The sequence below is a fragment of the Sinohyriopsis cumingii genome, chromosome 1, assembly GCF_028554795.1.
Source record: "Sinohyriopsis cumingii isolate HCF-2022 chromosome 1, ASM2855479v2, whole genome shotgun sequence".
NCBI classification, from domain to species: domain Eukaryota; kingdom Metazoa; phylum Mollusca; class Bivalvia; order Unionida; family Unionidae; genus Sinohyriopsis; species Sinohyriopsis cumingii.
Window position 1 is genome coordinate 107,535,675 of NC_142961.1, and position 144,179 is coordinate 107,679,853.

At 35.9% G+C, this 144,179-nt stretch overlaps 7 protein-coding genes across 8 annotated transcripts; 4 read left to right on the forward strand and 3 right to left on the reverse strand.

Annotated features, from left to right (window-relative positions):
• Nucleotides 1–7,086: 7,086 nt before the first annotated feature.
• Nucleotides 7,087–11,252, reverse strand: LOC149807535 (uncharacterized). The gene has a single exon (XM_089967537.1). It carries the CDS (start codon nucleotides 8,639–8,641, stop codon nucleotides 7,682–7,684), a length of 960 nt encoding a protein of 319 aa, XP_089823663.1. The 5' UTR covers nucleotides 8,642–11,252; the 3' UTR covers nucleotides 7,087–7,681.
• A 148-nt stretch (nucleotides 11,253–11,400) lies between these two features.
• On the reverse strand, nucleotides 11,401–30,382 carry LOC149807536 (uncharacterized). 2 transcript variants are annotated; one of them, XM_089967523.1, is made up of 9 exons: nucleotides 30,279–30,382; nucleotides 27,106–27,350; nucleotides 26,382–26,522; nucleotides 24,633–24,776; nucleotides 23,954–24,108; nucleotides 19,605–19,758; nucleotides 18,954–19,112; nucleotides 15,454–15,584; nucleotides 11,401–14,999 (listed from the first exon to the last, which is right to left on the reverse strand). In XM_089967523.1, exons 2-9 carry the CDS (start codon nucleotides 27,337–27,339, stop codon nucleotides 14,897–14,899), a joined length of 1,221 nt encoding a protein of 406 aa, XP_089823649.1. In that variant the 5' UTR covers nucleotides 27,340–27,350; nucleotides 30,279–30,382; the 3' UTR covers nucleotides 11,401–14,896. The 2 variants fall into 2 exon arrangements, with proteins under 2 accessions (XP_089823649.1, XP_089823655.1); XM_089967529.1 differs by having other exon boundaries at nucleotides 27,106–27,344; nucleotides 30,279–30,337.
• Nucleotides 30,383–36,802: 6,420 nt separating this feature from the next.
• Nucleotides 36,803–62,172, forward strand: LOC149807537 (uncharacterized). The gene is made up of 9 exons (XM_089967550.1): nucleotides 36,803–36,918; nucleotides 38,629–39,187; nucleotides 47,818–47,958; nucleotides 48,933–49,076; nucleotides 50,175–50,329; nucleotides 52,885–53,041; nucleotides 53,697–53,855; nucleotides 55,429–55,562; nucleotides 59,474–62,172. The coding sequence occupies exons 2-9, from the start codon at nucleotides 38,648–38,650 to the stop codon at nucleotides 59,553–59,555; spliced, it is 1,512 nt and encodes a 503-aa protein (XP_089823676.1). The 5' UTR covers nucleotides 36,803–36,918; nucleotides 38,629–38,647; the 3' UTR covers nucleotides 59,556–62,172.
• Nucleotides 62,173–81,472: 19,300 nt separating this feature from the next.
• LOC149807538 (uncharacterized) lies at nucleotides 81,473–86,798 on the forward strand. Its single transcript, XM_089941659.1, has 4 exons — nucleotides 81,473–82,016; nucleotides 84,827–84,945; nucleotides 85,983–86,126; nucleotides 86,665–86,798. The coding sequence occupies exons 1-3, from the start codon at nucleotides 81,705–81,707 to the stop codon at nucleotides 86,092–86,094; spliced, it is 543 nt and encodes a 180-aa protein (XP_089797785.1). The 5' UTR covers nucleotides 81,473–81,704; the 3' UTR covers nucleotides 86,095–86,126; nucleotides 86,665–86,798.
• Nucleotides 86,722–91,159, forward strand: LOC149807539 (uncharacterized). Its single transcript, XM_089957638.1, has 4 exons — nucleotides 86,722–86,819; nucleotides 88,210–88,366; nucleotides 88,721–88,879; nucleotides 91,139–91,159. The coding sequence occupies exons 1-4, from the start codon at nucleotides 86,722–86,724 to the stop codon at nucleotides 91,157–91,159; spliced, it is 435 nt and encodes a 144-aa protein (XP_089813764.1).
• A 657-nt stretch (nucleotides 91,160–91,816) lies between these two features.
• On the forward strand, nucleotides 91,817–97,380 carry LOC149807540 (uncharacterized). Its single transcript, XM_089967562.1, has one exon. It carries the CDS (start codon nucleotides 92,562–92,564, stop codon nucleotides 93,648–93,650), a length of 1,089 nt encoding a protein of 362 aa, XP_089823688.1. The 5' UTR covers nucleotides 91,817–92,561; the 3' UTR covers nucleotides 93,651–97,380.
• Nucleotides 97,381–133,829: 36,449 nt separating this feature from the next.
• On the reverse strand, nucleotides 133,830–136,381 carry LOC149807541 (complement C1q-like protein 2). Its single transcript, XM_089941783.1, has 2 exons — nucleotides 136,109–136,381; nucleotides 133,830–134,481 (listed from the first exon to the last, which is right to left on the reverse strand). The coding sequence occupies exons 1-2, from the start codon at nucleotides 136,320–136,322 to the stop codon at nucleotides 134,078–134,080; spliced, it is 618 nt and encodes a 205-aa protein (XP_089797909.1). The 5' UTR covers nucleotides 136,323–136,381; the 3' UTR covers nucleotides 133,830–134,077.
• Nucleotides 136,382–144,179: the final 7,798 nt, after the last annotated feature.

The window sequence follows — 144,179 nt, forward strand, 5'->3', positions numbered from 1 at the left end:
AACAAATATAGCATTTTGGTTAAAAGCCTCAGCCCACTTAAATTCCAGACTGAATTTTTTTTTATATACAGATCTTTCTCGAAATATGTTTTTATCTTGTATAAATGTTGTGCTTTTGTCCACTAATCCACATTTGAAATAAAAACCCTAGTCATTCCGTGTCATTAACATTTTATCATTTTGTTCCATTTGTTATGGAAACGATTGATCTTAGAAGACTAATATTGAAAATAAGCCACATCTTCAAAAGTAAAGCTACCACAATATTTAAGGCTTCTACCAGTATGTATTTGTTTTCACCACAACCGCTGCTACATTTTACTACTGAAAACCTAACTAACCCAAGTATGCACCACACGAGTATCACAAATGTGGTGTTTAATATGATCAGATCTATAGAAAAATGGTATAAATAATTGAAAGTATGGACTCTTAAACATTGGATAATGCTGCAAAATGCACTGATATCATCATTGCTCTCTCATATATACATATTTTAATATAAACACTTTGTGGCCAGTACTCACCGAATACAATTTATGCTTACAATATTTATATTTTCAAAATATTTTACACTTCTCTGTCCTTCAAGGGCAACTCTAATTTTGTAATTGGATGTCATAATCATATCAGAAAGAAAACTGTATAATTGTCCATCAACACTTTATACAAATACCCACACAACTATGAATAAAGTTTTTTTTTCTTCTCACATATAAGTCATGCAACTAAATGTAAGATTGTTAACGCTGAGATGGCCTTGTACCCAGAACTGAATATAATAATGCTCATTTTTACTGTGTTGGAGATCATGATATTTTCATTATTTACATTTATTGTAAATATCTGTTATTATTCATTTATCGCGTATACACAACTATTCAATTACTTCAAAACGTTCCATTTAATCACATTTAAATCAAGTGATTTAGGGGTTGAAAGTTCATGAACACTTCTTCATTGCAGTTCAAGCGAAACGACTGAAAATGTACTTTCCATTTAGGAGTAGGCATTTAATCACTGGATTAGCGATCGTATGAATTACTTTACCAGAGGACGCTTGTTCAGTTTAAAACACTCGTGAATATTGAAGTTGAAGAAAGGTTTATTTCAACCTTCTTGACTTGTTTGCATTAACTAAAAACAGTATCACATAATCGGACTTGATTCAGATCATCCACACTTAAATGATGAGTGTTTGTCCTCTTTATCAAAACAGATAATCACCTGACATTGCAATAGGATGTCAAAGAAATGTTAACAAACAGATAAAGCTCTCAGTAACAGAAAAGGGATTTTTATTGTTTCATCGTCGCCTCGGGCGCCATCTAACCGTAGTACGCCACTGCTGTGAGCATTTGTAATTTGTACATATTGAAAAAAACATTTCAAGTAAAATTTATAAAAAGAGCGTCGGCAAGCAGGCTACTGAAATTTGCAGCGAGTTTAATAACTTTCAATTAAAATAAAAGCGATGATTTAATTTTTATCACAACAACAAAATACAGAGTTACTTGTAATAAAAATGCAAAATAGTGTGTCAACATACCTTTGAAGTTGATTCAGATGTCTCATACATTATGTCTCTGCCGTGTACGCTGTTTCTGTGATTTATTTTATGTCTTATGAGTACGGTGGAAAATATGACATACGTGTATTGAATTTAGATGTGATGCAGCGGGATATTAAGCCTAACATTATCTTGTGTCATGCTGCATAGTCTGATGGCAAGGGAACACATTTCTGAACAAAGTGCATTTATCAGGAATACTCTCTCTCTCTCTCTCTCTCTCTCTCTCTCTCTCTCTCTCTCTCTCTCTCAGTTCATACGAGAAATCATTGAAAACGTTTTGTCGCATTGTATCACACATTTAAAAACAATTACTGTTCTTTGATGAATTAATCATAAATACTTTGCCGAACAACATTTCATAATCAGGCTAAAGTTAGACTAGCGTGAGCCATCTACGGGTTACGTGTGATGGTTTTTGATATAGACCACCTTTATTTCGTCATAATGGAAAATGTGCGTACTAGCTGGCCACCTGACATAATTTATGTAATAAACTACATACCTCATATGACAAATATGGTTCTATATATGGTCAGATCTATAGAATTGTAGCAGAAATGAAAGGGAAAAAAACAGTATTTAAACACTGCATAATTTTACACAGTAACTCTGATAAAAATAATTTCTCTCTCATACTGATAAAATAAGGTCTCTCTCATACTGATAAAATAAGGTCTCTCTCATACTAATAAAATAAGGTCTCTCTCATACTGATAAAATAATGTCTCTATCATACTAATAAAATAAGATCTCTTTCATACTGATAAAATAAGGTCTCTCTCATACTAATACAATAAGGTCTCTCTTATACTGATAAAATAATGTCTCTCTCATACTGATAAAATAATTTCTCTCTCATACTAATAATTCTTCCCTAATACCCAGCCAATGAATTTACTGCTATGAATGTTAACATTTTAAAATATATGAAGTCTTCTGTACCGGTAAAGCACAGTTTTAAGTTGTTTTTGAAGACTAGCATAATCATATCAGAGATAATATGTATGCGGGAGGTTCCGAGTTCGAACCCCGGCCGAGTCATAGCAAATATTTACAAAAATGGTACTAACAGCTGCCTCGATAGGCGCTCAGCATCAGGATGGTAGTGTTATGATTGGTCGGCCTGGTGTCAAAATAATGTGACTGGGTGTGGCATCATGCTACATGTCTGCGGCATGGTGCCCCAGTGCTAGGCATCACTATAAACTGAAACATTGTTAAAGCTACGTTAAAAATCCAAATCACACACACACACACACACACACACACACACACACACACACACACACTATATCTTAAATGGCTAATATTGAAATGGCGTTGTGTACACCAATGAATGCCCATTTTTCACAGTGAGCGAGATCGTGATCCTTTCCTCATTTACAGTGGTAGCAAATATCTCGTATTATTAACTTATTATGTTTGCAAATATATTCAATCTCTTCACAAATAGCCCCATCTAAGAGCATTGAAAACAAGTACTTGCCGGGGTTGGAAGTTCAAGAACACTCCTTTCATTGCAAAGCAACTGAAAATCTACTTTCCGCTTTTGAGTAGACGTCAAATCACTGGCATTACGTTCGAATAAATTACTTTGTGTGAGGGGCTTATTGACTCGAAAACATTAGTGAATACCAAAAGTTTTATTTCACCTTTTTTGGCTCTTTTTACATTAAACAGAAAAAAAGTATTAACGAATGCTGACACTTAACTGTGTTCTTTTTACCTTTATCAAAATATTCTTCGCATGACATTGCAATAGGAAACTAAATCAATGTAAATAAAGCTGTCAGTATTAGAAAAGAGCTTCCCATATTTACACAGCCGCGTTTATGGGTTTAAAAATTAAACCAGATATTGTTAGCAGCTGGAAAAAGATACATTAAAAATGCTCTGTAAGCTTAAACTCGTTGACACACATACAGAGAATATTTAAATAAAATTTTTGGAATCGAGCATGGGGAAGAAAAAACACTAATATTTAAACAATATCTACGTTTTCTCAGTAGGTATAAGGACGCATTTCACATGTGAAGTGGAAACATTGTATTATCACGAGCAGCGAAGCCACAAGTGACATACAAAATGTTTCCACTTTATGAGTGAAATGCTTCTCTTTATTGTAAACATAAGTGTGAAAAACAGCTAACTGTATGAGAAATACTTTTCATATTTTTGTCATCGTTATAATTCACATGTGAAAAATATTTCTTTTATTTTAACGTGTGATAAAATAATATTTCTCTTCATGCGACGCTTGATTTTGTGCACATACAGAAGTTTTATCTGCAGCAAGTAAAACGAGAACTTTGTGAATCATAAGAAATGATTGGAAACTGGATTACAATTCAGACATAGAACTTATTTTCTACTGAAGAAATCTGACTCCCACGCCGTTCGTGTCCCTCTGAAATTATTTCCACTTACTGGCTTGACAATAATGATAAACCCGATGTGAAGAGTTGCTGAATCGGGCATACTATGTGTGTGGATAGGATCAAAAGGTCTTCAAAAATGTTAAAAATGTTATTTACTACAGCAGATTAGGTCATTACAATCCTACTGCCTCAGTTGATATTTATACGATCATCCCTTGAAAAAAGTTGAAAGTGAAGTCAATTTACAACAACAAAATAAAGGAACAATAATGTGTGTGTCAGTGTGGCCATGTAGGCAGTTTATCGTCTTAAATTAATATTACTTGTTGTTCTAAAACTTACTACTAATATTGTTTAACCCAAGTATTTTAAATCTTAATTGTTAAGCACCTTGAATGTTATCAACAACGTCCAGATGAAAACATATTAATTGCTATGGACTTCTGACAAAGCAGCCATTGGCCAGGTACTTGGTGGAAAAAAAGAGAGCGTCAGGTCTCATCATAACAAACAAGGCGGTAGCACGACTTTTTACAACACGCTCGACATTTAATCTGGCTTGTACTAGATCACACATTTAGATTGTCTTTGTCAAAAAAATGTTCAAGTACTTTAACATTTATTTTGCCATCTGTATTTCTCAGGGGTGTATCTAATGACCATCAGAGAAGTGCGATGTACAGGGATGGAAATAAAGTGAATAATCTCCCTTTAAAGGAGGTCTGTGTATGTTCCACATATATTTCGTCTTTTGGCACAAAAAGAATGTTTTATTTCGTAGCTTCGCTACTCATTACAGTGTCACATTTGTTTCTACCTCACGATGAAATATATCCGGTGTAACAAGTACACCGGTATTAACGTAGGAAAATAAAATATCCTCTTTATATCTACTGAAACGTTTATTTGTGTTATTTCTCGACAGGATTTTCAGGATTATATTGTTAAGCAAATCAGTTTTCAATGTTATCTATTATTTTAATGTATATAAATTTACACCGTTATATATGTTTTCGATTTGATATAATATTACATTATCGTGTCCTAACAATGTGTTATGTATAGGGAAATCCACTTTTCAGGTGACACTCAAATACCAATCAGGCCTTCGCAGTTATTGCAACACCAAAATACATAGCAACTCATCAGGAAGAAAACATGCATTTGAAACACTGTGAAATTTGGCAGATATTAAAATTATATTTTTCCAACTACCTTTTCTTTCTCTTTATCTTTCTATCTTTATTCTATGTGCTCAGAAATTGTCAGAGAATAAATAAATGTCTCCTACATTAGCAGTCAACGATACTCCACAGGGATCTCATTTATTGAGACGCAAATATTGATAAAGAGTCTCAGGCATTATAAAAATGGACGTGTAGATTCTTAACGATCTTTTTTTCTGCCATTGATTGGTAATTAATTGTCACAAAAACAGATAATTAATAACCCTGCGATTGCGTGTCGACAATTGTTTAATCATTTCGCCAACAGTCAGGTATTGTTCAAAATCATCAAAGCATTTGTCATGCTTGTAATATTGTAACTCGCATTTCCAGTGACATATGCTTCCGTCTGAATTCGTTCACAGGGAGTGGTAAATATGAATGTAAATCTCTTGTGATTATCAACACAAGGAGATTATTAAAGAAAAAGACTTGTTCGACATATCCTGTCGATAATGTATTGATGCATACGTGAATAAGCCCAAAGACTAACGTTAATGTGCTTTATAGCAACATTTACTAGAATACCTGTCAACTGAGTATGCATGTGTTCACAAATGTATCTTAAAAATGCATGTATGTCGCGTATTTACTTAATCAAGAATAAATTTAAAGATTGATGAAAGAGTGTTTCTAAAAGAACGTGTACTACAGTGCTTGTTTTTATTACGTATTAATGTATTCCTAATAATTCCAAGTATTGACGGAGGGAGATTTTTTTAAAGATAACATCTACTAAAATATCTATAGATCGAGTCTCCATGTATTTGTTAATATATACAGCAAAACTACGTTAACACGAACAGCGGAGTTTTAAATTATAAGTACTAAGTACATTTGAAAATGATATGAGTATAACGAAATAAACATATAACACAGTTTTAGGCCCCCTTCCTCTTTTATATACGTGTTTCACTATAAAAAGATAAATACATGGGTATTTTGTACAATAACACTTTGCTACGACGCGAGTCTATCGTTTATTCATGTTTCGCAAATAAGTGCAAGGACACTTTCGAAAAACGAATCAAGTGTAATTGATCTTGATTGTGTATTACTATTCGAGAAAAAATTCCTAAATTAATGAAAGGAGAGTTTTGTAAACAAATGTATTCTACAGTGCCTTCTGGTGGCATATGCATATGACCGCCAATAAGTACAAAACCTAATGCATGGAGATTTTTAAAACAACGTGTACTGTAGTGATTGTCAATTGTAGACGCATGTACTTTCGAATTAGTTTCAAGATTAGTGCAAACAAACCTCCTGAAAATCCCATGATTAGAATGACTTTCGATCAGGTGTCCGTGTGTTATCGAAAAAGTCTTAAAACATAATGTGAGGACAGTTTTTGAAAACAACATGTGATACAATGTCTCATGACACTTTATTCTTCAGCTCGCGAATAAGTTAATGATTAATGCAACCAGAGTCAAGTTAAACATTTTGTTTCATAAAATTGTACTTGTAGATAGCACGATGTATAATATAGAAGTTAAAGGATTAGAAGGAAAGCGAACAGCTTCTAACTAACTTCTTCCTTTACATTGCAAAAATTGGAAATATTTGTTAATATGTGATCTTATGTGAAATGAAATGTTTTCAAATGTAAATACGTTGCATCTCTAAATATTAAGCTATTCCATTCCTTCTTATCTATGGTGAATACGAACATGTGCGTTATATTTAGAACGACCTGGCTTTTTCATTCCATACTTCCGGCACCACGGTATACTAAACTTAATTTTCACAATTGTAGAGTAGCTTTCTTCAAAGAACCCTATTTTTGCTTGGGCGGTATGATCTTGGTTTCTTTCACATCCTTAGTCAATGAAACAGTAAAAAGCATATTTTTAAATTGTAACTCCCATATAGGTACTAAAAGAAAAAAGCACCAGATGACACTATGATCGCTTAGTTCGTTTTATATGTTTTTCAGAATAGAAGTTTACATATTGTATTATACAGTTTGTATTTGCAACAGAAAAATAACAACGAGTTTATTATAGACCGCGTCATTGGATTAAAGGAAGAATTGTTTATAATGGAGATCATGACTGGCAAGCAATATCCAGTAGTACTTAAAACAGTATTTGGCTCTTATGATGAATACAAACAACACTGCAGAAAGGTAAATAACCTACAGCAATGACATTGTAAACAAAAACTCTTGCTATTCACTGTATACTGATAATTAATGATTAAATATAATAATCTGATTAGATTTCATTAAAGAAAACGAGAAAAACATATTTTCGAGAAGAATATTTAAAAATGAATAACATATCAATTAGCATGCTTCGAAACTGTGCACTGTTCAACTTATCATTTCGTACTGTCCTGTTTATGAACTCTTTTTGATGCTAATATTTAGGCAATACACATGTATCGACACAAATTTCAGTCGTCACATTCATTGCTAAGAATTCTGGAGAAGACACCTAAATGTTTGTGTCTTATTTCATGCCTGAAAACTAATTTATGGAAGCAGACATTTTGTATTCTTACTTCACTGAGTGAGGCATCGTTGATTCTGTTCCAAATCTGTTTTCTGGAACATCTTCCGCTAAGTGAAATCTTGCGACAAGTTGCTCCAGTGTCTGACTTTTTCTCCGTACTCTATCAAGACGTGCATCACGTGCAAGACGAAATCGACATAGATATTCGTCATAGTCCTCCTTGGTAAGAATCAGTCTCCCATCAGGAGTAACTCCCCCTATCTCCATGTTCACCATTGGCTTTGTCAAGATGCTCAGATCCGGTAAGGAGATAGATGTTTTCTTGGAATTGAATCTTTTCAAAAATTTTGTTTTCCCGTTTAAACTTTTCATTTCTTTCTTTTGCACGTGTTTAGAAAGCTGTGTTTCAAACTTGTAATCACTCATTTCCTTTTCATCGCCATATCTCTCCTTCATTTTATCTTCCATATTTGTCTTAACATCTCCATGCTTTTTCATAGGTTTTGCAGCTTTATAATATTCAATACTTCGCAAAGCAGAATCAGACTCCTCTGAATTGGGATTAAGTTTCATTTTCATGTTTTTGTTGTTGGAAATTCTTGCACCTTTTGTGTCAGTAAAATGCTCAAGACCAGCGATGTCCGCCTTCCGACTGCAATTACCATTTTCTGCAAGAGTTTCAGTGTTCCTCCCGTCGTAAAATGTCGACGACAATTTTTGATGCATTTCTCGTGTGTCTTTTCCCTCCGTACCAGAATGAATATTGATCTTGTTTCTTTGTTTGACCTGTTCTGCCATTCTTTGCAAGAAAAGAACCCTCCTATTTTCATATCCAGAATAATAAGACTTTTCCTCAATCTCGATGGCTCTTATTTGCTTTCTATGGTTTCTCATCAGCTCGATTTGAACTTGATACACTTTTCTTGAACGCATTACTTCGAATAGCTCTCGCTCTTTCAAGAAATTGTCTTCAAATTTAGCCGGACTAAATCTAGGCATCGTCATTTATTTTCATATATGCCAGTCAAATGACATGTGTTTTTGACAAACAGAATTTAATATCACCTACAGTATTATTTCTGATCCTTTACTAAGTCTGTGATTCCATTCTTACACAAGTCACAAATTACAGCGTGTTTGGTTCAACTTTAACTTTGTGGCACTTGTACTCGCCTGACAGACTTTACAGTCATATTCATCCCATTTCCCCGTGATCATGTGACCCGACTGGAGAATTTACATATTAAATCCATGAACACATAAAGCACTTGAAATGTCTATTGACAATAAAACAACTGTAGTCCAGACCACTTTCAATACTTCAAGTTATTGATTTCCTCACTTGACACTACTGATCTCTTCTATTTGCCAAACAAATACTCTCCACTATTATTGTCTCATTTATTGAAGAGGCATTTTTATAGTTCAGGCTAACAAATACTTATGGAAGGCTGATGTGTCCCTGGATATATGATAGCATGATGCTTGTGATCACTCAGTGTAAAATGTTCTGATGCTTATCTTTAATGAATCGGACAGTTTATGCACACGCTACACCCGAGTTTAGCATTAGCTTTTATTGTTAGAAATTTTGATGACTCAGGTAAATCAATAGTTGCTTTAACAAATCAGCAGATTTTAATAATCTTTCAAAAACAATTGCCAAGGTTCGATATGATAGAACCTAAATACCGTCCTCAGGACCAATTAAACATAGTCGCGTCTGTTGTTTTAGTATCACTCCAGATCGAGACAGTGAACAAACAAAGATAAACTTGTGTTGCTATGGATACAAACGTCGTTTTCAAAGTCTGCCATTAATTTTTCATGATAAAACACAACAAGGATACGGTATAATTGAAAGATCAATATGATGTAAACAAATGAGTAGAAAATCACAAAGGTATCCTTGTAAAATATTAAATATATGTGAAAAGTCGCTTAGTGGGCTTTTATAATGTTTGACATCCTCTACTAACTGATAAGTCAATACCTGTTTCCATGATCTGGTATTGGTGGCTGAAACTATTGTCTCAACATTCGTAGAAATCACTGGGGCGATACTAACAACTCATTAAATTGGGTTTAAAAACAAATAATTCCTACTAAGAATAAAGAATAAAGTTGGTGGATACGCTGAAATGTTCATTTTTTTATAGGCATAAATATAATTCGTCAAACAATTTCACAATCATTTACTGAATTGTATGTGCGTACGTACTTGTTTTTCGTTTGTTTAAGACCCCGGTAAGTTCTGTTCTAACGTAACTGTAAATCAACAGTTACATATGATGGGATATTAAAAAACTTCCACAGAATGATTTATTAGATATTTTGAAAGTAGAGCTGTCACCATTTTGTGGTGCTTCAATAAATTAGACACTCTAGATTTATAGATTTATATAACTAAAATGTCAGTATTATGATAATAAATTTGGTCAGTAGATATATAGGAAAGCCTTATATTCACTGCCTAATAAATATATTACCATAATCGAAAGTGACGAAATAACATAGCTTTCGGCGTAAACCATACATAATTATTTTTTCAATTTTTTTTTGGGACTTAAGTCACACTCACTCGGCAATATAAAAATACCATTTTAAATAATTTAAGATATTACTTTTCTTTATAAGACTAAAAGAGTAAAGTACATTTTTGAAGGCACGTTTCTAGGAAGAAAATAGCAGTCAGTCATTTAAATTTACTCTCTAAATAAATTATCTATAATCTTTATAATCTATAATCTTTATTTACTGAAATTTCATTTTAAAGGCAATATTGCATATTTTATAAAAATAAAGTTGCATCCCGTAAAATTCACCCTGGACAGAAAATGTATCTAGTCATATGCGATTCTTGATATACTTTTAACCTTGGCAAATGTTAAAGGTAAATTTGTACTTCAAATAGCAAGACCTACAATCACGACCAAGGGAATAAACCACATGAAATTCTGTGGTGGGAAACGTGAAAATGTATACGTTAAAATTCGTAGCATCTGAAAAATTACAACTTATATTGTAGTTATTTGAATACTTTACGAATTAAAAGCACAAAACACGTGTAAAAGGTAGAAACCAGAACGATAAAATACTATATCCATCAAACAAGGACAAATTAGCAGTTTGTTCATTGAGCACTCAAGATCCGCCACAACGCCGGAAACTGACAACAATATTATTTGCTCCACCACTGTCGAGAGAAATTATGCATACTGTGTGGCATTCAGGGAACAGCGATCAACTAGTTTATGAAACTTACTCCCTGACGTCTCCTCAGACTGCATCGCTTGCCACATCGATACCAGTGTCATAGTAACGGAAGACATTCAGTAAGCATGACAAAAAACATCATACTGACTCACTGTTGACTGAAAATGGTTTAGATGAATAACTGAATAATATAATAATAATAATAATAATAATAATCTTTATTTCGAGACCAGTGCCGACATAAACCAACTTTCGTTTGCATCTACTGCGTGTTCTTTACATCTACGACAGAACTGGTTGGATGTATCAAAATAAGTTGTTCATTTCTAATAAGACATCTCATGCATACACAGAACATAAGTAGTCTAGATGTTGGGAAAAGTTGATGAAATAAAGGTGTACAAGTGACTTAAAACATTAACCAGAACCTTGATTATAATATTAACTGTCTGAGACTTGGACTCCGTAGTCACAAGAAAAAGCAATGAGTCACTATAAATTTTAATAAATACATGACGAAGAAGAACAAACAAAGCAAACTAAACACAGACACGAGAAACACTTTAATCTATACATCTAATAAATATATATTTCTGTGACTGTTACCTGAACATATAATTATTTTTTCTCTTCAATGCGACATTCCAAGTATGACCATACTGATGAAACAAAAGGCATTAAAACAACTGAAATAAATCTCCTAAAACAAAGTCGTTTTTTTGTCAGTGACCTTGGCCTCGAGGCGAAGAGGGTGAGTGCCATGCTAAGAGTCATCAAGGGGTTAGGGAAATAAAATGATAGGGAAAGCCTTTTGTCATACCTTAATAAAAGCTAAATGTGACGGCTATGATTGGCTTCTCTACTATCGTAGGCATGGGAAGAAGAAGATGAACGAAGATAATGATAAAAATACACAATTCGGACATGAACGTTATGTGAAACAAAATCAGGTGACGAATTAACCTATTTAAATGTTTGTACAGGTAAAAAGTTCAAGAAATCAGATGAAAATCAATGCCAGTGTCTTCGGGCGATTAATATGACACTGAATAACCAGTGAAGACAAGTAGAACGTGAGCCTCACCACGAAACATAATCTTTATAAGTGTAAAGGGTCCTTTTCAAGGGACGTAACCTTTATAAGTAATATGTTGATTGAATTCCGTTGAAAATAATTTGTATTTGTTTGTTCTGCTATTTAATTCTCTCAATTTAGGACTTGTTTCAAACTGGAGCCGCAACTCACACACACACACACACACACACACACACACACACACACACTCATACACAGATGCATGTTATAGTTAAGTACCAACGGATTTGGTGATATCATCCTTCTGTACAAATGACAAATGACTTCATCAATTATTGAATGATAAAAGCATTCAATAAATTAACAACTTTTTGCAAACTGTTACCAATAAACTAATATACCTAGATTTATATAGAGATGTATATACCCTAGATGTTTATTTACACACAAAAAAAAATTGGTCTAAAGAAAGAGTGAAACCAAAATTAATTATTTGCATTTGACAACGCAAGCAGCCGTTTTACAGTCATGGAAAATTCATCTGATTATGAAAATACGTTTCAACGATATAATGTTCATATGCATGGAGCAAGAAAGTTTTCAGCTGTCTGTAGTGTCTAAAATAAGTATTAAATATCGTTTATGTGAATATTGTTTGTACACTTTTTCCAGACACTTTGTATTATTTCATCAACCTCAGTAATCTCACCAACCCTTTTTGAAAATTAATCCTCAGTTTAATTCTATTCTATAAATACACAGTCACGCAGACACCCGTGTGCACACACATGTGCACACACAAGCACATTTATAGAAGCAAATTATTTCATTTTTGTATCAATCTCATTAATCTAACCAACCTTCTTTGAACTCCATCAAACAACCTTCAATCCGAATGTATTATTTACACACACACACGCGCGCGCGCTCGCGCGCGCACGCACGCACGTGTGCGGGCAGGCATGCACCCACATATATAAACGATTACATTATTATGCATCTGCGAGCACAATGGAGGTAAGATTGATATGCAAAGCCAAGACTGAGGAAAGCTGAATATTTAGGATGAACATAGCTATCTCTAGATAACCCTTTACACACTAACAGGGATTATTCGGAGCAATTCGTAATGGTTAGTTTCTTTTCTATTTGGATTCATATGGATACAATAGCCGTGTGCAAAGCGCCACGTCATGGGTTAAAAAATACACTAATATATATTAAAAACAAAATGCAATAAGACAAAAGTTGATAATACATCATCAACACATTCTTGCTTATATAGCTGCCTCATATTCGCTAGCCACGGGCAATAATCCGCTTCACTACTTTATCACCCATGTCCGCCTGTGCCGAGACTTTCTCGCTTCTTATGAATATGCATAAACCTGCTTAGCCAATCACTGCGAGCGCGGGTACATTTTTCTTGCCATTATGTCCCAACATCACCTTTCGAACAGTTTAAATGAGCCAGTCAAATTTTCTCTTCCACCCCCAATAAATTATTGATCGATATAACAAAGTTAATTTTCGTTGTTGTATACGCGATTATTAACTTGTGTTTTGATGACGTATTTTAGTTTATGCAGATATTGAAAAACGAGGAAATCTTGGCACAGGAAACCACGGGTAATAAAGGAGTGTAGCCTGTGGTTTGAGACGATGAAGCTGGCTAAGAGTGAAGAAAATATGATAAGATATTCTGACAGTAAAATGTTGTATCATTATGTACAATTTCTTTTCATTTGGAGGTATATCGTATCGAAGTTCACCGTATAAACTATACGATATCCGCGTGAACATGGCTGGGGAAGATCCTATGGTAAATTTCAATTTTATACCCGCTATTCATCCTAATCTTTATTCACGTTTGTTACCTTGCCATTCCATCTATCAATGAAAGGATTTAAAACGAAGTCTTGCTACAGCGTTATCAAAGACATTCCATACGACACACACGCAGACATTTATATTATTTGTAAATTTGTCTCCCTGCTCAGAGTTCTCTGTTGCCACAAGGAAGAACGTGTTAATGGGGGTTGAAGGAGGGGGACTTGGGATTTTATTTCAGTCTTGGATATATTTTTCAAATTTATCTAAAGATACATTTTTTTTTTAAACTAAAAGGATGGATGGAATAAAGTCTTTAACTCGACAAATCAGAGCAAGGGAATTTTTTCAAACAATTAGCGACCGGAAATTATTTCAGAAACATTCAAGCCCTACACGAAAATCAAGTCCAAAAAATGTAAATTAAACGGTCAGTTCCTTTAGTCTTAGTCCAATCAAGGGAAAAACAATGTGGCATATCTTGACATAATATTATGTCGTGGGGTGTATGCGTTAATATTCGTAGTCCTTGGTTCCAATATCTCTCTTAGAGGTAAAAGATGTTGGAAAACTGTGCAATCTAGATATTTTTGTATGTTGTATAATCAGTACATGCTGAATCTTGGGCTATCCCAACAATGATTTCCAAACTTGTACGTTTCAAGTATGGATGATTCATGTTTATTAGAAACAAAACGTAATGAAGCTTGGTTTTATAATAACTCATTTAACCTTACGTGTGATGCTAAAACCAAATGATATTAATAAAATGACACCCACTCAGCGCTATTTTGTTTCTCTAGCTACTGCATAGCATGCACTTTAGTTTGTTGGTGAAAATTTACGTTTCTGTTTGTGAGTTTGTGTGCATCTCAGTAATCAGCAAGCGTTATGCCTTCAAAGGTTTTGATCAGATGAGCAAGACAGTTTTCTCTTCAGTCCTTCTAATCCTAAAAGAGATATAACTGAAGCAACCTCTACAAACGTTGACGCAAAACAAACACACCCACCCACCATTCAACGTTCTTGTTGAGCTGCATATATATATAATTAATGTTGACATAAATCACCTTCGAAAAACATGGAATGCATCCATCCATATATATATATATATATATATATATATATATATATATATATATATATATATATATATATATAATAAGAAATGATATTGTCTACATGGCCGCTTTCCTCGGATTGTGAATTTTAACTGGCGTCCGTTCTTCTTTTTCCATAAGATTCCAGTCTTCTTGCCGTTTCTTCAAAACCATCAAGTATCTATAAGAAATATATAGTGTCATACAATTTGCTAAGTGAATTAATTTCATTTGATTTTCCAAAATAAATATTTTTGAAGATTAAAACTTGTTGCACTTTTCTTGAAAGTTAAATTGATGAAATGAAAATGTTCGTACCGCCCATAAGATAGGTATTTATCACGATGCACACTTGTTGCTCAGAACACAAAAGGCATTCATTATGACTAGTATTTACTAGCATTAAAAACTATAGGTAATACAGCATGGAATTCAATAAAAGTCTTTAATAATTTGTTTCTTGCCTCTGAATTATTACGTTTACAAAACACAGTTTATACTGCAAGACATGACTTGATTCTGGCATCATGAAATCTTGGAGAAGATAATGAGTTTGGTGCACTTAAAACACATGTTAGTAGTAACGGTGCCACTTCTTCTCTCTCTCTCTCTCTCTCGTCAATAAAAGGCAATACTTTTGTATTTGCTCATCAAGCCACTTTCTGTGTTTCAATTCTAGCCAGGTCTTTGGAAAGTGCTTCCTGCTTCCTAGCTTACATCCGAGTAGAGCTCCTGCCACCGCAGCGTTAGTGTCGGCGTCACCACCCTATACGGTAAAGTATATAGGCATACTGGGTTTAAACCATACAGAATGGAAACACTCAGTACGATTTTCTTTTTTGAAATCAGATGTGTACTGAATTTTGCCTCGTAAATTTGACAACCTACAATGTGTGACTGTTGTAGATGTTTTCTTAAATAGTAGAGCAGACCGTTTAAAGTTAAGTTTACTCTAACCATAGTTTCATACAAATACAGTGTTATGGCCGTTCTCCCACACCATACATACACAGCTGAAATGCCATTCCGGTATCCTGATAATGATAAATTTAATTTATAACTTATTTACTAACTATCTAATTAACTAATCACCAAACCAATCAAATTACTAATGAAAATAGACAGCTTTAGACCGGGGATAAACTCTGACACATTTCATTAAGTTATTGCAGTAAATGTTTGTCAGGTAAATGAAGTTTAAGAGTAACAATGATCAAAATGTTTAACGTGTGAACGACACCCTTTATGCAATCATATTACTCACCTAATAAATTCATACCCTATGCATATTTAATCCTACAAATTAGGAATTATACATTTTATCTGAAACATATATTCTCCATTGTCAACGGAAAAGACATGCGCGCTTCCGAGTAGTTTTAACTATCACAGTATTTCGGTACAAAATGTTTGCCAAATAGAAGAGTTTGCCTTGCCTGCATACTATACATGCAAAATTGTTTTGAGTGTTCCGGAGCTTTGCATAACACCAATCATTCACAGTTCTCTACGCATTACCTCCCTTGCGCGTTGTTATAAATCCTACCGTTTGTTGAAATTTTGAAGGGACATACATAAAAACGGTTTGTTGTATATCATCGACGTCGGATACACTCTTGTTTCCCATTTTATATCCCAAACCGTACAGTGAAAATAGCATTGTATATTCATTTATTTAACTCCGACGTTCGAACATTTCACACGAAATACAAAACAGCGTAAATATTTCTCGAGAATTTGACAAATAGTTTCTATTCTATAAAGAATAACAAAATATACTATTTTTTATTAATTTAAAAAATATGGACAGCTTCATAAGCAAGAGGAATATGGTGCAATTATCAACCTTTGTTCAGGTGAATAGTAAGTTTTATGAACCTGTTAACCTCATACTGATCGACGCGAGGTAATGTTTTGTTGGGTCTTTTATGCTTCGAAAAAGAGTTCTATAATTGCTTTAGCCACATGCCTTTGAAACTATCACTGAAGTAAATGAAATTACATTATAATTAAGGAATAATAATAAAGTATTATAAAGAGATAGATGATAAAGAAAAGGTTGGACACCAATTTTCTAGGCAAATGGGGGTGTAGAATGCACATTCGTCATTTTGTCGATGCGATTCAAAATATTTTTCAAAATCCTACCTAATGATCCGTCTACATGTTAGCATGACTGCAAAGAGAGTAGTTTGAAAGTAATCTACACAACTCAATGCGAATACAACATATAGAATTGGGGGGGGGGGACTGTGTGTGGCGCTGCAGAATAGTTGCCTAACACCAGTCGAAATTATTTGGCTTTTTCTGTTCATTAAGAACAGTTCACACGGTGATTTTTTTGTTGTTGTAAATACAAGGTAGGAAACTCCGAAACCAGAATGATATCCGCCCCCCCCCCAAAAAAAAAAAAAACCAGTTTGAATTTTAATTCGAGTAAAGAACATATATACAATTAAATTTTTAAAAATTCCATTGCTTTTTTCATGAAACATTTCAGACTTAATTACTGAGTGCCAATCAAGCAGATTACACGCGCGAACTTTATCTTGGTAACGGAGTTGCACTATAAATGTCTCATGTTGAATTCACGGTTGTGTCTTCTGGATTACTTTGCAACTAGTATCCTTAATGACATGCTACCAAGGCGAAAGCATGATTATCATTCATTGAACTTTCAGTACCAGGGAAGAAAATGACAAATTTTGATTCCGGATCCCCATCCACCTAGAAAATCAGTTTTAAGAAACAACTTGGAATTTATTTTGCTTTAGAATTGTACAGATGTTATTTCATTTCAATGACACTACTAATGTATCAAAATTAAGTAAACACATGAGTAAGCGACATGAAGAACGACCATGCGATATGAGGAAATACTGCATATCATGTGACATTCAATTAAAACTATATCCCACAAAAATCGCGTAACAGATGCATTGGGTACGCTCGACAGATATTATGAACTTCTGAGATAGTAACAGGCGTAAGGTGAAGTTGTTTGCATTTGCAAAATGCACAATGGAGATAATTTTGGCATACCTCTATACTTTTTTTCATCTACTGTGGTTGAAATATTTTTTGATATTGTACTTGTGAAAATTGTTCATGATCTAAGCACACACATAACCAAAATGGCCGCACCATGCGCTCCACATATCAGCCTGGATTCGTCTTAAAAAAATTATCTTTACCAGTTATTCAAATAGGGAAAACTAATTTTGCCAAACAAGACAATACCAGATTCTTAAAGAACAATGAATGAATTACCAAATATGTAACATCTGAGCCATTTCTTTTATAATTTACACGTGAAGTCCGAGAAGTGAAAATGACCAGGCGGACCTAACAGTTTTTTGATCTGTGCACATCTGAAGTAATGCCAAGGTGTGTACTCTATAACCCAAGTTACACCCATCAATCATACACCAATATAAAGAAAATAAAAGGTTCTTTTAACAATACCTAATATATACAAAGTAATTCGTAAATGATTAACATCACCAGTGGAGAAAACCGGAGAGATTATTTTGCTTAAAAAATCTAACCTATGCAAAATACGAAACCTTAGAACGCCACCGTTATCGTAAATATCACCACGTTCTGTCACCTAACGGAAAGCCCTTTCTCACAAAAGTTATGATAAAGGTACTATTCCGTAAACCTCGACGCCTGTCCTAAAAACGAATATGTCATCTTCTCCTCGCCACTCATAGGTTTTAGCAATGCATTATGATCATCGCTAAGGCTTGATTCGATGGAACACATATGATACGAAAATAGTCGAATTTGTTAAAGTAAAAGCGAGCAAGAAAAAAGTGGGACAGCATTCTACACTGCATGTATTTCATGACTACGTTTTCATCAGATTCAGACGATCATTAAATTCAGGATCAAAGTTATGATAACGACTGAAAAATAAAATGAAAACACAAAGAGCTCTGAAAGACAACGTTTCTTTCCCGTGCAAGTTCTGGCAGGTTATACGAATCAAGAAAGACTTTCTCATCATATATATATATATATATATATATATATATATATATATATATATATATATATATATATATATATATATATAAGATTATGTGTATTAAATGCATATCAACTGCTGTACGTTCTTATAAGTACTTACACTCATAACAACCTCCTGCAAAGCTTGTCGGAAATCATTTTGTTTTAAAGCCCAGAAACCCGCTCCCAGGCATTTGTAAGTGTATCCAATTGTATTCTCTTCATCTAATTTAAGTTCTGACAGCTTCACACACAGAAGGTATTTCCGCAGGACTTTTTTCTTGAATAATAATAATAACAATAATAATAATAATCACAATCATCATCATTGTAGCAACAGCAGCAACAATTTAATATACATAGTAGGCAAGGTGGAACATTTTTATGTCTGAACTTTTCTGCTGTGAGTGTCCTTATGTATATTGGATTTACCTTCAAAATAACGAAACCAAAGAAACCCCGTTTTACTGGAAAATCTTACCAATCCCTTTGTGTATGTAGAAGAGCCATTTATTATGACATCTTGAAATTAAAAAATATCTAAATATGTCAACCGCATGACATACATACATACATACATACATATACACACACATACATACATACATACATACATACATACATACATACATACATACATTCATACATACATACATACATGCATACAGACAGACATACATGCGTACACGCATGCGTACATATATACATATCCAGTCCATCGTCGATTCTAATGTACACATATATTGGTCTTTATCTTGGACAATAACCACACCTCAGGTTTTGACTGGAGGCAGTTCGAAGCTTCAACAAACGCATCTTCAATTATCGTATCAACAACGTATTCCCCATTTGGTTTTAAATGTCGACTTCCCCGCTGTAACATCAGGCTGATTGCAGTACATACAGCAACAGCAGATGCTTGACACCTATAACGACAAGTATATGTACGTTATAAATTATACCGTATACTGGCCGCCATTTATAACCTATCTTAGTCTGCAAAAAGGCCTTCCACCCAAAACAAAAATAACAGTAAATATTAAAGCAAATACTCTTTCCACATGCAAGGGTTCTTTGAGAGATCATGGTTGTCACGGAATAATTATACAAGAAACAAACAAGACAGAGCACACTACAGCAAGTCTGATAAATGTCAAGGCGGACCACACAAACAGGTAACAATTATATCAATTACAAGCACATAAACGTAAATAATAATAATAATAATAATAATAATAATAGTAGTAGTAGTAGTAGTAATAATAATAATAATAATAATAAGAAGAAGAAGAAGAAGAAGAAGAATACTCTCTACAGTAATTGAGGTCACCGTCAAATATTACAAAATACAAAACAGGTAAACATAATGAGTGCCATGTTGTAAAGAAGTTAAATATGGTGTTCATGATGATTATACATAAACAATTTCCTATAATCGGTGCATAATAGTATACAGATGTAATACCTCTAAGTATATATGATTTGGAATTTTAACGTAGCTTTAACAATTTTTCAGTCATATCGCTACGATGTCTGCAGTGTGACAGTTTATAGTGATATCTAGCACTGGGGCATCATGCCACAGACATGTAGCATGATGTCCGACCCAGTCACACTATCCTGACGTCAGGCCGACCAGTTCTAAGACTAACCTCTTAATGCTGAGCGCCAAGCGAGGCAGCTGTTAGTACCATTTCTGCAAGTCTTTGGTATGACTCGGTTAGGGATCGAACCCACGACCGAGAAGGACTCTCTAACCACTAGGCCACCAGAGAGGTTCTAAGTATGTATGTATGTATGTATGTATGTATGTATATATATATATATATATATATATATATATATATGCACATACATGTCATTGTTCATATATAGAAACATTGCTTATGTCAACATGAAGTCGGTAATGTATTGATAATTTTATTCCGTCAAGCGGTTTTGCATTATCTTCATGGATGCTATTAAGAAACGTCATATGTTCTTTCAAAGCATTTCTATAAATAAATAATGTGACAGCATTATTATGTCAGTTACTTCCTTTTTCAGAAGGCGAGATAAAATAAATTCTTTACATCGATTCACAACACTTGTGTACAAGAACACATCTTCACGAATGACGAAACTGTTAAAACACTCTACTCTCTGAGCTTAAACAAAGCAAAGTAAAATAAGCTGAATAGAAATGCATTCAATTTATGAAACGAGTTGAATAATTTCCAGGTTGGGCGAACCTTGGCGAACAAAAACTTGAAATTATTCAACGAGTTTCATAAATTGAATATTAACTCATTACCCATTTGATATTTTGACTATCATATATGTTTTATTTTAGTTGAAAGAGTCTAGATAGGAAGAAGAACACAATGAGTTTTGATATTTTATTTTAATTCCAACTCAGTGTCTGCAACTTTCTATTATTGCGCTTGAAAAAAAATAGTTCCAGACGCACAATTCAATAACCATTAATATCGAAAATTAGATTTGTGTACACATTATGATTTAAAGAGCTACTGTACTTAAAAGTCAGTGGAACATTTGACTCGGGCAACATCATTTTTCAAAAGCGAATCTCCCAAGGAAATTCCTGCTTAATGTGAGAGTTCACTCGGGTAAGAAGTAGCTGTGGTATTATTTACTTTCAAAATAGTACCATCAATAAATATGTTGACGTCACCGACATACATGGGTTTCGATCGGACTGTTGACGACGTTCCTTGAAAAAGTGTGTCGTTTTCACCATGGACGTTCACCACATATGCAGTGTTGGATAAGGACGAAGAAATAGAACTTCAATTTTTTGGGATATTAGTGTGAGGGTTAAGTACTTGTTGCAGACATTGTACTAAAACTACTACAGAGTGATACCTAGTATGGAGTTATTTTTATTTGATTGGGAAGAATGCTGCGTTGTACTTTATGTAAGCTGGCCGACCAACATTTGTCGACATTCTGATCATAGGAAAAGTGAGTTTTTAATGCTGTGAGTTGCCATTGAAACTAAATTTGTCATAGGTGGGTCGCAAGATCCATACTGCTTGGTAATAGCAATATAAATGATTATGCCTGTTTACACCAGACTACCAAGCGTTTGTCTGCATAAGCTGTTTGTGTTAGTGTCAGACAATGTGATGGATTTTTACGGTGTTACTACATTTTCGATTTAACTATGAAACGCTAGTTTACTTGGGTTGCTATTTTAGTTTGATATTGGAGTAACCGCTACTGTGCGTTTTTGTGATAGTTGCTCTATTTTTCCTAATGTCCAAAGATTAACTAGGAAAGAGGAAGGCAATATATAGACAGCGATCAAGAACAGACGATCAAGATTATTACATACTAATTTATATTGCTATTACCAAGCAGTATGGATCTTGCGACCCACCTATGACAAATTTAGTTTCAATGGCAACTCACAGCATTAAAAACTCACTTTTCCTATGATCAGAATGTCGACTATCAAGTTGGTGACAGATATAGTAAAATCATGTGCTTCCATAAGGAGGAACCAGACCAAATCCCACTTTTGCAGCCAATCAGTTATGATAAAACGGAGATATTATTTCAATAGCCTATTTTGGACCAATCATATTCACAGAAAACGATACGTTGATTTGTTAAAACACCAAAAATAATAAACCGCAAACACTGTGAGTAAAGCGTACAAACTGTGTGATAAAAGCACCGTGCTGTCTATTATGAGCGTGCATTAGTGCATTGATACAATGTATAATGTAGTCCATGCAAATAAATAAAAGCATTTTTTTTTTACTTTTTAAAAATCACCTAATATTGATTTGCAAAGGGTCATATGAAAACGTATGAGTGTAACTGGTACAATGTGTAAAATATCCTGTTTTAACTTTTCACAGATTTCGAAATATTAGAACTATTAAGGGCAGGTTGTAATTAGTATGTAATAATCTTGATCGTCTGTTCTTGATCGCTGTCTATATATTGCCTTCTTCTTTCCTAGTTAATCTTTTGTGGTTTGTGGGCTTAACGCACACGAGGGACTATGCATGACGGCCACTATCATGGATGAAAGAAGAACCCCGGCAAACACCGAAAAAACCCAACTACCCACTGGAAGCTACTGACAAGCTTTCTCACATATCCACGTTTTCATCTGACATCAAGAGCGAAAACAATTTTAAGGAGAAGGAAAACAAAACTGAAGACATGCAGAATTCTATCAATATCTTCGTATGCAAAGCTACCCAGAGGAAATTACCAAGAAATGAACATCTTAAGGGAGATAGCCGTGAAAACATTGACCCATCACCATATGGAATTACATTAATTACAACTTACCACCCACTGAACACTAATATCTTCCCGAATGTACAAACATGTTAACATTTGCTTCAATGTTGTGATAAAATAAGAGTGTTTGGAATAAATTAAAATTATTAATAGTAAGAGACTATCCATTCGTACAATGTCTAAATTTAACTTCATTACACGAGAGGTCCGAGTAACCAAACATGGTATAAGAAAACGTAAAACATGTTCAAATAAAATAGACACAAAAAACTCATTTAAATGTTTAATATAAAACAAGACAAGGATTGTAATTCCAAAATTGTAATTAAAGTATTGACATCTGTGTAATGTGACGGCTTTTACAAGGTTTGACAAAAAATTAACTGTAAGGTGTATGAGCCACGTCACACTTTGTATCGTTTCATTAATGGACTTTACTTTCATAACATACAGTGCAGGGCCTGTAATAAGCTCATTTCTTTCCATTTTTTTTTCTATGGTGTTTCTTTAGTCTCCCGTTGTCCAGTGTTTTTAGAAGTCTCGTCAATTTTGTAACTGACTTTTTTATTTAGTTATTTTTTGTGCATTCAAGTGTGTGTGAAAAAATTGTCTATATCTCGCCTTACAAACAAATATGTATTTGACGTAACATTAACGTCAATTTTTTTATTTACAAATTCACTTTGAAAGGATAATGTATTTACCTGAAAAGCAGCGACGCCGATGATGCAAATTAAAAAAACTGTTGAACAGACTGAATGTGTTCTTTTACATTCGGAAATGATACGGCATATATTTTTACCCCTGTTATATTTACCATAATTTTTATTTTTTGCAAATTGAAAAATGAGAATGTACCTTGAATCAAAGTGTGTTGTTTGGCAAATATCTATAGCATTTGCATACACCTTGTTTCGATCCCACCAGTCATGGATTCCAAGGATGCTGGTCCTCATAACTCCTCCATTTGGGGCTAAATATCCCCCACTCTCTTCCCAGATTTCCTTAGATGCCTAAAATATTTTAAACAAGTTGTCCATAGAAGAAGGGTCTCATTTAATTATTAGGCTAGTTACAGCTACTGAGAGGAACGTAATATTAAACATTTGGACGCATTAAATATTTAAAATACACCCACGCATACATCAACATCAAATTTTCATATTTACCACAAAACAATTTCGAACACTACAAAAGGAAAGTGAGTGAACTGGTCGAATGGGATTCTTAGATTCACCTTTAAAGAGAAATGTCCGTTGTTTCTGAACAAACTAAATGTTTGGTCTACATTCTAGATCTCGCTGATGTAACGGCCCAACTCAGTTTTCTTAACGTTTAATATCGCAATATCCTTGACCGATTTCTACACAGGAACAATGTTACTTTCCACGAATATATGTAAGATATTATTTCGAAATGTATGTCTGCTCCATAAAACAAAAAAGCGGGATCAATATAAATACGGACGAAGATGTCAAAATTTATTTGTAAAACAGAAAGAATACACAACATTAACATTTAGAAAAGCTAGTCTTACTTTATGTGGATATTGTTCGAAATCACCCCTAGAAACGATGGCATACGTTGTGTGACCCATATCCAGACCACACGTATCACCAAGATCTGTGAAACCGTTGTCCTTCCAGTGGACCAGCCTTCTCGCAAAATCTCTTGGATCTACCTTTATATAATACATTATTAAAAGGTAATCAAAGAGTATTCAAACTCAAAAATATGAATAATAGATGAACGACACTGTTTAGCCATGCACTAAATATATTGTGTCTCACGATTTAAGGATATAGGTATTTTGTTTGTTTTTTTGGGGGGTCACCATTTTTAATGCTGATGACCCCTCATGATTTTTTGTCCTACCAGCTTCAGTCAGTGAATATTATGGAAATTTCTTTGTGTATATTTACATTAGATTGCTTCTATTTTATTTCAGTTTTCATTTATTTGTGTCCTATAGGAACTTAACGTAATTACTGACTTTAAAATATCATTTTACTGAAGTAATGCATGCACATATACAGGTTCACAATGGCATTGTATTCATTTATTGCACAATATGACAAGGCTGTTAATATATTCCAATTTTAAATTGAAGAAAGCTAAATGGCGATAGCTAACAATGTAACTCTTGATTCGACTGATTTATTATAATATTTTTTAAAATTATTTTCTGAAATGAAGCATGTATACTTTGATGTTGGATGAAACGCACAATTACTGATTCTGGTACACAAGGACTTGGATTATGTTTTAATAATCACCAGTACAATCTATGACAAGCAGAACTATGCACAGTGTTTACTTTTACACTTTTCAACAATGCGAAGGTATGTCATCTAAATCCGTGGTGAAATAAGGATTCACAGGAAAACTTTCATGGAATAATTGGAACAGTCTAAACATGGTTGAATATAAAATAGACAGCCATGGTTGGTAGATAACGAAAAACACAATTCTGTAAAAAGAATCTATAGAGACCTTATCATGACTGTAACTGAAAAATAAAATAAAACAAAACTATAGACAATGTTGTATTAACGCAATGACTCTTTTTTTTTTTACAGATTTGACTTAGAATGACTCAGGACTGAAAGTAGCACTTGATCCTTAAGGTTCAGGCTTGGAAATACAAGATGCATGCACGCACGCACGCACGCACACACACACACACACACACACACACACACACACTGGTTTAATCCACACATAAGCTTGGACCAATGATGGGTCTATAATAAGGGTTACAGCTGTCATCACGAGTATTTTCAAATTCAATTAATGAATGTTGAATAGCAATTAGTACCATGAAACATTAAGGCAAACCACATTTGAGTAGGCCCAGATTATCTCCCTTTAGTCTTGCTTGGTAATAGAATATTTTTGTTCATAATAAATTGATTCTGTATTGCATTTTTGAAATATGCTTTTATAAATATATATGTACGTGTGACTTCTTACTACCTGGTCAAGGATAGTGTAAATGGTTTATCTGTACCTGAATGGGAAATCTATAAACCTGCATAGCTGAATACTTTAACACTCAACACATATACATTATATTAATTGTGTTTCCATGTTTGATAAAATTTTATCTTGATTATTTGTTCTTTCATCTATTGATCGATAAATGAAACGGACACAGCAGAGAAATAAATAAACACATGTGCATAAGTACTTTAAAACAGTTCTATAAATAATGCCATAATAACTTCCTATTTTAATGATCTTTACAAAATAAAATAAAATAATTATGACTCTCATATTTAATTACGACTCCGTCCTTGTCGGTAAGAGACTGCATTATTAAAATCATTTGGTCCGAGTCATCCGTCCAATCACCAATCTCCCAACGTTTTCTATGCTGGTCCTTTATTTTGTCTCCGTATTCCAACTCCGCTTTGTGACTATAATACTGTAATTAAAACGTGAAAATGTTGACCTGTTAAAACAGCATAAAGTGTATTCTGACAATAATAAATCATGGTAGGTAAGCGCAGTTTGTACACAAAAAGAAGCTATCAATTACATATTTTTTCCCACTGGCAATCGACTTTGTCTGATTTTAAGAAGAACACTCAGTTTGCTAGGTTTTATCCTATCCAGTAATGTCCAACAATAAATTTGAAACAATGTGAATAGAGCATCGTGTGACAGTATTCAATGTCTTCCCAACTGACATGCACTTCTAAACAGTCATCAAATTCCTGGAGATGGATTATCGATAATATCATACTACTGCGAACATAAACATATACTGGCCATATCTCTTGAGTAACAAGGCCGAAGTTGTGTGTGCATGTATATATACGAATGGATCAATATATATATATATATATATATATATATATATATATATATATATATATATATATATATATATATACACACACACATAGATACTGCATGCGTGCATATGTGTTATGAGTGTATGTATTGTATGCATTAATGGATGTCCTAGTGTCAGCATACAGTGTGCGTTATTGATTTCAACTCACATAATATGCCTCTTTCTTTGACATGAACTCCGTCAGCAGACCAATGGCATCACCAATACATTGTCCATACAGTGTAGCGAATATCTGTTCATCTAATTCAGTGTCCTTATGTTGAGATGTTCTAGAACAGGACTGTTCGCTATATTGCTTTACGTTGGCGTCTGTCTCTGATTTGTAATCAGTTTTGGTTAATAGAGTACCCATGTCTACTTCCTGTCTTTCATCAGTTTCCATCCCAACTGTAACTGACCCAAAAGTGAAGTATAACTATTTACAGGGCCAACAATCTACGTCACGGGAAGTGATGCATGGCGGGTAATTTGATCCGCCATTTTCGACTGAACTGTCGATTCGATGCAGTTTATTTAATGTATGCGTATTTTGAACTATCCAGCGCACCAAAGTCAGCAGGTTTTCAGAGTATTATCGCTGTTAAAAAGTCTCCCATGCGCTGATGATAATTTCAAATACCTCATCGAAGATCGGTTGTGGTGTTTGAAGAAAGTACACGTCATACAATACCCAAACAAAGATAAACGGATCAGCCGATAATATGCTGTCTCTGGTACACACCATTATTTACCTGAGAGGTTTGATTTATACTAAATTCATAGCAAAGTGTACCTTCAATCAAAGCGAAAATCCAGCATTGTTTCTTAAAATTCCTGGAATGCATCACTTCCGATGACTTAGTTTGTAGGAAGTGATTTAAAAAGATGAAACGGAATGCAGATTCTATCTAGCTGGTAAAAATAAAAAGTGTTCCATTCACAGGCATACATTTCTTAGTATTACTAGCATGATGTTTAAAACATGTAATACAATTGCTTTGAAATTCATAACCATAAAGGTCCCAGATTATGATTATAGTATAATGGATGCTACTCCTCATTCCTGTGTTTAATTCTAACTCTTTAGAGAAAAGAGTCGTTTAATTTGATGAAAGTGCCCTTGCATTTGTTAATAATCTTGTAGTTTTAATTCCCACTAGATATGTGACAAAACGTTTGCAAACTTTTTTTAATGATCGAGTCTCTCTTTCTCTCAAGGAGCCTCGATACTTCAGTTGGAAGAGCGCCGGACTCGTAATCCCAGGGTCGCGGGTTGGACACCTGTTCATGCCAGCCCAGATCTGCCGCTTCGGTATTCTTAGGAAAGGAACATAACTCCCATTTTCCCATTTTCTGGGCATGATATAGCCGATGATGTTTTATGTCAGAAGTATGTTTAAACCAACAAAAACAGGAACAAAATGTTCCCTACTATATATGTACCTGTACGTCTTCGTTTTATCTATCTGTGAATATATATATATATATATATATATATATATATATATATATATATATATATATATATATACAAATCTAGCTAACCAGGTGAAGTTGATGCTACCATCCAAGGTGTAGAAAGGTGCATTTCTGACGTGAAATCATGGATGGCATGTAACAAGCTGCAGATGACTGATGATAAAACTGAGGCCATTCTGATCACAACACAAAGACTTTCTCGTTCACATCCTTTACCTCAAACAATGAATATCAGCAACACCAACATTAAATTCACACAATTAGTACGAAACCTAGGTGTTATTCTGGACAGTACTCTCACATTGCACCAACATGTCATGAACATATGCAAGGCTGCATATCTTGAGCTGAGACGCATCAGTTATTCGCAAATATCTTTCAGCTGATGCCACTAAAACACTTGTGTGTTCATTAGTACTTTCAAGACTGGACTATTGTAACTCAGTTATGTCTGGTTCATCTCAATATCTTCTCCAGAAACTTCAACAAGTTCAAAACACAGCTGCCCGGATCATACTTAGAGTACCACGATCAGAGCACAACTACCCACTACTCTGTACCCTGCACTGGCTATCCATTCGATCAGAATCAAACACAAAATTTGTTCTCTTCGCTACATTTCACTGTCGGACTCTAGTCCAACATACCTATCCGACCTCACCCATGTGTACACACCAGCAAGATACTTACGTTCCTCTTCTGACAATCGTATACTCATTATTCCCACAAAGAAAACAAAGTCATATGGACAGTGTTCTTTTGCATACCAGGGCCCAGCAACATCGAATAAAATTGCCCACTGAACTTAGACACAAAGACACAGTGATCCCATTCTCAAAACTCACTTATTTCGACTGCAAGACCACACTTAAAGACCTAATAATGTTTCCTACCTTAAATATTCTCAGCATGTTTTTTTATGCTTTCTAATTTCATGTTGTTTGTTTTTGCAATAATATCATTATATGTTTTTTTTCTCCATATCTTATATGTGTTGTCTAATGTTGTAAAGCGCTTAGAACTTCTAAAGATTAGGCGCTATACAAAGTCCTCATTATTATTATTATTATTATTATTATTATTATTATTATATCTACATCACCTTGACATGATATGGTAGTATATCAATCACCATTACATGATTTAATGTTATGTCCATATCATAATCGCTCGTACTTGTGCTGTTATGACAATAACATGCGAAGTTGTGATTTTATTGCAGAAAGGACTTTCAGCGGTGCTGGAGGAGTTCGAGTTACAGTCATATGGACGAACAGTCTCGCGAACAGCATAACAGCACCATAATTATTCAGACGCTTAAAAAAAACAGCATTAGGAGGCTAAGCCTAAACACGGAGTAAGACTTTGTCAAGCAGTCTATGTAACAAAAACTGCTGCTAATTTAATTCAAAACGTAATGCAGTTTGATAAGGTTTTCTCATATTTATCTACTCTGTCGTTCGTTTTATATTTTTAGTGGATGTTGGACACGGCTGATTAACAAAATAATTGTTGAAAGAATACACTGTTTTTGTATTAATTATATTCCTGAAGGTCATCGTTCTATATTTAGTTAAAACACCATCATATATGCAACGAAACATTATCAAAGTTTCGCATTATTTTCGTTGAAATGGTAGAAGGCCAAACGGCTTCCTTTGCTTTCGTTTTACCAGTGCTTGCATATGCACCTTAGATTGAAAATACAATGCATCGGTTTGACAGACTTTAATCAATGACGTTATATGTACTTTAATTCATTCAAACACAAAACTAAACTAAGCTTTCAAGTGTATACCACTAACATATTCTCTTACATGCATTTTAATACAAAACGTATAAAGATGAGGACAAATTACCTACCTTTATTCTTCCTCTAAGTGAAAACGACAGCCATCACTGACCTAATTGTCACTAAACCCGGTTTTCAGAAAAAGCACATGTACGGAAGATGTACATCGAAAAAGATTCGTATCGAGGGCAGTACACAGCTGCATGCAAATAGTTCTACGGTAGATAGACTACATCGCTAGGTATCGGCCACATTCGCCAGTCGCTTTCCTTAGTCGCTATGAAGTAGCCATACATCCCATCAGTATACACAAATTATAGTGTTTTGTATACAATGGAAAGGAACAATTATATGGTAAAATGATAAACTGTTATGATGAAAACAAGCCGGTCCAGCAAATACCTTGCTAATCTTCCCAAAACCTATTGACACATATGTTACACACAACATTTTCGCTTTCAAAAAGTATCAAAAAACAAAACACAATGGTGGTTTGGGAGAGAAAGGAAGATTTCGTAGATAGAAAAATTCGCAGGGTAACACTGTTATCCGTAAGACTCAGTCTCAACAAACACTTGCCGAAGTAAATTTAATTTTGTAGATATGGCTTAACTTAGGAAAAAGCAAAAAAATATTCATCTAAGAATATCCCCATTTTTGTATAAAATGTTTGCTTCCCGAAGTATACCATGCAAACACTTTACTTTATAAGTTAGCTACACTATTCTTGTAAAAGAAATCTTAAACAGTTTTGGTGGTTGCAGGAGCAAGATATTTTCATTATATTTATTACCCCTAATACTCTCTCTCTCTGTTAGAGCTACATTAAAAATCTAAATCACACACACACACATACACACGCACACTTTCTCTCCGTTAAATCTCTCTCTCTCTCTCTCTCTCTCTCTTAAAGCTACATTAAAAATCTAAATCACACACACACACACACACACACACACTTTCTCTCCGTTAAATCTCTCTCGCTGTCTTTCTTTCTCTCTCTCTCTCTCTCTCTCCTGAGACGGATAGACCAAAATATATTACTTATTTGAAAGTGAAATATACTTAATTTTGCGTGCGTAGATGCACATGTACACAAAGGAATGCTGTCAAGATATAATATAACCATGTATATCTCGTCTAATACGCTGTTGTATAACTATTCCTTCTTATCTAAAGCGCATGCATTTGTGTTCCAAAATAAAAAGCCTTGCCATTTGTTTCAGTTCTGTTGCACCTTTTCCAGGAATCATTCATGATATTTTTTGTTCACAACCAGTACAGCAATTTTAACATAATTACATCGGTAACTATTATTATTCAACTCTCTCCCAATGTAACACTATTTTAAAGCCTTTTTTAAATTTTGACACTTTTCTTAACAAATTATTATTTTCTTCTTCTTCTTCTTCTTCTTATTATTATTATTATTATAATTATTATTATTATTTTAATAAATTTATTATTATTATTATTATCATTATTATTATTATTATTTTAATAAATATATTATTATTATTATTATTATTATTATCTAAGCGGGTCGTATGTGAGGGCCGATCTTATACAATATGTTGTACCGTCCGCTGTGTATATTCTACAACGCGAGACATACAGCTAAATGCTGAATTCGAATTTATTATTCTGTGTATAGTAGAGAAATTGATGTTTAATTCAGGGCATTATTATACTCTTTACATTATATTCAATTTCATTTCCCCTGTAACCTTGCTGGTCGTAATGGTCGCCACTGATGACTTTGCGACAATCTCTCTCTATTTTATCCTGTTCTCCGCTATTTGGGACTTTGCAAAGTCCATGCCGGTCCATATTTTGATATTATCTTCCCATCTCTTCTTCTGTCTGCATATTTTTCTCTTTCCTCTCACTAAGCCTTGTAGGATTGTCTTGGACAGGCCAGTTCAGTCTGCGACACGACCATACCATCTTAGTTTGTGTTTCCTTATAGTGGTGAAAAGTTATTCATAAGGTCAAATTGCACCTTGGATTCTAATGTGAACATAGTCTCTAAGGCATTGATTCTTCTCTCAAGTTCTGCTGTAAGGGTCTCTGTCTTACATGCATGCAGTAATATGAAAATGTCGAGGGAGTGCATCAGGTTTTGGACCCAATCAGTGAAGACATGATAGAGCTGCTGATGATGTTGCAGATATTTTCAGCAGACAATTCTAAGATTAAAGATCTGTTTTATTGTGCTACGTCCTCCTCTGAAACCTACCTGTTCTTCAACAATGATGTGCTCTTCATGTGATTTCATTCTGTTGAGGATGATCTAAGGCATAACGTTGCTAAGGTGACTGATGAGGCTAATTGTTCGGTAGTTCCGGCACAGCTGTAGATTCCCTTTTTTAAGGAAGAGTGATGATCAGAGACTGAGTCCATGGGGTGGGTCATTCTCCTGTTACTAGATTTTGTTGCAGATTGATGTGAGATCATCTAAAATGGAAGTTCATCCAACTTAAACAAGCTCGGTATGTATATTTTCTACCCCAGCTGACTGATGGGAGTGTTCTAGTGGATGGGATATAAAATAAAGGACTGGCAACGATGTCCTTACTACAGATTTTGTATTTCACTTTGTTTTACTTTGGTTTGCCATGTCAAGGAAATATAATCGATATAGAAATAGATACTAAAACATATGCCAATAGGTGTTGTACTATATATATATATATATATATATATATATATATATATATATATATATATATATATATATATATATATATATATTGTGATGTGACGAAGAAAATGAAAGTACAAATTATATATCATATACGAGAAAGCAAATATAGATGAATATGTGGATATATATCAGTAACTAGATTTGAAAACAGAAATATCTTTTCATGTTATGTGGAGATGAACCGCCGATCTGTGTAAAGGTCTCGTAGACTACCTTAGATTGGGGTGGGATGCTCCCAGTATTATCTTTAATTATTACAGAAGACCCACCATGGCTCGTTTTTGTTAGAAATTGAAGTAGTGATAGAGATGTGAAGCTCCGAGCCCCCAGTCAGCGATGCTGACAGTTACTTACTGAATACACAAAAGGTGCAATTCAAATAAACAAGAAATGTAATGCCATTCAATAACAGATAGTCCTTCCTCAAATGAAATTCAATATTGAAAACCCTATCACTCATCTTTCACTCGACCAAGTGACAGCATATTTCATCATCTGACTAGTGTGATAGATTTTCCTCCTGTCCTGTGTTTCTACTCATCTGTAATATTTCTTGACTCGTACCCAGTACCCCTTCAGTCCAACAACCACGTCCTTCACCCTTCCACTTCCTCCAATTCCGTTCTCACCTTTTCTTTTCTCCCAGAGACCCGGGACCAACTGTACCAGGGTATTTCCCCTCTCTGTCTCCTACAGCTCCTCCGGTCCCTAAAAGCTTCCTTGCCGTAATATATTGCGACAATCGAGCAAATGAGTCACTGACCTGTCCGAAGCTCATTTGTAATTCACAGAATAACAACGTTTCCCGCCAATTCCGAATGACGTCGGAGTAGCTTATAACTTCGTTATGCAATTCCCGCAAGATGGTTCAGCGACTACTGACGTTTAGTTTCAAGACACTAGATTTAAACTTGCGATTCCAATGGTGGCCTGGCCTTGCTTAATCCCGAGTGTATGTCGATTCACCAATGGTCTACATAATTAACAGACATTGCCCCCTCCCCGGCAGTTTGTCAAGGGTGGATTTACGACCCCCACTTGATATTGCTTTGAGCAATTCATGCCACTAACCTGTGAATCGCACGCAGCCAAATAAGGCGCCAGTAACAAGTTCATATGGCCATGTTATATACATTTGGCTTCCCACCCGTCCTTTTGATGTCGGTTTACACTATCGTAACATTAGCCGGCCGGCCAGCTGGGAACACTTCGCTTTGACACTCATTGTTCGCAAGGCTGACACTCGAACATTTATGAAGCTAATAATTAGCCTCAGGGTCTAGCATACATTTGTTGCAATCTGGCTATTGTTCCTTACTTATATAACGTGACAACCTGCTTATCTAGAAGTTACTTGAACTCAATGACCGATTTAAATTACAAAAATCAGAATTTTGTCCAATCAGTTTGTCACTATATTTTGCAAATGTTTAAAAAATATAAACTAGCTGAATAAAATGATCTATCCGGTTTTTCTGAGAATTTTTGTTTCATATACATGCCTTGTCGAACTCATACCTGAGATGAAGATACGTAGTATAGTAATCTTTCCCACAAATACACGCTACCATGATATGCAGTGGTCCTTCCAACACATACACACGACCATGGTAAACACGCCCAGTCGTAAATGTCCGCGTTGCGGTGTCGGTGAGGGTTAGAAATCTCATAATAAACAGTTGGTTCTGGTCTATAGTAAGCGGGTTATTAGTCACAATGACGGTGCACCAGACACCCTTTAAGCCAATATCGAGGCGGGTGGGAGAGTTGTGTGAATGGATCAAATGTTTGTGACATGTTTAAAATTAGTACTATTGGATATATGTGTCGCCCCTTTAATATGTTAACGCTTGTCCTTGCGTCGCATGAGCGCTTGTGAATGATTTTAAATGACCGAGTTTAGCGTTTGTGGAACTGTTGTACCATAAGAAGAAGATGAAACCACACTTATTGTAATAGCTAATGATATAGCAAAGCTACAGACAGAAACCCTTTTATGTGTCGGTGGTGATAATGTGCCAGTTGGGTGGATGCAAGATGTGTCAAAAGTAAGAGAACGAGACCAACGCGTAGTCAAATCCAAGCAGCTTTATTAAAGAATATTATTAAAGGCTAAATTTCAGCGACAGTAAGTATGGCTCCCTCACTGAAACGTGGTGGTGGTAGTGGTGGTGGTGGGGGCAGGCTAAATTGAATCTTGCTAACGCAAAAACGTTCCAAAAAATACAGAGTAAATTCTTGGCCCATCCACACAAGTACCTATCTGAGCACAATTAAGTTCTCATATCGTGCTGCTTGTAGAGGAATAATATTGGTAATATAACGAAAACTCCAAAATCCACAAAATCTTTGTATGAAAAAGATCAGCGAGATTGAAACCACCATACTGGCAAAGACTAAAGACCGGCTCGCTCTGTACAACTTGTATAAGCGCCCAATATACGCCGTTAATGGTGTTAACACCACAGAAACAGCAGTGTCTCATGATACAGGCGTGGATAGGATTGGATAATTATTAATACTATTGAGAGCAAATCCTTAACCTGCGGTCTGAATTCTGTACCTGGAAATGTTATCTGCCGGCGATTATTCATACAAGTTAAAACTACTATGTAATCAGGTTATGGCCTAATCAAAGCTCTACAAAATCTTAGACTATAATCTAAGGCCCCTTCCGACAACGCTATCCCCGAAGAACAGTTCAAGTTTATCCTCTGAAGCTTATCCTACGTGATGATTGTTTGATTGCTTTCTGGGTTTAATACCATTTTCAGTACAACATAGGCTATACATGGCGGCTGGTATATTTGGTGGAAGAAGAACCCGGCAAAAATCCCAGAGGAACCACCGACCCACGGGAAGATACTTGCGATCTTTCTTACAAGTCGGCCGAACTGAGACTCGTACCCAGGCGGTCAAAGGTGATTTGTCAGTGATCAGTAAAGTAGAGCGCCGTAGACAACTAGACATGTCGCCCCTTTTCCACTCTGGGCAAATACACGTCGCTTTCAATCAACGAAGTGCAAAACACGAGCTAAACGCCGAGCCGAACCACACTATGGACTAGTGCGAAACCTCGATCGGAATTTGTTGTAAGCTGTGTGTTGTCGTCTCAACATGTTGAGCTTTGTGAGTTAAAGTTATTACCAGTTCACCTCCAGCATACGACGCAGCCTGATTAAACCGTTCGAACTTTCTGTTAATTACGTATTACTTTTAAATTAAATGTTATCAAAAAAAAAAAAGTAAAGACTTTGATTGCAAAGATGATATTTCCCACATATTAATAAACAACTATTATTGTTCACCCAACATTGCTGTGCTCACGTCTTTCTGGAGTTGTAAGCAAATCGGTATATATATTTCAATTGCCCAAGCCTTGCAGTAGGTTCAGTACTTTGAATGTATACAGGGTAAGCACGAATACAAGGTATCCATTCCTCATTCTCTTTTCCCCCGCCCCTTTTATTCAGGAAAGTGCATGATGAATATTATTATCAGTTCAGATTATTCACAATTCCCCAACTCTCCGAAGATCTCTAAAAATTAGCTGCTATGAAAACTTGTTTGGTCATTTAAATGTGTTCAGTGACCTAGATCGACTGCAAACAAGTATATTTTTGTAGATTTAATTCTAACGTGGTGTATATAATAATAATAATAATAATACATTATTTTTGTGGCACAGTTTGTTTCTTTATTGTAGCTGTTATACAGGAAATGCCTATAAAAATAAGTGCACTGATTCACTTGGTATTCACTAGTTAATATATTAGACAGCATGTATAAAATGCTTAATTGACTTGAATATATTTCCAGATATAAAACTTCCAGTGCGATTCCAGAAAATGGTATGGCTGCGTTAGTCTAAATTGAACTGCGATACTTTTTCGTTTGCTTTTTCCTCCGGTAAGGTCCGTTAGTTATGTACTACCTGGTGTCTCAAACGAGTGCAGCCTGTGAGGAAGTGTATTGCAGTCAGTAAATATCGAAACTAGGAATTGGTACGTATGAAATATATTTTATTTGGATTAGATTTTCGTAAACTTGTGTGGTATTTGTATTACGGTTTGGTCCTGTATACGTCCAGGTACTTTTTGTATGAATGAGCTTTGATTATATATGAAACGTCGTTCTCTGGTGTCGCCTGTTCAGATTTCTGTTTAAAGAATGTATGACCTTGGTATCCATGAAAATATTTGGAACATAACTCTGATATTGACTTTAAAAACGTACTTTAAAATATTTCGGAGTTATTTCCCTTAATGATGACTACTGTGTGGTTTTTGTACCGCTTTCTTGGTAGAAAGAAACTCTCCTATCTGCACATACATATTAAAATAGAATCGTGCGTACGCATCGATGTAGGACAATAAATGTTGGCCAAAACTTCGTGTTTAGCTTGAAATGTTCATCTCGAGGGTGGAATCTTCCTATTCAACGCCATTGCATACTGGAGGAATATTTTCTCATAATAATTTCGAAATGTAAAATAAGGGTCGAACTCAAAATGGCGTCATGTGAATGTTAATAAAACAGCGAAAAGCCCAGTAAAACTTTTCTTACATTTAAACAGAACTGAGTTTCCTTTGATAGATAATAATAATAAAAAAAGAAGAATTGGAAACATAGCAATTACTAAAACAAAATTTTCAACTTAAAACCATACTAAATCTGTAAATGTAGCTAGGTAAATGTAGGATGGAAATTGCCGAGGTTTTGCTAGATTTTGTGTAACGTGATAGCAGTAGAAGGTCTTGTTATGAAAGACAGCAATCACGTGATGAAATATATATATATATATATATATATATATATATATATATATATATATATATATATATATATATATATGCATGTATAATTTTTTCCTTGCCGCTCTACGCTGGAAAACACTCACCTACTCACCATCTAGTCACGTTTTCATTATTACTCTAGACTTTATCAAATGTAATACAAAGTCCACCGCATTTGATTTATTTTGTAAATGAATTTTGGCAATCTATCCATTAATTAATGATCAGCCTTTACAGTTAAATCCAGAATGAAAATAACTAATATGGTACGACTGAATAATTGAAGATATCAAGTAGATTTTCAAGTGAATAATATGAATAATTAAGAACAGAACGGTATTTATTAACTAGGTTCTTTTTCGCTGAAGTAAGTCTATATATCCTTTTCACTCATAGTTTAATCCTAAAGTAGGTTTACCATCCTCACGTAACTGAAGAAGATAGAAGGAGATAGAAGGACCAAGAAAAAGATATTAGATGAGTTGAATTATATTAGAGAATTTGGGAATTTATCCCTGTTGAGTTGCTCAAGTTTTTAGATAATAATGGTGCAATTCAATTTAAACCTTTTGTTGATTTCTTTATTTTCATATTTCTTCTTCTTCTTCTTCTTCTTCTTCTTCTTCTTCTTATTGTTATTATTATTATTATTATTAGTAGTAGTAGTAGTAGTAGTAGTAGTAGTCGTAGTAGTAGTAGCAGCAGTAGTAGTAAAAAGGTGATTTGACCTCCGAAAATTGAAGAGTGGAAAAATTAATAAAGTTTTACTGTAAGCTTTTGTGAAAATGTGAGCTATGGGTGAATTTAAAATTTTTCATTTAGATAGCAAGCCAAGAATGCCTGAAATATTTAATATTTGCTTAATTTCCTCTACATGACAAGTCTAAAAGTGTACACAAAGATAAAATTATGTTATAGTTTCAGACTTTTCTTTACCATGGCTGAGTATGATCATTTCATGACCACACAAAGAGAAGATTATAAAGATCCTAGATATTACACTTCTACTAGAAGGCAACGCCGGGTTGGATCCCGAGATGCACAAGAATCGGAAAATAAGATGTATCATCGTTCGTCACTCAAAGAGGAACCGAGATCAGTCCAGAAAAAAGATCTTCCATCTGGCAGAAACATTGAAAATGCCTCTTCTGAGAATAGTCGCGTTATGAAACATGGCGGAACAAAGGATTCTGCATCTTTCACGACCGTGAAGAGAGATGTAAATATTAGCGAGAACGATGATGAGAAGGATCGCAGCTGGTGGAGCAGGAATCCGCCAGGACGTCAAAGAACCAAAGAGAATGACCATGACGCCAGGACAAATACAACACAGCCATCTGGTGCTCATGAAACTGAGGAACCGCTACGTGATTTAAGCCGGTTAGAAGAACAAATAAGAGCTACGATTTATGGCCAGTGTATGGGTGATGCAATCGGACTTCTTACAGAATTTATGTCAAAAGAAGAAGCGCTGAAGGTGAGTTATTAATTAAATTCAAATCACGTTTGCAATCTCTCCGTGAAAAAATGCATTCAAGGCGGGTCTGTATGAAACGAAAGGTGCAACATTCCCCTGCAAGACATGTGCCTTGAGAAGTCATGTCTTAACAGTATTAGTATAAAGTTACAACCTTGAAAAGTGGCTACTATCAGCCACACAGTGATGATTTTGCGTCCTTTGCTCTCTTATTTGAAAATTTTGAAAAATATTTGCTTAAGTTTGTTATCGAGTTCTCTATCCAGTGTGTGTGTGTGTGTGTGTGTGTGTGTATGTTTGGTAAAGATATGAAACTTAATATATTGCTTAGGCGAATTTAGTTCGGCCGCACAATTCACCCCAAAGTAGCCTAAACCTGCTCAAAGCCACATAAAACCAACAAAACTGCAGCAGCGGGGAATGGGGGTAAACTGACGTTTTCTGGACTATTTAAAGGCACGTTTTAAAACCAATCATCCTACTAAAACCAGCGCAATGGTCCCGTTACATGAGTTAAAGAAAGGACTTTCTAAGTCTATTTTAAAAACCGAACCTTCTACCCTGGGTCCGCCACGGGATCACGACGACGTCCCCACTTGTAAGGGGTATCCACGGGGGTATCATTGTGTGCTATAAAATAACTGACTTCTCGTTGATGTGCTGACAGGTGATGTGTAATTAAATCGTTATTTAAATAATAATTATGAGTGATTCTGCGCTAACTATGGAATCTTGTACAGATAAACCAGCTCGACAACAGCTAGAATCAATTAAAAAATATCCCCCGTTCGTGATTCGGTCAAACAGCAGCTACACCAGCGTCAGGAAGCTCAAGTGGAATTTACCGAAGGTACAGAGCAGTTTTGTAAACCAACTGTCGAACCAATACAAAAATTTGTTAAAGCAACTGAAGCAACACAAAAACTATTGTGACCTTTCCTGCTGATATTGATGATAGTCTTCAACCCGCTCGACCAGCAGTCCGAAGTTCAACCACTACCGGCGGGTTAACTCCGCGCGTTAGAACTAACATGATATATAAATTTACTGAGGAAGGTATTGGCGCTATTAGGGATAAAGACCAGATACTTCATATTGCTGCATTTGGATGGGGTCGTAGAGGTCAATATGTAAAACCCCAATATGTTCACACTCTATTTACATCGAATATAATTGAAAAAGGGAGACAAATGGATTCTTCGGCAATAATGGTTATCAAGTCCAAACGGACCCAGTCAATACGTTCAGGGTGAAAACGGCCTCATTGGGAAGTAAGTAACGGACCATCAGTGCCATACATATCAGTGGAGATGAAAATGATAACATATAGACGACATTATAAATATTTTTACTTGTATTTGTTCTTGTCTTTATTAGCAATTGGTTGTTGGTACTTGCTATAGCGGACCACTCCGGTGGCCTAGTGGATAGAACGTTCGCCTCGGATGCGGGAGGTCGCAGGTTCGAACCCCTACTGAATCATACCAAATACTTATAATAAATGGTACTAACAGCTGACTCGCTAGGCGCTCAGCATTAAGAGGTTAGTGTTAGGACTCGTCGGCCTGGTGCCAGGATAATGTGACTGGGAGGGACATCATAATACATGTCTGCGGTGTGATGCCCCAGTACAAGACATCACTGCAGACATCGTAGCGATATGACTGAAAAATTGTTAAAGCTACGATACAAATCCATATCACACACACACACACACACACACACACACACACACACACACACACTCACACACACACATGCCATAGCGATATATTGTATTTCTTCTTGAGTTTTATATACATTCTTGTTTTTAGAAATCAGGTAAAGGCATTGATTCTTTTTTTTTTTCTGAATTGAAGTGCAAAGAACTGCTAATCCATTTTTTACGTGTTTAGGCTCGAATAAACAGTAGCAAAAGAAAGAGTGAAAACAACAAGCTTTGAAAAATATAATTATTTATTTCCCTGGAAAATTACTGTAATAATGGAAAAATATAACAATTTACTGTTTTAAGAATCAAATATAAAAATAATCCAAAAATAATCCACAAATACAATTTTAGAAGTCCTGATAATAAAATGTCATAATGGATTCAAGTTCGAATCCCGACGAATAATCCAAGATGGAAGGCGATGACATATGCTGTAACCTGTGCTGTGTTGAAGTCTATAGTTCCTTGTGGAAACACAATAATTAATCCTCAGATTTCGGAAATCCAAATAAAAATTTTAAGAAATGTCTTTGTTCAAAAATTCTGTATGAGCACAAAATATTTGCAGAAAAACGAATCAATCTTTTAGAATCCGAAAAATTAAAATAAAACTAAAAGACTCAAAAATTCAATACTAGTCACAACAGAAGAAAACAACTTGACATGAAGTGTTGTAAGAGCCCCAAAACTCTGAGAGATCTCTCTCTTTCTAAACATCACTATTCATACTAAGTATTGCGCAATTTCGGAAATGCCTATTTGCGAAATAGAGGATCACGTGATCATGTTTACATATAAAAATTACGTAGCCAATGTATGTCCTTGAAAAGAACCAATCATTTTACTCCAAGAATAAAAGTTGTTTAATTGACCCTAAATTAAGGGCAGGAACTAAGTCAAAAATAGAAACAGTGTTTCTATTATTAGGTATTTATGGAAAGATTCGGGTCAAACTGAATATTCTGGAAAATATCAAATTCCAAGTAAACAAAATTATAATACATTGACATGTAAAGAAAATAAAAAGTTTCCAAAACCCACAAACAATCAAATCAAATCAAACACAGATTAAATAAAATATAAATTTAATAAAATATACTTAACACATTATTTACTTTATACTTCGTCTCATTACATTTTATAATGTTATAGTTGTTACTTGAAATTTTATGATAATTATAAAACAATCTTCTGCGCATAGGATTTATTTATGCGAGGCAGATAGGAAGATCTTTGAACACATACATAACAATGTCAGGCAAAATAATGTCACCAAGTACGAAGCATACTATTATTTGAGTACATACTGTGACAAAGCAGTGGTCCACGGAAGTTACAGAACGCGGTAAAAGTCAAAGAAGTGAGTAAATAAAAGTAGGATGTTTTAACATTAATGAGAATGGTGAATTGTTTTGTGTAATTGATTATATATATATATATATATATATATATATAGAGAGAGAGAGAGAGAGAGAGAGAGAGAGAGAGAGAGAGCAGTTCGAGTAATTTCTGAATTAGACGAGTAGAATTACTACATCAAGTATATTTGTTTATTTTAATTCAATGTTGCAAAATGGGTCCAAAGCGCGCCAAGAAATATCCTTATGAAAGTTGTAGTGCAAGTTGTGTGTGTGAAGATCTTGTCACAATATTAATACTTCGTATGCTCTTCAATGAAGACAGTTGCCTGATATTCAGTCAAGATAACGTTAAGTTTGCGAAACAAGAAGACAATCTGGCAATTTATTTTAAACAGTATCCCAATTTCGAACAGTAATTAAAAAATTTATATGACAAAAAATTAAAATGTTTGTGTACACATTATTAAAAAGCAAAATCACCGCGAGCCTTTGGACCAACAACAACTCGGAATCCATAAATAATAAATGTACGCAGGTTGTTGATTGGAAACAACACAAAATAACTAAATTAATCAACCGGTTATATAGTGTAACTCAAGCTCATTTCGTAGATTTTCGTCGCGCACTATATGGATCTGGCAATTATAAATTACTTGGCCCTTTCTCTTTTTATGCAATTGAAACCATTTGGCGTACAAAACCATCAGCTGAAAAGACAGGAATATTTACAAACTTTTTACAAAAGCAATAAACTCCAATACTTCGCAGCTTATACATTGCTCCGACGGAACATTCCAATGCATCCGGCCAAAAATAGATGCGGGACGCAAACTTTGGCAAAGCAAGCGTACAAAGGCGGAACGAACATCGCAAAAGAAATGGCGATAATGGCGACAATTGACCTAGGCTGCACATATTGAACAAGAAATATACTTGTCTATTGTAGGGAAATAGCTACACATTTACACTGTTTCAATTTTTGATCTGCCTTTATGTAAATATCTTAGCAATGTTTATGTGTAATAATCTTTGTGTAACTGTAGGAACTTTTAGTTACATACGACACCGGTTGCAAGCATTACTTGCATTATGTTGATTGTATTAATACTTTGTTTGAAAATATGCAAAACGTTTCAGTCGAAATTCGTTAGTTTAATGTTGATGCGCTTTATTTTATGTTTTAAAGACATTGAATAATAATCTTTGTAGATATTTATGAATTTTTAGTTTGCGGCGAGAGATGCCATATTTGATAGATCTCTGAAATCGGTTATAAAGATTTATGTGTTACCTTCGGTTGTTCTTTGTTTGTAACTTTTTGTAAATGTTAAACTTCTTTCTTTTTTAATCTCAGTTTATAGGTACGATAGTCCATTATTTCCTTTACTTGATTTCTAAAAAGTAGAATTTAAAAATATGCAATGAAGAAATACAAAATGTCGCAATAGCTCGTAGCGACAACCAGTTGCTAATAAAGGCAAGAACAAACACGTGTAAAAATATATATAATGTTGTGTGTATGTGATTGTTTTCATCTCCACTGATATATATGGCACTGTTGGTTCATTATTTACTTCACAATGAGACCATTTTCACTTGGAACATATTGACTGGGTCCATTTTTACTTGAAAACCAGCACTGGAAATGAATCCAGTAACATTTATCTGGTTTCATTTCCATCCAAAGTAAATATTAAATGAGGCTTAATTTGTTTTCTATTTCCACAAAATAGTACTCTTTCTAATGTTTTTCTTTGGTTATTTGGTATGTTTTGTTTAACTTTCATCACGTTTGTGGTGGATTTGGGCAGGTTTTGGGTAGTTTTTGGCCAATTGTGTGGCCTAATGTAGTTTAATATATATATATATATATATATATATATATATATATATATATATATATATATATATATATATATATATATTCACAAGCCTTGGTCAAAATCGGATCACAAATATGGACTCAATAGTGGTAACAAGGAACAAGTCTTGCCAGTCAGCTGCAAGATTACCTCATTAATATGCACGAATATTGTTTATCAGCACATTCGTCCAAGATGTTGATGGTATAAACCCATGTCCCTAGTTTGAATGAAATCGGTCCAGAAGTGGAAGCAAGCAATTGTTGAAGGACGGACGCACATCAGATGGACGACGGACACAGGCAATAATGACCCGGCTGCATTATTATGAAGGATACGTCAGATAGGTGTGTTAAGATATTCGAGCCCCCGGTCAACTTAAAGCGACACTCCAAACACATATAAAACTCAAGACTCAATATATATTAAATCATATGAACAAATAAACTTCAGAGCCTATTATGTAACTATTTCAAAAAACAAGTTCTCAATATGTACTCAGTAATATTCTCATAGCACTTGACCTAGTTGGTCGAGCTCCATTTAACATTTAGCTCATGATTCGAAACTCTATGATTTATGTGTGAGAGTATCGATCATTCTTGGATCGTTCTTGTACTATTCGGGTTTCTACATCCTTTCCGATTCAGTCCTTCTTCTCCCTTCTGTCTTTCTTTTCAACGTCTATCGTTCCTTTCCGCTTCTTCTTTCTTTCCATTTTTATCCTTCCTTTCCACTCCTATCATTCTCCAATCTATATATGGGGCGCTCCTATGCTGGTACCCTAAAAGTTTCATCTCGAAGTTCTCGATTCCAAATTCTAAGTTATTTAATGAGTCAATCCGATCCCAAACCCAAATAGAACTACAGTAGAGTAGTTGTGTTGTGAGAGTGCGTGTTCTGCAGGTATGTTTTGACGCCTAGTAGTTTTTAGTATAGTGTTTTTGTATCACCGTATTTGTGTTCTCGTTCTGTTCTTGTATCTGGATCGTTCGTTTGGGGAGATAGGTGTGATTTTACTACCTCACATGAGCCGCGTAACACTGCCATTACACCAGCATTTGCTCTTTACTCATTTGGGTCAACTCTCTGTCACACGCGTGGTTACTCTTTTGTACATATAGTGTTAGACTTCTGATAGCAGCTACGAGGCTGCGTGTTAGTGTTATATTTGTTACTTAAAATTTGGAGGGTCTCCGTATCCTGTGTAAATAAAGGAAAGAAGGGCGGGGGAGTGGGATGGCGGTCCCGATGGCCCCCTTTTGGGTATCCCTCCCTCACGGAGAGTCATTCCGTGTGGCCTCCTCCCCTTCTCCCCACGCTAGCACATCGCCTCTTTCATTTATTGCTGTGGACCCCTCGCAGCCTTCCACCCATATATCTCTTTCCTTATTGTTTAGTGCACTGGTGAGGTTGAATGCAATCTTCCTAAGGATGCTTAGCTTTGGCTCTAACATTTTTGAACTCCACCATTTATTGCTAGCTCTCTATTCTACGTTGCATAATTGTTTTGCTCGCATGCTTTGAATTTACTGCCGGCGTGTCAAAGTTCACAGCAGCGGATATATAAGAACCCCTACCATGCCTCGGGCATTAACTGTGCTAAGAATAAAGCATTCCTTCTCTTTAGTACTCTTAGCGGTCCAAGATTACATAACTTATATAGGGACTCCTAATCTAATAGACAAATAATCTGATACAGGACTACCACTACACGTTAGGTAACTTTGTGCATATTTGCATAACTATTGGAAGAATAAATAAAAAATACTACAAAGAATACATATACAAATTAACCAAATGAAGACGAGTGAACTGTGCTCACGTGCTGCACGAGAAAATATTTTTTGGAAAAATACCTTAAGACTGAAAGAATAAAGACGGAGGAAGGATCCTTTCTTGCACGTGCTTACAAGGACTGCACATAAAAAATTGACATGACAGGAAAACCTTTAAAACTAAGACCAAGAATGGCTACAGTGATGACAGAGTTACAAATAATAAATAAAGGTTTTGTTAGTTTTAATAATTCACTCAACAAGAAGGGCTTCAAAGAATACATATTAAGACCCAAAAGGAATCAGCCAATTTTGCCATCAGGAGAAATGGTCATTGGAAAAGAAAAAGTAACCATCACCAATATTAAGGAAAGTAAAGAAGATAACCGCAGAACTGCACCTATAGGATATACCGCTAGAAATATCTCTGCAGGCAACAGTGGATATATTTGAGATATATTTGAGTGAAAATGATGTATCAAAGTGACCAAAGCAAGATGGGCACACACCTACTAAGCCCACATCTAACTGTGATAAGAAAACTAGAAACTGAGAAAAAAGAATTACGGAAAATGAAGTCAGCTTTCTTTATAACAAAGTCCTAGTACAAAGGATGTATCCATCACAGAAAATGTAGCAAATGTGGAAATACTAACCATGCCCCAGAGAAATGCCCAAAGTCCCAAGAAGAGAATAAGCAGCAAGTATATTTCTCAGAAATGACAGTCTTTCAAAATACAAAGCAGCGAGAACAGCAGGAAAAACGGGGGAAAAAACAACAAATAGTGCAGAACACCCAACAAGGAAAAAAGCAGCAAGAACAACAAAAACAACAAAGAACAGCAGCATACCCAACAGGGACAAAAGCAGCAAGAACAAGAACAGCAGAAACAACAAGACAAACAGAAACAACAGACAGTGCAAAATACCCAACAAAAAAGCAAAATACCAAACAAATAGAGCAACAACATCAGCAAGATCAACAAAATATCAAACAGGAAAAGCAGATACAAAAACATCATCAACAACAAGAAGAGCAACAATGTAAAGACCATATTCAGCAACAAGGCGCAGATAAAATTACACCACTGGAGGAAGAAAATAAAACGCAAAGACCAAAAATGAAAGCTAAAGGGGAAGGGAAGTGAGCGAAAAGTACTGCCAACTGAACTTTGATGAAGAACCAAATATTTCAAAACAATTTACAAATTGATTATATTAATACTAGTAACACAATATATAAAAAACAATATAGCACTAACACATAACGTAAAGCCATTCGGCAAGTATATCAGTAGGGAGCGGCGGAAGGGGCCTAGCTTAACTGGTATGAAGACATCAAAGAAGAGAGAGTACCCCCAATAATAATAATAATAATAATAACCATAATAATGATAATTATCATCGTGATGATCGTTATTACCATCTTCATCAATAAACGTTTCATTAAATAAGTTCAAGCGCTTAAATATTAAAACATGCAAATTTTAATTTTCTGAATTTACATGTTACTTGGTCTTTGTATATATATATATATATATATATATATATATCCTGTTTGATATTCTGTTGATCTTGCTGCTGTTGTTGCTCCGTTCGTTTGGTATTTAGCTTTGATTTTTGTTGGGTATTATATATATATATATATATATATATATATATATATATATATATATATATATATATATATATATATATATATATATATATATATATATATATATTCATTCAGAACGTAAAAGGTTTATTCCTTGTAATTAAAATGCTAAATTGGCATAGCTTCTTGAAAGCTTTCCTGTAATGAGTAAATGTTTTTGTCTCTTACTATAACAAAAGTGTAATTGAAATTTCCTAGTAGACATTCATGTATTCCTACTGAGAAGTAAAACTAGCTTTTATGATATTAAATATATTCCAGCATTACAGAAAGTATGCGGATTTAGAGTTTGCCTACAAGGTCCGCGATAGACACCGTGATGCATGGGAAATTGGGGACTGGACAGATGACTCAGATCACATGCTCCTCATCATGCGTTCTCTCACGGCTATGCACGGAAAGGTAACACATTATTGACTGGTAATACTAATATGGACATATGGCTTAATTTTGATTGATACCGAATGGTATTCAACTACCTTTGCAAATCACAGGCGAAAATCATCTGAGATCCTTTTTCACCTGTGGTTTTTTGCGGGAAGATTTCCTCGTTTCTCATAAACATGCATAACATAAATACGTTAACAATAATAAAATGCAACAATCTCTTGTGTATCACCTGGTGAAAAAGAAGCATAACCGATTTTTACCCCGTGTATTGCGATCTCAGCATTCAAACAACCTGAATATTTTGCATCCCATTTTTTTATTTACATCTTCTGAACTTCATGAGCCGCTCCTCCATCGTGCAAATGTCTGGATCAATTAGACGGTTTTGTTTTGGTTTATCGTCGTCCATACCAGACTCCACTCCACCCCATTCCCTTGAAAATTAATAATATAACATAATACTAACAAACAACTACAATATAGTGCCTCTTATAAAATATGGCCACTAATCAGCACTTATATTGCACTTTCTTGTCTTAATTTTTGTCGTTACATTATGTTCTTATTTTTTTTATTTTATTGTATATGACAAAAACGATTAGCCTTTCCTGTAACAAAAACAAATCACACAGTATTTAATGCATAAGGTGATACTTATGAAAAACATAGATTTTTGTGTGGAATGAATCACTTAAACCTGTTGACATGTCTTTCTGATGAACGCTAGGCCAATGCTCTTAAATAGAATGGTATTATAGTGTCATGTCTCTGGATTTACTGAAAGAATGCAATCCCTGTCTATCTCTCTCTCTCTCTCTCTCTCTCTCTCTGGCATGGATTTGTCACGGCAAATTGATCTTAGTATTCAATGTATGTCAAGGGAAATTGAAATACCAGTATTACATCTATTTGTAAGACATTTCATTTTGTCTTTGTCTCCGAAATGATCTGTAATTTATCTCCGAATTCGTCTTTCTATGCCGAAGGTTGATGCCAACGACTTCGCCAGAAAGCTTTATGAATGGTCGAATAAAGGGTTCCCAGAGCTTGACGATAGAATAGGAATGGGACTTGGTAGAACCACACGTACAATTCTGAGTCAGTATGGCTTTGTTTCAAATCCAGAAAGGGTATGAAGTTCAAGAAACAAGACAAACAAATATTTGCACTACTAGTCCATTTTGCATTGATTTGAACTGAAAAGGGCATGTAAGGAATTGTATTATGTTGTTTTAAATCATACTGCTATGATAGAATACCATATCTTGAATATCACTATAGGTAAATAGAATTTTCAGTCCACTACTTTCTTTGACAATGCAAGTCACGTATACATACTTTGACATCGTCATAAAGTAATTTTGGTAGAAACTTCCGTTCTCTTTCATACAGAATCGTAATGTTACACCCACTAGTATTCTGATAAACTGAGAATGTCCTCATTCTTCTTTCCACCCTTCATATTATGTTATAAACATCTCTTCAAAGTAATATAGAGATACGTTAGAAAGACACTAGTGTAACTTCAGCAGCAAATATTACTGCTTAATTGATGTTGTCCTAATTCGTATTTATTTTAGCCAGATTTTGTTCGCTCTAGGATGAAACTGCAAAGGATCACTTTCTTAGCTTTTCGACATTCGCGTGTTTGATGATGAGACATAGAATGTAGTTTTGTAGTTTTTGTCTTCATAATAATCATGGACGCTTCCATGCGAAGAAAACTCCTTCCATAGCGTGAATCTGTGAACTTAGATCCATGTGGGGTATCCGACCTATCGATAACTGCCAATAAACAACTACGAATCAGTGATACCGGTACTGCGAATCATTTATAATATTAGTTTTATATAATGTGGGATACTGCGCAGTTGCATATGTTGCTGTTAATTTTTATGTTACTGTTGTTTTCACTTTTGTAACTGTTCGACGTGAGACTTGAACACCAGGGCAATTTTTACTTTCTATTGCCTAATGGTGGGGGTGGAGCACAACATTTATTTCTGAGTGGGGAGCGCCGTTTCATCCAGAGAGAACATGTGACAGCCCTGCTTGGAACACTATATCTGCTTTAGCAGTCCTTTGAGAAAATGTCCAGATTTTAGTGTCATATGTTTTAAATGTATCATTTCTGAAGAAAAAATGAAAGAAAAAAATCTCAATCATACCTGTTTTGTCTATACAAGAACCGTGTTTGTAAGTAAAGGTTGACTCATTTTCGGATCCAGGTCTCTGAAGATGTTTGGATCAAGAGAGGATGTGTTGACGCCCCGAATGGCGGAGTCATGAGGACATCTATTCTTGGTATCCATGAATGGTGGGATGTAGAGAGAGTCGAAAAGAATGCAGTTCTCATTTGCCGTACAACCCATTTTGATCCACGGTAAGACTAGAAAACGTTTCTGAGAAAAAGAATTCCGAATTGGATCTAGTAATATAGATTTCGATTTACTGGAGACCAAATCTTGAAGAGAAATATAAGATATATAAAAAATAGAATGTGCAAAAGTCATGGTCAAAGTTATTATCTGCGTTGAGATGATATATTAATTAGAACATATATGATATCATTGTTTTTATTTTGTTTTGTTCTAGTTTGTTTTGTCTTTCTTGAGCATGATGAGACACTCTTTAATAAAAAAAGAAAGAAACTGCGCAAGTGATAATTAGCAGGTCAAGCAGTTGTGTAGCCAATCATACATCAGGAGTCAGTCGCCATGTGTTTTTGCAAACAACGGCATATTGCTTATAATATTAAAATTTAAAATGAAAACAAAATAATCTGCAATTGGTACATTTCAACGGATGTATGTTGTCAAATTCATTTTATCTCTGGAGTAAGATGAGATCTTTTCTTGACAATTTCACTGCAATAATAATCTGTATTTAGGATCTTTGCAATTGTTATTTTCAGACGATCATAAAAACTGTTTCGATTTAATAATGCTCTAACGTGAATTAAATTTATGCAATCCATATATATATATATATATATATATATATATATATATATATATATATATATATATATATATATATATAGCACGACCGCACCTTTTTCACAGCTTAATATGCACTAAATATGACATCAACTTTTCATAAATGACTATAATTTACGGTTTTGATCAGTATGATTGAATTAATCCAGTTACCAATTATACATTCACATCCAATTATACAGTCACAACCATCTTGTCTTCGACAATTATTTTGTCTTTTGCTATGTTAACGAACATCTATTAACTACTCGAGGTCCCTAATACGCACACCATATGCTCGTCCCAGTGGCCCAGGAGAAGGTGTTAGCAATCCACATATTCATTATAAATAGCCATGACTTGAGCTCGCCATGTCTATTGCATCATACCTTCCTAGCTGGAGTAGCCAAACTGCAGTTGCTGAAATCAGAATTAATTTTTCCTGAAACGAAAATAGATCAGAAACTGTTGTCCTTTTTAGCATTTCAGAAGTATTGAAATGAAGTCTTCGTCGTAGTTTATAGCAGATAGTCTTTATCATAATCATCAATTTTCAGAAGGATTAGATTATACATTTTTTATACAGAAAACGAGAGTCAATATTCTAAAACATTCTTTGGTATTTTAGTTCTAATTCATGGATATTTACAGCTTTTGTGGGGAACCTTTCCCTTTACTGTTCGTAACTAGGGTTTTCAGAGACAAGATTCGGCGCCCGATATACCTTCTCAAACCATAGCGCTTTCCGATGCGTACCACTTCAAATAATTAATAAATCGTGGAGAGCCTTGTCAAGCACCTCATCGCTAGTGTACTTGTATAGAAGAAAAATTACCTCATCATTTTTAGACTTTCTCACTTTTTTCTAAGCCTCTTGAACTGAGGACGATATGCATCAAAATCATGAATCCGCTCACCTTCGGGCTTTTATATACACCAGGTACCACGACCCTTATCATGTTATTTGACGAGTCTTGGGATACTTAGTTAAAACGGCCGAATTAAGAGGGAAAAAGTTTTGTAACCTTCAACCAATAGGTTATTCATAGAACACAAAGTAAATTTATAAAAGAACTTACAGCATTGTAAATCCCTAATCGTCCTAAAAGTTATGTCACACGTCCGAAATTATGGAGGTCTGAATGAATTCCAATAATTTGGAATGTGGCTATGTGCCAACAGTCTTGATGTATCATAATGTTATAATTCAAAATGTCCATGAATGAATTCACATTGGTTCCAAACTACTGATATTGTCAGAAATATTTAATAAGCGCTTTGTAATTCCAAAGAATAATTTTACTAAATAAACCCTCTCAAACATTAACTGTACCATAACTCGTGTTAACATATGGAATGAGAAATTCGGAAGTAAACAACATTTATATAAAAACCTAAGACACTTTAGCAGAAACAGGATGTGAGTAATTTTTCCCATCAAATTCGTAAACAACCTGCTTCTAGAACGTTCTTAATTTATATTAAAACATCCCATATACATTGAAATGAACAACTGCAAATACGTTTACCTCCAATAAATAATGATCTTAAATATAATCTAAAATAGTAGATAGTAATTAGCTATGAAAATGTTGTTTATAAAAAAAGATAACTCAGGTTGGTCCACTTCCTACCCTCAATCATGGACAAAGGTCAATTACAAAAAATAAATTAAATATACTTAGCATACAATCATGGCCAAAAGCCTACAGACGTTACAAATTGAATATACTACACACGTTCCAAATTTAATGTACATAACAATATATATATATATATATATATATATATATATATATATATATATATATATATATATGTATGTATATATATTTCTGCTTAACATCGAGTGGCACTTGCGAGTTGTCTCATCATATTCTTTAATTTACTTCATCTCATAGCTTTAGATAAGGAAAATTATCTGATCGTGGGTTTGTTATTTTTATTTAACCTGTCGAAGGTGTGTTGCATCAGCTGTTGCCGTTTCTGTAGCTATTAGTATGATGCTTAAGAGACAAGCCCCATACTATGATGCTAGAGCAAAGGAATATCACGTGCCTGTCATCATTGAAGACTCATATCAACGTGCGTCAAAGTATCTAGACAAGGAAGACGAAGTAAGTAGACATATCTGGACTTAAATTATTTTATTGTAATGTCTTCAACCATATATATATATATGTGTGTGTGTGTGTGTGTGTGTGTGTGTCGAAATACGTTGAATTATGTTTATGTCTGCATTTGGATTGCACGATGAAAGAGAGGATGCAATATTGATGGGAATAATAACAAAGACGAGTCGACGTAAACAAATAGATGCACCAATATTAGCCCTATCTCAATGTGCATAATAGGAAATAATTGTATCACAGCGAAAAGCCAGAATACATTACTTATGAATGATGCAGAAAATTTAATTTAAGGGGTAGATAGATAAATAGATAGATAGATAGACAGGTAGGTAGATATATAGATATATATGTTTTCTAAAAGATGACAGGATACAATACTTTATATTAATGAAATTGACTATATACCATGCTCTCATGAAATTATATGGATGCTAGCAGACAAAAGTTCATCACTGATTTTAAAAATCCAAAATTGAAAAATACGGAATTATATAAGAATTCCTTGGGAATAGAATAAAATAAATCGTCAACTTAATTTTTATTTCCAGTTGCTGACCAAATCCATAAATAGTTTAGACTTGTTCATTAATAATTTGCAAAGATTTATACGATATGATTTTTAAAGAATGTACTCCTTTAGAAAGTGGAACTACACAGGTACATGACTTGTGAAGTTCTGGCAGAACTGGAACTGGATGATGAATATGGAATGGGATATACATTCAAATGCTTGGGTGCTGGATTCTGGGCCCTTAAGCAGAAAAATTTCCGGTCGGCCATCCAAAAACTTACAATGCAGGTAAACTAAAATCTAAGTCATAAATGTTCGTTTCAAAAGCTGATGTTACTACTAAAGTTTCTGTGCATACTGTTACAATTCCAAAATCCGTACAAGTAATGTCCATTCACTCATATTCTGACATTTTTTGCATTATTGAAATTTTACTAATTCTCTCTCTGTTTTAAGGGTGCAGGTTAATTGAAAACGCGAAATTATGTACACAGATACTGCTGTTCAAGATGAAAAACAAGTTAATAAACACATTTAGTCAATTTGACTCATTTAACAAACAAGCAGTAAATTAACTCTGAAAGGAAAGCATATCTCCCTTTCAAGAATGATAAGCAGTCAACTTATTTCGTTCGATTCCTAGGACATTTCGTATGCTGTATTTCTTTTAGAACGAGTGTCGCACAGCACAATGTATTCAGTATATATTGTGTTAAAAGTACAGGAATTGCTGTAATGATTGTGAACCTTTCAGTTCGTTGTGTTGTATCACATGAATTACTGCATTGATTGTGAACCTTTCAAGTTGGAGCGTTATTATCACATAAATTGTTATATTGATTGTGAGCATTTCAAGTTGAAGTGTTTTGTGTCACATAAATTGCCGTACTGACTGTGAGCCTTACACGCTTTAGTGCTTTTCCCACGTGAATTGCTGTTCTGATTGTGAACCTTTCAGCTTGGAGTGTTTGTATCATATGAATTGCTGTACTGATTGCCTTTCAAATTGGAGTGTTTTTATGACATGAATTGCTGTATTGACTGCCTTTCAAGTTTGAATATTTTGATCACATGCATTGCTCTATTTATTGTCGTTAAAATTGGAGAGTTTTTGTCACACAAATTGCTGTATTGATTGTCTTTCAATTTTTGAGTGTTTTTATCACATGAATTTGTTTCATTGATTGGAAGCCTTTTAAGTTGGTTAAATATAGCCAATCGGAACTTTACTGACCATAAAATTAAGAAGCTGGAAATCAAATGTATACAACATAGTTGAAATTCGTAAGGTTCCAGGTCTCTAACAGAGACATTGGTACATGAACACTGTAATTCCACGTATATCATGACATGATGGCCTTAGGAAACAACCGATACGCTTATAACAGTGATTCTGATTCTTATTCAGTGGGAATATTTTCAACTTACTCTTTTAAAATTCTGTAAAAGTTATATGCGAGTTCATACAAGAATAAATCATAATTTTGTATCACTAAATGTTCGCTCTTACTATTCAAAGTTGAAAAAATAACGTATTTTACAGTTTGGTAGGTAAAGTGTATAGTTTTCTTTATTGAGTGCTTTGTACCATAATATATCATTCAGGCAGGGTCGTATGAACGTCAGAGAAAACATATATAGAAAAAATAAGTTTGCTGATCGGACACCTGCTTCCAAAAGGTAGTGATATAAAGAAATACAGATGGCGTGATTGACAGTGCGTGTTCGTTGCATAATTCTGGGTTGTGGGTCTCTAGTATTGAATAAACGCTTTAGTATCGTTATCCAGTACTTCGAAAAAGCCAACGGACGACTGGATTTTAGAATGAATTCATTGAGACTAAAACCGGAAATATTTCAGGGCGGTGATGCCGATACAAACTGTGCCGTCGCCGGTGCACTATTAGGTTGCAAACTTGGTGTTTGCGAGTTACTTCCAGGCACATGGATGTCTACCTTGGCGAATAAGTCATGGCTTCGAGGAGAGATCGCAAGGTAAATTTCCCTTTTAGTGAAATGCGTGTGACTTGGCTTTATTATGTATCTATTATATTTGGTATGTTTTTACCAAATGACCTCTCTTTTTAATCTTTTATCAAAAGTTCTTGTCATAAAATAAATTCATCTCCTACATGCACATGACAATACAATGTCTAATTAGTTTTAACAATCCTTCTTTTGCTGTGAAGAAATTGTTCGGATATCTCCGTTGTATATCATCTTAAACAATTAGAGTCTCTGAACAAAGAAAGCGGATATGACATAGAATTATCCCTTACTATTCATCCTAGCTACCGATTTTCCCCTCGGAAATGTCAATGTAATATTACGAACATTATTTAGTGGAGTACATTTGGTGCACTGCGTTGCAAATTTGAGTCAAAGAGATTAATTGATTCAGCTCAAAATATGTTGACTAGTGGATGACTAAAAAAATAATCCGTTTTATTTGAGGGACCGGTGGGAGCTTAAACAAGCCGGCACGATAAATCCGCCCCAGTGAAGAATGAAAATATTTCACAGGAACTAACAAGGAGACATCGTGCATAGTTACCACATATCAGCTTTAAGTCATACTATTTTATGTCGTAGGTGAAGAGAGAGAGAGAGAGAGAGAGAGACAGACAGACAGACAGACATAGAGAGTGAGAGAGAGGGAGGGAGTTAGTTACAGTTTTTTACATGAACTGGACCTGTTTGGATTGGATCAAAAAATAGCAATGCAGTACAGATTTAAACTTTGTCACCAGACATTCTTAGACAAGAACGGGCAACGTGTATACTATATGCCCGTTTCATAGCAGTATATCCTTATGTAAAAATCGCGATTATTATTCCCATTTAAGCATTTTATATATATGCCCAAGTTTTTCTCCGTTAAGTTTACGTTGTCAGTATTATGCAGATTATTTCCATGTTAAACACTTCATACTGCATGCTACTTGTGTCTAACACTATTATCGTGTACTAGGAATTACTTTGTAAACAAACTATATACACTCTTGTAGTAGACGATTTAGGTTTTGGTTGATTAAATTTGTTTGTGAATGAACTAAACAAGCTGTTTCGTCCATTTTAAAGTAGAGATGATAAAGTTAACGATGTGGATGAGTTCACTGAGCCACAGCCGAAACTTTCAAACAAGTAAACGAATGAACGTGATACTCACAATGTCTCCAACAAACGTAAGAGACGTAATAATTGAAAATACAATTCTGATGTATTAAACATTTTTTTATGGAGAACTATTGGTAACTTTTCGCATAATATGGTCCTGAGTATGACCAGTGATCTCTGGGGTCTATTAAAATAGCATAGAAAAGCATAATGAGGCCAAGGGCTATGCGATATCTATCTGATACGTAGCATTGTTCCCTGTTAAACTATTTTGATACACTGTTAGGCTAGCGATAGAAACCATACAAGTCGTATCTGGGGTCACTTAAACAGCGATCATGCAAGTGACAGGGCATAAACATGTGTCTTCTTTTGCTGGTAATAAGAATGACAAAAAAATATGCTTAAATTTATGCATCTTGAATTTCTTCAAAATGTACGTTTTAATTTTGCCAATCCAAATGAAATGACACATGTCATAGGCTCCAAAACTTGATACACACCGCGAAATTGCTCTGTAATTTAGACTACATTTCCAAAACAAATCACAGTCTCCTTACGGCGCTCAAAACAAAATGTATTTTGATATTCCTTAGCGTCTTTTTGATAATTGCAATCAAAATAATTATTATGTTTCGCACATTATGATTCCAAACAATCAATGACAGAACAGAAACAGAGGCACAGTTGATTCAATGCCAGTCCACTCCTCAGATCACAAGTACATGATAGGAAATTGACCCAGCTATAACAATGTCGTCCATCACATCTAGAAAAATGCTCTGGGTGAACAGAAAACACAATCGATACATTCCAGACCAAATGGAAAAGTAGTTTCAACATGCATTCATTCACAATATGAATCTAAGTTTCAATTTTAATTAGATCAAAACAAGAATTTTTAAACTAATGTTCAGCTCGTGATGCAATGTGTTACGCGCGCAATAATATTGTTACAATGTATTGATCAATCTACCGTTGTCTATTTATTTTGGAATGCAGCATAAATTCTACTGCTTTGTTTCCTACAGTGTATTCTTTTTATTAGTAAGCCTTATGTGGAAAACATAATTAGTATATAATACAAAGGTTATATAAACTCGTTTTCTCGGACTAATGCTGCACTCCCAAGCTGGTGCAGTATTACTAAAAAAAACACGCGTTCTTATTTTCCCATACAAATGGAGTAATATATTTTCACCTAAAACAAGATCTTTTTCAGATGAGAATAAAGAACACACACACACGCACACGTTCACAGTAGCATGCGTATAAAACTATATATTGATATTCCGGCAAAAGAGAAGCAAACCTATTGAGAATAATGGAATGTTGAAAATGTAAGGAGGCTTAGAAAATAACAGAAGAATTAAGAGCATGGTTAGAAAGGAACGGGTAGATTCTGTAAGCACGATAATGCTGTACTGCCTAATGGGACCTAATAGTGTACATCTTTACGATGAGTTCGGATTACATATCAGTCATGGTGCATTAGTTTTCGCTTCGAGCATTTCGTGCGGGCTATAACTTCCAATATGAGAAATAAAGATATTAGCGTAATTTCAGTAAATAGAAACGTGACAGAAATACGTAATTTACAGGGTCGGATTCAATGAACGTGAATCAACAAGAACGTTTCCATAGGTAAATTTATTGTTACGGCTAGATGGTTTAAAATAGACCTCATAAACGCTTACAATGCAAGAGCTCATGGAAGCAAACTTTATAAGTTTCGATGTTTTTCAAAATCGATTACTTCTATTTAGGCATTATGGGATTGCGAGCTACAGACACGCTTCACTGACCTCGAAAATTGAAGAATACGGAAACGTGCAAATACTACACACCTGTGAAGGTGAATATTTGACAACGGATCTGCTCCAGTTAGAATGGGCATTTCAGATTTTGCAAAAGCAAATGGAAACACATATTTAGGAAGCAATTTAATTAGTTCAATCAACCGAGGCATATATTAGATAGACTTTAACAAGTTATCACAACAAAATATCTCATGCAGCCAATTATTTGAACTATTTTGTTAGACTCTTAACATACATTCGTGTCTGCCAAAGTTGGTCTGCATAGGAATAATAACCAAAAATGGACAGTACATCGCCAGACAGTAAAGGCGCTTACTTACATGCGATACTGCAGAGTGCTTCTGAGGGTTTCGTCCTTATCCTGCAGATTCTCCACCTACTTGCATGTTTACGTGCCTCAACTCCAAAAAGTGTTTCGTGATCCGTCTGATAATACTACTATTACCACCACCAACAAAATTAATAATAATAATAATAATAATAATAATAATAATAATAATAATAAGATGATGATGATGATGATGATGATGATGATGATGACGATTAAAAGCAGTTCGATCAGAATCGTAGATTTCTGACTCCAAAAAATTACATCTGTCGTAAAATTGTTGGGTAACATTTGATAAAAATATAAGTATCCAATATGTGATGATTGCTGTTGGAAATTCTAAAATTTTACTGCACCAGCCGGAATTGAGCAATTAAAGAGGCGTGTGAGAATTTTAACGATAATAATAATATTAGTATTAGTTAATAGTAATGCCATGGTAGTAGTTAATAAAGTAATTTGATACCAAAATAATAGCATGGTCGAATAAAGTCACGCACTATTTTAATGAAGGAACAAAGATTTGCAAGGCAGTTAGCAAAATACATTTTGAGAGAAAGAGAGAAGAAGTTTCATTCGATTGAATATGTTTGTGCCGATTGCATTTATCTTTCAGATAATGATGAAATTTGTATATCTAGGTACCTTGATCTTCATCGTGTGATGTACTGCTCTTATCTTCGAGATGGAGGAGGAAAGCCGTATCATCATTCTCGATATTAAATGAAACGTCATTTATATCATACCATTCTTATCTACCCGTCAGATGGATATTTATCCCGAGGGTGATCCATGTTTTTTTTCTCGCTTTTATAAGAATTTTGAGCTTTTGTATTCCAAGGATCAGTAGGAAGATGACTGTTGTAACGTTATTTGCATTTTCAAGGTATCATATTTGAAATCATTACTATATATATATATATATATATATATATATATATATATATATATATATATATATATATCTTTAACTGAGAGATACTCTGATTTCGTTATATGTTTTTAAATGTATTCATATGATGCAATCGTCATCAAGCTATCGTTCAAATGGTACGACACGGCAATCACCACGTTGCCGTTCAAATCATACAACACAGTGATCACTAAGTATTTCAATAGAAAGCTAAAACTAAATTTATATAGAGACTTCTTGGTTTAAAGATACTATTATTTCCATGTTAACTTACATTTTTTAGTGTTTTCAGAAATATGGTATATACATGTCTTTTCTTTCCAATCTATTTATATTTTCTCATGAAAAGACTGTCGACAGATGTTTTAAATAATTGATTCATGCAATCCCACATTGCCGTTTTTTCAAAACATCTCGCTTTCCTTGAAAAGTTATTCTCAACCCTTTCGCCAAGTTACAGGTACTGCTTGCATTTTTTTCTTTCTTCTTCTTCAAAGTGAGATCATAATTTATTGTATGTTGGTCACACCAGGTTTTCACTGGCCATTTTCACATGCCAGAAATAGTAGTTAAACTTATATAAATGGTTTGTAAGATTTATTGAACATTAGTTCCAAAGAAGGTACAATGACAGGTTATAGTTAATTATTGCCAATGTAACAAAACACAGAGCATTGAAGATGATAGTTGAAGGATATAAGAGATAATAAGAGCTCAAAAGTGATCATGCTTAAAGAGAGTGGTTCTTGTGCAGAAACAACATGGAAATGGGAAATATTTTGTAAACTGGCAATTTCATCTGGAGCATAAAACTTTATATTGTATTAATATTTATCAATGTATATTTGTATATTCCTATAACCTTTAGATATTTTGTACATAATACAACCGGATAATATGTATTTGAAGTGCATCTAGTGGTTGATAAAATGTATATCAGTTTACTTTTCACAAACTAGAGGCTCTGTTGTGAGTCCTCATATCTCGTGTGTATTCTAGCTATTTCTCGTCTAGTGTGTATTCAAGCCATTTATGTTGATGTATTTTAGTTTTCAATTTATCAGCCTGAACAGTACGAACTGCTTAACTCTTTTTCTTGCCAAAGCGTACATTATGACATCTAAAATAACAAATAAATTGCTATCGCACATCATTGCTAGAGAAACTTTCTCTAACTACAATGGACAATGGATGATCAGATGCCATGACCTAAATTATCGAATGGAATCGAAGTATGAAAGAAATTCACTGCGGCATATTTTAACATAACTTTCTTTTATGTATGTATGTATATGATTGGACTAATGATTGGAATACTGAACAATGACCAATAATCATCGTGAATCATATATATTTTCATTCAAAACCATGCTTGTAAACAACAATTGTTACGACTAAAACGGTTGTGCTTTTATGTTTCCAGATGTTGCAATGAAAGATTAGAATTGTGGGGGTTTTTTTTGTATCATACTATTAAACCAAACAAAACAACCTGTAACAATATATATTTAATATTAGGCTTGTACAGGTATTGGGACATGTATTAGGAACAAGACATAATACAATATTTTAGAACTGTTTCACAAAACAAAGAATTCAAGAGTACACTTCATTTACCCGGGCAAATAAAACAAGATCTTGTTTAATGCAAAAGTAATTAGCAATGTTAGTATCATCAAACTGAAACACAAGATTGGAATCATCAACTAAATCGGTGATGGAAAGATTCGGTTTAAATCAAATAATGTATATACTGAACAATGATCAATAAACGGTGATGAATCCTTATCAATTATCCCTGTCTCAAAACTTACCTGAAGGTCAATCTTTGCTTTCAAGAAAGTTGAAAGAAATTTCTCCACTCGCATACATGGGAAAAGTTATCTTAGTGACCAACCTAATTTTGTAAAGTTTTGAAATGAATGATACATTATTAAATATTTAATTTCAGTCAATATCTTCCAAATTGTCCTGACATTAACATAATGTTGTTTAGTTTCGATTCAAAACTAATATAACCTAGAAAAAGAGCGAACTGGTCTTAAGATTGAATTAAATATGACAAGCGGAACTTTGAATGCATGTATAAAACTAGTATGCTATACTAGTAAATCATATGTTTGGTCTAAGCATGTAAACATACTCAGCTCACGTACGATATAAAGCAATGTTGACATGAAAATGGAAATGCTTTCCTATTTGACACATAATGTGGCTGTTATTAGCACGCTAATTATCGATATTTTAGAGCTGAGTACTGAAAGCGTACAATATCTTCAATCAAGCTATTATACAGGATTAAATATTGGTCAATATTTTAGCTCTTATGATCCGAACGATTTAAACCCACGTACATTGACTTTAGACAAAATAAATTGGTTTATGAACTTTCATCTATGATTTCAATTTAATAAAATATGAAAACAATGTATTTTTTCGATGTGATTTTTTGCGGAATGTGAAATAAAGACGTTTGTGTCTTGCTTTTGTGAATATGAAATGTATTTTTCATACATACAAGAGTGAGTTTTGGTAAGTACATAGTCAGAGTCATTTTCGTTACAAAATTTATAATATGCAGAATGCCATAATGTTGTACCCTGTGTTCCGTAAATGAAGGATGTCAAACTGATATTTCCCTTTTGAGGTTTCTTAAATATCTGCATTCTGATCACATCAAATGGTCATGGTAGTAGAAAACTGAATTGTTCTTCATCATTATCTTGAAAATAGTTTATACAATATATTATACAACTAGGCTTATAAATGTTTGCTTTAAAATGTTCTTTAGTGACAGGAGAGTAATGCACAATTCAGTACGGGTGGGTGGATAATGTTACTCTGAGTGTGACGAAATGATAAACATTATGTTAATAGTTATGCCCCATTTTTATTCGATTCAGTATCCTGCAAAATTCAGCAGTTACTATGTGAACGAATGTCACTTATAATAAAAAAAATCCATACAGTTTTATCCAAGATTATCATTGACTGATAGGCCTTACAAATCATTGTTAAAGAGGATAGACCAACAAACACTCATGTAAGACCTACGAATTATTGTGTGTTAATGTTCTCATGTCAGACATACGAATGTTATCAACTGAGACTGAATGGACCAGCACTCAGTGGATGTATATTTAAATGCATTACACACTATTAGACCACTCTGACTGATGCAAATTCGTAAATAATACAGCGATGAAGCACGAGCGCAAAACACAATACCAATCTGATACAGTTTATATATCATGAAAAATGACAGAATACGTTACCCAATCATAATACCTTAGAACTTACATTGCCTCGGACATCCAGCCCTCTCAGATACTACTGTTAGTTAAAGGAAGCAACAGGACACACGGTACTAATTATATGGGGAAAAAATGGGAAAAATCTTGGAAATGGGTGAACATAAAGTATATATGGGTTGGTCTGACCAGGGTTGGTTAATAATGTAAGTCATGTTTTAGGAAAAAGAATCTTTCGAGCTCTTATCCTAGTTGTGAGTGAAAAAGATAGACATTGTTTTATTGATGGAATTTCAGTCCTTTAACAGTCTTGAGTTTGGGACACTCATTACTGTAATAAGTACCTGACTCTTTTGTGCGGAATTGAAAAGCACATGTTTCAAACACATGCAGGTCTAGAAAACACCGAGGCTCATATCCTTTCCTCTACACAGAAGCCGACACCCATGTTTCATCTATACTGATAAATATAGGCATGATCATGAGCACTTAGACATTTAAGTTGTTGAATTTTTAATATCATGGTGTTTGCATAGGTTTACTATGGAAACTGAATTAGTACTATGAGTCCTACAAGTTGTCTGCGTGGCCCCGAGTGGAAGAATGGCTTAAAGAGCTCACCGTTACGGATCACTGCCATCTCACCTCTGTCTGCATGGGTTCGTGTCTCGGATTCGGACAATGTGGTTATGTGAGAAAGCTTGCCAGTAGCGTCCCGTTGGTAGGTGGTTCATTCCGGGGTTTTCCCGGGTTCTTCCTCCACCATTTATACTCGCTGCCATGTATTGCCTACATTGTGCTGAAAATGGCGTAAACCCTACAACAACAACAACAAAAACAGCAACATCAACAACAACAAGTTGTCTGCCGACTTCTTTGGCGGTCGGGCAGAGTGGTCTCTCCTTACATATAAGATTCGACGGCACAGTGTATCCCAATTTTTATTTCCGCTCGTGCTAAGGAGCACGCTCTTGCAAATAGCCAGAAGCTACGTGGAAGTTATACCACTACAGGTTGGATGAATTTTTCACTTCTAAGGAATGTGTACTCTATGTATATTTCCAACTTTATCTCTCTTTCTATCACGACAAAGTTCTGCCTTAACAAGTTGCCACACTTCGTCGTCGTCACACATTTAGGTACTTGCACGTGGAGCCTAAGCGACTGCACAGTCAGTTCGTGCTACTTATTTATGTGTTCAAGTCTCTAGTACTTGTATAACTCCTATATATGTGTAATTCCCGTACAAACTGGTATATATTGGGGACCTCCTGTCTAAGGCTTTCATACCGTCCGGGCGCCAACTTTAATATATTTACTTGTACTGGCTGTCTCTATAATGGTACCTTAGTTCCTTTCTACGCAAAGGTTTTTTGTGTCATGTAGACACTCTAGTACATCTAAGTATTTCTTCCGTTCTGGTCAGACAAGTACAGGTCAGAGCTCCATACATGGTTTATCAGTCACCTCCTGCGCATGCATGTTTTTATAGGCAACACTTGAGTCATGTTTATATGCATAATCTTTAAGTCATATCTCTCGATAATTTAGTCGTTCGCACGTGTAGCCTATGCGACTTCATAAGTTAGGTTCGGGCTACAATTATTTACATGTGTGCATGTCTTTATGCTTAGAAGAACTACTTATATATGTACAATTCCGTCTCTTCTTGTATATAAGTTGAGTTCGTTTACCACGGTATAGTCATCCTTGGAACAACATGTTTCAATGATTTTACCTGTACAGGCCGTCCTTGACATTACCTACAGGTAAGCAATGTAATTGAACTTGTCTGCTATCACTTTTTCCTAGTAACCATCATTTGGTATAGGTATGTGCCCACACGGTATCCAAAACATCACGTGCAGGCACACAGGCTTTTAAGCAGGTGGTATTTGTCATTAGATTTTACCTGTATGCTTCCTTACTTTATTAGAATTATACATTTCTGGGTCACCCTTTTAATGATTTAGCTCTGCAAGGACGTTGCGTTCTAAGACAGGTGCAGTGCTACAACTTTATCCATTTGCTCGGTTTTGTCGTACAGATCAGAACTATGGACGAACCGCAAAAACATTCCCTTAGATCGAAAACGCTACCAGTCTGCATGCTGATTTTTTTCCTCTGTGTCATTATTTAAGGTAACAATGGAGATAATTCAACTTGCACTTTAGCTACGAAGCACCGGACACTGACACACTTGGAAACAGCTCTAGCACACAAGTCACCACCACATAACTCGTCATTTTTGGAACTCCCCTTACCTTGACTCTTCGAGGTCCGACTTGATTCCTCCTACAGAATGGGAAAGAGTTAACAAACAGCAAAGTACCTTCGCATTCGGCAGATAGATGGTCAAGTTACACGGATCAAATATATCATAACCCGTCTCAACTGATGATCCTAACGATATCCTCCTCATACTGATGGCCTATTTCCTTCGCGACCGGCCTATGCCATATATTAGGGATTACGAACGGCCAAATATCAATATTATGGACTCAATCATCAACAGCCCCGGCTTCCAGGACGTCGAACCCGACATTTGCAGACATGTGCAGGGACCAGTTTAACTCATACCACCTAGTGTAACTCATTCGGCATGATACCACGAGTAGATCCTCACGCTTCAAAAGATGTCGCTTCGCAATTTCTCAACACTATACCACGAGAAGAGTCTCTGTGCTCAGCGACTGTTATAGTGACGGTGTCTAATTCAGGGTATTCCGCGAGTTTAGTGAGGGACCGACCTCGTCCCTCTTCGTCAGGTGAGTTTCTTGCGTTACAGTGGAAAGCAGCCTCACTCACACAACCAAGATGGCGTTGCTTGTTCTACCAGGATCGTAATCTATTCTACCCTACACGAGATCACGGGAAGATTCTGCCTTCCGAACCTCCACTGAGGACGTTTTAACATCTCCGGAGCGTTGTCCTGCGATGCTGACTCCATCAACAGCATATACCAGTGCTTCAGCATATGTTGTTCTTACGACGAACGGAAGGTTCTGACTTTAGTTAGGTTGGCAGTCTGGGAGAGTTAAATACTTTCTGGCCGGCCTTCACAAGCGGTTCTAAAATTTGAGCTCGTAACAGCTTTTCCTTTTGAATCTCAGCATCAACATTGACCTCGCCTCATTGGGGATGACATAGACACACTCCATACGTATGGATAGGATGGCCTTTGTTGAAACTACGCAGTGTGTTAGCAATATCATTACCGCGATTTCATTGTTGGACTTTGTACTCTCGGCTATCTCCCAACCGACGCAACATAGCTTATCATTCCCACTGAGAATACTTCAGGGCATGCATGAGATTCAGTCTCAAGATAAGAGCACGGCCTTTATCCTCTGCCTTCTGTTTAACTTTCCGATGGATGAAGCACGCTACCAAGCCGTCAAGGAGACACATTTCCCTCCCTTCCGCAACCATATCGTTGATACAGGGATAGTACGGGGAATCAAAGAAAAGACCCAAGGGCCACTCATAAGAGACGAACCTCTGAAAGCCGTCCTATCGAAGCTCCAACAATTTAACGCCATGCGGATATAACACCGAATTGGTTATATTGTTCTTTCCGCACCTTTTTCTTGGTCCCAAAGGCAAACGACTTTCCATATCTGATCATATGCCTAAGCACCCTCAGTATATTTCTCCACACCCATTGGTTCCCATAGAAAGTATTAAAACGCAGTTTGAACGATATCCATGAGAGAGACTTTGCCATTACTATGGGTTTAGACGGTGCACACCTTCGTGTCTCTTTTCATAAGGCTCCCATGACTTTCCTGCGATCAGCCTACAACATCGTCTAACAATTCATGGCACCCTAATTGAGGCTCAATGTCGGCCCAGGAACGACATCTCATATTATTAAGCCTTGAGAGGACAGCCATTGTGAAAGCCTTTCATTGGTGACAAGACTATTTAGATGGCAACGGAGTTCTCATTCTGTCTGACAACTCTACATTGTTGACTTATCCCAACAACAAGGATTATTTCAATCCTACAATGATAATTTATATCCATCAAAAAGGAGGAACACAATCCCCAAACCTTTGCTCATGGTGCGTAGGTTCGAGTCTCGGATTCGGCCAATATGGGTATGTGAGAAAGCTTGCCAGTAGCTTCTCGAGGGCTGGTGGTTCTTTCCGGGGATTTCCCGGGTTCTTCCTCCATCATTAATACTGGCCGCAATGTATAACCTATCGTGTGCTGATAAATGGCGTTAAAACCTACAACAACAACAAAAACAGAAGGAATGGTCTCTCCATCCCTCGGTTCTCAATCAGATATGTACCAGATGGCACCGACCGTTATTGGCGACAATTGTGAATGATAAAACCCCTTCGTTTGTCTCGCCCGTCCCGGACCGAACACCTTGTTCAGTGGACGCTCTATCATTGGATTGGACCAACGTGAACTCATACACCAACCCCCAAGACCTCTGATTCCAAAGTGATACAGACAGCAAGGGAATCCGCCTGTAGCCTTACCATCATCGTACCACTTTGTCTGTAGAAGTTGTTGATTAACTACCTCATCAATCTTGGATCTGGAACACCGCAGAATTTAGGATTCCCTTTAGCTTCTCATATAACCACGACGACAGTTGTTTCATCTTTGTCCATAGCCCCGAACCGGCATGTCTGGATTATATTAAACAGGCCCACATAACATTTTTGCAACCAGTGGTCGAGAGAATTGCTCAGGAACGACTGTTCCCCACTGGGAAAGCAAATTGAGTCAATGGCACAGTTTCACCAATTGGTGCGCAAACGAACATATCTTACCTCTCCAGGAATCGATTCCACAGATCTGGTTAGAGCAAGTTAACATCGAGTGCGGTCCGAGGTTAACGCTCCACGATCGCCGATACCTTTCGTTATCATAGGAGAAATTATATCTGACAAATCCAGGACTTATCCGACCTTCTCACCAACTTTATGTATGCACGACCAGAAATGTTAACCCTAGGCCCAAAGCAGAACCAATCTTGGGTATTAACCTGCCTGGATAAGACACCTTCTGAACCATTTTTCAATCTGATCATTATACAAGACCTGCTGCCTGATTACATAAGCAACTGCAGGCGGAATTCTAGACAAAACGGGTCAGTTGTATATATGACCGCATCCTCTTTCATCGCCGAGAACCGTCTGTACGGGTAGCTAAACTTTTGTCACGAGCCCTGTTTCATCTGGACACATCAACTAAAATCCACCTACAAGACCCGTCCGGGCTTTCAGGTGATTCGTTAATACGAACATAGCCGGTGCGTCGAGGGAGATGACGCCTCTTTCCGCTTCTCATAAAAGGACAGAAGTATCGATCTGAACAGAATATCACGTCCCGGAGTAAGGGGGTTATTATCTCAGCATATTGGGAAATAACTCCAGCTCAATGAACTTTCACGCACTTCAGCTCAAGAGGTTCGAGCAGTTGCCACCAAACTAGCATCAGACCGGAACTGTTCACTAACCGACATCAGTCAAGCTGTGGGATGGAGCTTGGAGTCCACATTATCTAGTTTTTATCTCTGAGATATGTCATGCAAGAGATGCCAATTCGATCTGTCAGGATCTATATCCGCAGCTCAACAGTTCTCCCTTCCAGATAAATCGACAACTTCCTAGGACTCTGCTTCACGACTTCCGCTGATTTGCGGGTGGATGGGGTTGTTGGGTTGGTTGGATATTTCCATTTTGATGCTGTGCCCGACAGATGGAGTGTCCTATAGTCGGATTACACAGAAGCTGTCTCAATACCTTAGGGGACCAAATATGGTATCTCTGGGCCTAGAGGATGTACCTTCCTCCAACTCTTACATATTCTCCTAATGTATGATAACTTGGTAACATTTTCGAAGAAACCAAGTTTTCCTAGCAAAATATATTTCTTCAAAAATACCCAATCATAATACAGATATTTCCTTACTAGCCTTCTCGCAATTACATCGTAGGGAGCATGGTCTCCACTCCAGTAATAACTGGGATATTCTTACACTGTTCTGCCAAGTTTGATATGTAATGGGAGATCTCTCTGCCCGACAGTCAAATGGGTAGGCAGACAACATTTAGCTCCCTTTAGCGAAATGTATTATCTGGGAGGCTTGGATTTGCGACGTAGTGATTAGGTGATAAGGACATTTCATTAGTTTAACATGAAGTCAGCAATGTCTGTATATAGAGGTAAGTTTTAAGTCTGAATGGGATCAAAGTGAAATCAAAGCAAGCTGTGCTACATAATAACAACGACTAGCATACCAATAGTTATACTTTCATGACTTCAACCACGAAATAATAAAATATATTAATTTAAAAATTACATTCATTGATGGAAATAACAATGAGATAAGCATCATTAACCCTGGTAGCAGGCTAATCAAATAACAGTACGGTATGAAGACAGAATCAATTGAATTTGTGTTTCGTTAATCTGAATGACCTTGCCCTTTAGAACGTTTCTGTTCATACCTTTATGAACCCATTTTTTAAGCCACACTCACCTGCACTTCTTTTTTGTACATAATTCTCAATCAATGAGGACTATATTTAGAATATAGGATCACTCAAGCTCATGCGTATTATGTAACATTTTAATTATGAACCAAAGACTGGACCTTTTTCGCAAATAAATGAGATATCTTTGCTAAAGCTACAAGTAAAAGACACCTTCAATGAATAAATAAACAGCGTGTGCTTGAATATCTTGATGTAAAGATAGGACGGTACCGTGCGAAATTCATCAGTGTGGGCATGTATTAATCTATGACATGAAATCTGTATACCGTTGCAATACTGAAATTTGAAATTTGATCTGTAGAATAAATTAAAATAAAGGGAGAATGAAAGAGAAGACCAAAAAATGTGGCAACAAGGGAATCGAAAGCGCAACCTTCGCATTATTAGCTCTAACCAGCTGAGCTAGGCGGTCACTTGACAGATGTAGTATTAGATAATAGTATAATAACTTTTACATTCTCGTATTTAATGTTCTGTTAAACCTTTTGCAGTACATATGCTTTTTAGGTCAGGGTAAATTTAAAAGAACTCATTGTTTTCTTATCTAGTAAATCCTAAACTTTTCTTTTATAAGACTCATTTCGTACATTAAACTGTATCTTCCAGCACTCTCTCTCTCTCTCTCTCTCTCTCTCTCTCTCTCAGATTTCGTCAAAAGCATCGCTTATATCTTTCCTTGTTTTTGTTCGTTTTGCTTTCTCACTTCTCAGTCCGAAAGTCATACATATCACTATAACAATCTACTTGTATCTATTTTTGTTTTACAAATATTTGCATGTCAAAAATATCCACCTGCAATGAACATATGCACTAATTACCTAAATTATTTTGCTGGCAATTTTGGGGACTCGGTAGCTTGTGCATTGTGCAAGTGATTGTTCAGTTAAACATTCATTCAATTCAGGAAGCTTTATTGATATTTGCGTAAGAAAGTATTAATATGTGTTTTATACTGTGTTTCATTTAAAACTGTATAAAATATCTTCCAGAGGCTACTTTTTATTAAAAGAATATTTGAGTGTTATCTGCAAACGAAGAGATCAATCTTGCGACTGTGATTTGTTATCCCTCGTTCAGTGTAAACGAAAGTTGTTCAGAATATAGTTTTCAATGGAAATGAATTATACCCGAGGTTTCTTTCTCGACTTGACGTTAAAATATCTAGAATGTTCCGATTGTCTACCCAAGGTGTATATAAACGTTTGTAACGTTTAAAACGAGGCTTACAAAAAAAGTCGGGTAAAGTCACGGATTTGCTGTCGTGTTATCTAGCCTTGTTTCCAATATCACTGAGACGACATAAATGCATCACTTTGATGTTTTTTTTTTATGTTTTGGATCCACCATATAACATATGATAGATAATACAGGCTTACTCCTCTGCACGAAACTATTGCACCGATACATTTAACCATCTCTAATGGACATTACAAATATCTCTACAATTATGATTGACGCGCTAATATTAGTTTAAACATTTTTCGTAAATGTGTAGTTAAAAGTAACAATATGTACAATATAAGAAGATAAAGGATCAGAACGAAAACCAATGGCTTATAATCTTCTTCTACTTTGCTGACACGAAAATTGAAAATATAAGATGACTGATGAACCTATTTTAAGTTGTTGAACAGTCAAAGAGAGTTGCCTCCTAATTAAACACTACCATCTAACCAAATGTATCAAAAATGAGAAAGAAAGAAAGAAGTTGATAAAAAATAACGAAAATAAAATGAGAAATCTTAAATAATATTTACCAATAATTGTTTCACAAGTCGAGAATGTTAGTAAGAAAGAAAAAGATTTTGAAAGGTGAATTGTGCAAAAGAAGCAATGGCCAGTCATTTTAAAGAAAATAAAAATGCGGTTTACGGCTGATCTTGACCCTTAGAGGCGCACAGATATCAATTAAAAGGGCGATTAAGTAAATCCGTTTGTGAATTTTCAATATATTTATGAACGGAATAAAATATGCGAGTGTTTTCTTCAAATGAGATATTTACATAACCATGTCAAAAAGTATTACATCTTAAATTACTACATGGCGTAAATAATTCGAGCAGTTCTATGCAGTGTGCATGGCAATACTCACAAGAGCGCGCATTGCTGTGAGATTTAAGTCAGTTAAATATGTCTTGTAAATTTATATTCGAAGTACTTATATGTGTCTTTCTATGGTTTTCCGTGATGTAGATCAGAGAGAGAGAGAGAGAGAGAGAGAGAGAGAGAGAGAGAGAAACAGAAACAGAGACCGAGAGAGCGGGCTGGGGAGGGAGAGAGAGGGAGAGGGAGATTTTGGGAAGTCTTCCCGGTCGGGAAATATGTTAAAAGAATCCACTGCAATGAACTCAAGAATCGTATGCTAGTTTTCTTATCATCACTGGTGCATTTCTTCCCAGATGTTATTTAATAACCTTTTTTATTGTGTGATTTAGTAAGATTACAGTGGCTGCATTTTTAACATACCTCCTTTCACGTCTTTTAGTTACCTCTCAAAGTTCAACCTAAACCATTTATTTATTGCAAGTGCATATACCGTGCATGCTGAATGTTTTTTCTTGTCTATCAAGTTAGAATATTTTCTTCTTCCTGGCTGCATATTCCATACATGCATTGAGTCGTAAAAAGATAATTAGGTATACCTGCAGCGATTGAGCCTACATATTAATAATGTCAGAGCAGTAATCGTAAAATCAAAGTATTCGAGGTACTGCGAGACTAAAGATATTTCACAATGGCTGACTGTGATTTAAAAAAAAAAATTATATATAAAACTCTAGTGTATGTATCGGTATTATTTTTCATACTAACGCAGTTCTCTCTGTTGAATCCTGGAATAGATATTTCACCATGAGTTTGGCGTATGCATTTTAACTTTCAAGAAATATTGATGTGTAACTTATTCTTTGCAAAATGCAATCTTGAAAAACAGTGCATCGAGATTCACCTACCAGTGCTCTTGGGTAACTTTGCTGTCAATATTAAACGATTGATCGATGGAAATAATGAGTGATTGAATGAGATGGTAGGATGTGCGTACTTTTGGCCATTTTGTGATCTCAGTACAATATGACAACATCGAGGAATATATTAAAAATTTTTCATGGACTCCACATGATGGCGTAGAAATCGATATAATGAATGCACGCAAAGGCAGCACACATGTACAGAGAGGTGAATAGATGTTTCGATGGATGGTGGTTTTCAATATATCCGCGAAGCCTACTCAGGTAATAATCATGATAAACACCATAGCAAGTATTCCTTACTTTCTGACAATATTCTAAGATAAAATGTTTTATTTTCCTAAAATTGCCATGGATTGTTTTACAAATGAGTAGCATTCTTTTTCTTTCTTGACCTTCTTTCTTCTCCCCTCCCAATCCCCCGATAAAACTGCTATACCCCTGGTGATAAACATTGTCGACATTCTATCAGTTTGCTTCATGTATTATGTTTTGCTATTTATTCCAAATCGTGTTGGTCTTAAATTGTATTGGAATAGAGTGCAAATGAATCGAAAATTTTATATTTTGGATTGAACATGGTGATCGGCTACTAGTAATCGCCCAACTTGATTTAAAACGAGGGGTGCAATTGTTAACTTTTACTTCGAAGCGCTTCAGTATAAACTCTTAAAAGAGCACACATCATTGTGACCACATACGAAACAGCGCTCTACGTAACTAATTGGAACATCCGGTCCATCTGGACAAACGTGTCTTCGCATAGCGGCCCTTTCTCTCTCTCTCTCTTTCTCTCTCTCTCTCTCTCTCTCTCTCTCTCTCTCTCTCTCTCTCTCTCTCTCTCTATATATATATATATATATATATATATATATATATATATATATATATATATGTGTGTGATTGTGTCCTGGTATTCAAATTAATTTCGTAACGTTTTATCGCTAAACAATGGAGAGAAGTGTAGATAGCACCGATTGAGACTGACCATAACATTTTGTTTCTGCCGTGCCCTGGCAAAAGAGTACATTCATATCTCATCGACAGTGTGCGCTTACAAATATAGTATATTTCTAAACCTTGTTAAAGTGAAGATCTGCATTGAACCGCTTACTAATACGAAAAAGTCACGTGTGTTCTTTTTTTCTTTCTTCCTACTAATGCCAGTCATTGCCGCGGTAAATGTAGATAATTATTTCACTTGTATTGGTCGCGAAGTAGTAACATCTCATCATCAGACATGTGAATTCTTCATTCGCTTTAAACATAGGTTTATATCACCTTTTTGGTTAGAGCGTCCGCCTCGGATGCGGGAGGTCGCGGGTTCGAACCCCAGCCGAGACATACCAAAGACTTCTAAAATGGTACTAACAGCTGCCTCGCTAGGTGCTCAGCATTAAGAGGATAGTGTTAGGACTGGTCGGCCTGGTGTCAGGATAATGCGACTGGGTGGGACATCATGCTACATGTCTGTGTCATGATGCTCCAGTGCTAGACATCAGTATACACTGCCACATTACAGACATCATAGCGATATGTCTGAAAAATTGTTACACCTACGTCAAAAATCCAAATCACATACACAAAACTTGTTGTGATCTTTTTATAGGTATGTTTTGAAAGTCCTCCTCTTGAAACATGATATACTTAATATCGGAGTCGACGTTTTCATAGATTTATCTATTTAACCGTTGACAGTAATATAGGCTGCTAAGAACTTTCCGAAACGATAGTGCTGCATCTAATGTTTGGATAGTAACATATCGTTCATATATAATACGTTTCGATCAAATTAATACTACAGAAAATGATCATGAAAGACGGGTAATTTACATTACCCAGTAATAATTACTCGCCTCCGATGACATACGAACGGAAGAAAACCGAGGCTTTGGTGCGTGGTGTCTGAAACAATCAAAGGGAGTCAAAATCTTGACGATATTGTTTTCTTTTTATCTTGTATAGTTTTTTAAAAATGTTTTGTGCAACAAGGGAGATCATTTATAATTGATACTTCATCGTTATTCTTCTTTAATGGCGTCTATTTATTGAATCGTTAATGGATGTTCTACATAGCATTACAAGTAATTCACTCCTTTGCTACAATAGGGTGAAGTTCGCAACATAAAACCTAATTAAACTATTAGGAAGGTTCTGCTGGGGTTTTTCTTCATTAAATAACTTTTCTGTAATGATTGTGAAGCATTTCTTTTCCTAATATTTTGTGTTGTTTATGCGTCTGAATTGTTTTCTTAAAATCTTTGATCTGGCATAGCTGTAGATTCCCTTTTTTAGGAAGAGTGATGATCCGAGACTGAGTCCTTGGGGTGGGCCATTCTCCTGTTACTTGATTTTGTTGCAGATTATTGTGAGATCATCTAAAATGGAAGTTCCTCCAACTTGAACAAGCTCGGTATGTATATTTTCTACCCCAGCTGACTGATGGGAGTGTTCTGGTGGATGGGATATAACATATAGGACTAGAAATGCTGGTAACGATATCCTTACTACATATGTATTTCATTTAATTTACTTTGGTTTTCCATGTCAAGGAAAGATAATCAATATAGAAATAGATACTAAAACATATGCCCATAGGGGTTGTACTATATATATATATATATATATATATATATATATATATATATATATATATATATATATATATATATATATATATATATAGTGATGTGACGAAGAAAATGAAAGTACGAGTTATATATCATATACGAGAAAGCAAATATAGATGAATATGTGGATAGATATCAGAAACTAGATTTGAAAATAGAAATATATTTTTATGTTATGTGGAGATGAACCGCCGATCTGTGTAAAGGTCTCGTAGACTACCTTAGATTGGGGTGGGGTGCTCCTAGTATTATCTTTAATTGTTACAGAAGACCCACCCTGGCTCGTTTTTGTTAGAAATTGAAGTAATGATAGAGATGCAAAGCTCCGAGACCCCAGTCAGCGATGCCGACAGTTACTTACTGAATACACAAAAGGTGCAATTCAAATAAACAGCAAATGTAATGCCATTCAATATCAGATAGTCCTTCCTCAAATAAAATTCAATGTTCAAAACCCTATCACTCGTCTTTCACTGGACCATGTGACGGCCGATTTCATCGTCTGACTAGTGTGATAGATTTTCCTCCTGTCCTGTGTTTCTATTCATCTGTAGTATTTTTTGACTGGTTCCCAGCACCCCTTCAGTCCAACAGCCACTTCCTCCAATTCCGTTCTCACCTTTTCTTTTCTCCCAGAGACCCGGGACCAACTGTACCAGGGTATTTCCCCTCTCTGTCTCCTACAGCTCCTCCGGTCCCTAAAAGCTTCCTTGCCGTAATATATTGCAACAATCGAGCAAATGAGTCACTGACCTGTCCGAAGCTCATTTGTAATTCACAGAATAACAATGTTTCCCTCCAATTTCGAATGACGTCGGAGTAGCTTATAACTTCCTTATGCAATTCCCGCAAGATGGTTCAGCGACTACTGAAGTTTAGTTTCAAGACACTAGATTTAAACGTGCGATTCCAGTGGTGGCCTGGCCTTGCTTAATCCCGAGTGGATGTCGATTCACCTATGGTCTACATAATTAACAGACATTGCCCCCTCCCCGGCAGTTTGTCAAGGGTGGATTTACGACCCCCACTTGATGTTGCTTTGAGCAATTCATGCCACTTACCTGTGAATCGCACGCAACCAAATAAGGCGCCAGTAACAAGTTCATATGGCCATGTTATAAACAACTGGCTTCCCACCCGTCCTTTTGATGTCGGCTTACACTATTGTAACATAAGCCGGCCGGCCAGCTGGAAACACTTCGCTTTGACACTCATTGTTCGCAAGACTGACAGTCGAACATTTATGAAACGAATAATTAGCCTCAGGGTGTAGCATATACATGTTGCAATCTGGCTATTGTTCCTGACTTATAACGTGACAACCTGCTTATCTAGAAGTTACTTGAACTCAATGACCGATTTAAACGATAAAAATCAGAATTTTGTCCAATCAGTTTGTCACTATATTTTGCATATGTTAAACAATATGAACTAGCTGAATGAAATGATCTATCCGGTTTTTCTGAGAATTTTTGTTTCATATACATGCCTTGTCGAACTCATAGCTGAGATGAAGATACGTAGTATAGTAATCATTCCAAGAAATACACACTACCATGATATGCAGTGGTCCTTCCAACACATACACACGACCATGGTAAACACGCGTTACGGTGTCGGTGAGGGTTAGAAATCTCATAATAAACAGTTGGTTCTGGTCTATAGTAAGCGAGTTATTAGTCACAATGACGGTACACCAGACACCCTTTAAGCCAATATCAAGGCGGGTGGGAACGTTGTGTAAATGGATCAAATGTTTGTGACATGTTTAAGATTAGTACTATTGGATATATGTGTCGTCCCTTTAATATGTTAAAGCTTGTTCTTGTGTCGCATGAGCGCTTGTGAATGATTTTAAATGACCGACTATAGCGTTTGTGGAACTGTTGTACCATAAGAAGAAGATGAAACCATACTTATTGTAATAGCTAATGATATAGCAAAGCTACAGACAGAAACCCTTTTATGTGTCGGTGGCGATAATGTGCCAGTTGGGTGGATGCAAGATGTGTCAAAAGTAAGAGAACGATACCAACGCGTAGTCAAATTCAAGAGGCTTTATTAAAGAACATTTATTAAAGGCTAAATTTCAGCGACAGTAAGTATGGCTCCCTCACTGAAAAGTGTGTGTGTGTGTTTGGGGGGGGGGGGAGGCTAAATTCAATCTTGCTAACGCAAAAACGTCCAATAAAATACAGACCAAATTCTTGGCCCATCCACACAAGTACCTATCTGAGCACAATTAAGTTCTCATATCGCGTTGTTTGTAGAGGAATAATATTAGCAATATAACGAACTCCAAAATCCACAAAATCTTTGTATGAAAAAGATCAGCGAGATTGAAACCACCATACTGCCACGATTAAAGAGCGGCTCGCTCATTACAACTTGTATAAGTGCCCAATATATGCGGTTAATGGTATTAACACCACAGAAACAGCAGTGTCTCATGATACAGGTGTGGATGGGTTTGGAATATTATAAAAACTATTGAGATCTAATCCTTAACCTGCGGTCTGAACTCTGTACCTGGAAATGTTATCTGCCGGCGATTATTCATACAAGCTAAAAATACTATGTAATCACGTCATTGCCATCAAAGCTCTACAAAATCTTAAGATTATAATATAAGGCTCCTTGTGACAACGCTATCCCTGAAGAACAGTTCAAGTTTATCCTCTGAAGCTTATCCTACGTGATGATTGTTTGATTGCTTTCTGGGTTTAATACCATTTTCAGTACAACATAGGCTATACATGCCGGCTGGTATATTTGGTGGAAGAAAAACCCGGGAAAAATCCCGGAGGACCCACCGACCCACGGGAAGATACTTGCGATCTTTCTTACAAGTCGGCCGAACCGAGACTTGTATTCACGCGGTCAGAGGTGAGATGTCAGTGATCAGTAAAGTAGAGCGTCTTAGACAACTAAACAACACGTAGCCCCTTTTCCACTTTGGGCACATACACGTCGCTTTCAATCAACGAAGTGCAAAACACAAGCTAAACGCCGAGCCGAACCACACTATGAGCTCGTGCGAAACCTCGATTGGAATTTTGTTGTAAGCTGTGTGTTTTCGTCTCAGCATGCTGAGCTTTGTGAACTAAAGTTATTACCAGTTCACCTCCAGCATACGATGCGTTTCTTTTTAAAACAAAGCCCTGCCATGATTTTGCCTTAACTTCGAGATACCTGAGCTAACTAAATACTATCTTAAGGACAAAACCATCAGGTGGCATTTTGTAAACACACAGAGCTGCCTGTTTCTAATTTTTTTTCTCTCTGATTTCTTGGTGAATTTAAAACAATTGAGCCGCTTCACGTGTCATTGCCTTTATCCGATATAGAAAAGTTATGACTTCTTAATTTTACTATCCACATAGAAAGCGTTCTTTCCTGCGTAAATTCCTAACCCAACCACCAGCGAAGCCTTTATAGTCTCCAAATGAACAGAGGCATCACCAAGGAATCTTTCATTGCATATTCTAAACACTAGTACTAGATCATTTTCAAAGAGACTAAAATCGCAGTTTTGCGCAGGACACAAAGTTTGTTTGTGTGTGCGGGTGGCTTAAAGTGGGGTTGAGAAAAGTGATAGGGGTAAGAAACAGCAATGTTGAAGTATGTGAAACTGGTATATACGACAGTGACCGCGAGTGTTTTGTTCATCAGTGGGTTGGCACTTCTGTGATGCTCTTTCAATTTGAATGTAATTTGAAAAGTTGTTATTCTTGACACACACTTTTAAAAAGAATCTAATGCAGAAGATACGTAACACTTTCTTGTGGTAACTATGATTTCAATTCCACTATATTGATCCTGATTAAACCGTTCTAACTTTCTGTTAATTACGTATTACTTTTAAATGAAATGTTATCAAAAATGAGGAAAGATTTTCATTGAAAAGATTTTATTTCCCTCATATTAATAAACAACTATTTTTGTTCACCCAACATCGCTGTGCTCACGTCTTTCTGAAGTTGTAACCAAATCGTTATATCTATTTCAATTGCCCAAGCCTTGCAGTAGTCTCAGTACTATGATTGTATACAGGGTAAGCACGCATACATGATATCCAGTCCTCATTCTCTCCTCCCCCGTCCCCTTTATCCAGGAAAGTGCATAATGAATATTATTATCGGTTCAGATTATTCACAATTCCCCAACTCTCCTGAAGATCGCTAAAAATTAGCTACTATGAAACTTTGTTTGGTCATTTAAATGTGTCCAATGTCCTAGATCGACTGCAAAAAAGTATATTTGTTTAGAGATTTAATTCTAACGTGGTGTATATCTGGCAATCTACTACTACTACTACTACTAATAATAATAATAATAATACAGTACTTTTGTGACACAGTTTGTTTCTTTATTGTAGCTGTTATACAGGAAATGCCTTTAAAAATAAGTGCTTCACTTGGTATTCACTAGTTAATATATTAGCTAGTATGTATAAAATGCTTAAATGACTTAAATATATTTCCAGAAATAAAACTTCCAGTGCGATTCCAGAAAATGATATGGCTGCGTGGGACTAAATTTAACTGCGATACTTTTTCGTTTGCTTTTTCCTCCGGTAAGGTCCGTTAGTTGTGGACTACCTGGTGTGCAGCCAAAGAGGAAGTGTATTGCAGTCAGTAAATATCGAAACTAGGAATTGGTACGTATGAAATCTATTTTATCTGGATTAGATTTTCGTGAACTTGTGTGGTATTTGTATTACGGCTTGGTCCTGTATACGTTCAGGTACGTTTTGTATGAATAAGCTTTGATTATATATGAAACGTAGTTCTTTGGTGTCGCCTGTTCAGATTTCTGTTTAAAAAATGTATGACCTTGGTATCCATGAAAATATGTGGAACATAACTCTGATATTGACTTTAAAAACGTACTTTAAAATATTTCGGACTTATTTCCCTTACTGATGACTACTGTGTGGTTTTTGTACCACTTTCTTGGTAGAAAGAAACTCTCCTATCTCCACATAAATAGACTCCTGCGTACGCATCGATGTAGGACAAGAAACGTTGGCCAAACCTTGTGTTTGGCTTGAAATGTTCATCTCGAGGGTGGAATCTTCCTATTCAATGCCATTACCTACTGGAGGAATATTTTCTCATAATAATTTCGAAATGTGAAATAAGGGTCGAGCTCAAAACGGCGTCATGTGAATGTTGATAAAACATCGAAAAGCCCAGTAAAACTTTTCTTACCTTTAAACAGAACTGAGTTTCCTTTGAGAGATAATAATAATAATAAAAGAGAGGAATTGAAAACATAACAATTACTAAAACAACTTTTTCAACTTAAAACCATGCTGAATCAGTAAATGTAGCTAGGTAAATGCAGGATGGAAATTGGCGGGGTTTTGTTAGATTTTGTGTAACGAGATATCAGTAGGCGGTCTTGATACGAAAGACAGCAATCACGTGATATATATATATATATATATATATATATATATATATATATGTAAGTATATGTGTTTGTGTGTGTGTGTGTGTTCTTTGCCACTCTACCTTGGAAAACACCCACCTACTCACCATTTAGTCACGTTTTCATTTGTACTCTAGACTTTATCAGATGTAATAAACTGACCACCGAAATTGATTTATATTTTAAATGAATTCTGGCAATCTATCCATTAATTAATGCGGTAAATCCAGAACGAAAATAACTAATATGTTACGATTGAATAATTCAAAATATCAAGTAGATTTTCAAGTAAATGATATGAATAATTAAGAACAGAACGGTATTGACTATATTAGCTAGGTTCCTTTTCTCTGAATTAAGTCTATATGTCCTTTTCACTCATAGTTGAATCCTAAAAGTAGGTTTACCATCCTCACGTTGCTGAAAAAGAGAGAAGGACCAGGAAAAAGATATTAGATGAGTTGAATTATATTTGAGACTTTGGGAACTTATCCCTGTTGAATTGCTCAAGTTTCTAGATAATAATGGTGAAATTCAATTTAAATCTTTTGTTAATTTATTTATTTATATATTTCTTCTTCTTCTACTTCTTCTTCTTCTTCTTCTTCTTATTATTATTATTATTATTATTATTATTAGTAGTAGTAGTAGTAGTAGTAGTAGTAGTAGTCGTCGTAGTAATAGTAATAGTAGTAGTAGTTAATAGGTGATTTGACCTCCGAGAATTGAAGAGTGGAAAAATTAATAAAGTTTTACTCTAAGGTTTTGTGAAAATGTGTGCTATGGGTGAATTTAAATATTTTCATTTGGATAGCAAGGCAAGAAGGCCTGATATATTGTTTTATTTGCTTAATTTCCTCTACATGGCAAGGCTAAAAGTGTACACAAAGATAAAATTAAGTTATAGTTTCAGACTTTTCTTTGCCATGGCTGAGTATGATCATTTCATGACCACACAAAGAGAAGATTATAAAGATCCTAGACATTACACTTTTACTGGAAGGCAACGTCGGGTTGGATCCCGAGATGCACAGGAATCGAAAGTAAGGTGTATCATCGTTCGTCACTGAAAGAGGAACCGAGATCCGTCCAGAAAAAAATCTTCCATCTGGCAGAAACATTGAAAATGCCTCTTCTGAGAATAGTCGCGTTATGAAACATGGCAGAACAAAGGATTCCGCATTTTTCATGACCATGAAGAGTGATGTAAATATTAGCGAGAACGATGATGAGAAGGATCGCAGCTGGTGGAACAGGAATCCACCAGGACATCAAAGAACCAAAGAGACTGACCATGACGCTGGGACAAAAACAATACAGCCATCTGGTGCTCATGAACCTGAGGAACCGCTATGTGATTTAAGCCGGTTAAAAGAACAAATAAGAGCTACCATTTATGGCCAGTGTATGGGTGATGCAATCGGACTTCTGACAGAATGTATGTCAAAAGAAGAAGCACTGAAGGTGAGTTATTAATCAAATTCAAATCACGTTTGCAATATCTCTGTGAAAATGCATTCAAGGCGAGACAGTATGAAAACGCAAGGTGAAATATTCCTCTGCAAGACTATGTGCCTTGAGAAAGTCATGTCTTAACAGTATTAGTATAAAGTTACAACCTTAAATAGTGGCTACCATCAACAGCGCCACAGTGATGATTCTGCGTCCTTTGCTCTCTTATTTGAAAATTTTGAAACCTATTTGCTTAGGTTTGATATCGAGTTCTCTATTCAGTGTGTGTGTGTGTGTGTGTGTGCCTAAACCTGCTCAAAGCCACCTAAAACCACCAAAACTGCAGCAGCAGGGAATGGGGGTGAACTGACCTTTTCGGGACTATTTAAAGGCACGTTTTAAAACCAATCATCCTACTAAAACGAGCACAATGGTCCCATTACATGAGTTAAAAAAGGACTTTCTAACTGTCTATTTTAAAAACCGAACCTTCTACCCTGGGTCCGCCACGGGATCACAACGACGTCCCCACTTGTAAGGGATATCCACGGGGGTATCTTTGTGTGCTGTAAAATAACTGTCTTTTCACTGATGTGCTGACAAATGATGTGAAATTAAATCGTTTTTTAAATAATAATTATGAGTGATTCTGCACTAACTATGGAATCTTGTACATATAAACTAGCTCGACAACAACTAGAAGCAATTAAAAAATATCCCCCGTTCATGATTCGGTCAAACAGCAGCTACACCAGCATCAGGAAGCTCAAGTGGAATTTACCGAAAGTACAGAGCAGTTTTGTAAACCAACTGTCGAACCAATACAACTTTTTTTAAAGCAACTGAAGCAACACAAAAACTATTGTGACCTTTCCTGCTGATACTGATGATCATCTTCAACACGCTTGACCAGCACCTCAGCAGTCCGAAGTTCAACCACTACCGGCGAAGCTAACTCCGCGCGTTAGAACTAACATAATATATAAATTTACTGAGGAAGGTATTGCCGCTATTAGGGATAAAGACCAGATACTTCATATTGCTGTATTTGGATGGGGCCGTATAGATCAATATGTAAAGCCCCAATATGCTGACACTCCATTTACATCGAATATAATTGAAAAAGGGAGACAAATGGATTCTTCGGCAATAATGGTTATCAAGTCCAAACGGACCCAGGCAATACGTCCAGGGTGAAAATGGCCTCATTGGGAAGTAAGTAACGGACCATCAGTGTCATACATATCAGTGGACATTAAAATGATAACATATAGACGACATTATATATATATATTTTTACTTGTATTTGTTCTTGTCTTTATTAGCAATTGATTGTTGGTACGTGCTATAGCGGACTTTCCGGTGGCCTAGTGGATATTACGTTAGCCTCGAATGGGGGAGGTGGCAGGTTCGAACCCCTGCCGAATTATACCTAAGACCTTTAAAAAATGGTACTAACAGCTGACTCGCTAGGCGCTCAGCATTAAGAGGTTAGTGTTAGGACTGGTCGGCCTGGTGCCAGGATAATTTGACTGGGTGGGACATCATGATACATGTCAGCGGTATGATGCCCCAGTGCTAGACATCACTGCCACACTGCAGACATCGTAGCGATATGACTGAAAAATTGTTAAAGCTACGATACAAATCCATAACACACACACACACACACACACACACACACACACACACACACGCCATAGCGATATGTATTTCTTCTTGAAGTTTTATATAAATGCTTGTTTTGAGAAATCAGGTAAAGGCACTGATTCTTTCTTTTTTTTGAATTGAAGTGCAAATAACAGCTAATCCACTTTTTTTTATAAGTTTAGGCTCGAGTAAATAGTACCAAATGAAAGAGTGAAAACAACAAGGTTTGAAAAATATTATTAATTTTATTTCCCTGGAAAATTACTGTAAAAATGGAAAAATATAAGAACTAACGGTTTTAAGAACCAAATCCAAAAATAATCCAAGCCTAATCCAAAAATAATCCACAAATAAATTGTTTGAAGTCCTATCAATAAAATGTTATAATGGATTCAAGTTCGAATCCAGACGAATAATCCAAGATGGAAGGCGATGACGTACGCTGAAACCAGTACTGTGTTGAAGTCTATAGTTCCTTGTGGAAACACAATAACTAATCCTCTGATTTTGGAAATCCAAATAAAAATTTTAAGAAATGTCTTTGTTTAAAAATTCTATATGAGCACATAATATTTCCAGAAAAACAAATTAATCTTTTAGAATCCGAAAAATTTAAATAAAACTTTTAAAAAAATCAACACTGAGCATTTCGCAATTTCGGAAATGCCTATTTGTGAAATAGAGGATCAGTGATCATGTTTACATAGACAAATTACTTATGTCCTTGATAAGAACCAATCATTTTACTCCAAGAATAAAAGTCGTTTAATTGACCCTCAGTTAAGGCCAGGAAATAAGTCAAAAGTAGAAGCAGTGTTTCTATTGTTTGGTATTTATGGAAAGATCTGAGTCAGACTGAATATACTTGAAAATATCAAATTCCTAGTGAACAAAATTATAGTACATTGACATGTATTAATTTTGCAATTTTGATGGATATTACTTTAGTTCTGAGGCTGCTTGCGAAGTATTGTCATATATATGGTGTTTCATTTTTTTTCTGGCATTTTTCATTAGAGTCCGAACTGGGATTGCTTTAAAGGTTCACAGCATATAGTAATAGTTTACGCCCCTTAATAAACTAATTCGTATTTAACGAGATTTCCTATTAGGCGTGCCCGTTTCACTCATGCACATTAAAACTGGCTTTTATGATATTAAATATATTCCAGCATTACAGAAAGTATGCAGATTTAGAGTTTTCCTACAAGATCTGCGATAGACACCGTGATGGATGGGAAATTGGGGACTGGACAGATGACTCGGATCACATGCTCCTCAACAGGGAAAGGTAACACAGTATTGATTATTAATACTATTATGGACATAACACATAGTTAGGAATGATATACAGTTGTATTAAACCATCTTCGCAAGCCATGGGCGAAAATCCGCTACTCTCCTTTTATATCCCGTAGCTGCCTGTGACAAGATTTCCTCGTTTCTCATTATTATGCATTACCAACACTACGTCGTCAACAAAACAAAACAACACAGTGAGCTGTTACACATCAAGAGATGGAAAAGAAGGATAGCGGATATTCGCCCGTGTTTGGCGATTATTCAAACAGCCTGACTATTTGTTATCTTCTCTTTTATTCTGGCCTGCTGAAAACTATGTCTCGTATTTTTATCATGCCCATGTCTGGATACGTTATAAAGCTTTCTCTTTACAATCATCCATACCCGGCTCCACACCACTCCCACCAGCGTGGAAATTGTCAATATAAAATTATACGGACAAACAGGTAGAGAATAGTGCCTGTTATTTAACCTACTAAATGACAAGCACGTATATCCCAATGATTTGTTTTACGTTTTGTTCATTTCTTTCTTTTCTTTAAAAAAAAATCAAACAAACATATTGCACTGTATATATTCAAGCCTTCTCCAGTAGGCCCCTATGAATTACCAAAACATTTATTCTTTTCGGCGGTGCCCCCCCCCCCCCCCTTGTTGGCCCCCGGAGTTTTGTCTTAATCGTAACAAATATACAACACGTAATATTTCGTGCATAAGATGAAACTTACGAAGAAAAATGAAATGATATTTGAATGAATTGCTTGTACCTGTTCCATTTTCTTATTCGTTAACGACAGGTTAAATTGAATGAAATTTTTGTGTCATTGCTCTGAATACGTATAATGATTATCTCTCTCTCTCAAATTTGTACTTTAATATGTGAAGTCAATTTTATCTTACTATTCAATTAATGTCAAGGAAAATTTTAGTATCAGCATTGCATATATTCGTCAGATGCGTTTCTAATAGTTCTTTGTCTCCTAATAGGTCTTCACTTGTCTTCGAATTAATCTTTCTTTCCCGAAGGTTGATGCCGACGACTTCGCCAGAAAACTTTATGAATGGTCGAATAATGGGTTCCCAGAGCTTCATGATATTACAGGAATCGGACTTTGCAGAACCACAAGTAAAATTCTGAGTCATCGTGGATTTCTTTCAAATCCAGAAATGGTAAGAAGTCCCCAAAACAAGACAAACAAATATTTGCGCTACTAATCGAGTCTACATTTATTTGGATCATATAGTAGCATGTAAGGAATTTTATCATGTTATTCCACACCATAATATTATGATAGCATACAATATCTTTTGTATCTTTTTTAAGAAAAGAAAGTTGCTTTTATTTTTTATAGTCCATAGATAGGTCAAAAAATAAAATTGTTCTTGGAACCAGCGCCGTCGTAAGGGGCGGCGATATGGACGAACGACCAAGACGAACGACCAGAGCGCCAAGCCTCTGGGTGGGGTAGGGCGTTTGCTGTATTTTTGCTGAGCCGGGAACGCCATTTCGTCCAGCTCCAACCTACGATGGTTCTGCCCGGAACGTGATATATGTTTTTAAGCAATGCTTTGTGAAAATCTACAGATTTTTGTGTTATGTGTTTAACACTCTTATTTCTGAGACAAAAAGAAAAACCTCATTCATGCTTGGTTTATCTGTATAAGAACCGTCTTACCTATGTAAAAGCTGACCCGATTTTGGATCTAGGTCTCACGAGGTATATGGATAAAGAGAGGATGTGTCGACGCCCCGAATGGAGGAGTCATGAGGACCTCTATTCTCGGTATCCATGAATGGTGGGATGTAGAAAGAGTTGAAAAGAACGCTGTTCGCATTTGTCGTACAACCCATTTTGATCCAAGGTAAGTCTAGAAAACGGTTTTAGAGGCAAATAATTCCGAATTGGCTGTATTGATACAGATTTGGATTTACTGAAGATTGTATCTGGAAGAGCAAAATAAGGGATATAATAAATAGAATATACATAATCAAGGGCAAAGTTTATCTCTGCGTCGAGATTATATAATCACTCAGAACATATCTGATCTATAGTTTGTTTTGTGTTATTTGCATTTTTTTGTGTTGTTTTGTTTTGTTTTTGTTAAGCATGGTGAGACACTTTGCTAAAAAAAGTAAAGAAATCAAGCAATCTATCATCAGCAGGTCTAACAATTTGTGTAGCCAATTTTATATGAGGAATCAGTCGCCAGGTTTGTGTGTAAACAATGACATATTGCTTATAATATTTAAATAAAAATTTTAAAACTTAATCTGCAGTTTTAACATTTCAACGGATGTGTTCAACCAAATAGATTTAATCTCTTGAGTAAGATATAGTCTCTTTGTTGATATTTCTATGCATTCATAATTTATATTTAGGATCTTTGCAAACGATTTTTTTTCAGAAGACCATACAAACTGTTTCGATTTAATAATGGTCTGAGGTGATTAAAATTCTGGTGCAATCAACTTATAATGCACTTAATGTAATACAATCTTTTCATTATTGAATATAATATCCCGTGTCGAATAGTATGATTGCATGGATCCAGTTTCCAGTTATATAACAGTCTTGATGTATCACAATGATAAAATCTAGCAATGCCCTTGAATGAATTCTGAATAATACCGAAATAGTTATTTATTCAGAAATTGTTAATGATCACATTGTGATTCTAAAGAATAATTTAAATAAATAAATCCTCACAAATATTAACTGAAACACAACTCAGACTGATTGCAATAAGACTGATTTTAACATAGGGAATTCTGAAGTAAACAACATCAACATAAAAAGTTAAGAAACAATAATCAGGGTGAGGGTCATTTTCCCTTCAAATACGTAAACAACTTGCTTCTAGAACATTCCTAATGTCTGTTTATAAGAAAAATAGATATTGAACTCAATATCTGTAAGCATGTGTAGCTCCAACTAATAATAATCTTAAAATAGAATCTTAAATAATAGACAAGAATTAGCTATGCAACATGTTGATTATAAAAAAAGACATTAGTTAGGTATGTCCAACTCTTACCCTCAATTAGTGATAAAGGTCAATTACAGAATACAAATTAAACATACATTTTATATATATATATATATATATATATATATATATATATATATATATATATATATATATTGTTATCTGATTAACATTTAGTTACACTAAAGATTTACCTCATAATCTCTAATGTACTTGATCCCAAACATTTGGATAAGTAAAATTACCTTTTCGTTACCTGTTGAAGGTGTGTTGCATCAGCTGTTGCCGTTTCTGTAGCTATCAGTATGATGCTTAAGAGACATGTCCCATACTATGATGCTAGAACAAAGGAGTATAACGTGCCTGTCATCATTCAAGACTCATATGAACGTGCGTCAAAGTATCTAGACAAGGAGAACGAAGTAAGTGGACATATCTGAAAAGTGGCCTTAAACACAACAACAACAACAACAACAACAATTCTCTTGTATCCATAATGTCTAAGCTTTATGCTTTACATTAAAAATATTGACTTAGTACCATGCTCAAATGGAATTATATTGATGCTATCTCACAAAGGTTCATCGCTGACTTTAAAAGTCTAACATTAAAAATATACAGAATTTTAAATGTTTCCTTTTCGGCTAGATTCAAATAAATCGTCAATTTAATTTTAATTTCGAGTAGCTGACCAGATCCATGAATATTTGAAATTTGTTCATCAATTATTGGCTAAGATTTCGACAATATTATTCTAAAAGAATGTACCCCTTTAGAAAATGGAACTACAGAGTTACATGACTCGTGATATTCTGGCAGAACTGAAACTGGATGATGTGGATGGAATGGGATATACCTTCAAATGCTTGGGTGCGGGATTATGGGTCCTTAAGCAAAATAATTTCCGGTCGGCCATTCAGAATCTTACAATGGAGGTAAAATACAATCTAAGTCATATATTGTTATTTTTTTTTAAAATATTACTACTAACCTCTCTTTGTATTTCGTTACAATTCCAAAATCCTTACAAGCAATTTGGGGAGTTTCAGTGAAATAGTTATCACAATGATTAATGATATCGGTGTTATTTCATGTTTTATTCTTTACTTTTAATAAATTGATATTCATGGATCAGAATCAGTGTTGACAACTTTAACTATTGGAACAAGACGAAACAGGCTTTATAAGATTAATGGTCACCCAGACTGTACAAAAATACTATACCATTTAATGTCATAAAAGAAAATCATTTCCAATATACATATGCCACTAAAATGTCTAATTAGTTTTAACAATCATTTTTTTGGCTGATAAAAAAGTTCGAATGTCTCCATGAAAAATCGGATTCTCTGAGTGTGAGAAGCATATATGATTTAGATTTATCTCTTACTGTGCATTCTGGCCACATAATTTCCCCGTGGAAATGTCAGTGTAATATTATGATCGTATTTATTTCTGCAGTATTTATGGTTTACTGCGTTTCATATATGAGTCAAAGAAAATGATTGATCTAGCTTACATTATTTTAACTGGTGGATGATCAGATTTAAATGTTGATTTTTTTAAATTAATGTTATTTAGGGGTTGGAGTTTAACAAGTAGATATCCGCCTCTTCAAATAATGCATTATTTCACTGGAACTAATAAGGATACATAGTACACAGTTAATACAAATTAACCTTAAGTTGTATATCATGACGCAGAAGAGAGAGAGAGCGAGCGAGAGAGAGAGAGAGAGAGAGAGAGAGAGGCGAAGTTAATATTTCTTTATATTCGTTTTGCACGTTTCCAAAACACGAATCTAAGGAATAGCAATGCAGTACTTATATCTAGTTTGTGAACTCGAAATGTGTTCGTGGGACACTAATGCACCTCCATAGTGGCTTAAACGTCAAACTTCACCAGGCTTTCTGGGACAAGAAGGGACAAAGACTGCATTTTATGCTCCTTCCACATTAGTATATAAGCATGTAAAAATAGCAACTATTATTTCCATGTAAGTATATATATATATATATATATATATATATATATATATATATAGATAGATAGATAGATAGATAGATAGATAGATAGATAGATAACATTAAAGTTAGAAAACGGAGCAAGGAATACAAACACAACTATTTGTCAATATCTGAACCCAAAGCAAGGTATTTCTCAGAAAAGAATGAAGAAAGCACACACACAAACATGTACAGCGGCATGCGTGGGTCAATAAATTTACTTTCTGGCATAAGGAAGCAAAACTATACAGAATAATGGAAATTTCAAAACTTTAGAAAACTAAGAAATTAACAGAACAATTAACTGCATGGATAGAAGGGAACTGATGTAATCTATAAGAACGATAGTGATGTACTGCTTAGTGTGACCTACTGATGTTTAGGTGCCTCAGCTACCAAAAGTGTTTCTGTTTCAGGATCCGCCGCTGCTGCTGCTAATAATAATAATAATGATGATGATGATAATAATAATGATATTAATTAATAATAATAATAATTATAATAATAATAGAATCGTCGATTTCTGACTATAAAATTATGTCCGTGGTAAAAGTGTAAGGTGCCATTGGATAAAAATATAAGCGTCTGATATGTCATGATTGCTGTGGTAAATTCTAAAATTTTACTTCCGCAAAAGAAATTGGGCAATGAAAGAGATGTGTGGGAATATTAATGATAAGAATAGTATTAATTAATAATAACGAAGTAGAGTAGCAGTAGTTCATTAACAATTTGACATCAAAATACTAATATACTAGAAGTAGGTCGCGGAATATTTTAAAGAAGGAACAGAGATTTTCTAGTCAGTTAGTAAATGACACAAGAGAGAGAGAGAGAGAGAGAGAGAGAGAGAGAGAGAATGAGGACCAAGCAGATTGAATTTGTTTAGGCTGAACTAGAATGCATTTATCTTTCGGATAATGATCGATTTTTTATATCTAGGTACCTGGAACTTCATCGTGCGATGTACCGCACTTTTCAACAAGATGGATGAGGAAAGCTGTATAAATTCTCTCGATATTAAATTAAACGTCATTGTTTATGACACTCTAATCTACACATAAGGTGGATCTCTAGATAGTGAACCATGTTTTTCTTTCGCTTTCATAAGAATTTGGAGCTTTTGTATTTGAAGGTTTATCAAGAAGATGTATGTTAAGTTATAACATTATTTGCATTTTTTTCAAGGTGTTAGATTTGGCGTCATGACTAGATATGTCATAACTGAATTTAGTTAACAAAGAGATATTCTGCTTTCTTCATGTTTTCAAATGTGTTCGTATGACACAATCGTTACCAAGGTGCAGTTTAAATCATGCGACACATTGGTCATCACATTACTGAATAAATCGTACGACTCAGTGGTGACCAATTATTTCAGTAGAAAGCTAAAACTGATTTATTTTAGAAACTTCTTGCTTAAAAGATACTCTTTGTTATGCTAACGTACGTTTTATTGTGTTTTCGGAAATGTTGTTAACTTGTTTTGCCTTTCCGATCTATTTTAATTTTCTCATGAAGAGACCGTTGACAGATGTAACAAAAGAGTCCAGCAATCCCGCTTTTCAGTTCCTTCAAAACAATTCGTTTTCATTGAGAGAAAAGAAACCCACTTCTTAAGCCTTTCATTATTACACGCAGTGCTTGCATTTTCATTTTCCCAATGAGATCATATTTTATCATGTTATTACATGTTTGTCACACAGCAGCAGAAGAGATGTACATACCTTAATCTCCAACGAAATTAAAACCTTTTACGGTGATAATTTCGTAGGGAGCCTTTATTTTCACTTTTAAGGGCTGCTACTGGGGCTTATTTTGGTCATTTTCAGACTACATGCTTTAGGTATGTACACAAAAGACATCTGTACGTAACAAATTGTTTTTGAAGATAAATTAAAATTACTTGTGCATAAATAATAATGAGCTTTGGAGAACCACATTCTGCTAGATTGGCACGAGAAAGATTAGCTGTGTTAAAAACATATATTCCTGTGAGAGAATCTCTCAAGAGAAAAATTCGAGCATATGAGGACGCGAAACGTGGATTTGGCGAATTTTATCCGCGGAATTATTTAAGCCTGTCACTGAAACGACCGAACGAGTATTACTCGGTGATGTTAAAGACCCTGAGGTAAGAAAACGCGGAATTCTTCCCGTACTAAAGCGAATTGAGGAACAAACTCGACCGGTGCCTAGACCAGCGGCGGCCGAAATAGCTGTGCAAGCAGATACGGAGGAAGAAGGAGCCGTCGGTGGAATTCGTGCAGTTGATAAATTCACTGGTGTGGCCATTGACAACATTAGGCGATCCAAAAATTACAAAGATTTGGCTTCCGTCGCTTTGATAACTTATAAATCACGACCGGCTGTTCTAAAACCTGAATACGCCGATAAACCCGTATCTAGCAACGCTTGGATAAAATGGATATTTTATGTGTATCATGGCCTTGATAGAGTCAAAAATGACGACCCTGATTTTATTGCTTATCTCAGCGAAGTGGATAAACTTGAAGGGGAAATAAAAAGCGGTAAAAGAGTACTTCCACCTCTGGTGGTACAACCTACACCTGGACAAGCTCCTCCACCCGTAAAAATTCAACGAAAACAGATGTTAATTGAGCCCGAAAATAAAGCATCTCAACCCCTTCCTCGTAAGTATTTTATCGAAGATACTCTCGAGGCCCTTGAAGATGAAGATAAATTAATTAATATTGCCAGGTTTGGTTTTGAGTACAAAGGCGATTTTATAAAACCAGAACACGTCGGTAAAGTAGAAGAAGACGATTGGACTCCAATTGTATATTTTGCCTCCAAGAAAAAACCTATCGATACCAGGGATCCAGATTATATAAATTTTAGAAAAAAAATATCTCAAATAGAGGAACGTGAAGAGGAAGCTAGGCAACAGCGAGAAGAAGAAGCTAGGCAACAGCGAGAAGAAGAAGCTAGGCAACAAGAAGAAGAAGAAGTTAGGCAACAACATGAAAAAGAAGAAAAAGCTAGGCGACAGCGAGAAGAAGTTAGGCAACAGAAGGAAAAGGAAGAAAAAGCCAAGCAACGAGAAGAAGAAGCTAGGCAACGGAAGGAAAGGCAAGAAGAAGCCAGGAAACAGCGAGAAGAAGTTCAGAAACAACTAGACGCAGAAAGAGCAAGGGAAAAACAAGAAAAAGAAAAAACCAAGCAACAAGAAGGAGAAGAAGAAGAAGAAGATTTACCCGTAGACAACTCGACCATACATGGAGTTGAAGCTCATAAATTTTTCAATAAAGATACTATCAGATCTGTCAAAGATCCGGGAAATTTAGAAACCATTGCTGTGTACGGATATCAAGAAAAAACAAAATACCTAAAGCAAGGACAAGATCTCGGCGATGATGATTGGATTTCTGCGTTATATTTTGCCTCTAAGAATCGAAAAGTTAATCTTGACCATGCGGGATATAAAGAATTTAGAAAAAATATATTCAAAACGAGGAAATTAATTGCCCCAAAGACCGGCAGAGGTTATAACACAGTCTGCCCAGATAGTGTTGTCAACGACGTATCTCGACTAGAGGTACTTGTTGGGGGAAAACGAGCCGGAAATAGCTCGCGTGAAATAATCAATGAAGCCTCAGATATTTGTCAGCGATTATTTCGCGGCGGTATCATAAACGTTCACGAATACAGGGAACTTATCGACGAACTCATTGATTAGATCGTAGCAAATAAATAATGATAGTTCACAAATATCAACGCAGACCAACTCAGGTTCGCGTAGTTAATTCTCGATTGCCCGTATATAAATACATTCATGGCAACGGATTAGGCAGTTTTGTTAAGAGCCTCGTCACAAGAATAGCCCCTAAAATCGGGCCAGCCGCTAAGCAACTCGCGATGAAAGCCATAGGAAAAATTGGTGAGACAATTGTCTCTAAGATCGGTGATTTAGCTGGTAAAGGATTTGATTTTGTCAGAGGTAAAATATCAAATTTATTGAAGAGGGGAAAGAAAAAACCACCACCTGCGCCGGTCAAATTACCAAGCACAGATGTAATGCCTAGCGATATTGGTAGGATAATAAATGGCGCGGCAAATAGGAAATTGACGGAATTAGCAGATCAGGAAGTTAGTAAGGAGGTTAACAAAGAAATTAAAAAAGAAATAGCGCGTCAAGAATTAGCAAATCAGGAGGTTAGTAAAGAAATTAAAAAAGAAATAGTGCGTCAGGATCAAATAGCGCGTCAAGAATTAGCAAATACGAGTTTTATATCAGGAAGTGGTCTTCGTTTTAGACGATAATCTTTATAATAATGTTTGCACGGGCATCTAACGAAGCATTCGACATGGACGAACCCGTAAGCAGGGACACTTCTGTGCGTGATTATCAATATTATTCGTATTACGCAGTGGATCCTAATACTGACAATCGCGTCGAAGTTCAAGTTCATGACACGACAAGATATTTTCTTCCGTCTGAGGCATTTATCGAAATTACTGAGGGAAATTACAAAGACAGATAATACCCTCTACCCGGATATTTTTGGAGTTGGATTTGTCAATAATGGCATTATGGCTTTATTTAAGAGCGCCACATACATGATTGATGGAAGAGAAATTGAATCAATTACCAGTGATGTTGATATTGCTACGACAATTATTGGCCTAGCAAGATATTCCAACGATTTTACCAGATCGGCTGGTCCCAGTATGATGTTTACCAAGGATAATTCCGATCACGCCGATTTTGATCCGTATATTAAAATATTAACGGATCATGGCGCATCCGCGGTCAACCAACCAGTCGGCCCTGCATACGAAGATAGACCGGGCGCTGCCTATGATTCCCTAAAACGCGTTAATCCCAACTACAACCTCGGATTTGCGACGCGAAGATCCATGTTGACGGTGGATCGCAGAAAATTCTCCTGCGCCATTCCATTATCGCATGTATTTGGATTTTGTAGATATTTTAGAAAAGTTATATTTGGAGCGAAACACACAATTACCTTCGTTCGAAATGGTAGTAATCGTGCCATTTGGCGACGAGCTGACGCAGACGCTAATGCTGATGCCGCCCTTGCTGGTAAAGTAAAATTGGAAAAATTTACTTTGTGGATGCCAGCGATAACTCCGTCAATGCTTGAAGAACAAAAATTAATATCATTTATGGAGCAAGGTGGTAAATCAATTATGTCATGGCTAACAACATCCACGGATTCCATCGATGTAAATATCAACGGTAATTTTACCTGGCGTATTGCGGCCCACCAAGGCGTGTCTGCACCAAGACATATTTTCGTTGTTCTTCAAAACGCAGATAGATACGATCAAACGCATAGTCACATGATATTTGATAAATTCGCCGCAACAGAGATATCATTGAGAATAAACGGACAACAAGAGCCAACCGAAGAAATATCGATCAATTTTGAGACTTACTCGACGGCTCGTGCGTATCATCGCATACTAAGTTATATGGGAAGAGATCAAAATATTGATACGGGATTGCAAATATCACAGCTAGATTTCAATAAACTTTATCCTATCTATTATTTTTCACAAGAACATCTTGATTTGATAAAACAATCCGTTGTCGATATACATTTCAAGGCCAGAATTAATACAGGTGGACCTGCTAGAGCGACCGCGGTGATACTCAGCGACAGAACGATGATTCTAGAGGGAATTAGCGGTAGAATGAGAGTCATTGACGCACCAATAGAGAGAATGTAATCTAAATTTAGATCAACGAATCAATATAATGCCATACAATCATGTTAGTGTGACTTTGACTTCGGGTCAAATAAAAAAACTTCAATCGCCGACGACGAGAAAAAGCGGCGTGAAATTAACATTAAAAAACAATCAAATTCACGGCGGACCAAATAAATTATCGTTGACCAAAACGCAACATAGACGATTCACTAAGGCCAGATCGGTAAATTCAGGCGTCCATGTTAATCTTAGCCCCGGTGCAGTCAGAGATATGATTAAAATTGGTGGATTTTTTGGTTCTTTATTAGCATCCGCGCTTCCAGCTGTTATAGGCGCCATTTCAAGTTTATTTTAGAATTTAGATCAACGAATCAATATAATGCCATACGATCATGTTAGTGTGTCTTTGACTCCGGGTCAAATAAAAAAACTTCAATCGTCGATGACGAGAAAAAGCGGCGCAAAATTAACGTTAAAAAACGATCAACTTCACGGCGGACCAAATAAATTATCGTTAACTAAGACGCAGCACGGGCATTTTACCGCGGCTAAATCGGCGAATTCAGGTGTCCAAATTAACCTTAGTCCTGGCGCCGTCAGAGATATGATTAAATTCGGAGTTGGAATTTGGGGTTCTATCGGCAGCGTCGCTTAAAGCGTATTACCGGGCGTTGGTAAAAGTTTGCTAGGAGGGGCGGCGGAAAGCTTAGGTAGTAAATTGGTGGATTGGATAACGGGAGGACAATATGGTAAAAAAAAGGCGGCAAAATAGGGCCTCAACGGTCGGCGGCCGAAAGATATTTGACGAGATATCAAGGTTCGGTTCCGCTATCAAAAAAATAAAAGAGAAAGAGGGAAGCGGCGTCTACCTGGGACGACCGAAATACGGACGCGGCGCCTACCTGGGACGACCGAAATACGGACGCGGCGCTTACCTGGAACGACCAAGATACGGACGCGGCCTAAGGTTAGCATGATTCCGATGTCAAATTTAGATCTATCTAACGAGGCAGCGCGTAAAAAAATAAAATTCTTCAGAGGCGTATTTATGCGAGATCAACTTCCTGACAAACCAAATATTAATGAAACCGGAATAATAAATCTCGGTTCAAGTATCGGCCCAGGAACACATTGGGTCGCTTACGCAATAAATCCCCGAGAAGCTATTTATTTTGATTCATACGGGTTAGCGCCGCCAAAAGAATTTATCAAATACACATCAAAGTTAAAAATTCCCGTTTATTATTCGACGTTGCCAACACAAACATTGACCGATCCACCGATATGTGGGCCAGAATCAATTAATGTTCTTGACGCAATTTCGCGTGCAGTCGATCCATATCGAAAAACATTACTTAAATACACATCTAATAAATATGGTTGACATTTACGGACGATCGCTCTATAGAAAAAAAAAAAAAGACGTAACTGATATTGATCTATCCAAATACGCAACCAAAAACGACCTTAATAATCTCCTATCGATAACAGGAATTCGTTCTCGCCTGATGTCTCCGGGCTACCTGATCATAAAAGAACCAGTCAATTTGTTTTACCTGCGATGTCATAATCGATTATTATCGAGAATTAATTTCCAGTTAACAGATCAACACGGACGATTGCTTGATATTCGCGGAGAAACGTTAAGTATAATTTGTTAGTGAAATCGTAGCCTCTCTACCGGGAAAAAATGACACAAAAAATAGATAAAATACGGCAAAAAAGTTAAAATTATTTATTTTTTTAATTCTCAAGAAATTTGTACATTTTTCTTATTTTTGACTACCAAATACCCCCTCAAAAACAAGAAAAAATCAACAATTATTTTGCAATATACAAGAAAATTGCGCGAATTTCTTCATTTTGAGCGGGTATTTGGTAGTCAAAATCAAGAAGTTATTCACTTTGCTAAATTATTCTTATTTTTTATAAATTAATTTTATTTACTAAAATAATATTTTCACTGAATTTTTATTTTTTTTACTAAAATCGAAGAAAAATGTACAAATTTCTTGATTTTGAGGGGGTATTTGGTAGTCAAAATCAAAGTAATTTGTACATTTTTCTTATTTTTGAGGGGTATTTGGTACTCAAAATCAAGAAATTTGCACATTTACCAATTTTTTAGTTGCCTGGCGCGAGTACTAATAACTTTCCTTGACACATATTCTTCGATAATTCCGATCTGATTCTTTCGATAGCCGTAGATAACGCAACAAAGTCTTTGATCTGCGCCTCGTCAACGAATGCCAATGATTGATACATCGCGGATTGAATATTCTTTATAAATTTATATTCTGACGGCAGGACGTATCTGTGATCGATTTTATTCTAAGCGATGAGTTCATATTCGGAGATAATTTTATCTGTGTCTAGATCATCGCTCAAATTTATATTTTTATTTTTTAAATCTTCGATAGCGTCGATCATAATTGTAATATTTTCTTCGTTCATATTATAATAATATATCTTCAATAAGTAAAAAAAAATATTTTATTTTATGAATAAATTTTATTGTTTTTTTTTTGTAATTAAGTATCGCTGGAATGTGGAGAAAATTTGATCTGCACATCAAATTAACATGAAAATGCCGAATTGGTTATTTTTTTCACAACACATTGAACAGATTTCGGATCAATGCTAAAATATTTACCACGGCGCTCATTGACTTAAATACGATTTCTTCGTTAGTTTCTAAATTTGTTGATTTAACTGCTTTAGGATATTTTGAGTGTTTACCAGCATTACCACGTGAACTATTTTCACTAGACGTGATTGCCTGAAGATTTTCTATGGAATTATTTAAAATATCTCCGTCGATATGATCGATCACGAGTTTGCCCTTGATAGGGCCGTGAAAACATTCGAAAATAAATCTATGAGAAAGATAATTTTTTCCCCCCGCACTAAATCTAAGGTACCCAAAATTATTGATATTACCGACGTGATTTCTTGTCTTTATACATCTAACAATACCATCTCGTGACGCTTCATAGCCATCAATCGTTGGGTGAGTCTTGAATATTTGATCATATATGATATTCTGTTTGTTTAAATCATAATTTGCTTGAAATTTATTAAGATAATCTTCTTCGCAAGTCATTGCGTCATTGACGGATTTTTTGTCATAATGTCGCTTTAACTCTCGATAACGTTTTCCACCACATTTTAGACATAATCGAGTTTTTCCTCGCGTGCCAACTTGACATTTCATGCATTTCTGCGGTCCTAAACTTCCATCTCGAACAGCTTGCATATGAGTGCCACAATATTCTTTTTTGCATGATTTATCACAGTAATTTACTGAACCAACCGGAAGCCATTTGCAATGATTCATTATTATTTAGATATTTGTTTAAAATATAATATGAAACTATTTGACCTTGATGAAGCTGAATACGAGATTTCTGAAGCTAATCAAGCCAAGAAGGAATTTTTGGAGGATGGAGCGATTCATGCATGGTCGACTTGGAAAACAAATTTGATCGACAATACGATGACCAATGAGCGGGCCAAGAAAATAATTGATTATATCAAGAAAAATCATCCTAATGAGAAATTTATTTTTGGAATAAAGTTTATTGTGCAAATGCCAGATGGTGTATGGATTATTCGTGATAAACGAGATCCTGTGATCGGAGGGGGAAAAAAATGTTATTATTGATGCGAATAGTCGACCTGGATTATTATTAGGCATTGATAAACCATATTATGTTAAGGCTTATCCAGTTAGCGCCGTTGTTTATGGAATTTATTTGCTGAATGATAAACCAGATGTAAAAAAATTACCTCCGATGAAGAAATCTTCGGTGATAAATTGCGTCGCTGAGCGTGTAATAGAGCATATGAAAAATTCGAAACGCGGATCGGGGTTGACCGTATTAAGATTAGCGAAGATAAATACATGGGCAAAGACTGTTGTTGATGGCGCATCGGTAGATGACGTAGCTGCGTTATCAAGAAATTTAAAATTTCCTATCCGGTCAAGACATTATCTGGTGAAATTTTGTATGATTCACTGTACAAATCTCGCGGTTGTCAATAGTGATCGTCGATCATAATTCTCATGCGTGGTCGAGCACGGTAACGATATTTCCACGACAACGTGAAGTTAAATTCTTCGAGGAAAATATATTTAAATTTATTAGTGAAATAAGTAAATCAGACCCAATTTCGGTTTGGTTATTCTCGAGCGAAGATAAATATGACCAGTTTGTACTACCACGCGGCGATATTTACAGAAATAAATCTCTCCATGATTCAATGAGCGAATTGGCGCATAAATATTCAGCGAATCCCGAACAATTATTAACGACCTGTTTTACTATTCCGTCCGTTGCTGCTCACGCCGCTAGAGAGAAAAATTCATGGAAGCCAACGCGAGGTGAATTTCTTAAAGATGTACAAATGAGCTGCATTGAATACGGTCACGGAGGATTATGGAATACTAAATATGATTTTACAAGTAATATGATATCTATCGATATGTCAGCGTGTTATCCAGGAAGTTTCTTAGGATACGGTGATTGCGCCGAATATTTTGCTAAATATGGCCATCCTTGTAGTGAAATGACGCGAGTTGCAATAAACGGACCATTACCTAGTTTTATTTTAACCGGATTCGCGCGCGTTACATCGTTCAAATTCGCGGATAATTTACATAAAATTTGCTATATTTGGTTCGGCAGACATTTCTCACAACGACGCTGGGTTCATATAGCGCTATTGCAATATATGTTAGATTTAGCGATGTTGACAAAATTAACAGTCAGCGAGGCAATTATCTCGTATAAAAAACAAACTGAAGTATGGCTACCGACGGATTGTGATAACGCCAAGGATATAGGAAGAAAAATAATAGGTAAATTTACTCAAGGTGGCTCAGTTGATCATAAACGACGTCATACTAGATTGTTCATGAACGATGCGGAATTAGATTTTATTCTCAATGATACAACATCAAGAGGTGTATTTTGTGGCAGAGAAAATATTTTCGTAGATGGAGCGAAGTTAGGTACTGTGGTTAGTTATCTCGACGGAGAATCTCCCCAGTATACGCACTTAAGATCATCGATGTTAGCTTATGTAAGTATCAATTTACTTTCGATGATAAATAAATTCTCCGATATTGCAGTACGAGTAGCGACAGATTCATTCTATATTGAGGGTAAATATCTGAATTTGGTGGAAAATTATCTCACCGAGGATGGCCCATGGGGAACTTGGAGAAAAAAAGATGAAGATATTCTTGATTATTGTGAAGACGCAGACGTTGAAGATCGTGATGAATTTCATCATGGAGATATCGAAGAAATATCTGCGGGAGTTTCTGTAAGTGATCCAATTTCAAGACATAAATTCGTGTATCTGAACGGTCCTGGCGGTAGCGGTAAAACAACGAGAGCGATACAATTATTTTCAAATTCTGATATGATCGTATTAACGCCAACACACAGATTAGCGCGAGAAATGAAACAACGCGGAGTTAAATCTTGAACTTATCATAGTTATTTCAAATATAACGGTGGTGCATGGGATCCTGTGCGGATGGGCGACAAATACATAAATAAAATCATAATCATTGATGAAGTTTGTACAATAAATTTACCTACGTTGAAATTATTTTTATCATGGCTATCTCAGAAAAATACAGCAGTAATAATGTGCGGAGATCATGGCCAACCAAATCCGATAGAAGGTGAATCTCCACATAATTGGCTCAAAAACGCCGTTGATTATTATGAAGAAATTGACGCAGATTATAGATCTACGGATAAATTATTGACGGAATTTAAGAAATTAATTCGACTACGATCAAATGAAATTCAATGTACTGTCATGAGAAAAATAATTAATGAAACCTCGATGAGTGATTTTCTTAATTTATGGCGCCCTGATCATCTGATCGTAGCTAGCAGAAAAATAATTCGTGATGATCTTCAGGCAAAATTATTTAAGTTGCATTGTGAGAAATTTCCAACGTTGCAAGTACCGTTATGTTATAGGCCTGCGGACACTCGAAAACAAAATATCGACGTAATTGTTTGTGGAGAAAAAAAGAATTTGGTGCTAAATGATATTGTTAATGTCAATATTAATTTCGTCAATGATATGCTAAACGCAGAAAAATCTCCATGGAAATTAGGCTATGCAACGACGATACATTCTTCTCAAGGACTAACTATAGAGGGTCAAGTTTGGATCGTCGATGATAGATTAATGTGGTCAAATTTAGTTTATTTAGCCGTGTCTAGAGTTAGAAAATTGTCTCAGTTAGGACGAATTTTACTTAAGTGATTTTGGTGGAAATTGAGTATCGGCGGGAATTATTTGTAATTCTTCTCTAGTAAATCCGCGTTGAGGAGCAAATTGATCTAACGTATACATGACCGGCCTTCCGGACGATCTTGTTACGGCTGATATTTTATGTGAAGTGACGCTCCAGTTTGGATCAGTCGCTCTTTTTCGGCCACCTTCAGCCTCGCCTTGTTTATATAGATATCTAACTATGATGCTACTTAATACGGGCTGTATTGAGAAATCTCGTCGTGTTGGCATAGTTGTTTTTGTAATAGCAACGGCCGGTTTCATTTTTATTGGTCGAGTTATTTCGTTATTTATCGCGCTAATTACGCCTGGCAATCTCTATACCCACTCGTGAGATCGTTCATCGGTAATAAATTCTCGTGCATATTGGTATCCAAATAATCGCTCAGCTAGTGTTTTGTTAAATCGTTCAACGATAGCCTGATCTCGGTGAATTCCTGCGTGACCACGTCGAATATTAACGTTATTTTTTTTTCATAAGTGATAATACCGCACCGAGAAATTCCTTGCCGGGATCAACCTGAAGTAAATATGGCCATGTTAATGGCGATCGCGAATAGATATTGTTGAATGCATTAGCAATTTCCTTGGCCGTTTTAGTCGCTAATGGTTCCGCTTCTTTATATCTGCTAGCAATATCAACGATAGTTAGCACATATTTGTACGTTATTCCGTCAACGATATCATGCGGAAGAAACATAATATCGGCCTGATGAACCTCGTTGGGAACACTAACTTCAAAATGTGCGTAGGGAATTTTCTTAGGAGGAGGAAGATAAATTTGCCAGACAGCTTGTTTCGATAACCAGGAAGCAGCGACAGGTATTTTTACTTTAGCGGCCTTAGCAAGTTTAGCAATTGCAGATTTTCCTCGCCAAAATCCTCGTGGTGAATAATATATTACCTCCATTATTTATAATTCGCACCGAACATTAATTTACCCTTCATCCCGCCCTTAATTGTCCATGACTCTAATCTTTGTCTAAGAGTTTTATTAGGAACGGCGTTTATGGCATGAATCAATTTTACATCAGCGAGATGTCTTTGTTCCAAATCTTTGCTGCGATACGCGAGATCATGAATATAACATGCATGATCGATGGCGTTTATTGGCTCTTCGTCGGGTTTTGGTTGATCATTTTCATCAAGCCTGATATCTAATCGAGTTCCTGGCCCACAGTAATTATATCCGGGGACGTGTTTTTCTCCAGGATACTTTGCCCAGGGTAATCCGGGAAGATTTCCGAGGGTTGCGGCAATGTCACCTCCGTATCTTTTTTTTTTTAAAATCTAAATTTCTTTGTGCCACATTTGACGCATGTGCCCGTAATTGCATTTCTATTATTGCGCGTTTTGACCTCAGATAGATTCTCCGTGCCGGTACGCGTACGACATTTTACACAATATAGATCCATAATATATTATATCATGGATGTAATTGATTTTTCGGCCACGAAGAAACGCGAGGAGGTAAAACATCACGCGGCGTTACCAAATTCGATAAGAATGATAATAATTGGCCCATCCGGATCAGGTAAAACACAGTTATTGCTAAATTTGATAATGAGATGGTTAAAATGGGACAAGTTATATTTGGTTGCACCATCGGTTGACTATCAACGTTGTTATCAGGTTTTGAAGGACTTTAGTGATAACACGTCGGAAATTAGCGAAAATATTATAGAATATATCACAGATATAGACGAAGCACCATCCGTAGATGATCTTGATGGAGATAAAAATAATTTGGTTGTGTACGATGATGTAATGTTGGACAAGCAGACAAATCCAGCTAGAATATTTTCTCGCGGCAGGCATAAAAATACCGATATTATTTGTGTTACTCAACGATATACACAAATTCCAAAAGTGATAAGAGATAATTGCAATATTTTGGCGGTATTTAACGGCGTAGACACGCACACGTTACGTAATATTCATCAAACTTGGTGTAACGGCGACATGGATATAACTTCATTCAAGAATTTATTTAGTCGCGCTCAGTCAACTCCACATGGTTTTATTACGATAAATTTACACGATCCACGATGTAGATATCGAATCGGACTTGATAAAATTTTTTGCGACGAAACAATTTGTTACGTACAGATGTCTTTTGTGTACATACCTAAAGCATGTAGTCTGAAAATGACCAAATTAAGCCCCAGTAGCAGCCCTTAAAAGTGAAAATAAAGGCTCCCTACGAAATTATCTCCGTAAAAGGTTTTAATTTCGTTGGAGATTAAGGTCTGTACATCTCTTCTGCTGCTGTCACACTATTTCTTCATTTACCACTTTTACGTACCAAAACCTGAAATTAAAATTAACTAAAGGTTTCTAAAATTGATTCAACATTAGTTCTAAAGAATATACAGTTACAGTAACATGTTATAGTTAATGACTGTCAATTTAAAAACAAATAATATTGTAGTCAATAGTAAAGGACTGTTTAAGGATATAATAGATTATAAAAGCACAAACGTTATCATGCTTTAGGAGAGCGGTTCGTTGCAGAACAACATGGAAATGGCAATTATTTTGAAAACTGGATTTATTTTGACAAATTACATTTTAAATATTTTTTCACAATTTCATCTGAAGTGTAATTGTATTAATAAATAGGAATGCTTCTTTGCATCTCTCTATATCCGTAGATCTTATGTCCATAGCAAAACAGGATAATATGCCTTTCTAGTGCGTATAGAGCAGTGGTTCCCAAAGTGGGCTGTACAGACCCCTTGGGGGCGGTGGGATTATTGATGGGCGATAATGCTGAGTAATGCTATAATGCTATTTACGGATTACGGTAAGGGGCGCTGAGGATAACCAATGGGTCCATAGCCCAAACAGTTTTGGGAACCAGTGACATAGAGGTTGATAAACTTTCATATATATATATATATATGTTTACTTTTGACATACTGGAGAATCTGTAGCGAGACCTCGTCTCTTGTGTGTATTGGAGCTATTTATTTTGACATATTTAAGGTTTCATTTGACCGGATATAACTGCAAACCAATTTCAGTTATTTCTTGCCAAAGCTATTTATGACTTCTCTGACACCTACGGTAACAACTAAATTACTGTTACATATGCATGCAAGGGAACGTTCTCTAACCGCAGTGGATAATCAGAAATCTTCCTTATAAAATACCTTACTTGCGGGATTTTAACATAACTTTGTTTCATACTGTATGTATGCATATATGTATGTATGCATGTATATGTGTGTAATATATATATATATATATATATATATATATATATATATATATATATATATATATATATATATATATATATATAAGCACCTAGCAATGAACGATCAGAATTGTTTTTTCTGTCATGCTCCTAACTATATATAACAGCTTGTACAGGCACGAAGACATGCATTAGGAACAAATTGTAATACTGATTTCCACATATTTTAGAACCATATAGCAAAGCAAATAATAAAAGAATCCACTTACTTTACCCCAGGGAAGCAAATAAGATCTTTTTGAATGTATTTAGACGACGCCAGAAATGTAATATCAACCATACGAGTATCGTCATCAATGTAGCATGTAGTTTTTAGTCCATTTTAGAAGGCGATGAATGCATTCAGTCTATAAGAGAAAAACACTTCCTAAAACAGTTTAAATACAGTAAGTTTTGTACTGAGCAATAACCTATAATTAGTCATTAATCATCACCAATTATCGCTGTGACTCAGAAGTTACGTGAATCTCAATATTTGTTTTCAAGAACGTTGAAAGAAATGTCTCCATTCGCATATAGCTGGATAGTTATCCTAGTGACCAACCTAATCTTGTAGAGCTTTGAAATTAAAAAAGACATTATTAAATGCTTAATTTCAGTTGATATTTTTATTTTGAGCATATCTTCCAAAGTGTCTTGACATTAAACTCATGTTGTTATTTTAGATTGGTAACTACAATGACCCATAAACAGATCCAGATAGTCTTAAAATTGGAAAAAATAGAAGCATGCAAACAAATGCAGCGCATGCACGCTATGAAGAGTCTATTTGAGGAATGGGAATTCTTTCCTCTTGGAAATCCGACATTGCAGACACGCTAAATATTGATCATTTATAGCTCAACAGCTGAGAGCTGGAGGTGTAACATAGTTTACTAATCTATTAATTGGATTTAGTACGGATAAGATCAAACAACCATTTCATCCTTTTAGTAATAATAAATCTGGTCTAAACACTGGGCGCTGTCTATTAACATGTCAATAGTGTTGCACGTGCTGTCGATAAATTAACAGCCACGTTCGTGGCACGATGAATTCAAGTCGTATACAAACGAAAACGCTTAACAACGTTGGGAAAATGGCCAATGAGGGAGTCATATACTAATACATAAATGTGTGTTTCTTTTATTCGACTGAGTTATTGTGTAAAGCGAAAGCCTCTGTGCTGTGTATGATAGTGCGATGTATTCTCCATATGTATTGGTCAGTATTGTAACTGTTATGTACATCCATATTGTGTGCTTAACTTTTGTTTATGATTATAAATTGTAAATTAAAAAAATGGTCATATGTGAATAGAATGTTTGCATAGCCAACTTTTGTCTATGATTATAAGTTGTAAACAAAGTGTTTACGTAGCATGGCAAGAGTTCAAGATTATTCTTATTCACAGTTAGACTAGATTTTTCGGTAGGAATTCTTCACATTCTATTACGTTATAAGTCAAGTGAATATGTATATAACAGAGACTTGATGAACAAATAATTCATTCAAAATTTAGATCCTTCATAGGAAATTCATAAGTGACCAGAATGTATAATTGTGTTGTTTAAAATATTCATTGGAATTACTACGTGCTCATATATTGACTTCGGGACTAACACACCACTTTAGAATAATTGTGAAACTCATCCACAGACATTCTGGATTGCATGATTGTGTTATATAAGGACATTCATGAATTTTGAAATTCATTCGGAACATTATATCATTTTGGGCATGTGATGGGACTTTTAGGATGTTTGGAATTTAATTCATAATACTGTGTCTCTTGTATGTTCACTTTGTATTTTAGAGAAATAAATTGCCTTTCGTTTTTAATTAAGCCGTTTGGTTTCACTTCTCTGTTCTGTATTTTAAGATCTGGTGATCGTGACATAACTTATGTGACCCAAACTGTTTAAACTCACGTGCATTGATTGTAGACAAAATAATCTCTTAGATAAATATTTGTCTATGATTTCATTGAAATAGAATATGAAAATAGTTTTCAAAAAATGTAAGATGTGATTAATTGCGGTATCTGACATAAAGATATTTGTTTCTTGCCTTTATGAATGTGAAACTTATTTTTCATATATTTCAAGAGTTATTTCTTGTAAGTGTTGAGTCAAAGGTCATTTTTGCTAACAATGCTACTTTAAAACAAGTATATTGCCAAGATATTTCCACTCCCACCCCATGTTCTCTAAACGTACGTTGTGAACAGAAGTCTCAAAATGAGATATTGACCGCGCCGGTGACCTAGTGGTTAGATCGTCCGTCTCGGATGCGGTAGGTCGTGGGTTCGATCCCCGGCCGAGTCATAGCAAAGACTTATAAAAATGGTACAAACAGATGCATTGCTTGGCGCTCAACATTAAGAGGTTAGTATTAGGACTGGTCGGCCTCCTGTCAGGATAATGTAACTGGGTGAGACCATGCTACATGTCTGCGACATGATGCCCCAGTGCTAGACATCACTATAAGCTGTCACACTGCAGACATCGTAGCGATATGACTGAAAAATTGTTAAAGCTACGTTAAAAATCCAGATCACACACACACACACACACACACACACACACTATGAGATATCCCTTTTGAGGTTTTCATAAATATCTGCATTTTGACCACGTCAAATGGTCAAGGTAGTAGAGAACAAAACTGTTACTTATCATTAACTTCAGATTATTTTGGAAAATATTCGGTATGGAAATTGTTTGTGAAAATAATAATAATAATAATAATAATAATAATAATGAGGACTTTGTATAGCACCTAATCTTTAGAAGCTCTAAGCGCTTTACAACATTAGGCAACACATATAAGATAAAAAAACAACATATATAATGATATGATTACAAAAACAAACACCATGAAATTAGAAAACATAATAAACATGCTGAGAATATTTAAGGTAGGAAATATTATTAGGTCTTTAAGTGTACTCTTGCAGTCGAAATAAGTTAGTTTTGAGAACAATGTTGAATGTGATCACTGTGTCTTTGTGTCTAAGTTCAGTGGGCTATTCATTCCACGTTGCTGGGCCCTGGTATGCAATAGAACGTTGTCCATATGACTTTGTTTTCATAGTGGGAATAATGAGCATACGATTGTCAGAAGAGGAGCGTGAGTATCGTGCTTGTGTGTACACATGGGTGAGGTCGGATAGGTATTTTGGACTAGAGTCCGTCAGTGAAACGTAGCACAGAGAACAAATGTTGTGTTTGATTCTGGATCGAATGGATAGCCAGTGTAGGGTAGAGAGCAGCTGGGAGGTGTGCTCTGAGCGTGGTATTCTAAGTATGATCCGAGCAGCTGTGTTTTGAACGTTTTGAAGTTTCTGGAGCAGATATTGAGATGAACCAGACAGAATTGAGTTACACTAGTCCAGTCTTGAAAGTACTAATGAACACACAAGTGTTTTAGTGGCATCAACTGAAAGATATTTGCGAATGGAGCTGATGCGTCTCAGCACAAGATATACAGCCTTGCATATGTTCATGACATGTTGGTGCAATGTGAGAGTACTGTCTAGAGTAACACCTAGGTTTCGTACTGATTGTGTGAATTTAATGTTGGTTTTGCTAATATTTATTGTTTGAGGTAAAGGATGTGAATGTGAAAGTCATTGTGTTGTGAACAGAATGGCCTCAGTTTTATCATCATTCCTCTGCAGCTTGTTACATGTCATCCATGAATTCACAACATAAATGCACCTCTCTACACCTTGGATGGTAGCACCAACGTCAGTTGGGTGGCTAGATTTGTATATTTGTGTGTTATCAGCATACAATTGGTGAGACACTGGATGATGATCTATGACACTTGAGAGCGGCTAAGTATATAAAATGAAGAGAACAGGTCCAAGAACAGACCCTTGTGGAACACCACAACATAGATCAACTGGGCTGGAGTGTATTCCATTCACAGACAAAATTTGTGTCCTGTTGAACAAGATGGACTTGATCCACAGTAAGGCTGTATCATGAATGCCAAATACATGATGGAGAAGGTGAAGTAATATATCATGGTCTATTGTGTCAAATGATGCAGACAAATCAAGGAGGGTGAGGACTGTAATGTTTCTTCTATACAAAGCAGAGAGAATGTCATTAACTACTTTTAGAAGAGTAGTTTCAGTACTGTGGCAAGGGCGAAATGCAGATTGTACATTGCTAAAAAGACTGTTTGAATTCAGATGAGAGTCAAGCTGGGATAGAACAACATTTTCTGAGATTTTTTATATGAATGGGAGATTAAAAACTGGGCAGTAGTTCTTTAAACCGCTATGGTCTAGTGTTAATGTCTTCAATACTTGGGCAAATTCTTTCACTTAAGTATCTTTCAACATTTAGCATTAGTGAGTGAAAGAATAACTGATAAAACTCCGTACCTCTTTGTCCACATATTTTTATTCAGTTTACTGCAATATGGCTTCTGTATGTAGTCCAAAATAAATGTCGCTGAATAGCAGGGATGCTGGACAAACCATTAGGTCTAACAATTAGAGAACAATTAGAGACTTTTATAATTCTTTTTCTAGTTCATTTTAACAGGGAGTCTGGACCGTAGACCCATCGCTGTCCTTCCCTACTGCTATAGATGATCGGAGAACAACCGATGGTAGATTGTTGTTGATTGTCTGCGCCGCTATTTACATCTGGGTGCTTATAGCCGTGTGCTAGATCATGAGCAAAAAATACTAACAGGTCTGTAATTAAATCGTCGTTGTAATTATAATAAAGAATGGTTCTGCACTAACCATGGAATCACGAACAGCAAAATTAGCTCGATAACGACTAGAGCCGATTGAGAAATATATCCCCGCCCATGAGTCTGTCAAACAGCAACTGCAATAGCGTAATGAGGCCAGAAAGGGATTTGCATAAAGTGCAACATAGTTGTTTAAACCGATCTTAGAGGCTACTGAAGGTCTGCTTCCTACTTTTGAGCAAACCGCTAAGGCAACTGGACAAATCTCAGAAAGAACCAAAACTACAGAAAAGATTTTACGAGGACATGCAGCTGAAATAGTTGTTGCTGAACCACAATTACAAGAAGAAATACAGCAAGTACTTGAGGGTATTGATATAGTTCATGAGGAGATCGTCAATGTGAAGGATACAGTTGCATCAACTTCATGATAAACAAACCCCTCCAGCGATTCACGACAAACTCTGTCCCAATAACGTTCATGCCAATATTGATCGATTAGAAATTCTTATTGGTGGGCGACGAGTTGGCAATAATTTCCCAGGAAAGATCAATGAAGCAGCTGCAACGTATCAGCGAGTATTCGCTGGTGGTATCATGGATATCAGTATTTACCGATGAAATTAAGACACTTATAGCGACTAATCGACACAACGATCAAGTGTGTAATGATATCAGTAACACGAAAATAACATGATCATTCACAATGCTCAACGTGGGCCTGAGATGGTCGGGGTGATAAATGTACGAGTACCAGTTTATAAAGTTGTCAATGGAGATGGACTGGGCGACATTGTTCAACGTATATTCAGAACTGTGGCCCCAAAAGCGATTCTGATTGCAAAGCAATTAGGAATGAAAGCCATCGACGTTGCTCGTGATAATGCGCTTGGTACCGTTGGTGATGCCGCTGATAAAGCATTATCAGTAACCCGACCACGACTTGCACGATTAATACGAAGACAGACAGCTGTCCAATCACCGAATGCTATTATTCCGCCTGTAAAATTACCCAGCACCGAAGTGATGCCAGCCAATGTCAGTAAAATAATAAAACAAATGATACAGCGTATGCACTTTAAGATCGAGCTGGTTTTGTTAATAAAGGTCTTATGGCGTTGTTTAGCAGTGCCACATACATGATTGATGGAAAGAATACTGAATCATGTCTCGAAAATGTCGACGTTGCCACAACAATTAATGGCTTGGCCCAATGATCGATGATTATTCACGGTCCACTGGTACGTCAATGATGTTTGAGAAGGATACTTTGATCACGGCAAGAGCAATAACATAACAAAGAATGCCGCTGCAACTGTAGTTTCATCAATAAATGAAACATTTCAGCCAAGATTTCTCAGCACGCCGATCGATGTTAAACGGCGATGAAGAATTTTCATGTGCAATTCCACTATGACATATCTTTGGATACTGCCCTAACGTGAGAAATGCTATCTTCGGTGCACACACAGATGTACTTGTTTAAAAAGCTGCCGACAACGATGCAATTTGGCGTCCCGGTACCGTTGATGCTGGCAAAGTAATACTAAAGAAGCTATCTTTGTAGATGTCAATAATGACACCATCGCTTGCTGAAGAACAATTGCTGATCTCTTTCATGGATTAGCAGATGGAAGTCAACTCAGTCGTGGTTGACACTGACCACAGTTATTGTCCAGAGTACCGTTACTTGGCTATTTACATGGCAGATAGCATCACAGCAGGGCATCTCTGCGCCACGACATATATTCTTAACGTTTCAGGATATCGCCCGATTAAATTATCAGGAGAGAAACACAATGGTGGTTGACACGCTCGGGGTCAGTGAAGTTTCTCAAACGATAAACGGACATCAAGAACCATCTGAAGAAGTGTTACTGGATTTTGAAAACAATTATCTTGTACGTGAGTATCGTCGTTTGATGTTATTTATGGGGCGTGATCAGAATGTTGATTCCAGTTTGCAGATATCTCAGCGGGACTTCACAACATTATATCCGATCTCTTATTTTTCTATGGAGTATTTGTATTGGCGCGGACAGTCAGTCGTCGATATACATGTTCGAGCTCATGTGGCACTAGTCTGCTGGTGGTTACAGAGCAATCGCTGTCATACTGTCAGACAAACAAATGTTGCTCGAAGGCGTTGGTGGACGGGTAAGAGTCATTGATGCACCAGTTTAAAATATGTAACTGGATATAATTAGTAATTAAATCGTCCATGATATTAAAATGTCATATCATCACGTCAACGTTACGCTGACCCCTCATGAGATTAGAAAGTTGCAATCGGAATCGGCGAAGAATTCTGGAACAACGATATCGCTGAAATCAATGACGTTGCAAAGCACGAATAGATTATAACTGACTCGACGTCTCTCAAACACTACAATGACGCCAAACGAAGAAAGACTGGCGTGCAACTTAATCTCTCTGTGAGTGGCATTTTAAATCCAAGCAAACAGATGGTATATTTCTACTACTTGCAGCTATACCGGCACTAATAGCCGCCGAAGATCCGGCTGTTAAACAATCATCTGCGCCTGGCGCTGTTGGAACAGCTGACGGGATGACATTGAAGAAAGCGACAGGACAGGGTCTGACCACAAAAATAAAGAAGGTGGGATCGAGCTACTCGCCGATCAAGTCTACGACTATCTGGGACTCCAGCCTCATGGTACGGTTGAGTCCTGAGACTACCTGGGACGTTCTCATGTCTAAGTTTGGTTTGATTAATGCTGCTCCTCGATTCAACATCAATCACTTTAGAGGAGGTTTCATGCGTGATCAATTACCAAAACAACCAAATCGTGTTGAAACTTGTATCATTAATCTCGATGGTCATTCTGGCTCGGGCACTCACTGGTTTGCTTATGTTGCTGATCCAAGTATATTTGTTATCTTGACACGTATGGATTGGCACCACCAGATGAATTTATCGAATATATCAACGGATCTGAAAACATTCTACTCTGGTATTCAACATTCCCAACACAAACAATGACAAAACCACCTATATGCGGTCGTGAATCGCTAGCGATTATAGTAGTTATATCAAGATCATTGACCACTGGCGACCCACCACCGCATGAATTCGTACTAGTGAACGGTATACTAGTCGTTTCAAAGAACCCATAGTTTATGATGGTTGATATTTACTGACCATCTCGAGATGGTAATACGGTTAATAAACTCGGTGATGTTAATTTGTCAGCGTATGCAACTAAAGATGAGCTCGATACTTTTATGCACCTCGCTGGTGTGGACAAGGATGAAGTTGTTGTTTTTCAGGATCAGCCTGGGCGGTTAAAACAAGCAATAGTAGGTGAGTTGCTATTGTCCGACGAGTTCTCGGTGCAGTTACCGATACTATCACAGTATTCACTGATGGCCGAAGAATCTGAGACTCAAGCGTATATATCGCAAAGATCAGAACTGAGATCCACAATGAGCTCAGTACATGCTTTGCTAAAACCGGTGATACAACGACCAGCGAACTTAACTTGAATAATAATAAAATCCTTATCTTGAGAGAAAAAGCGTCCAACGATGACTCAGCAACGAAGAAATATTCGGAAGGCAGGGACACCGTAGTTAGTGATACATTAGCCACATTGCGAGCTGTGTATGATGTTCATGTAAATGTATTTACAAATCTTCGCAAAAACGTTCAAAAGCTCGATGAAGTCACCGACGATTTCTTTGGAAGTCCAATGGTCGTCAGCATAAGGCTCGCTGAAATATAAAATCGGACCATCCAATTGCTACCGAATCGACCAGCTCTTTTCTGATTATTATGTGTTTACGGAAGCGGAGCTGCAATCATTCGCACTGCCAGGTTATGACAATAAGCACCTGGAACAGCGCGCCAACGATATCATCGACGAGTATTTCCCATAGCTCGGCTGCAGATGAGAGAAAATCAAAGATATATCAACATCAATGATTCTCATACACAACAATGGTGTTGATGATTTAAGAAGAGATGTATCACCGGGCATCGTCAATATCACATCGACGGTATCCGTGAACCTCGTTAGTGATGCCGTCAATGGCAGTTATACCGCAGATCTTGGAAAAATCTAACCAGGCGTAACCCTTATACTTTCTTTACTTGTTTACCCCTGAGGCTCTCCTTGGTCGTTTGACTGTATCAGTGCCTGTTATCCCTGTTTATTTACGATATCATTATCCGCTGATGTTACGGATACATTTCAGACTGACCAATCAGAGCAGGTATTTACTTGACACTAACGTTAGGTTTGTAAATGCGAAAGAGACTGTAGACCGTAAACGGTCCCAAGGGTCCACCATGCAGTGTTTCACAATGTAATAAGAAAGATACTTTATTAGCGCCCAGACTGCCCCAGGTTGTCATGCGGCCCAGATCCACCAATAAAAATGTACTTATTTTTTTGCTGTCCACGATTTTATTTTTTATCTCAGACGTCAGAACTTTCCATGTCACGATGGGACGTTGCATCACTTGCGATCTAACATAGACTCAGAATCACTAGTATGATCCGACTCTAGATCGCTAGTGATCTCATGAGCCGACATTAATTTCTTTATTCGTCCTAGACGCATTCCCACAATCTTTTTCATTTCATATTCTCCCAACAACTCCAATCTTATTTTTTATATCGCCGTTCCTAGAGGAACGAATCGCTGAATTTGCGTATCATCGACAATCGCTTGCGATTGTCTCATTGCCCTCTGGAGTAATTTGACGAACTTATAGTCGAATGGAAGTGTGTATCTTCCTTCGGATTTCGTCGTTGTATTGTTTCAAAGTCACATGTTATTTTTTCAGTATTCAGTTGGTCAGTAAGTTTTATACCTGCGAGCTGTAATTTGATCGTATATTATTTACGACAAACATGCTTCAATACTGATCGCATTAATTTATGGATAGAAGCTACCACCATGTGAACTCATATAATGTCAAACGACATTATAGCAGGTTCAGAGGGCGATCTAAGCGACCTGACGTTCCCCGAGAGTCATGTATTGCTCAGTCAAGCAATTAACATTGATTAGTATTTTTCACCAAGTTGAATTTCAAATTATACTCACAACACTTCATTTAAGCACGGTCTTCTTCTCAATTACCGTACTGAATAACCGCCCCTGTGATTGGCAGTTATAAGTTCTACCATTGCACCACGTTCCTGGTTTCATTATGCATTCTCGGAAGTTACACACACACACACACATATATATATATATATATATATATATATATATATATATATATATATATATATGTTACACTGCTAGAGAAAAAAATGAGGTAATCCACCCTTACGTTTGGTAGGGTATGAATAGCGGCCGCTATTGTTTACTTAGTGGTTTCGCCGAATCAATAAAAATAGGGGCCGCTTTTCATACTGAAACCTGGGCTATTTCGTGTCTAAATCGTGACGTGTTTCTATAATAAAATCAAATGCAGATTGTGATTTGTAGTAAGGAATTTGTTACGAGACGTTACATCGTAAATTGCTATCATTGGACCATTGGACCGTTTACAGTATATGGTCTACGGTGTATACATGAAATAGCCCGTTAGCTGAACTGATGAGAAAAAAGTCGAAATCCCTCATGGCCTAACATCAAGGTCTTCCAGGGATTGTGCAATATAATCAATTGTTACAAATAAGATCTGCAAGCACAAGCCATGAAGGAACTCGTATCCTATTTTTCTATAAAAGTGTAACACAGAGAGACAAAATCAGAAGAAAAAAAAACGTTGGATAGCAAGTAATCCTGACTTCATTCTCATCGATTTCTTGGAATTGGGAGCGTGGCTTAGATATAATTAAACGGTGCTGTTTAGTCGGGGACTTTAGCCCAGCAGAGTTATCTCTCTTGTATTCAGTTACACAATTTGTACTGCCGGTGGTAAATCATGTCTTTGTAACGTTTTAGCTCGTTGAAAATTCTGCCTGTCTGTGAGGGTTCTAATTAATATTCTGCACATAGAATTGCGCGAATGCACAAAAATATATCACATATCTAACTGGCCGTGGATCTTCAGTATTTATTTCCGTTTCGCCTTTCTTAGAATGTTTTATCTGCGTAATAGCTTCAAGAATACATTAACAATTGCTACCTGGATTACGGTCAAGGGGGTTGATGACAAAGCTATCATTAATCAAGCCATTAAAGCAGCATACATATATCTTTACGAGTGATATCCCCCCCACTTCTATTCATGAGATAACTGTTGTTAGTAACATAACTAACTTCTCTTCGCCATCGCCAGTTCATAATCACACCAGAAAGCGAGGCCTCGAAAGACTTGATGATGTGATGCCTTCTGAATTCATCGACGTAGTTTTCCTGCTCCATTTGCATAGCATATATCATTTGTCTAAGTTATAACTTTATATTACTATGAAAAAATGTTCACGATTATCTTACTGAGAAAATCTATTCAGATAGCGTCCTTTATTGGACCCGGGATACTGGTAGTACTGGTGGGAATACTGCTAGCATCCTGATCGCCAGCTACCTGACCAGCAGTAGCCGGGGGATCATGTTTTTATAATAATACCGTTTAAGCGCTCTGTATTTTCTACAACCGCACGCTACGCAAAGTTGAGTTTGCCCTCTCACATCGATTCCACATTTCACACACGGCTTTGGCCCTAATCATCAACCATTTTCAAATATGATTAGCTCGTAATGTCATTGTATAGTACTCTAGGTTGATGTTCATTTAAAATATATATTTGCTTTAATTATAGCGATCAATCTTCAAGCTCTAGGTTTGATCTCGACAGATTAACGCAGCGCCGGTACCAAACCGACTACGAGTAACAAACTGATTACTCATTAATATCCGCTAGACTAAGAACGAATTCAGGGCCGATGATGCAGCAATATTGCTGATACGCTGAATTCTTGAGTGCGTATATGATATCAGTAAGTGCGACCCGGTGTCTTTGTGACTGCTTGAGAGTGCAGACTGTGAACAGTCAGAATGTTCGCTGTCTAGTTGCATGCAATCCAACAACAATTATGGATTTGATCGATTCGTGCTACCGTCTGTCATACTGAATCTCTATCATACTGAATCTTTTCATGATCAAATGACCAATGTTACATTAAAATACACAGCCAACACAGCTCTAGTAAAACGGTTGCTGAATAATTGTGTTGCTGTAACATTTGTCGTTGCACACTTTTGCCGGCAGAAAGTTTCCTGGCAACCAGCTCCACGGTGGTCTCTGGAATACTAAATATAATTATCACGACGTCATATTAGTTGATACAGTTGCGTGTTATCCCGAAAGTTATCTTGGAATGGGTGAATGTAAGCGGTATATTTTGAGAGATTTGGGCACCCAACAGACTCGATAACTCTAGTTGCGTTGAACAGAGAGCTGCTGGTGGGTTTTGATTTCACTGGATTTGCCGAGATCAAGTCAATGGAATTTGCTGAATATATTCATCCAGGTAATCGTTATTTGGTTTGGATGTCATTTTAACAAACCGAATCAAGAGAAAATCCCATGGACTGCTGTGCGAAGAATAAACGTGGTTTTGCTCAAATAGTACTATTAAGATATATACTTAATGCCAAGATATTGTTATCGCTGACATATAGACCTCAGATCGAAGTTTGGATGCCAGAACCAGAAAGCAATGGCATCAGTGATATATCATTTGCCACGGATATAGGTCGAAACACCATTGGTAAATTTACTCATAAAGCCTCATCGGGTAATAAAAGTCGTTGTACGCGATTAATCATCGACGACGCAGAACTCCACTTTATAACTGCTGCCGATACGACAAAGAAAATTTTACTTATGGATAGAAAGCTCGTAAATCTACAAGACGAAACGTCGCTGGGTATTATCGTCAGCTACCGATTTCCAAAGGATGCTATCAGAGTCGACACGGACTCATTTTATATCAGCAAAGCAATCGCTAGCGATCCAAACAAGGCTGGTTGATAAACTTTGAGCGGGCGATACTCCCTGGCATAAGCACCCTGGGGGCACTGGAGAATAAAAACGAGATGATACTTGATTATTCTAAATCTTCGAATTATAAACCTGTTCCTGGGTATTACAAAATCTCCTAGTTATCGAAGCCATCTGGAGCAACATCGCTGTATGATCCTGTTTGGCGACATACAACAGTTTATCTTAATGGCACTGATGGTTCTGGAAATACTACTCGAGCGAGAAAATTGTTTATGGATTCATATATGATAGTGCTAACCCCAACTCATGGACTTGCTATGGAGATGAAGCAGCGACGTGTTAATTCTCATACTTATCACAGTTTCTTTCGGTGGCGCGGTGGTGTGTGGACACCCGAGTGCATGGGTGAGGAATATATTCCTAGAATCATAATCCGGGATGAGATAAGCTCGGTACCCATGAACACCTTAAAAATGTTTCTTGATTAGTTATCGACGCGATCACGGATCAACCACGGCGATTATCATGTGCGGTGGTCATGGCCAACCATCCCTCTTTATCGAGTAATCACCACATAGTTTAAAAGAATCCGTAGATTGTTACGAAGAAATGTTATACGACCACAGAGCCACTGATGAGTGGCTGTGAGAGGGTTAAAAGTGCTAAAATGACTACAACCTGCCGAGGCTCAATGCAAGATAATGCACGAGTTAATTCCAGAGCATATGATTGATGATTTCTGGAACTTATGGCACCCTACCGATCTTATAGTCCCATCTAGGAAATTAGTTCATGATTCACTTCAACGTAACTTATTTTCACTTCATATGTAGACATTTCTGAATCTACCAGTGCCATTGTGTTATTGCTCAGTAGATACCCGTCGACAGAATTTTCATGTTGAAATTCCTGGCTTGCTATCAAGCGATAGATCGCCGATGAAACAAAAGCTCTTTCTTAATGATATCGTTGTTTGTCCCTGTGGATGTTATTAAGAAAGCGCTTGCGGAGTCATCGAGTGATTATAAATCCCCATGGACTCTTGAATATGCTGTAACCATTCATTCGTCACAGGGACTAACAATCTCAGATAATAGTATCTCGATAGTCAACGATCGTGTCGAATGGTCAAGTTTAGTATACTCAGCAGTATCGAGGGTTACAAAATTCTGTCGACTACGTAGGGTTATCCTAGAGAAATGCAAGATGGCTTACGAAGATAATCAAGATCAGAATGTCAGCTGTGAGAAAAATTAACTGGTTATCGATGAAATGACAGAAAGCATAAACGCGTGTTTGAACGTGATGTTGAATTCATCATGAAGTTGAAACAACGACAAAACAATTAACTGTGCGTGCTGTGTAACACAGTAATGTTGTGGCAGTATTCGTCTTATGACCTGCGAGAATTTAACGTGGACAGAATCGATATTAGTCACGTGTGAATATGTTGCTGACCCGTCGTGAATGTAACCGACGTCGGAGCACAAGCCCATCGGAACTAGTTCCGGGAGCTGGTGTTTTGATTTACTAGCGAATCCATGCAATGATTGAGTATTTGCTCAAATTACTTGTCTTTGTTCATAGACAAATTCACACTGAGAGGTCATTGAATCTAATATGTAGATTGCAGGCCAGCAAGTAGACCTTATCGCACTAGAAATTTTATGTGTGGTTACGCTCCAAATATGATCAGTTGCTCTTCTGTACCGCCTTCAAGCTCGCCAGGTTCGTATAGATACCTGACAGTCACGTTATTGAGTACCGGTGAGGAAGAGTCATGTTACTGGCACTCACGCACGCTCACTGGTATGTGTTTCTTCGAGACTGCATTGATTGGTTTCATGGATGTTTTACGCGTAACTTCGTTGTTTAGCGCGGCTACCACACAGTATTCTTGTAACCCATTCACGAGATCTCGTGTCCGTTGACAATTCCTAAGCATATTGATATCCAAACAATCGCTTAGCAAGTGTTCGATTAAATCTGTCAACGATTGCCTGATCACGATGTAACGCTGTGAATCCTGGACTAATTTTCTCATTGTATTGTTTCATCATTCCTTTCCAGGATCGACCTGTAGCAACTGTGGCAATCGCGGATATCGCGGCCTGGATCCACGTTGATAAATTCGTTCAAATGCAGCTGAAACTTCAGTTGCTGTTTTAGTTAATAGCGACTTTGCTTCTTTGTTTCTGCTTGCAACGTCGACGACCGTCAACGCATACTTGCGCATATGTGAAAGACATTTACCAGTTATAATTGTATCATGAGACAAGAAGAAAATATCTGCCTGGTGAACTTGTTAGGGCAAGCTGACATCAAACCGTCAGTACTGAATCATTTTAGGTGGTGTAGATAAATTTGCAATATTGCCTGTCGGGCCAGTCAATCTGCTGCAAGAGCACGTGTGACACTTGTCGCATCAGTGAGTTTACTATAGGCTCTTCTGCCCCTCCAGTATCGACTGGGGCTTTAATCAATCGACTCCATTATTATATTATCGGCGATTAATTGCCAGATCCTACCACTAACTTAACGCTAATTGCCAGTCTTATCAACCAGCTGGCGAGTGATTCTCTGAGAGATTTATTTTTTACAGGCTTCAGCTTCACGTCCGCGTTATGTCGTTGTTGTAGATCTCGATTTTTATACGCGATGTCATGAGTATGGCTTTATTGATCATTCGCATTTATTGGATGCTCCCCTGCTTTTGGCTGGTTGCGCTCATCGAGTCGGATATTAAGTCTAGTTCCGGGACCACAATAATAATATCCAGGAAGATGCTTCTCACTAGGATACTTAGCCCATGGAGTCACTGACGATTTCTTTACTTAGTAGCACCGTCAGTGGATGAAAAGCGATGCTATAGAGTTCTCACGGAATTCAATAAAAATGGAAAGTCGTTGGACGAGGACGGCAATGACATTATTGACTATCTCACCGATATCGATGATGCTCCGTCGATTGAAGATCTTGATGGCGATATTATTATTCTAGTAGTGTATGACGCTGTCATATTTGACTGAAAAACAAATCCAGCCCACAAAAGCACCGACGTGATCTACATCACACAACGATATACTCAGATTTCCAAAGTAATCAGAGATAACTGCAATCTTTTGGTTTTCTTAAATGGCGTTCGTACAGACACACTGAGAAATATTTGTCAGACTTTGTGTTTCTGTGAAATGGATATGATTAGATTTAAAAACGTTTTGCAAATGCACAGAGGGAGCCACATGGGTATATTACAATCAGTATACATGATCCTTGGTCACGATATCGCATTGGTCACGATATCGCATTGGTCTCGATATCGCATTGGTCTCGATAACATGTTTGGTTGAGATACCTATCGTCGCCGGCAGCTACTATTTGTTTTTTTGCTCATGGTCTAGTATCCGGCTGTAAGCACCCAGCTGTAAACAGCACCGCAGACAATCAACAACGATCTGCCACCGCTCGTTTCCAGATCATCTAAAGCAGCAAGGAAGGAGAGCAGGCGAGTCTACGGTCCAGCCTTCCTGTAAAAATCAACTAGAGAAAAGAATTAGAAAAGTCTAATCGTTTTCTAATTCGTAGACCTAATGGTCTGTCCAGCCTCCCTGCTGATCGCCGAGGCTTATGAATAATCCATTTAAATGCAATGAAAAGTCTATTTTGTATAAAAGGTGGAGAAATTAACCATGAGAACTGTTTCTATGCAATACTATTTGCAATTCAAATAGGTTTGCGTTAGTCCTGAACAACCCTACCAGTAGTCAGTACCTGATCGCAAGGGGTTGGGGTCCAGATAAAATGCACACATACTCACACACAAACGTACAGTCACTTGTCACTTGAAATTTTATCATAGCTTTAATCAGTGCACATTTATTGGTTATTATGCACACTCTGAGTAAATAGACACATAGACGTTGGTGCCCTTTCGATGATAATTAGAGATCTTTTGAAATTTTGGACCACCCACCTCCCCCATAACTTAACCTGATCAAGCCCTGATAGCTGTTAAACAGATAGCGAGGCCTGTACTGCCTACATGCAATATTTTATGATGAAGACACTAGAGTAGAGCGGTAATACAGGCACACCAGTTTACCGCGGTACTTTTTTCCATTGGTTCCATGATACTTTATCACTTTACCGGTGTGTCGGTAGTTTCCATCTGAATTGAATGTATGGAAATTTCGGAGGAATCTTATTATGACTTTAATGATATTAACAGAGTTTTTTTTTTCTCTTTTTCTTGACCAAAACTTTTTAAAAAATTATCATTTATTTAACAAAACAGTTTTGTCTATCACAATATCACAAAGTAATGGTCGAAAATTGTAAATATAATTGTATTTATGATCCGTTAATCACATATTTGACACATGTCACCTATGCCAACTTGGTTTTCAAAACGATTGATGTGAAACATATTCGTACCAAATCTAAATTTTGAAAACATTTCTAATTTAAGAAACAACACACAATATTTTTTCAGAAAGACGAAGAAATGCCAGGTTTTAGTTATTTGACAGCATATGTGGATGTACTAAATATATGTATTACATTGTTAGACTGTAAATCATACTACCATTTCCAGAAACGCACTTGTTTTCTGTCTGAACGTTAGGTAATTTCTCAAGTCCATTAAATATTTTCTCGTGTGTTGAGTAAGTGTGTTTTATGTTTAATGGCGCTGGGTGATAATTATCCTGCCTGGATGTTGGCATCAGTTTCCTTGAGCTGAAATATTTCTTTTCTTTTATCTCAAGATAGGTAATATTTATTTGAAATCATATCATGGATAAAATATATATAATGGATATAATATAGTCTTCTTTTGCTATAAAACAGAGCAATATATTTTTCTCAGTCTATTCACAGCTGGATTTTAAACAAAACAGTATTAGGTCCCTGCCCCACAACATTAAATTCTTGATCCTTCATATAATTGCTGCATACCGTGGTAAGTATCGTGTTATGTTCAGAAATACTTCGGCATACCGCGGTACAACATTTTTTGTGATACCCAGCTCTAGAATATAATCACACACACACACATATATATATATATATATATATATATATATATATATATATATATATATATATATATATATCATGACAATATTTTCAGTGGCAATGCTATTAGTAACGCCGATAAATCGCATCATCCATCAGAAATGAACAAAATATCCTCTTCTAAAGCAAATGGCTTTTCATCTATCCTGATCAGTTTGGAAATTGTTCAAGTTTGCCTTCTTCTTGATTGGAACCATGCTCTTGCTTTACTGGAAGTACATTCTGAGACACTAGCGGAAGCACATCCTTCAATGGTTTTCATACATAAAAGCAAATTCAAAGTATTTGTCAGAAATAATGCAAATACGTTTTGTTATCTTTAGACGGGTATTAAGAACGAAGCACTGTTAATACACCTAGATATATACTTCGACGTATTAAATTTTACAGAACTACATGCGGTGTAAGAAGTGAGCAAGCGAAGTGAAACGTAAACAAGCAAAGAAGTATTTCATAATATATGTGTCATGAATGTATAGGAATTTTCTTCGACATTAACAATAATGACAATGGACTTTCAATATGGAAAGGTGGATAGTCATCTGGTTACAATTACGCGTATAATGTAATTTGCAATCTTGGCTATAGGTCGACTGGAACAATTACCAATATGGCATCCTCCATTATTCGGCATCGTGATGGTTGCTATGTGCATTATACACAAGGCCAATTGTATATGAAAAATGTTATACTCATAGCATCAATAGCTCAGTTCTATCTCACTGTGTAAAATGTAATATTAAATTGTCTCTTTTAGCTCTTATAAATACCTTTCCGCAAAACCAATTGCACCTCCACATTTAAAAAGCGTTTTTAAAGTTAATAATTATTAATTTTCCACTTACTACGTGGTATGCGTTATATTATACTGTACCATCCACATACCCACCCCATGAATCATACAGAGAGCTCTAAAAACTCACATCTAGCAATGACATACCATTTGTGTGTGTGTGTGTGTGTGTGTGTGTGTGTGTGTGTGTGTGTTCTTTCTTCTTTAAATACTAGGGATCTGGACCCATATTATTTTAACGTTTTAATGTTTTCGTGTAAAAACACAAGAAAGTTACAATTGACATGTGAAAAGCACTAGACCAGTAAGACATGCAGGCGTTATGCAAATCATTAAAATTACTAGACCGCTGAGTCTGAAGACAGTTAGAACGTAACACAGCAGTGGAGCTAGTGACCCTTACGTCCAAATCTGAATTCAGAGCTACTGAATATTTCTTGATTATTCTAGCAAGGATTTTATGTAGGAACGGACGTTTTAATTATTACGAGCTTGCTGACACGCACCATTTCCTCCGAGTTTCTATACTTTATGAGACGCAGCTTGACCCATATACGTTATGCAACATTTATGTTCCAGTAAAATCATAACAGACGGCATTTTGGAACTGTTACTTCAATTTCACTGTCCTAGTAAATCAATAGCCTTCGCGATTTTAAAACGAAATTGAAATATTTTAGAATTCCACCACTGCATTCATAAATAATTAAATGCAGCCGCTGTAGCTCAGTTGTACAATTTGGAATTAATAATTTGTGTCACATGTTTTGTACCAGTCTTCTGTGTGTGTAAAGGAACGTAGAGTTCATTTCCTAAGCACCATGTAATCAAAAATGCATTATATTTCTTTAAATGATTGATTGATGCGTCCTTTAATGTCAACACATAAATACTCCGTACATCATGCGGATAAAAATGTGCACTGCACCAAATATATTACAACAGCAAAGGCCGAGGACGTTTCGATTGTGGCGTTGTGTCCTTCTTCTTTAGAGGTACAAAAGATATATGTGAATATATGATGCTGTCGAAGTGTTATGGTCAGTGTTTTAAATTATCCGTTTTGATCAGTATAAACAACAGAAATGAACAGTAAACAGGCCGATAAAAGATAAAGAAGATAAAAGGATAAAGCTTTAATTAATATTTGCAAAATGGATGAATGTTCAACAGCAGACTCAGATATATTAGAGAGATTTTTGTTAGAGGTTGCAGGATAAGTACAGGTCTAACCAAACGTTCACATGCAGGCAATATTCATGAGGATTGCGGCTGGCCACCGCTTTCAGAAGGAAGAAAATCACAGAAAACTCTGCACGTGTCATAGGTATTTATAATGATTCACCAAGTTACTTAAATGAATTCTTTTTCTTTTTGGTGGGAGAAACGACAAGATACAATTTACGTAATCGACAAAACTTCTCTATATTAAGTTCCAGGCTTGAAATTACAAGACATATCTTTCGTTGATTATTATATTCTCAAATACCGTACCAGAAAATGTCAACTCGAAAATATTTTAAAAATTATATTACCTTTCTAAACAATAGCTTAGCTTCTTATCTTTCTGGTAATAGCAAGCACTCTATTATCCATACAAGGATCAGAAATCGACAGAGCGACCTCCGAAAGAAAGCTATCTTGATATATAATCCCTTCTACAACTGTGCGATGGAGCCAGAAAGTGCATATCATTATATTTTCATATGCACTCATTATATATTTAAAATACTTAGTTTTGACGAAATTCCCGTCCCGATTTCATTAAACACTCTTATTATGGCATATTTAAATTGACACTGAGAAAAATGTGAACATCGTTAACTTGTTTCAGAAGTACATGAAGGATACGAGGCGTTTTAACCAATGTTGGTTCTTTAGATTCTAAATATAAAGGCTATTATAGATATTAGTCTTCTTCAGCCTGTGTAGTTGATATAGGTGCATTGCAATACGAAATGCTGTTCCTTCCGACGTTTGGTAGCGCCATTGTTTTCTTGGCTTGGATATCTCTACACTTTTGTCCTTCTTTCTAACCTTATTATTTGAGAACTTGTTTATTTGCCTTGATGTCTCTCGCGTTTGTTTCCTTTTTCGAAACTTTTTATTTTAACAATCAACATCCCTAATGTGTTGCTGTTATTCTTTTTACTTTACTTCTGTCACTTTTCATGTTTGATTAATTTGTATCGCTGTATTTGGACGAGAAAGTGCTTATTAAATGTTGTGAGAATTTGTAGCCTGACCCCTTTTGTATAGTGTGACAAATAAAATATGCTTAAATATAAATATTAAAAAGACTGAGGAAGTGAGGAAGAAATAAGTGAAACGTGAATAGTGCTCTCTTCTAGATCGGGTAGTTACAGAAGCGATGGCCAGTCGGTTGGCAAAAACACTGGAACTGCTACTTACATCAGGACATGACACGAAGAAGTGCAAGCATTCATGTTTGAGGCGCCTATATATATATATATATATATATATATATATATATATATATATATATATATATATATATATAACATTTCTTAATTTTAGTTTTGTTAATAAGGCTCCATTACATATATATTTGGTAACACCTGATACATGATTTGTATCTAGTGTTTGTAATATTTTTATTCATGGCTATAAATTGTACAGAATATCTTTAGTTAGATTTTGCCTACGTGATCCGTGTCTCTCAAGAACGTAAAAATTGCATAGGATCTATTAATAGATGCTTATGTATGTGTCGATAGTTACTCATCATATTTTTAATGATGACTTTGGGTATATCTCATTGGTTGATGTAGTGTAGACGGTTTTAGAAGGATTAAGTAATTCCCATAGGTTGATCTACGTCACATGAATAGGAAAAATTCGAAATAAATTGAGTAGTAGGATCTGTCACATGGGGGTAGGTTGTGAAATATAGTCGTAATAGAAAGTGAATTTAAGTAGAGAACTCATCTATCAGATTCATTCTATTTCGGAGTCATTCCTTTTTCTTGTGTTCCTGTTGGAAGTCTGCAGTCGTGTTCTATGTTGTACTCAGATATTAATCGAGAGGAATAACATTTGTTTGGATTGTTTTATGGAAATAGAAAGTGCTCATTATCTGGACTATATTATTCTGGAATTGTTGTGAATTATTCAAAGGAGTTCTGGACAACGCCATCTGGCCAACGTCATTATTCTGATCGGACCAGTACATGTACGGTTATTTGATTTATATGGAATTTTTCATTCTTTAGGACCATCATTGATCATCATCAGGATTATTTTAGATTCACTACTTAATACTGAAAGTTCTTATCACATTTTCATTTATAACATTGATAATTTAATTATTTGTGAAGTTTTATATACCATGTTGGTTTGGAGGCATTCTGCTACTTAATTTAGGACCATAGAGTTGTATAAATTGTCAGTTTTATACAGGCTGTATATAAGAATTACTAGCCGCATAGTATTTTGTATATATTTTAGTTTTGTTTAAAATATTGATTGAATTAAAGATTTGGGATGGAGGCTTGGGACCAGCTGTTATTTCTCTAGTTACATGCACAATGCCAATGTATTAAAGAGACTGAAAATGTAATGATTGTTTAGACTTTATCGTGGGTTACATAACTTTTAAAATCCTGTTGTCTTCCTATCAGAACGATTGAAGTAGCATAGACCGCACACACACAAACACACACACACACACACACACACACACACATTAAAAAAATTGTTATAGCAGCTTGGATATTCAATCAGATAATTTACAATCTCTATGTGCATAAAACGATTCCTTAGCACGTTTACTCTATAGACTTTGTCCAAATAGTTAGGTCATGCTGTAAATGCATAGCAATATTTAGGTTCACTAATTTCGTTTATAGTCACGATAGCAGCCAGCATCAAACACAACATTTGTCTTTGTTTTAATTATGTACCCATATACTTTGCTTTTGTAATATTTGCACAACTGTAATATTTGCACTCTCTTATCTTTCTCTCGATTCTATCGATGTCGGAAAGAGTAGGCTGGTGTATAAAAACAATAATAATAATAATAATAATTATTAATAATAATAATAATAAATAGGACTTTGTAGAGCGCCTAATCTTTAGAAGCTCTAATCGCTCTACAACATCAGACAACACCTATAAGATAAAAAAACATATAATGATATGATTACAAAAACAAACACCATGAAATTAGAAAATATTAAAAAACATGCTGAGAATATATAGGGTAGGAAACATTATTAGGTCTTTAAGTTTGTTCTTGCAGTCGAAATAAGTGAGTTTTGAGAGTCCTCTTGAATGTGATCACTGGGTATTTGTGTCTAAGTTCAGTGGGCAATTCATTCCACGTTGCTAGGCCCTGGTATGCAAAAGAGCGCTGTCCATATGACTTTGTTTTCACAGTGGGAATAATGAGTATACGATTATCAGAAGAGGATCGTAAGTATCTTGCTTGTGTGTACACACCGGTGAGGTCGGATAGGTATGTTGGACTAGAGTCCGACAGTGAAACGTAGCACAGAGAACAAATTTTGTGTTTGATTCTGGATCGAATGGATAGCCAGTGTAGGGTACAGAGCAGCTGGGAGGTGTGCTCTGATCGTGGTACTCTAAGTATTATCCGAGCAGCTGTGTTTTGAACTTTTTGAAGTTTCTGGAGCAGATATTGAGATGAACCAGACAGAATTGAGTTGCAATAGTCCAGGCTTGAAAGTACTAATGAACACACAAGTGTTTCAGTGGCATCAACTGAAAGATATTTGCGAACGGAGCTGATGCGTCTCAGCTCAAGATATGCAACCTTGCATATGTTCGTGACATGTTGGTGGAATATGAGAGTACTGTCCAGAGTAACACCTAGGTTTCGTACTGATGTGTGACTTTAATGTTGGTGTTGCTGACATTTATTGTTTGAGGTAAAGGATGTGAATGAGAAAGTCTTTGTGTTTGATCAGAATAGCCTCAGTTTTATCATCATTCATCTGCAGCTTGTTACATGTCATCCATGATTTCACATCAGAAATGCACCTCTCAACACCTTCGATGGTAGCATCAACTTAAGTTGGTTGGCTAGATTTGTATATGTGGGTGTCATCAGCGTACAATTGGTGAGACACTGGATGATGATCTATGACACTTGAGAGCAGCTAAGTATATAAAATGAAGAGAACAGGTCCAAGAACAGACCCCTGTGGAACACCACAACATAGATCAACTGGGCTGGAGTGTATTCCATTTGCAGATACAATTTGTGTCTTGTTGACCAAGTAGGACTTGAACCACAGTAAGGCTGTATCATGAATGCCAAATACATGATGGAGACGGTGAAGTAATCTATCATTATCTATTGTGTCAAATGCTGCAGATAAATCAAGGAGGGTGAGGACTGTAATCTTTCCGCTATCCAACGCAGAGAGAATGTCATTAACTACTTTTAGAAGAGTAGTTTCAGTACTGTGGCAAGGGCGATATACAGATTGTACATTGCTAAAACGATTGTTTGAATTTAGATTAGATACAAGCTGGGATAGAACAACCTTTTCTAAGATTTTTTTTTATATGAATGGAAGATTAGAAACTGGGCGGTAGTTCTTTAAATTGTTATGGTCCAGTGTTGGTTTCTTCAGCAGAGGCTTTACAATGGCAGTTTTGAAAAATGATGGGAATTCCCCGGATGAGAAAGAGGTATTAATAACATCAGTTAGTGAAGGCACTACTGGATCTAAGCACTCAAGCAGCAGTGATGTTGGAATTGGATCAAACTCACGTGACTTTGGTGCACTCTTCATTAGGATTGTACGTACGAAATCCATAGAGACATGTTCAAATGCTGCCAATGGTTGCTGCTCAAATTATGTATCCCAACTGTATGGTGACGATGAGTCAATTTAAATTGTGGTGTCAAGCTAATCGCTAATGGTTTGTACTTCGTCACGGAAGAAATTTGCAAACATGTCTGGAAGGTCGACTGGAGAGAAGGTAGTTGGAAGTGGTGTACATTTGTTCCTTGACATTAGCTTGTTAGTAATCTCAAAGATCTCTTTGCAGCTGAAACTTTCCATGATCTTAGTAGTGTAGTGGGCTGTTTTCGCTGCATGGACTATATCTGAGACATTCTTCTTAGCGGCATCATAGATTTGCTTATGAATAGCGAGTCTGGTGGAAAGCCAAAGCCTCTCAGCTTTACGGCGGTCTCTTTTAGCAGTGCGAAGCTGGTCCCTAACGCTGCTATACCATGGAGAACACTTTTGAATTGATACTCTGCACTTGGTAGCTGGGGCATGTTTGTCAAGCAATGAACGCAGGCAGTTATCGAGTTGTTCTGCTGTAGGAGGTAAGCAAGTTGTTAGGTTAGCTTGGATGTCGTGCATTAGTTTGGTTCTATTTATCATACGGAGGTTTCTCTTAGTAGCAGATAAAGGTGGAGGGTTAGGGACTGATACGTCAAGATGGATATAATGCATAGATGATCTGATGCAAGGTCATGGGATACCAGGGAGGACCGTAGAATGTTATCATGAAGTCTATGAAGAATCCATTCTAAAATGTGACCATGTTTATGGGTGGGTTGGTTAACGGACTGTTTGAGGCTGAAAACATTAATGGAATCTAGGAGTTTTGATGTATTTGGGTTTCCGGACAGTCAAGGTGAAAGTTGACATCTCCAAGAATAATCAGGTTGCCACCTATCGAATTTCCATAGTCCAGGAGATTCGGAAACTGCTCCAAAAAAAGAGAGTCAGCCAGCTTGTTTTGTCTACTAGGAGGAGGGCGGTATAGGCAGAAAAAAATGGACTGACTTTGCTCCAGTGTAAGTGTGGTTTGGACTAGTTCAAACGATATGTGGTCGAAATTGAATGTTGTGGTGTGGTTAAGACGTTTGATTATGGAGTTCTTTGTGATGACAATTCCACCTCCGCGAGAATTACGGGAGAACGATTGATGGAGTAACGAGTGGGTGTTAGATCCGCACACTTGGGCTCATCGCCTGATGTTTTTAGCCATGTTTCTGTCAGAAAAAAGACGTAAATATTCTGGTCGTTCATAAAATTAACTATTTCTGTGCTCTTTTTCGGTGGTCCTAATGACTGGGCATTGAATAATGCAATACGCAGAGGTATCTCTTGGATAGCTGACACAAAGGTTGACCAGTTAATAGGGATTTAAATTAGGTTATCTAAATTAACGGTCGAAATTTTTTTTTAAATTGTTGAGCCGAAATAAGGGACATAACTGGCATTTTTCTTCCTGTTCTACGCCGGACAGCTTTGAAACAACTTTCTTTTTACGCTTCTGTTTACATTTAGAAAATGATGAATGTAGTCCCAGTTCGTTTAGTCTAGAGCACAATGTACTGTTGAGAGCCAAGGAGTGATCATTTAAAGCAATTAATGAGGGTCCATCGTAGCATAAACGGGTTGACTGGCGAGTATCACGTGATGGCGGTTTGTTCAAAAACAGTGGAGCATGACAGCTAAGAAAAATTCTAACTGTTGTCATTTCCAAAACAAGGAGATGAAGAAACACATACGAATTTAACAGCCGATACATAATGAACACAATAACGTAGATGAAGACATGCAACAAGCACAAATATCATGAAAAAGGCACTAAAAAACAGAAGAGATGCTTCAAGCCGGTTAAGCGATAGCGGCCATCTTGTCACTTGTTTGCACATCAAATATTATAATCTCATCAAACAAGTTAATAATAAATAACCTTGTGTTTTCATCCACTTTCTTTCTGACTATAACCTGCACAACTCTTCCACATGTGCAAGAACACATCACATAAAAATCAAGATAAATAGTTTTATCTTGTCATGCCCAGCAATTTTCATGTAATCCTTATAATTGGTTTTCGCCCGAAAACCGAAGTCTAAGCCGTCTGAAAGGTAATAAAAGTTAAAGAAGTTTTTGTATGACTGTGAAGATTTGTGATCTATAAGATGCATTTGATGAAGCCTAATAGATATTTGTATCTAGGTCTGTGTGTTGTTGTTGTTGTTCTGTAACTGTTAATATGAGCATGACGCATACGTAAAGACGCCATGAGACGATACATATCCAAGCAGATTTAGTGTGCAATCCAATCAATTAGTGACAGATAAATGGCGGGCAAGCTGAATATCTTTCTCGAATCACTTTGTCTTCTCCGTCTGTCAAGATACCTGATATATGATCATATTTTGCAGAAGCTGACCTTACGGAACTCTGACGTTAATTTTGTTTCCCATGTTGCAAATTTGCCATTGCTGGCTGAACCGTTTATCATTTCTCTGACATTTTACAGCAATGCGTCAATCGTATGTCTTGCAAACAAGAGCTGTATTCTATAGTACAGGGTCGTGGTGTAAAATTGACGAAGTTCATCGCATATACTTGTTGGATGGAGCATCGTTCAACAACCTCACAAAATGTAACACATGTTTTCGAATACATAGTCTGAGCCATGAGACCGTTTAACATATTTCTATAACAATTCTAAACACCTTTTCTGACTTGTTTTGAAATATTTTGCATGTTTCAGAGTATAATTCTCTATTTCACGAATGTTCACACACCGCCGGTGTTTACAGTTTATTCAGTTACACTTTCTTCAGGAGTTTTTTATTACAAGTAAGTTATAGTGTGTTATCAAATCAAGCCTCGCTCGTGTTACTAGAATCACCCTTAGTATTCGTTATATTCTTAATGTGTAAGGTCATAGTTGTTATCATTTCAATTGCGTTGACCTCATTTTTTGGGTTGTTTATGGTTTCGTTTATGTTTACAGTAAGATCGTAAAGGAATAAAATCAAAGTTCTGGATCGGATAGATTTGGTTACAGGGCGTTTTATACTATACGGGTCTGAAGATGCTTAATGAAAAGCCAAACAGTGAAAACTGAGGACTTATCTTTTAATTTCTTGAAAGCTGCACCAATAGCGTACTGCCTTTGAAAATAAAATTAGCACAACATATGTAGCCAGTAGGATATCATGCACTCAATAGGAAATCAAAATCGATATCACATAATAGAAAACAGAGATCTACAGCAAATTATGGCTTACCAATGGCAAACATGCTGTATAGTGTTTAGTATGTAGCATACATATGTATGATCAAATTAGCGAGGAGCTTTTTTGTCATGTATACCTTTTACGTAATTATTTTTGTAAAACAAGATTATGACAATTCGCCTTTCCGGTGGTTCAAGAAATGTTACGATAATTATTTACCGTTGGTTAAAGACCTCTTGTGTAACCATTCTTTATCAGCATTATCTTACAAACATAAAAATCATTTTTTTTGTCCATATGTTTTGTTTTGATAATTATTTCGCTGCATTCATGTATACTAAAATCCAAACGCTGTAGTCTAGCTGGTCAAGAGTCCGACTCGTAATCTTAAGTGTCACGGATGCGACACTCGACCAGACCGTGTCCGCTGTATTTGTGTATCCTTGGTAAAGGCACATATGTCATATTGTATTGTCATAATTTTGCCAACAAAAAGCTCAAAGTACCGTGTATACACAATAACAACCATCAAATCCACCATTAAATCCAGCACCTAAACACATCACCAAACATGCAACGAAAACTTTTACTCTTGTAAACTTTGTGATTGTGATGTATAAAACGAAATTTACTAAATAGCATGCTCTCCAAAGAATGCAGAGTTAATATAAAAATTGTAAACTTTCACCTAACTGCATATCAGTCAAGCTTTGATACTTCCCGTGAGCTAATCTGTTTACTTATTACTACATAAAAGAAGCTGGTCAAGCCATAATAAAACTTGGTAATTTAGACATCTATTGGTATCATTTAGTTCTTCAGACCTTACGCAGTTTCTCTTTTTGCGTCAATCTAAGCCGAGTTAGACTACGCACTGACCATGACAGTTCCAACGACTTCCGTAACAAGCTGTCGCGAGTGTTTACTAGCATATCGGTTCTGCAGGAATAACAACAGGTAAGGATTATATTAATGTTGATTTGTTGAGTGGGGGATACTTATCTATTCCAAATAATGAATATGGCCAAAAGGGACGCGTGCTGAAAGATTTATTCCTATGCATGGTTTTATTTCAACAAACTCCTTCAGTTATTGGGAATTCTTTATTAGTGTGCAAATTTCTAGAAACTTAATGAATATTCTCCAAATCCTTATTTTGGTAAACAAACGGAGCTTATTTTCATTTTTGTAAACAGTAAATAATTATCACCGACCATTTTTGGGTGAAACTAGAATTGAAACTGTAACAATCGTATTATAATCAAAAGCTTGTCAAAAAGTACATGTAAACATCTACAAACTCCAGCAATGCAAGTTATTCACAAATCTTGATCGATTATAACATTCTATGAATAAGTACTCCAGAAAAAGACGTAAATGAATATCCAAAAAATCCTGCATGCATTACGATTGCTTTGATGCAAACAGTGTCATTTTCAGACAGAACAACCGGAACTGACACCGCACCAACCATCCGACCACTAGAAATGTCCCCCGCAAAAAGTCGTGTCAGTTCTTGGTCGCCATTCATTAAATTAACATGCACTGGAAAACCTTCTCCCCGCGTCATCACAGTGATGGAAAGCATGTACATGCCCCTTACAGGAGGACGGAATACACCGAGGGTGGGGTTGTAACCATTTCCCTCGTTCATCTCTACTTTGTCGAGCTTCAGAACTTCGCCATTTTGAATAGTCGTGTTGTTAGAAAGCTTTGCAACAAATCCAACCGGGGACATAGCTGAAAAAAAAAAAATTAAAAAAAATAATACACTATATAGCATTTCCATCTCATACTACGTACATATATCTGGACATTGCAATTGTAAAGAAAGGGTCTTACAGCAACTTAGAAAGGAAAAACTATATCATCTTGAGAAGTTAACATAGAATATACTGACTCTCAATATTAGGCACTAGAATAGAAGTAGCAACATTCTTTATGGATTTATTTAATTACAAGAAGTCGCTTAATGCCGCCGACATCAGTCAGGAAATTAGAATGTACAGAAGTCATTTTAGAGTAATTAATTATTAAAGAAAAAACATATTATCGAGAGAACTAGAAAGGTGTAAAATGTCTGCCAACATGTAGCATTTTTTCTGTAAAAAAAGTGGTAACATCCTCTGTATTAACATCATCTTCCTACACCCCGGCTGTGGATTGAGATTATAAACTTCATAGCACATCTTAAAATCATCCAAAGTCAAATCAAGTTAAGTTTAAAAAGATGTTAGGTAATTTACACAAGATTACACGCGAATTAATATACTCACACATCATTGGCCAATACTGCGCTATATTTATGTATAAAATTTCCTTAGTACTGATTGATAATAAATTACGAAATGATTAACGATGGGGTGAGCTTTGCAAGAATGCAATTAACAGAATTAATTGTAATGAAAAGCTGCTGGGGCGAAGTTTACGTACGTCCCAGCCAAGAAAGACATGATTAATAGTGTTTCTGTCTCCTTTGCAACAGATTTCCTTGTGAAACAAAAATAAAATGATTCCAAAAATTAATACTGCTTATGTAATGGAGCAAAAACAACGAAAGATACAAAAGCGATTTATCGCAAATCACCACTTAAATGATCTGGCTTTCCATATATGATCCCCTCACCCAGTAAGATATGTACATCTCTCAGCACACTCCTCTTAGATTTCACTTGTATAACCAATCAAAATGTGATTAATTCCTTTTATGTTTCCTTAGGAAATGATTTCCGTATGCAAGAAAATTATAGTAACAAAATACTGATTCTTGGTTATGTGTGCATACTAAAGAATGAGACCTCTCTGGTGGCCTAGTGGTTAGAACGTCCGCCTTAGATGCGGTAGGTAGAGGATTCGAACCCCATCCGAGTTATTTTAAAGACTTATACAAATGGTTCTAGCAGCTGCCTCGCTAGGCGCTCAGCATTAAGAGGTTAGTGCTAGGACTGGTCGGCCTGGTGTCAGAATAGTGTGACTGGGTAGGACATGATGCTACATGCTTGCGCCATGATGTCACCGTGCTAGACATCACTATAAACTGTCACACTGTAGATATCGTAGCGATATGACTGAACACTTATTAAAACCACATTAAAAATAAAAAATAAACACCCACACCCACACACTCACACGAAAACGACAAAATAACCCAGCCTATGTAGTGAAAATCAACTTGTGAGGAATATAATTCTTTATAGATCCCGTGAAAACCTAATACATCAATAGCTCGGTAAATTCGTATAATCTTCTTAGATCTCAGTGGTATACAGACTGCAAAAATTATTAACACATCAGGAACAAGGGTTATTTTTAGCAGTGTTTCGAGGGGAGGAAGACATACCAATGTGTGAAGCTATTGGAGACTAACCTTGGTGCATCATTCTCTGTAGTTGGGCAAATCTCAGTGTCAGAAGTTGAACATCATTTTCTAACAGTAAGCGTCGTTCTCTCTCTTCCGCGAGACGAAATCTGACAGCGTTGATGTCACCATCACTCGAACCGTCCAGTAAAGAGCTGCTGGTATCTCCATGTTTGGAACAACTTACTGTGCATAAAAGGCTTACAATCAAGAAATGCTTCATCCAAATAATGAACGATAAAGCTCGTTTCCTGAAACTGCTTCTTTCAAATGTTTAACACTTAGCATGGCTTTTATTGGGACGTAGGAGCTTTTTATACCAATTGGCATTATCTTGGGTTAGATTACACACATGTGAATGATTTTAATAGCACTTGATAGCTTGCAAATGATGTATGTATAGAATGTTGTTTATCGACTTAGATGATTTGCGAAATCGTCAAAAGCTTGGAATTTCGTCTAAACAGTGAATTACTTTTCCAGCATATCAAGTCAGGACCTATTGAAGACGTTATCAATAGTATCAAGAACATTTTCTGTCAGAATAAAATGTCATCATCAAGAAATGAGTATACTGCGTATTTTAACAGACTTTAATGAATTGGAAAATGAATAGAATATTACAATGACACTGAAACTGATTTAACGTAAGTTGCTGTGGGTCCATCTACACAACGAGATGACTTTCATGAATTTTCACGCACCCCCATCCACCCACAACGTACACCCCCACCCCCACACATATATATATAGTTATGTGTAATTAATTTATCTTGTTTATTAGATTTTTCTCCATGATTATATGTTTTAAATATATATATATATATATATATATATATATATATATATATATATTGAAATTGACCTATGTCAAAAATTAAGTTAATTGTGTACCTGACTAGTGGCATTTATATCATAAACAACGTAATAAATAGCTAATATTTCTTCATTATTATAGATTAAATATTCAGATTATCATTAATGGAGATAAACATGTGTACTTCTATCTGAATGTAGGATATTAGTTTTTCACTTGAAATTTCTAAAGTTGTCGAAGATTTTGAATGATTTATAGAGGAGAGTGAAATACATCATGGCTTTGCTATCGTGCCTTTTGCTTTTAATATCAACGTTGCTTACTTGAAAAATTACTTATTCTTGCCTTAACATCCAAGGCGGAATCACAACTTATTGTTGTGTTAAATTTTTAATTTTGAGTGGATTTATTTATTTTAATTATTCGCTGCAATTGCAAAGTATTCATTAATATTTGGGGACTAAATCATTAATTTGGAACTATGGTGAATTCAGTCATTGACATTTTGGATTATTTTATTGTGATACATTAAACACTGTTGGCACATCAACTCATTCCAGGCCATTGGCACATTAACACATTCGGAAATACAGGCACATCAACCCATTCAATATTGTAATTTATTTGGAACACCACGGGAGTTCAATTGGATCTGTCATAAAACGTTAGAAGTATCTGGGATTTAATTGACCATAATGTACGTTCTTTCAAAGTTTCACTTCTTATTCTGGGTAAAAAAAATGTGTGCAAACTTGAACAAGACGTGTTGGTTTTCGCTCCTTTGTGTCACTTACTTTACGACCGTATATATACATTAGAAATGACGAGGCTTTTAAATTCTTGGTATAGGGCAATTTTATATCAAAGTGTCATCGCCCATGGTGCAGTAATACACGTATATATACATTGTTTCTCCAGCAGGCTATATTAATGGTGAATGCCCACAGATTAATCATTAGCGACGCAAGAAAATGACCAGAAAAGATAGTTATAATCCCCGTTTTATAAATGATCAGAAATTAATACATGAGAGGTTGTGATTTGATGGAAGTTGTTTTGGGCTGGATCAGGTCAAGTGTTGGGTGGGGTGGGGATCCAAAATTTAAAAAGGGCCCCTACTTTCCTCGAATGGGCACCAAAGCAAAGTCTATGTGTCTATTTAATCAGTGTGCACAATACCCAATAAACATGTGCAAGAATAAAGCTGTGGTCAAACTTCAGCTGACAAGTGACTGTACGTTTGCTTGTGTGTGTACTTTTTTATGATCTGGCCCCGAGTTTTGAACCTGGATTTCATATTCTAGTCGCAGATTTACAAAAAGAAAAAAGCTTATTTAAGACCTTGTGTATGTAAAGTATTAACTTGGAGAAGCACACAAATTCTTTTCCGCTTTGTTTGAAACGTCAGAAAGATGGGTGTTAGGGGTCCACTGGTGACAATCTGATTAGAATTTATAAATTGATTAATGAAAGGAAAAGGATAAGAAGAAAACGAGATCAGAAGAAGATCGTACTCACCGTTGTTGACATTTTGGGCGGTCTCGTAGCGTGGTTGTGTTTTACGTCATCATCTTCAGTGTTTACAATATGGCCTATAATTATGCAAATTTCGGTCACCGGAATTATGTGTGTTATTCATTCGGGATCTGCCGATCACTGCCGAGCGGGATTTCAACATGGAAACAATAGATTCGTTACTCTACGTACGAAGATTTCAGAGAGCTCGTATTTCATAAAGAGAACCCCTACGTACTTGATATTACCCCAGAAATGCCTTTTAAATAGTATTTAATCAGTTGATATACATAAATGTCCCAACATGTTTGCAAGAAAATTCACCCTCAGCTGCACAATTGTACCTTTAAATATGGTACACAACTTCTGCGAAATCATATCTGCTTTCCATTTTTATTCTCTCTCTCTCTCTCTCTCTCTCTCTCTCTCTCGTGCTTTATGGAAGAAATATGCGTAAATATGTGGAGTTAAAGAGAAAAGAATTTGGTCTTGTCACAACCTCTTGAAATTAAACATACACAATGTAACCGACAAGAAATTGTGTCGTGGTAATGGTATGTTTACACCTTCGTGGAATTTATATACTGTCTATAATAACCAACGATACAGTGTTGGAACAGCATGCATTGTATAGTAAATATCTTTAATGCAAGACACACACACACACACACACACACACATACACAAATATATATATATATATATATATATATATATATATATATATATATATATATATATATATATATATATATATATATATATACTGTAATGTACGGAAACCCATTAGTGCCAAATCATGACTGTCAAAAAATAATGCAAATAAACACAATGTTTATTGCAAATATTCGCAATGCATTGTGAAACCCATTTTGATCCAACTATATACTTGAAAATGTTCTTAGAGATGAAGAAATGAATCGAGTGATACAGCTTTCGATTTACTGGAGATGGTATTTTGAAGAGCAGGAGAAGATATATTGAAAAGAGTATACAAGATCATGGTCGAAGTTGATCTCTGCGTTGTGATGGCATTATCATATTAAACAATATCCGGGATTTTTTTTTTGTGTTGTCTTTCTTAAAATTATTGATTCACAGTTTATCAAAAACATTGAAACAATAAATGTATGGGGGTCATAGAGGCGATTATTTGATAACCAGCATGTCAAACAGATCATGTAGCCTGTCATACATACGTCAGTGATCTGTGATTGAGAACATTTCACCGAATGTATATAGGATGATTCCTTTTCGTTGTGATTTCACTGCGCTCATATTTTACATTTATGATCTTTACAAACGATTATTCTCAGAACATCCTACGAACTGTTTCGATTTAAAGATGGTCAAATATGATTTAAATTTCTTGTACAATTAATATCTCCAGTATTATTGAAAGTTTCCTCAGATAACAATGTACTTAATGGAAATCTGAACTTTTCATTATTAAATATTTCCTGTGTAGATTTTAGTGTGATTATGTAAATTCAGTTTCCAATTATATAGTCAAAACAATCTTTTCACCGGCAAATATTTTGTCTTTCAATACCTAAACGATTTACTACTGTTCGAGGGTCCTAATAGGAGCATGAAACAACTGTTCCACCGCTTATTCTTTATATGGAACCACATTCCATGAAACTAAAGCTCATCGTGTTCCACCGCTTATTCTTTATATGGAACCACATTCCATGAAACTAAAGCTCATCGTGTCTCTTACGCAATACTTTCATCAGTTACCGAGATCTGAACTCAATTTTTCTGACACAAATGAAAACAGAAAGGTTATGTCTTTTTAGACGCTTCTGAAATAATTGAGATGAGGTCTTATTTTTATACTCAAGAGTCTTTAAAAGAATCATCATTATTCAAAGGAATTAGATCATAAATTATTTACAGAAGACGCGAAGCAATATCTTTAAACAAACTTTAATATTTGTAATCATGTTTTATGAGGTAAACGTTACCTATATGAAAAACTAAATTGTGCGACATTGTGTTATCTGAGTAATACTAAGTGGCACTAAAGAGTTGTTTTATATCTTGAGTGGCACTAAATAGTTGTTTTATAATCTTTATTTTTTTCCATCTCAAAACTTTAGATAAACCAAACTATATTTCATTGGCTTTTTTGTTTTATTTCTACCTGTGAGGATATGTTGCCGGTACTTTTTCAGTAGCTATCAATATTATCCTTATGAGAAAGGCTCCATATTTCAATGACAGAAAAAGGGAACATGCGTACCTTTTATCATTCAAGACTCCTATCAAAGTGCCTGAAGTTAGCTTGATAATGTAGACCAAGTAATATGACATTTGTCAACTTAGATTGTTTTATTTTATTCTCTTCATCAAAACTATTATTTTAAACAGTCATATAAATATTGTTATGAACACATTAATACAAATATTCCTCACAAAATTCAATATGCAATGTATATATTATTATTTCCTTATACCAGTAACATCTAAACTTTATATATGAGTCATCCATAATACGTTGCTTTGTGTTAATGTCCGCATTTGGATTTCACTAAGAAGAAGACGATGTAACATTGATGGGAATAATAACATACATAAGCTGAATTTTATAATGAGATGCACAAACATTAGCCCTCTCTAATTCTACACACATGACACGAATTGTATCACAGCACAAACACCAAAAACGTACGCTTGAATAATGAAGAAAATTCAATTTACATGATAGATACAAAATAGATGTATATATGTTTTATTTTTTAAAAAAAACATGAGAACATACCTTACATTAATCAAGTTCTGTAGTTCTGACAGAAGTGAAACTGGCTGAGGTTGGTGGATTGGGATATACCTTCAGCTGCTTGGGTGCTGGATTCTGGGTCCTTAAGCATAATAGTTTCAGGTCGACCATTGAATAACATACGATGAAGGTAATATACAATCTAAGACATACATTTGGTTCAAAATGTGCTTGTTGCTACTAACATTTTCTTGCATAACATGACAAATTCAAAATTCCTTGCAACGCCTATCAGTCATATTCTGAAACTCTTTTGCATTATTGAACATTTACTGTGTAAGTCACTGTCGGTGTTACGGGTGAAATTTAGCTGAAAGTATTTAACAAACTATACAAATGCCAGTATTCAAAATAAAAAATATAAATGCATAATGACTCATTAACAAACAAAAGGTAAATTAACTTTGAAAGTACAACATCTCTTGTTGTAAGAAAGGATGAGAAAGTCGACTAATTTTGTCAGATTATTAGGATCTTTGTACTTTGTATAAATTTATTTTGAAATGAGTATTCATTTAGTATTGTTGTATATTGTGTTCAAAGTGTTTTCATCGCATGAAATGATTCGATGAATATGAGCCTTTCAGTTGGAATGCTTTTGTCACATGAATTGCTGTATTGATTGTGAATGTTCCAAGTCTGAGGGTGATTTTATCACATGAATTGCTTTATTAACTGTGCAGTGAATCTTTCAAGTCTGAGGGTGGTTTTATCACATGAATTGCTGTTTTGATGGTGAACCTCTTATGTTGGCTAATTATAGTTAGTGTGCTGTTAGAATTTAATCGAACATAAAGTTAAAATAAGTTGACTTAAAAATTAGACAACCCAAACTTCTGGACTCTTTATGGTGTAAAATTATCAGTGCTAATTATGGCGTAGGAATTATTGATGTTTTAAAACTGAAATTTTACTTTTATTGTTTTATTGTGCGTTTGTTCGAAGTTATTGTTAGGTGCGTCTGATTGGACGCCTTTCAAAAATTACTGACATATATATATATATATATATATATATATATATATATATATATATATATATATATATATATATATATATATATATATATAATACAATTAACGTGATTTACAGTACATGAGGGCCACGAGAATATGGAGGTGCAGCTCGCAAATATAGAAAAAAGAGATCAGCTTTTACCGGTGCTTCAAAATATAAAACGGACGACTAGATTTTAACATGAATTCACTGAAGTTTAAACTTTCAAATAATTTAGGGCTGTAATGCCGATACAAACTGTTCCGTCGCCGTTACCCAATTAGGTTGCAAACTTGGATGTTGACAATTACTTTCCATGACATGGATATATACTTTAGCGAATTGTGCATGGCTACGAAGGGAAATTGAAAGGTAAATTACTTTCTGCAGTGAAATATGTTCGACTTTATGAATCTATACATTTTCATATATATTGACAACATTATCCGTCCTTTAAACCTTTCTTAAAAATAATCATTTTAGTAGCATTCACATGAAATTTGGCACAGATGATGAAAAGAAACAATGATATATAAATTTTGGGGAGATTTATTAGTGTTTTTAAAAATGTAGTTTGGATGTCTTCATAAACAATCAGCTCTATCTGCATATAATCACACACAGTGACATGCATAGAGCAGTAAATATTTACATTCAGCACAGAGAAGCAAAACTGTTCAGAAAAATGGCAATGTCATAACTAAATAAAACTTATAATACAACAGAATAATTTAGTGGATTGGTAGAAAGGAGCATAGTCTTTATGCATATGTCAAACAAGTTTGGATGCAAGATACAAGCAAGACAATGCTACACTAATTGTGGAAGTGCATCTCGTAATGGTAAAGTTTTAATGTTCTATTCCATTTTCTGGTGAAAATGACTTTAACCCCAAGCAACAATAAAAATGACTAAAAACAATTTGACATAGTCTGCAACAATTTGATAATTCCCACTCATAATGCTTCTAAAATAATAACATAAAAAATTGGTTATTTAGACAAACGAATTCCTTTCATTACATTAAGTGTGATCACTTTAAGACGATGTAAATATAATTTAACTAGAGACCAATTTGTTAGTGACAGGAAGTTTCTCATCTATAAGGTCAAATGTACCATGCAAATTGATTAATAGTTAAACAAATTAAGACGGAGATTCGTTTGCAACAAAGACGAAGAAACATTTTTGTATGCTTCTTTCTGCAAACCGACTGACAGCTGAGGGAATAAGCTGAGGGAATAACTTGATGGAACAGTGTAAGGTCTTATGTAATCATTGCTTTAGGTGCACGGGTTAAAAATAAAAACATCTTCTAAATTGTGATTGTATACGACCGAAAAGGTGCATCGCTGTTGCCTTGGGTGCTTGTATAGCTTGTATTTTTATTATAGTACGTTCTGGTGAGTTCCTCTGTATCTCAGAGCATATTTAACCTATTTTGAAACACAGATCTTAGATCATGTAATTATTTCAAAATCCTATATCCTGTGGATTTTCTCTCTATACGGCTAGGTGGCACAAGTTTTGTACCACCTTTCCGGGTTATGCTCGATCAACTGCATTATTGGATCCATCAGCAGACGTACTAGACACATCATCCGTTATATTTATGGTGCAAATTTATCTGCAAGACTCCATGATAACTGTATGATAGAGTATTTTTAACAGTAACTTAAATTTATTCTTGCTCCAAGAGTGTATCACTATTAATTCATCAAATTCACAAGCAAGATATAAAGTGTCATCCAGCGGCATTTTATCTTGCAGTTGTTGTTGTTGTTATTGGATTTAACGCCATTTTTCAACACACGACAGGCTATACATGGCGGCCAGAATTAATGGTGGAGGAAGAACCCGGGAAAACCCCGGTAAGAACCATCGACCCTCGAGAAGCTACTGGCAAGCTTTCTCACATACCCATATTGGTCGAATCCGAGACTCGAACCTACGCAGACAGAGGTGAG

Bases quoted from the DNA above. Each gene is read 5' to 3' on its own strand.
- LOC149807539 (XM_089957638.1), top strand. From the start codon at position 86,722: ATGAGGACCTCTATTCTCGGTATCCATGAATGGTGGGATGTAGAAAGA. The intron at 86,820-88,209 runs GTAAGTCTAGAA...TACCTGTTGAAG, and splicing joins ACAACCCATTTTGATCCAAG to GTGTGTTGCATCAGCTGTTG. The intron at 88,367-88,720 runs GTAAGTGGACAT...GTACCCCTTTAG, and splicing joins ATCTAGACAAGGAGAACGAA to AAAATGGAACTACAGAGTTA.
- LOC149807538 (XM_089941659.1), top strand. From the start codon at position 81,705: ATGAAACATGGCAGAACAAAGGATTCCGCATTTTTCATGACCATGAAG. The intron at 82,017-84,826 runs GTGAGTTATTAA...AATATATTCCAG, and splicing joins CAAAAGAAGAAGCACTGAAG to CATTACAGAAAGTATGCAGA. The intron at 84,946-85,982 runs GTAACACAGTAT...TCTTTCCCGAAG, and splicing joins ATGCTCCTCAACAGGGAAAG to GTTGATGCCGACGACTTCGC.
- LOC149807541 (XM_089941783.1), bottom strand. From the start codon at position 136,322: ATGAAGCATTTCTTGATTGTAAGCCTTTTATGCACAGTAAGTTGTTCC. The intron at 134,482-136,108 runs GTTAGTCTCCAA...TTTTTTTTTCAG, and splicing joins ACAGAGAATGATGCACCAAG to CTATGTCCCCGGTTGGATTT.
- LOC149807535 (XM_089967537.1), bottom strand. From the start codon at position 8,641: ATGACGATGCCTAGATTTAGTCCGGCTAAATTTGAAGACAATTTCTTG.
- LOC149807540 (XM_089967562.1), top strand. From the start codon at position 92,562: ATGTTAATTGAGCCCGAAAATAAAGCATCTCAACCCCTTCCTCGTAAG.
- LOC149807537 (XM_089967550.1), top strand. From the start codon at position 38,648: ATGGCTGAGTATGATCATTTCATGACCACACAAAGAGAAGATTATAAA. The intron at 53,042-53,696 runs GTAAGTAGACAT...GTACTCCTTTAG, and splicing joins ATCTAGACAAGGAAGACGAA to AAAGTGGAACTACACAGGTA. The intron at 55,563-59,473 runs GTAAATTTCCCT...TTGTATATCTAG, and splicing joins CTTCGAGGAGAGATCGCAAG to GTACCTTGATCTTCATCGTG.
- LOC149807536 (XM_089967523.1), bottom strand. From the start codon at position 27,339: ATGGAAACTGATGAAAGACAGGAAGTAGACATGGGTACTCTATTAACC. The intron at 24,109-24,632 runs GTAAGACTAGCT...AAAATATTTTAG, and splicing joins TCGAACAATATCCACATAAA to GCATCTAAGGAAATCTGGGA. The intron at 19,759-23,953 runs GTACATTCTCAT...TTGTCGTTATAG, and splicing joins ACAACACACTTTGATTCAAG to GTGTCAAGCATCTGCTGTTG.